This window comes from Lynx canadensis, chromosome D1 (genome assembly GCF_007474595.2).
Source record: "Lynx canadensis isolate LIC74 chromosome D1, mLynCan4.pri.v2, whole genome shotgun sequence".
NCBI lineage: Eukaryota > Metazoa > Chordata > Mammalia > Carnivora > Felidae > Lynx > Lynx canadensis.
Window position 1 is genome coordinate 105,760,222 of NC_044312.2, and position 139,816 is coordinate 105,900,037.

At 57.8% G+C, this 139,816-nt stretch overlaps 2 protein-coding genes across 8 annotated transcripts; one reads left to right on the forward strand and one right to left on the reverse strand.

Annotated features, from left to right (window-relative positions):
* Window positions 1–12,438: 12,438 nt before the first annotated feature.
* Window positions 12,439–14,159, forward strand: LRRC10B (leucine rich repeat containing 10B). 2 transcript variants are annotated; one of them, XM_030332527.1, is made up of 2 exons: window positions 12,439–13,757; window positions 14,005–14,159. In XM_030332527.1, exon 1 carries the CDS (start codon window positions 12,439–12,441, stop codon window positions 13,315–13,317), a length of 879 nt encoding a protein of 292 aa, XP_030188387.1. In that variant the 3' UTR covers window positions 13,318–13,757; window positions 14,005–14,159. The 2 variants fall into 2 exon arrangements, with proteins under 2 accessions (XP_030188387.1, XP_030188389.1); XM_030332529.1 differs by having other exon boundaries at window positions 12,439–13,478.
* A 3,417-nt stretch (window positions 14,160–17,576) lies between these two features.
* On the reverse strand, window positions 17,577–79,860 carry SYT7 (synaptotagmin 7). Of its 6 annotated transcripts, XM_030332806.1 has the most exons (13): window positions 79,790–79,860; window positions 54,819–54,922; window positions 50,393–50,472; window positions 46,243–46,374; window positions 45,112–45,336; window positions 41,379–41,750; window positions 37,291–37,413; window positions 32,304–32,439; window positions 27,932–28,202; window positions 24,368–24,537; window positions 23,817–23,931; window positions 23,086–23,285; window positions 17,577–20,699 (listed from the first exon to the last, which is right to left on the reverse strand). In XM_030332806.1, exons 1-13 carry the CDS (start codon window positions 79,818–79,820, stop codon window positions 20,595–20,597), a joined length of 2,064 nt encoding a protein of 687 aa, XP_030188666.1. In that variant the 5' UTR covers window positions 79,821–79,860; the 3' UTR covers window positions 17,577–20,594. The 6 variants fall into 6 exon arrangements, with proteins under 6 accessions (XP_030188666.1, XP_030188668.1, XP_030188669.1 ...); XM_030332808.1 differs by lacking the exon at window positions 45,112–45,336; XM_030332809.1 differs by lacking the exons at window positions 45,112–45,336; window positions 46,243–46,374.
* Window positions 79,861–139,816: the final 59,956 nt, after the last annotated feature.

Genomic DNA, 139,816 nt, shown 5'->3' on the forward strand with positions numbered 1-139,816 from the left:
CGCGCTCTCTCCATGGCCTCCCTCTCCCATTGTCCGGCACCCAGTTTCCAGGCCGTGTGAGCTGGGGCCACCCCACGCTGTTTCCTGAGCTGGGAGCTAAGGACTCCACCCCAGAGAGGGGGCTGAGCAGCGCCCCTCTGCTCCCCTTAGCTCCTGCCTTCGCCCCCTGTGGCTTCTCTCCAGAAGCCCCATCCTGACCTCTCCGTTTGGATCCTGGACCCCAGCCCAAGAGGCTGTGTGAGGGTGGGGTGACCCAGGGCATGCGGTGGCAGAAAGCGGGTGCAAGAGGACCCAACGCCTAGCCTAGGTGTTTCTGGAAGTCCTGCCCGGTACAGGGCACGGATGTCCCCATCTTCTAGATGAGGAGACAGACACAGAGGCGGCGCCATTGGCCACGGGTCACGCAGCAGCAAGATCTGTGGGCGGGGGCCTGCTGGTAAGGGCGGGAGGGGGGAGCCCGGACTGGCAGCAGCCTGGTGGGGGTGCGAGTTGCCTCCAAATCACACCCGCCTTCCCGGCCTCTGCCCACCCCGCTAGGTTTCTCAAAGCGGGCCCCGTGGGGGAGGGTGTGTGAGCCGGACCGTGAATTAAACGGGCGGCACGGCCAGTTGTGGGCGCTGTAAGGGGCAAGGCCGTGGGCAAGGACACAGTGCAGGGGCCAGCTCAAGGCTAGGGAGCGCTTCTTTGTCCTCCTCCTCAATGATGGGGCTCAACAAAGCCACAGAGGACGTCTGTCTTGTTCACAGTGGAGACTCCAAAGCCCAGGACAGTGCCTGGCACATTTGCAGGTGTTCAGGAAGTATTAGAGAATGAATGAATGAATGGACGACCGAGTGAATGAACACTGCCCGTCAGCGGAGCACCAGATTTGAGCTTCTGGGTGTCACTTGCCCTAGTCCCAGGATGTCAGTCATCCAGGCTTCCTGTGTATGTACAGGCCAGCAGCTGAGACCCTGCTGTGCCTACCCCGCACCCCTTGCACGGGTGCCACAGCTGTGACCTCGCAGGACCTCTGAGTTTTAAGGCTCCGGGCCTCCTCTTCTCTTTGTATGTGCCCCTTGCCCTCCCCTCAACCATGCCCACCCTCTGACCGACCCCAACCAAACTCCCCTGTCCTGTCTTGAGGGCCTCACATTCTAATCTTGACGCCCCCCCCCCCCCCCCCCCCGCCACCACTGGCCCCAAGACCAGGATCGGGTCGGTGCAAACCTCTCTGTGTCCCCAGGGAAGGAGGGGTAGATACTTTCCCCGCCGTGGCCACTCAGGTTACTGAAACCCCACTGAAGTGCCGGCCTTTGCCACAGCACACCTGCTCCGTGCTGTCAGGTGACTGCGGGCGCGGATAACGTGGCTTCGTTTGGGGAGGCCCCGTCCCCTTGCCCCTCCGAGACGTGAGTCTTTGGCCCGGCCGCAGCCGGCCTCAGCCCAGAGCCCTTTCTTCTCCCCGGGCCCAGGCAGGCAGCGGAGCAAAGCTGTCCTGACATGAGCTCTGGAGTCAGACGGCCCGGGTTCGTACCCAGCTCTCCGCAGCCTGCCACCCGCCGGGGAGGCCACTTGACCATTCTCAGCTGCAGTTAATAGCATGACCCACACCGTAGGCTAAACAAAATGACAGGTATCGAGTGCTTGGCTGGCGAACAGTAGCTGGCTTGATGCTGGAGCAGAGGAACCAGAGGCCCACATAGGAGTGGGGACTTGGGACACTCACGGGGTCTGGCCGTCGTCTCGTCCCGCTTGGCCCGGGACAGGCGCCCTCAGGACCCTTGTCCGGGAGCAGCCCCCTCTCGGGTGCGTAATCCACCGGCACAGCCGGGAGGCCTAGGCCGCTCCTGTCGTGTCCCCAAGGCCAACTCCTGCCAGGCTCTCTGGCAAGCGGCCTGCCTCTTCCCTCACCTGGAAACCAGGGCTTGGGTGTTGAGGTGAGTCACTCTTAGTGGGTGCTGATTGTAGCTGCTACCAGAAGGTTCCTTCCCCTCCCCGCGGATATTCTAGAAGCCGTTCTGAGGTGTACAATGACGATGATTAACTTTATTAAGCCCCCACAGCCTGCTGGGTGCTGGGAATATTCCGTGGGCCTTCATTTTCTCAGCAAGAACACGGAGGGGCCTCCCTCGGGGGGGGTAGTTTGGGGGTGCAGGTGGGTGCTGTGCTGACAGCTGCGGTGTGGGGGTGTGGAGGCCCGAGGGCTGATGGGACGGCAGGATTGGGAGGAACGCTGGATGTCACGCCATCGGGCCCCACTCCTGACGCACGGGGACGTGTGTGAGGCCGCTGCCCGTCATGGCACTGTGGCAGCTGATGTTGACAGGTACCATCTGGCCGGGTCACGTGGTGACAGGAAGAGCCGCCAGCTCACAAGCTTGACAGCTGGCCAGCTGGGGAAAAGGCACCTGTCTGTGGGAACTGGAGGCCCCCCGGGGGGGGGGGGAGGGGGTTAGGAGGAAGCCTGCGTGGGAAGGACCGTGGGTTCGCTAAACCCAGACAGATGGAGGGCCCGAAACTCAGAATCCGATCCCCACTTTCCTCTCGGACCATCTGGAGGGCCACCCATTCTCGAGGAAATTTTCCCAACTGTCAAATACACAAGGGCAGAGGAGGAGCGGGACCCAGGAACCCACCCCCCCCTTCCCCCACCTGGGGGCCTCCGTTCAAGGTCAGAGGAGAGCCTGCCGGCCTTTCGGGCCTTTGGACACTCCTTGCTTCTCACGAGGCTGCTCTGCCAAGAACGTTCTTGGAATCGTAAAGCTTCACTCCTGGAAGGACCTTTGTCATACCAGTTAACCTGGGCCAGACAGACGAGACAGCCTCCCAAGCCACGCAGCTTGGTGAGCACATACTCGGGTCTCTGCGCTCTGAACACAAGGCCTTCCCCATGGTATCACTGACCTGGGGCCCTTAAATGGGCTGAAGTCGGGGCCTGGAAGCTTCCTAGGAGAACCGGGCATCTCCTTGGCAGCCAGCAAGGCGTGGGGCTTGGTTTTCTTTGGCTGAAGGGGGAACGTGTGAGTACGAGTGTGTGTTAACGTGCGTATGTCCTCAGAGGTCCCCAGCTTAAAGGGACAGGTCAGAAGGACATCGGCCTAGCCCACCTATCCTCAGAGAGACACTGGGTGATGCTGAAGGAGCTGTGTCCAGGCAAGACTTTATGGGACTCTGGGCCCCAGCATGCCTACTGTGGCCCCAGTGACAAGGGGTGGTCCCTATGGCAAGAGCCTTGCCGCAGAAACACGTTCTCCTGGAGGGCTCTGGCACCAGGGGCAGGAGGCTTTAAAGAACACGGGCAGGGGTGCCTGGGTGGCGCAGTCGGCTAAGCGTCCGACTTCAGCCAGGTCACGATCTCGCGGTCTGTGGGTTCGAGCCCCGCGTCGGGCTCTGGGCTGATGGCTCGGAGCCTGGAGCCTGTTTCCGATTCTGTGTCTCCCTCTCTCTCTGCCCCTCCCCCGTTCATGCTCTGTCTCTCTCTGTCTCAAAAATAAATAAACGTTGAAAAAAAAATTAAAAAAAAAAAAAAAAGAACACGGGCAAACGGACTCCCGAGCGTATCCAAGGCACCTGGCAGTGTGGGCACTCCTGGGTACCGCAGTGAAAACCCTGGAGTGTGGGACCGCGGACCCTCCACTGTGACCATGTGGTCCCCTTAGTGCCCCACACTGCAAGTAACAGAAACCGACTTCAGCTAATGGAAACAGAAGACGAGCTTACTACAAGGATTTCCGAGCTCACGGAATCTTTAGGTAGACTGGAGAACAAAGCGTGGACGCTACCCAATCAAGAACGGGGGTCAAAATCGTCCCATGAGCCCGGGCACCCGGTGACAGCCTGCCTCCCCCATTGCCGATGCCCCCGCCCAGCCTCAGAAGGGATTCTGCTCCGCAGCTCAGATTTCCGATTCCAGATCAAGGGTGGGCGCTTTTCTGCTGGGTGGCTCCGAGGTCCCATGCCCGCACCCAGCTTGCCGAGGAAGCTGGGACAGTGAGTTCGTTTCCGGCATTTTCACCTTCCACGGGAGGAAACGGGTTCTGTTTTCTGAGTCGGTTGGGATTGTCCAACGAAGAAGGCTGAGGGGTCCGGGGATTTCAAATATCCTTCACATCCGGGTTACCAACGAGAAGGAAGTGAGCGTTTGTGCAATGCCTTAGGCACTGGGCAGGGATGCTGCTTGCCTTCAAGGACACTCTGGGAGACGTGGGGAACAGACAGATCCCCTCCCTCAACTTCCCTAATAGTCTACCAACCTGCGAGGTCGCTGATGCAAAGGCGCCCCCTGGGCCGGGGTTCCACTGTACCCGGCGCCATCTGCACAGCGGGTGTGGACCTCACAGACACCTAGTCAGGAGCTCGGAAACGCACCGTGGTGTGTCTGTAACTGAACTTAGCGAAGACGTCGATCGGTGGCCTCCAGGCCAGCTTCCTCAACCCCTCTGAATTTAAACTCTGTCCATTCGGGACTCAAATCCAATCTGCCCCTCCTCCCTTTCCTGTCCTCTTTAGCAGCGTGTGGAGCTTGTTCTTGGGGGGCAGGCAGCCACCCATGTGGACTCCCCCGGAGACGTGGACCTCCACTGTGATCTTTGTGGGTTTTGGTCAATCCACACGTGTCCTCCCCGCACCTGCCCCGAAGCAGCTGGGACCTTCTGAGCTCTGGTCGCCAGGGTTCTGCGAACCAGCCTCCAGCGGGGCCACACATGCAGCCCCTCGAGGTCTATCAGCTGCTGTCAGCACGCCAAGTCTATCTCAGAGGTGCAGAAACTTCTAGATGCTCTCTCTCATGAGAGAGCAGTTCAAGGGTAGAGGGTTCAGGGATGGGGCTAGCTCACCTCAATTTTGACTCTCCTGAGCCTTCTTCATCCAGACAGGGGCACTTGTGGGAAGCCTGATACATTCTTAGGCCACACTTGGTAAGGAAATTGTGGATTCCCTCTGCCCTGGTGTCCCCTAAGTGTTCCTGGGATGGTTTCCATGCCACCCTCTGCCTCAGCCCAGAGCAAGTGAAGCCTGAGCACTTTTGCGCGATGTACCCATCCATCTGTAGGGGTGCAGCTCTGCCCTTCTCTCCCACATACTGGTGAGCCCTTCTCTCTTTTTGGGTGGGATCTAGGCCCCTGTGATGACACATGCTGGCCCACTCCAGGGCTTCCGGCATCAACTCCCCGGGTCCAAGTTCAAAGCCAAGCTTTTGGACCTACACAAAAGATTTCTGTCTCAAAACCCAGCTCCCGCAAGGCTATAGTCTGAACTCGGGTTTCAAAGCGTCTTTTGCAACTCAAAGGCAAGGATTTGATTCTTTGTTCTGAGTTTCCCTCTGAGAGCGGGAGAGCAGGGAATATAGGAAGCCAATTTAGTATCTGACAGATGGGAATGGGTGTGTGCAAATTGTCTACAGGGGAGCATTGGTTAATATCTCAGAATGACGAACCCCAGGTCTCATATTACTCACCGATGCTTCATGATAATTCTTCAAGAGGGGGTGACTGCGCCCATTCCAAGGCCGGGACTAGGGTGAGGTGAGGGAGACGTCCTCCCAGGCACAGAATTTAGAAAAGTGTCAAAAAAAACAAAACAAAAAAAACCTCTGCAATCCAGATAAACAATAGTGTCGTGCAATTGCTGAAAAAATAAAAGTGAATGCAAAAAAAAATCACAGTGAACAAAATACCAACACTTTAAGGCAGGACAAGACCTACGGATTTCTCCTCTTGCCAAAGGCTCCAATGGGGTTCATCACAGCACTGATACTGATCCTATCTTCATTTGAAACTGTAAGGTTTTGTTCATCGTAGATTTTCTGCATTAATTTCAGATCAAGAACCATCGCATTGAACTATTATTTATGTTGATTACTGAGGGGGTTTTTTTGGCACCCCCTTAAATTTTGTGCCTTGCTCACCTCGCCCTAGCCCTGGGCTTCCTCCTCCAGATGTGAACGTCGAGGTTCAGAGGTGGTGAGTGGCTCAGGCAGAAGAGAGGGCCTCACACGTGCTGGCCGTGCAGGCACAATGCCGCAGGCACCGGGCTGAGTGTGTGGCGTATCAGTGGATAGGGTCCCTGTCCTCACAGAGTTTGTATCTGGTAACAGGGGAAACACTTTCCAATCAAGTAACATGCAGCTGATTATTTAATTACAATCGGGACAAGTACTTTGAAGGAGACACGTAGGAGCTCAAGAATCTACAGGATGGAAGTTTGACGGGCTCTGGAGGGTCCTGGAAGTACTCTCCGAGCAAGGAAAGTTGGAGCTGAAACCTTAAAGATGAGGAACGTGAGCCAAGTAGAGAAGGAAGAAGAGAAACCAGCATGTGTAAAGATCCTGGGGTAGAAAGAAGCCGGCGTGCGTGGGACACTGAGAGGGAGTATGCAAGTCAGTTCGGGCTGATTCTGTAACAAACAGCCCCCAAGTCCAAATGGCTACACATATTAAAAATGCGTTTCTCAGGGCGCCCGGCTGGCTCAGTTGGCTAAGCGTCTGACTCCGGATTGCGGCTCAGGTCATGATCTCACGGTTCGTGGGTTCGAGCCCCATGTTGGACTCGGTGCTGACAGCGCTGAGCCTGCTTGGGATGCTCTGTCTCCCTCTCTCCCTCCCCCTCCTCTACTCGTGTGCATGCCCCGTCTCTTTCTCTCTCTAAGTAAATAAACTTAAAGAAAACGTATTTCTCATTTGCTTCACAGTTTAACATGGGTCACTCGTCTCCAAGTGGCGGGTTGGGGATCCGGGTCTTTCCACCCTTAATACTGCAGAAACCCAAAGAATAGAGGGTTGTGTCTGGATGTGGCGTGTATCACTTCTGCCCATTTCCATGGGCCCGGTGCTCCATCCAGGGCCCCACCCCATCAGCCTGGGAGAAGTAGCGGGCTAGCCGCTCAGCGAGAAGAGGAGGAAAACAGAAGTCGTGACCCTCAGCAGCCTCTGCCACAGGGAAGGGGGCCAGGCCGGGCAAGTATTTGGTGGTCATGGTCGAGACTGGCATCTATATCTTAGAGCAGAAGACCCAGCTTGCCCTTGATCACGGATCCAGAAATGCATTTTTTTAATGTTTGTTTATTTATTTTTTTGAGGGGGTGGAGAGGCAGAGAGAGAGAGAGAGAGAGAGAGAGAATCCCTAGCAGGCTCTGCACTTGTTAGCACAGGGCCTGATGCGGGGCTCGAACTCACAAACTGTGAGATCATGACTTGAGCCGAAGTTGGAAGCTTAACCGACTGAGTCATCCAGGCGCCCCATAGGAATGTATTAATGCAAGGGCAGCTGCCAGCCATGACCACTGTGGCCTCTTCCTGGAGAAGAAGCTGTCATGCCCAGAACCCCTTAGGATGGTCAGGTTCCCGTCCACGGCATGGAGGTGTGGCCTTCACTCTCTTGGCCTCTTTTGCTCCAGCTCTGGTGTCCCTGGAAGGGAAAGGAGAGAACTCTCACCTTTCAACAGACCAGGCAGCTCACTGTCAGAGCTCAAGTTCCAGGGGAATGTGATCCTCAGATCATGTCTAGCCTCTAGTTTCTAGAAGGTCTGGGGAGCAGGCTGAGTTAGCCTCATGTGTTTGGCTACCCAGTGAAGGGCTCTGGTCTAATAATGGGTCAGAGACTACCTGGAATTCGCTAATAGGCAAAGCCTGAGCCCAGATCACCACCCCTGCACTTGAGGACTTCTTTGCTCTGCCCTCTTGAACTTGGTTGCGGTTCCTAGGTTTGCCCCGTGGCTTCCAGGGTGCCCCTAGCTGCTCAAACACACGGAACCCTGGGGCCATGGATCAAAGTCTCCAAGTAGGGCAGTCCCGGCAGCCGTTTTGCTGTTTGGAGGATGGGAGCAGTCATTTGGGCAACGCTGGGGGGTTTCTCTAATTTCCCCCAACCGAGGGAGACCATGAGACACAGCAGGAGACGCCCAGACTTTGCAATAGGATGGACTGGCTTTGCCCCTTCCCGGCTGCAGAACCTTGATCAAGTTACTTCGCTGGATGCATTTCCTCAGCAGTCAAAGAAGGGGTGCTTGCCTGGCAAAAATTGCAGTGAAAGATCAATGAGATAGGCTACAGGTGCCAGTAAGTGATAACCACCATTCTCTTGTGGAAGAGAACCCAGGGGAGAGGTGCATCAGTTGCACAAACTCCTTCCCTCCCCCCTCCCCACACCTTCCTTGCAGCTGCAGCCAAAGGGATCCTGTTAAAATATGTCAGATTGAGCCACTTCTCTGCTCAGAGAAACCCCCCAGTGACCTCCCATCCAGAGTCAAAGCCTTCACAAAGGCCACGGACCCAGTGAGGTCCGCCCCCTCCTCACTAGCTGTCTCTGGACTCATCTGTAACCACGGTCCCCCTTGCTCCCCCTCCCCGGGCTCCCTGCTGCTCCAGAATGCCCCAGCGCACTCCTGCCCCAGGGTCTTGGCACAGCCACGCCCTCTGCCCAGCATGCATTTCCCCTTGACATCTGTCTGCCTGGTCTACTTCCTCTCCTTCCCATCTTTTCTCCAAGACCATCCGGTCAATGAAGTCTCCCTGGCCACTCTATTTAAAATGGGGCCCTCGGTCCTCCTTCTGTCTCTTTCTGGCTTTATCTCCTCCACGGCCTGACCACGGCCTGCCACACCGTGAATGCAGCTTGTTGACTATCTCCACTTACAGGGATATAAGTTCTACGACGTCAGGGTTGTGTTGGTTTTTGTTTTTGTTTTTTCTAATTTTTAAAAAAATGTTTATTTTTCAGAGAGAGAGGGAGCGAGCAGGGGAGGGAGACCGAGGGTCTGTCAGCTCACAGCCCGATGCAGGGCTCGATCCCACCAACTGTGAGATCATGACTTGAGTCGAAGTTGGACATGTTAACTGACTGAGCCACCCAGGTGCCCCCAAAGTCAGGGGTTTTTGTCTATAATGTTCACATTCACAGTCATCCCCAGTGCCTAGACATACACATAGGGGCTTCATGTTTGTTGAATGAATACCTGAGTGGAGGCAAGGACTCAAGTTGGGGAGGGGTGCAGACCAGAGGAGTGAGCCTGGCATGAAGGACGTCGTCAATTTCCTTTTTCTCCAAATGACGGAGTTGGACCAGAGCCCAGGAGACCATGAGCCCGTGGGAATTGTGCACATCAATGGTGAGTTCCTGCCTCCACACATTTTTCTAGGGTAAGGATCACTAACTTCCTGCAGACATTTAACAGAGCTAAGCACCGTCCCTGCTCCACTGTTTCATGGTTTGGATTCAATAGGCTCAAATCCTTGCTTTCTAAGAACCCACGATACCTACACTCCGTGATCTTATTCTAGTCTCAGCAGCCACAGGGGTTCTGGCCCCAAAGAAGGGGCCTTGGCAGGGTCAGCCTGGTGGGGAAGGGGTGCCCGTGGGTGGGAACACGGGAGGGAGACTTCTGGGTTACATATACTGCTTTTCTTCTCTTTATATGAAAGAAAATAGATGTATAGCAAGTGTGACAAAATGTGAACAATTGTCAGTGCTGGATACTGGGCACAGGCGTGTTTATCACAGAGAGCTTTGTACTTTTTCTGCGTTTCAAAAATTTATTTAAAACAACCCCACAGATTTGGAGGTGGGCAGGGCAGTTATAGCTTGTGATTAGGCATAGAGAGGCCGTGTGTGTGTGTGTGTGCGTGTGCGCGCGTGCACGCGTGCAGAGGGGACAGCCAGGGTCTGAGCCCTCTCTCCCGCCCTCCCTGCTCCCCCTTCCCAGGTCTCAGTTTCCTGCCTTCCTGGGGAGCAGGGACAGGCTGAGAGGCCCCGTGCTGGGGGTGAAGCTAATTCATTAGTGACGCTCTCGACAAGGACTGGGCGCCTGCAGTGCCAGCGTGATTCATCAACATGATTGCCCCGCTGCCAGCCTGCGTGGGCCTGGAACGCCAGCACATTTTACCTTTACCCACTGAGAAGGGCCCGGTGGGAGGCGAAGGTACATGATCTACTCAGAGCAAGAAAAAGACTCAGAGCAAAAAGAGGGCTGGTGCCCTGTGCCCTTGAACCTAGGAAGCTCTGCCAGGCTGGGGCTGGGGTGCGGGAGCTCCTGTGACTCCTGCCCATGCCGGCAGAGCCCACGAGGGCTGCCTGGTGCTGGAGTGCCAGCTCTGAGCCATGTGCGGAGGGGTGGGGGCTGGCTGGGCTTCCTCCTCCACATCGAATGTTCCCGGGTTGGGGGGGGGGGACTGCTTGGGGGGCGGGGGAGGGGGGAGGTGCTCAGCCTCTTCCCCTGCATCTTGGCTGGGTTCTTTTTCCTCAGCTTTCTAGCCTCTGAGGTGTCACCTCTTCCACAGAGATCTCCCAAAGGACAAGAGAGAGAGTTGGTGATAAAGGTCGGACTCATGGTGGCCTCTGGGTGGGGGGGATTGACTGAGAGAGGCACAGGGGAACTCGGAGTGATGGGAATATTACATGGGTGTTTACATTTGTCAGAACTCATCAGACTGGACACTCACCATCGACGCATTTCACTCTCTGTAAATTTTGTCTCCACTAAAAAAAAAAATGTTAAAAAGTTCGGGGCAACTGGGTGGCTCAGTCGGTTAAGCGTCTGATGCTTGATTTCGGCTCAGGTCATGATCTCACGGTTCGTGAGTTCAAGCCCTGTGTCGGGCTCTGTGCTGAAAGTACGGAGCCTGCTTGGGATTCTCTGTCTCCCTCTCTCGCTCTCTCTCAAAAATAAATAAACGTTTTTAAAAAGTTAAAAGTTTTCATTGAATACTTATTATGTGCCAGGCACCTGTGCACTTGTCTGCCACCGGGGAAGCTTACAAGTGGTTCTTATCCTTGCCTTGCATTGGCCACTGCTCTCTGGCCCTGGGCTGGCCTCCCCCACTGCTTGCAGTGGGGATGGGAACCCCGGTGGGTCGAAGGAGAGGTTGCTGTCTGGACATAGTCACTTACATAGTCCCACCAGCCAGGTTCAAGGGAAGAGTTAGAGGCTCCCTTGTGAGAAAACTCATTGCCAGAGGTGGGGATCATCATTGTTTCTATTTTTTTTTTTCATGTTTATTTATTTGTGAGAGAGAGACGGAGCGTGAGCAGGGGAGGGGCAGAGAGAAAGGGAGGCACAGAATCTGATGCAGGCTCCAGGCTCAAAGCTGTGAGCACAGAGCCCAAGGCAGGGTTCGAACTCACAGACCGTGAAATCATGACCTGAGCGGAAGTCGGACACTCAACCGACTGAGCCACTCAGGCGCTCCGTCATTCTTTTCTATTTATTGGTGTGATACATGATTAAGAGCACAAATCCCAGCCGCTCAGGAGCGGGGTGACCTTGGGCAAGTCCCCCAGCTCAAGTCAAATTCTCAGAGCCTCAGTTTCTCTCCTTTGCAACTGGGGTATTGAGGGTACCTACCACCTCAGACGTGTTGCAAGGATTCGGTACAATGCCCTCAGTACAGCGCAGGGCACATGGCAGGCTCGCAGTAAATGGGAGCCGGTGTTTCTGCCAGGATCTGAACCGGAGGGAAGAAGGCAGGGGCGCACCGCTGTTGGTGGGAGCATGCGCAAGAGAGTTACAGAAGGAGTGGTCATCCTTGGTGGCGCTCGGAGGGGCTCACGTGTCCCAGTCCTCTGCCCACCGCAGCCACGCACAGACCTTGAACACAGCTGGAGGGATGCGGCAGGAGACTGGAGTGAGAGTACACGAGTACGCGAACAAGGAACCTGTTGGGCAACGAGGGCGGGGAACGGGGGCGGAGCCAAGTCCCCACAAATCCTCAGCTGTGACCCACCCCGAAAAGGGCCAGAAAGTGACACTGTTGCGAGTTACTATCCTAAAGTGACCCCAGCGGGGAGAATGGGAGCAAGCCGGCATGACCGGGCCCCTCAGTCCCTCCCCGAGAGCCACTTGGCCAGAGTCCTGGTCGCGGGCCGGGTTTCCTAGGTCCTCGGTTCCTTCTTACTTGCCGCTCTGGGTTCCACACCACCGCACGCCCAAAGGCTCGCCGGGCCGAAGGTGTAGACAGCGTCGGACGTCGGGTCTGTGTTAGCACAGCGCCAGGCTTTCGCTGCGCGGACCTCGGGTTCCCTGGGCGTGCGCCGGATTCCGGGCGGGTCTCCAGGGCCGGCGCGGGGGGCGGGCCCGGGCGCCCGGACCCCACTTAGGCGGCACCTTGGCCCCGCCCGGCCCCGCCCCCTCGCCGCCTCATTGGCAGCCGCACACGCGTCGGGGGTTGCCAGGGCGACGGGTCGCGGAGCCGCGAGGAAGCGCGAACGCGAGCCAGTCGGCCTCCGGCGGAGGGAGCGGGGGAGGCCCGAGGGCGGGCGGCGGGGCGCGGCGCGCGGCGGCGGGGGCCCCGAGCGGGCGCCTCCTCCCGGCCCGGCCCGGCCCCCCCTCCCGGCGCAGAGGCAGGCCGGGGCGGGGGGCCCCCCCGGAGCCCGCGCGGCCTCGGCCCCGTCGGGGAGGCCCGGGAGCGGCCGGGGCGGGGGCGATGCCGGGAGGCGGCGGCGGCGGCCCCGGCCGGGGCCCGTGACCATGGGCATCGCCGAGTCCACGCCGGACGAGCTGCCGTCGGACGCCGAGGAGCAGCTGCGCAGCGGCGAGCAGCAGCTGGAGCTGAGCGGGAGGCGGCTGCGGCGGCTGCCCGGCGCCGTGTGCGCGCTGAGCCGCCTGCAGAAGCTGTACGTGAGCGGCACGGGGCTGCGCGAGCTGCCCGAGGAGATCGAGGAGCTGCGCGAGCTGCGCATCCTGGCGCTCGACTTCAACAAACTCGAGCGCTTGCCCGACGGCCTGTGTCGCCTGCCGCGCCTCACGCGCCTCTACCTGGGCGGCAACCGGCTGCTGGCGCTGCCCGCCGACTTCGCGCAGCTGCAGAGCCTGCGCTGCCTCTGGATCGAGGGCAACTTCCTGCGGCGCTTCCCGCGGCCGCTGCTGCGCCTGGTGGCGCTGCAGTCGCTGCAGATGGGCGACAACCGGCTGCGCGCGCTGCCCGCCGAGCTGCCGCGCATGACGGGCCTGCGCGGCCTCTGGCTCTACGGCAACCGCTTCGAGGAGTTCCCGCCCGCGCTGCTGCGCATGGGCCGCCTGCACATCCTCGACCTGGACCGCAACCGCCTGGGCGGCTTCCCCGACCTGCACCCGCTGCGCGCCCTGCGCGTCTTCTCCTACGACCACAACCCGGTCACTGGGCCCCCGCGCGTCGCCGACACCGTCTTCCTCGTGGGCGAGGGCGCGGTCGAGCGCATGGCCGAGCGTGACGAGCCCACGCCCCGGCCGCCGCCCCGGCGCCCAGCTCGGGCTTTTGAGGATGAGGAGGAAGAAGACCTACTCATAGGGGGCGGGAGCTCCCGGGCTCTGGGGCCCCCCGGGGGCAGCCTCCCCGCCCTGGAAGCCGCCCCAGGACTGGGCACCTGAGCCTGTGCTCTGGGTGATGGACTTCGGCCGTTCTGGGAGGAGGGGCTCCGGGAAGGACTGTGGGAACGGTGGTCCCCTACCTTGGGGCAGCGGAGGGACCGCTTTGGGCAATCTGTAGGGGACGGGCAGGCCTGGGGGCCATCTTCAAGTATTCCCGTTTGGTAAGGAGACTGCCGCCTGGCTGATCTCTGGGCAGTCCTCGGACGAAGTCCCGACTCAGTCAAGTTCCCTATGGCTCTGTCGGGTCTCTGACAGCAGAGTCACTGACCGCACAGTAGAGATGCTGGCTTCCTCCTGGAACCAGGGTCACCGCTCGCTGCTGGCTGAGTCTGGATGCCCAGGCTGCCGCTCCAACCCCCCTCCTCCTGGAGTTTGGATCTCCTAGACCCTACCCTTTCTGGTGCAGGAGCCGCCACCTCTGGGGTGGACCACACGCCCGTGTGAGACATAACTGCCCTGGGAGAAGGGCCTGGGCCACGGGCGGGGGCTTGGGATTGGGGCGGGGGCCCAGGACAGAAGTCCTGGAAGCTGGGATGGGGGCCCTAACACCGGAGCTGCCCTTACCCCTCCGCCGGGCGTCTTCTGCACATCCCTCCCTCCCAAGCCCTCTTAAATTTGCATGGGGGAAGGGGGGCGCTTAGAGGGCAGGGTCTCCACCCCCACCTTTGATTCTGTTCTGTTCTCTAGGCATGGGCCCGGAATCTTGCTGGGAGAAGAGAGCTCTCTCTCCTTTCCCCACAGCCTGAGCCTTCCAGCTGTCAAGTTTGAAAAGAAGCCACTGTGCCTCTAGGGCCTCCTGCGCGGAAGAGAGAGGTCGTCTGCCCTGGGAGGCTGCTCCAGAACCTCTCCGACTGCCTGTACTCTCCATTCCCTTAAATGGGCACAGACAGGGTAGCTGGCACGGTGTGGGGCAAGGGACAGGCACTGTGTGCCTCCGCTCCGTCACCAGGGACAGCCTCGGGGCGAGGAGTGGGGTATCGCTCTGCAATTCCCAGGGCCGGATCTTTCCCATCCAAGCAATAATGGGAGGAGGGGGCCAGGGTCAGGGACACTCAGGGACACTGTCAGGGGCAGTGGCCCCATGTGGTAGTGTTTTCTTTAGGAAGAAAAAAAAACTGGCTGTAAACATAAATTATATTTCTTGGAGAAAGAATGTGCGTTTCCCACATGCCTGTTTATTTATAAGCCCTGGGAGGGAGCACCGGGTCCCATCGCTGTGGGGAACCTGGGCTCCCTCCGGCACTGCCCTCTTGTCCATGTGCCCCAGCTCTGCGTCAGATTGGCTCTGGCCAACAGTTGTGTCCTGTCTGGGGAACAAGTGCTTGTCCTCGGTTACAAATAGCTCTGGCTGCTTAAGGCTGGTCTCTTGTCTCGCTCTAACTTACTCTGCCTGCCAGGCACCGTTCTCTGCCCTCTCCAGCTTCATTCTTAGGTTCCTGACTCTCAATATAATTTGAATCTCCCTCAAGCTGGGCTGACCTTTCATCTCCCGCTGGTACTAACCCCCGCCCCCGCCCCGCCGTGGTTCTATTCTTCTCTCTCCCTCGCTCCATTTTCCTTTTTCTCAGTCTCCCCCTCTGTATCTTTTTTTTTTTTTTTGACTCAGTCACGGTATTTCTTTCTCCCCTCATTGTTCAGGGGGAAAAAGAAGATTTAGAGAAAAAAAAATCCTAAAACCTCAAGCCTAGAGGCTCATCTCCCATGAGAAGCCAGGTCACCATCACCATGGCAACGGGGCTGATGTCATACAAGGCCCAAAGGTCAGGTCCGGCCCAGCAGCTCTGTTGGTCACTGGACTGGGCCCGGGTTAGGAGGAGGCTTGGGGTGAAAGAGAAGGGCCTTGAAAGGCTGGGGGTGGGGGTGGGCCATGTCTACAGTGCCCCACTGGTCCGAGGCGGTCAGCGGCGGGTGGGCCTTGGGGGAGCATGGCAGGGAAGCTGTGCAGGAGCTGTCTGTGTATCAGGGAGACGGGGATAAGAGCAAGAAGGCAGGCAGTGGGGACAGTAACGACAAAGGAGCAGAGGCAGTGGCAGGGCTAGGAACAGGCCCAGCCAGGGAAGGGACTTGTTCATCCGTGAGTTTCAGGCCTCCTACCCCAGGGCTCAATCCACGCCACGGGAGATCCCCTCTGTCCTCGGCTGATGGTCAAGGTCTCGGTGTGGAATGGGTGGGACGTGCTCTTGCTCTCTCCCAGAGCCTCCCCACGGCCAGACCTCGTCGGCAGAGCAGCAAAGGGTGGGGTGTGTGTGCACGTGAACCCTTTTCTTAACTTTGCTACAGTCATGCCCTGCTTCCCACCCATCCTCAGGGGCTCAGGAAAGCAGAACATGGTGTTTGGGAACAGGGAACCCTGCCCAGGAGCCCCTCCCTGCTTCCAATGCCACCACATTGGCTTGTTCAGCCACCTGTCCCAAAGTTTCCTTAAGACACCCGGCACTCTTGTTCTGAGGATGGACATTTATTAGCACACCTGGGTGCACCACACAGAACATGTATTCAGACAGGGATCTCTGCCCGGGGTGGGGGGGCTTACAATCTAAACAAAACACAACACACACACATACACACACACACACACGCAGGACACAGACACAGGGACCGGGGCATCTTCAAGGGACACAGATGGTCAGGGGAGCCACAGGCTGGGGCATACAGCATGTTCAAGCGTTGTCCTTCCGTTGTCTTTGGTGGGGGAGGGAGAGGAGAGCAGGACGTGGCCCAGGATGGCCTTCCAGAAAGCAGTAGCATCCAGGAGGGACTTGCATGAGGAAGAGAACACCAGAGGACAGTGGTCCCAGGCCCAGGGAGGGAGGGGCAAATTTCTTGGTGAAGGCATGGATGAAGAGAGAGCCAACAGAGTGAAGGCAGGAGAAGGCAAAAAGTCCAGGAGGAGCCCCTGATCCCAGGGCGAGGGGCTGTCCCGTCTGCCAGGCTGAGCTGTCCCTGCTTCCCGGCCCAGCTTTCCAGAGCCATTGTTCCAGAGAGATCCTGAACAGAAGTTCTGGCAAGGGGTGCTCTTGAAGCTACTTACCTGACCCTAGGGCTCCCTCTAATCTCTGGGACAGAGATCAGAAGCCAAAAGGAAAAAAAAAAAAAACCCACCTTTTAATGGGACACTTAAGCCAGGTTGTAAGAAATCGACGGGGCGGAAGGGGAGAAGGTGGGCAGCTTCAGGTGGGGGTACTCAGTGCCACGAAAGGAAGCAGCTAGCTGCCCACCCCAGGTGCTGGGGAGCAGGGGCGCGACGGCCAGCAGGTGGACACATGTAACAGGTGCACTTGCCCCTTTTGTGTCTGCGACACATGTAGCACCTTCCTTCTAAAGTACCATGAGAGCTGCCAGGCCTCAGCTTCCCCCAGGCTGTGTGTGGGGAGGAGAGGGAAGGGGTGGGGATGGTTATTGCTTTTTTCGCGAACTAAAGACCCTGGCCTTGGGGAAGGAAATAACTTGCCTGGGACCACAGTGACAGGAGAAAGAAGACACTGGGGCCCAGTGTCCTCAGACCGGGACTGGCCATGGCCTCTTTTGAGTGGGAGAGACTTTTCTAATCCTAAAGGATTAAACCAGAAAAGGATGGGGAGAAGACAAAGATCGAGCCAACACAGACCTGGATCCCTTTCCTTGTCCCAGTGAGGACTGGGAAGGAGACACTGGTCTGAAACCACAATGGCCCAGCCGGCATCAGGGGACAGTAGGGAAGGTGGAGGGACCTGCCTTGGAGGGTGGTGATGGTCCCCTGGGGACTGAGGGAGGCCGGGTGCTCTAGAGGACCTCAGGGAGACTCTACTCCCGACAAGCCTTGCTTCAGGCCTGACTGGGAAATATGGCTGCTCTCCTGCTTGCTGGGCAGCTGGTGGGTTCAGATTCTAGATCCGAGGACGAGCTGGAAGCTCAGGGAGGACCTCATCACCAGTGAAGCCAAATCCCGAAGGTGACAAGGGGAGACTCAGTCCCAGGCTCCCCATCCCCCTCACCCCGCTGCCTCTTCCCCTGGGAGGTGAGGTAGGGCTGGGACCCACGGAGGAAAGAGCCGAGGCCCTACTTTGTCACGATCCTTTATTAATCAGAACGGGCCCCGCCACAAAAAGCAGGGCCCATTCCCACAAAAATATGATTTTGTAAAGAGGAAATCTTGCTGGCTTAGAGGGTGCGTGTGGTGGAAAATTTTTTGTATGGTTCTTTTTTCCTTTTTTTTCTTCAGGTTTTCTTCATTTTCTCTTCACTGCAATTTTTTTTTTTTTGTGATAGTGGGTTTTGTCTTTTTTTTTTTTTTTTTTAAATAAAACACTTGCACTCAAGGACTCAAACACAATACAAACAGCGGCCACCAACCCCACCCCTGGGGTCCCAGCCGGGCTGGGGGCTCTGGCCCCCCCCCTTGGCTTTTATTGTGGCTGTTTTCCTTGTCCCTTCCCCGGCGTCTGGCGCCAGTGGGCAGGTGCGGGGTCCTGTGGCAGGTGGAATTTGTACAGCAGTTACGTAGGGAGATGGTCACAAGAAAGGACACCTGAACAAGATAACAACCAAATCTAGGGTGCCCACAAAGACGGCAGATGACGCTCATGAAGGGACCTGGGACACAGTGGAGAAGAGATAGATGGGCCCAGGCCAGCCTCGGCTATCCCTGGAGACTCTGCAGGGGGAGGGGCAGGGGGGCCTCGCTCTCAGGCTACAGTAATAATACTTTGCTCCCGGGTAGCACCTTCACAGTCCTCCTGCCTCAACCCCCAGGTCAGGTGACGGCGGCCTCACAACCTCCCCTATGAGGTAGGTGAAGTATTATGACCATCGTTTTACAGATGGGGAAACTGAGGCCCCGGGAGTGTGGGTGATCTGCCCAAGGTCCTGGGATGGTGGCAGGGCTCCAGTGCCCTCCACCCATCCTCAAGTTCCCCCATTCCCTGTTCTCCTATAGGCCTAGCCCACCCCGTCCTCACCCCATACCACCCGCCTCCTCCTGTGCCAGCCCACCGGCCCCTGGGCCCACCACTTGCCACCCCTCCCCTGCCTCTGGGCTGCGTGTCTTGGGGGTAGGGGAAACCCAGGTGGGTCAGATTGGGAACAGACTCCGCCCAAAGATGCTCTCTGCATGTGATTGGTTAATAGCTCCATGGGTGGGGCTGGGGAAAAAAGGGATGCAGTTGCCCCGCCCACTCATTGCAGGTTGGTTCAATCCCTGAAGGCTCCAACAGGCCAGGGGACATGGGGCGGGGGCTGGCACCGAGAGGTGGAGGGGCACGGGATCTGAGGGAGGGGTGGAGGATGACAGACCCCTCGCCTCTCAAGGCTTTCCACAGCACCCTCGGATCACGTCCACACAGCCCTCGGAGTTGCTGCCCTCCCAGCGGGGGGGCTGGTCCCCAGCCCGCCCAAAAAGGACCCTGCAGTTGGGGCCGGCCCTCATTCTAAGCAAAGCTACAACACAGGAAAATTGGGATTTACAAGAAATGTGGGTGATTATTTGCTTCACATAAGTACTCCTCAATCTACAAAATGATTCACTTACTCTGTGTGATATTCCTCCAGATCCTAGTGGGAGGGGAATGGGGCCAGGGTGTGAGATTCAGTGTAATACATGTGGGCAGCTCAAGGGGAAGCCTACTGAAGGAAAATGGTTCCCCAATTCCCATGCTTTTGCCGTGCTCCGCAGGTGGGGACCCTAACCTTATCCAGAGTCTCCCCTGGGGTCAGGCCCAGCTCAGGGGAGGGGGGGGCAGGGGAGAGGGGGTGTAGAACTGTGGTCCCAGATAGCAGCCACAGATGTGGTGTCCGGGCGCCACCTGGTGGCGTGTGTTAGAAATGTCAGGCCCAGGCTCGCGGACCCCTGGACTTGAGACAGTCACCAGCTGCCTTGTATCAGTATCAGGACCCTCGTGGGGATGAGCAGGCTTAGGCAGGGATCATCTCGGAATCTGCTGTCTCCAAGGGGAAGCCAGTTTTAGTCTCTGCAGCCGCTGAGGCAGAGAAACCACAGCTTGTGTGGGGCAGCCTCAGAACCTGCAGCATCCCGGACTTTTCCTGGTTTCCTGCCTGACCTGAGGGGCAGAAGCGGCTGCTGGGGAAAGAAGGTGGGGCCAGAGACTCCTGACTGCGAATGGAAGGGAGGGTCTGTGAACACGGGGGAGGGGGAGGATGCAGAGGTTCCAACAGCGTGGCGGGGGTGGGGGGGGCACCGGGGTAGAGATAGGGAAGGAGAAGGAAACTGGGAAGCATGGAGAATATTGCCAGCTTGGCTGGGATATGAGATCCCGGAAGGCTGAGGGTGTCTGCATGATGGTGCTGGAGAAGAGAGCTAGTGGGGGGGGGGCTTGGGCCCTGAGAAGGAAGGGAGGTGAGTCCTGGTGGAATGTGATGCATACAGTAGGTGCCTAAAAGGTGTGAAATGATGTGCAAGAGATGAAATCGCTAGGCAGGGAGCTGCTGGAGAACACTGAGCAGAGAGGGGCTCGGGGTGGAGGCGGCAGGAGGCAGCCACGTTCTCAGCCCGGCTCCACTGTCTGCCCCTCCCCCCCCCCCCCACCTTTTCCCAGTCCCCCCTTCACCTGCCTCTCCTAGCCCACCCCCTGGCTCTGTGCGTAGACCTCTCTCAGCCTCCTGCCCTGCCTCACTTTATGAAACCCTGCCCTCTCTGCACTGCCGGCCCCAGGGGCGGGGACAGGGCAAGAGTGCCCCCACCCCTGTACACACACACACACACACACACACACACACAGTGGACACGACGCAAGGACACAGGCTGCGGCTCCAGGACCCCGGAGCGGGCTATATACTATCCTTGGCATTCAGGGCCCAGTCGGCACCTGAAACTGCCCGGGGAACGGGCCTTTCCCGGCCAGGCCGGGGCCAAACGCCCCGGCCTCCCCTCTCCTGGGCCCGCATCGGGAGCTGGGGAGGAGGCAGCTTCTCTCCACTCCAGGCACTGCCTTAAAGAAAACGGGGGACCGTGCCCACCTGGCGGGCCTCTGGAGGGATCTGCCCGTCTGCCTGTCTGGCCTTCGCACTCTCCCTCACTTCTTTAGTATCAGCAAGTCAGGAAGGAAAGGGGCAAAGCAGGAAAATGGCTCCCAGAGCCCCTCCCCCAGAGCTGGACAAGTGGAGGATGAGGCTGGTACTTCCTAGAAACGGGGCCCAACTGACTCCTGGGACCCCTCCATGGCCAAGCCCTCGGGGTCCTCCCCTCACCTATGGCGGGGGGCCAGGCCGGGCATTGTGCATAAAGTGGTGAGGGCATGATGGGGACCCGGGCCCTTGGCCCCCCGGGCCTCCCTTGGCCCCACTTAGGCCTTCAGCTGGTGCCACTGGGCCACCGGCTGCCGGGGACGGGCAATCATGTCTTTCCAGTGCTTCACCTCCCCGGGCCCGCTCTTCCAGGACAGGTAGATCTGGGGAGAAAGGGAAGAGCACGGTCTCAGTGACACTCTCGGAGGAGGCATCGGCCCCTGCCCCCACCGGGGCTGACACTCCATCTCCTCAATGACACCCCGCGATCATGATCTTGGGGACCAAGGGACCTCCGCCCACAGAGACAACCTCCCCTCAGAGGCTCCCTCCGGCCTCCTCCCCGCCAGCAATGACCTACTTTCCTAGTGGCACTTCCCTCCGGGAGCCTGGGCATGCCTGGCCCTTCCCAGTTAAGACTCCTGACCTGCTTTGCAGTGGGGGGATGGGGGTCGAAGGTGGGGGTGGAGACGGTCTGTTCCCACGCCCTTCCCTGCCCTACCTGTTGGCTGCTGTCGATCTCTCCTGCCTTACGAGTCCTCCTACCTCCTCACCACTTACTGCACACTGAGCCCCGGGTTCGGGGCTTTCTACACACAGATCATCCTATCCTTACCGGTGCGGCAGGTATAGGATCCCCATTTTACAGATGGAGAAACAAAGGCGTGGAGAGTTAAGAAACTCACCCACAGTCACGGGATTTGTAAGTGGTGCGGAGGAATTTAAATCTAGGTCCTTCTGGCTCTGCACTATCAGCCCAATCCTGCAGCCTTCTGCGTTAGGGGCGGCCTTGTGACTGGTGGCCGGTTAGAAGCATAGGGCTCCCTGAGCTACCCAGGCCAAAGTGAGAACCAATCCTCCTTCACCTTGGTTCGGTCAACAGAAGATAGGATGGTTTCTAAAGCAGCTATAATTGGTATCTAAAGGACACCCAACTCGAAAAGGCTAAGCTTCAGAAAAGCTTAGAAGTAGATGTGGCCATGTGGCCCTTGGCCCCAGCTGGTCAAGGAGGGGGCTTAGCAGGCCTCAGGCCTGCTCGGAACACACGGTCCTGCTGGGGTATGGGTGACGCCACCCTGAGAAACTGTCCCACCTGTGACCACAGGCCGGCCAGTCATGCTCCCTGGGCCATACTAGGTGGGGGGCAGGGCTCAGGTATCCTCTTGGAGGCCCCCTGCTTCCCTTAGCCCCAGGAGCTAAGTTCTTCAACCCCATCTGTCTGAGGCTTGCCTCCACCTTGGCCCCCTTCCCTGCGGGGGCCCAGGCCATCCTTTCCCATTTACCCCCATTTACCCCTGGGTCGCGCCAGGGGTAAGACCAGGTGATCCATAGTCTCTCCTCACGGGCTTCTGTCCTTCACCTGGCCTGCCCTGATCACTGGCTTCCTGCACTGCTCCTGGTCAAAGCTCCGCGCCCAGATGCACAAACATGCCCTTAGTAGGAATGTTTCAAAAATAACTTTTATTATAATGGCAGCTAACACATACCTTCTAAGCACTGTACTAGGGGTTTCGCCTGTGAGGTTAGGACTGTCTTACTCTCATCGTGAGAGGAGGAGATGGGGCGCAGAAAGGTCATGGCTGTCGAGAGGGGGGGCTGGGCCCAGGAGGTCTGATTCCCAAGCCCAACCTCTCAACACTAAAACCATAAATGAACACAGGGACAGACATTTCAAAGTAGAGAAACAGAAGGGTTTGTGTCACAGAATCACATCCTGGAAAAACCGAAGGCCTGGCATGGATTTTTTGGTTAGTAGATGATGAGAAGAGATCACTTTCTACAAGGAGGATACCCACATATCTCAGGCAATTCTCACACCATTGGGTGAAGTGCTATAGGGTTGGTACTATTAGCTCCATTTTACAAATGAGGACACTTCGGGCGCCTGGGTGGCTCAGTCCTGTTGAGCGTCTGACTCTTGGTTTTAGCTCAGGTCATGATCTCATGTTTTTTTTGAGTTCGAGCCCCACATCGGGCACTGCTCTAGCAGCCCGGAGTCCTCTCCCCCCCCCCCCGTCTGCTCCTCCCCCACTTGCACTGTCTTTGTCTCTCTCCAAATAAATCAATAAACTTTTTTTAAAAAATGAGGACACCGCAGGTAAAGAGAGACAAGTGACTCGCCCAAGGTCACACAGCTTTTAGTGGCAGATGAGGTGGCAACTGAAGCCAGGTATTTGAAGTCTCGCTGCAGCTCTTGACATTGGCCCGCATAGCTTGCCCTCTGAAGATGGGACCTGGGTGACATTGCTCGGAGGTCCTTACCTTGCCCGAGGCTCCTGTCCAGCAAATCCTCTTTTGGGGATCCAGGGTGCTTCTTTCTCCCACTTCCTCCTTTCCCTGCCCTCCCAGCGGTCTGTCCTGAGCTGATGAACCCACAGTAGGACCCTTAAGGGAGATTTTGTCCTAGCCTCTCATTTTCAGATGAAATGGAGGCCCAGAGAGGGGAAGAGACTGGCCCTTCTCTCTCCTGCTGCTCAGCCCTGAGCTCACCTACTACCCCTGCTCCTTCTTGTGAGGACAGGTGTGTTACCCCTCCCACGAGGCCCCTACCTTGCCAATAACGTCATTGCGGCTAAGCTTGTCCTTGTCCATGACAGTGATGATGATGGTTGTCTCCCTCAGTTTCTCAGTGGGGATATCAAAGGCAAAAGACTCATTGAAGATGGGGTTCAGGTTCCTCTTCATCGTCACTGTCTTCTTCTTCTCTACCCGCTTGTCCTTGTACATCAGCCACACCTTCACGTAGGGGTCTGGCAGATGGGTAGGAGAAAGGTCAGATGGGCAGTGTGGGGGGCCCCCCAGGGTCCCCCTCCTTCTCCAAGTGTGGAAACTGGGGCAGGAGGGGCTGTAAGCTTTCCACAGAAGGTGAGGAAAGCCCTAAGCAACAAGGAGAGGGATCTGGGGACCAGCGGATGGGTGAACTGGAAGGGACCTCAGCCGTCACCCAGGGCCCTATTGTGAACACAAAGGAGGAAACGCAACCCCACAGAGGCCGAGCCCCACAGTAGTGTCCGAGCTGAGGCTGGAGCCCAGGTCTCCCACCACAGTGCTCCCCTTCTCTCTGATTCTGGTAAGGGGAGAGTCCAAGATGATGCTGACCCCAGGGGTGTTCCAGAGGGGGCCACCTAGGGCTCTAGGGTAGAGGAGTTGAGACCAGAGGTGGGGTAGGACGGTCAGGGGTGAGTGCCACAGCTCAGACCCTGCTTTCCACATCCAGCATGACCCTCACGTCCCCACAACTCCCCAGTCCATCCACCCTCTATGATGAGAGGCCCCAGCACCTGATGTGCCCCCGATGTCCATGGCTTTGAGGTTCCGGGCTTTGATGATGTTCACGATGATGGAGTTGGCAGAGGGGTTGTAGCAGAGAGACAAGAGCAGCTCCCCTCGGCTCCCCTGGGAGGGATAAGGTGGGGGGGGTGAGCCTGGGCTTTGGAGAGGGTTGTCCCCCAGCCTTGCCTCAGCTCCTCTGGGAGGGAGAACAGGAGGGCTTGGGGGCTAAGGGAGAGGGGACAGTTAGAGAACTCTGGCCGGCTGGGGTGCTTACCCACCCCCATCTGTCACCTCTGTCACACCTGGTGTCCCCTCATCTGGCAGTTCTGGGCGCCGCCCCCCCCCCCCCCGTGAGCCCCCACTCCCTGAGCAGAGTCCAGGTTCTTTGTCACAGCTCAGGCAATTCCCCCCAGCGCGGTGCACCAGCTCTGAGACCGCTGCCCTGCGCACTGGCTGCACCTCCCCCACCGCCCTCCTGACATGCCAGGGGACCAGGACCAGATCTGCCAGCCCTGACCTGCCAGGCCCCCAAGCCAGGGACCCACAAGTGGGGCCTTACACTCCCATCGCTGCATGGCTTCAGATCCTTCCAGAAGGTCTGCATCTGGGTCAGGTCCACCTTGTTGAGAGGGATGGACACCTCTCCAATGGGGTCATTGCGGCTAAAGCGGTCGTAGTCCAGGACCTGGAGGTAGAGGACCCTCTGCACCACCTTCTCGTAGGGAAAACCTGGGGGACAGACAGCCTGCGTGAAGAGTGAGACAGAGGGGCCACACAGGGCCTGGGCAGGGTGGTGCTCCAGGGCAGGGAGGCCCCGGGAGGAAGAGGGCCGGCCCCGTGCGGTCCCGCTGCCGCCCCACTGAGGCACAGCAGGCAGCAGCCGAATTCAGACCTTCCCGCAGCATTAGCAAGAACTGTCCCCGCCACATCTGTCTCTCTTGACAGTTCTCCAAGGTGGATGGCATCTCGTACGTTTCACAGAAGAGGAGACTGAGCCGCGGATGGCTTAAATTACTTGCCCCAAGTCTCCCAGCTGATAGAGAGCAGAACGGGGACCACTGACCCACTCGTTTGTCACATGGCTGTCTTGGTGGCCGGGCAGCGGCCCCTTTCTCTCTGGGAAGCCCTGCCACTGCCGATCATCCCGAGACAAGCCTGGGCAGGTGGCCCTGTCGGAGGTGGCCACGGCCACCAGAAGCCAAGCCCCAGGAGGACTCGAGGTGGAGGAAGCGGCAAAGACACAGAGACAGGAGTGGATGCTTGTCCTAGGACTCGCACTTCCCCCCTGCTTCCTTCCAGGGCATCGGCCTGTCCTTCACTGTTCCTCAACAGATCCTGCGGCTGTCCCCTTCTCCTCCCTCATCCCAGCCACTGGCACATTTTGCCTAGAGAGCCGCGAGAGTTTCCAAACCGCCCTCCCCGCTTGCACGCCTTCTCCTGCCGTCCATTGTCAACACAGCAGAGCGATCCCTTAAAAATAGAAATCACATCATGACACTCTCTCGCTTAAAGCCTTTCAGTGGCTCCCAGGGCACTTAGAGTAAAAGCTGCGTGCCCTGCCTTGGCTTCAAGTCCTTCTGTACAGCCTGGCCCGCTGACCTCTCTCTGCCCCTCTTGTGAGCACTCTTGGCCAGCGATGGGCTCTCACCGCACCAGCCTCCTTCCCAGCTTTTCAGCACCCGGCTTCTCCTGCCTGGTGGCGCCTCCATGACCCACCCTGGCCTTTCCTCTTCCTGAACAGGTCACCGCTTTCCTTCCTGACATCCCAGACGGGGTCGGATCCCCTGCTCTACGTTCTAGCAATTTCTTTTCACGTCACACACCCCGGGGCTGTCACAGAGATGTATCTGTTTCCTTGAGTCTGACTCCCAGTGGGCGAGGATTTCCAGGAAGGCATCGCTGCCCTCAACCACTGGATCCCAGCATCTAACGCTGTTTCTGGCACGTAGTAGGCACTCGATAAGTATTTGTTTAAGTGGATCAATAATTGGAAGAATGAATGAATGCCAGCGAAATGGCCTGACCGAGCTGCCGGAGTGTGCCGGGGTGCAGGGGGAGATAAGACCAGAGGGAGAGCCAGGGGAGGGAGCCTGAGTGGGATGGAAAGGGATGGTAAGAGGCCTTGGGGAAGGGCTGAAGCCGGAGTCATTGGACCGGGGAGGCTTGGTCAGAGGAGGGGCCGGCCTGGGAGGCGCAGGGGGTCTAGGTCAGCCTGGAGGCCTGAGGTGGTGAAGGCCTGAACTAGGGTGTGAGCAGGAAGGAGAGAGGACACTTAACACCTCAGCCCGACTGGTGGAGAAGATGAAGGGAAAGAGCGAGCTCTGGAGGATTCTGGCATGTTCGGCCAGACGCTAGAAGCAGAAATGCCTCTGAGAGGAGCGGTGTGCTGGAAGGGGAAATCCTATGTTCCCCAAATCCCCAGCCTCTGAATTTCTTCAGGGCTTCCTCCTCAGACCGAAGGGGGCTCTGTCTTGCTCATCTGGGAGTCCCCCCTACGTACTTCCCCCCGCCAGGGACCTGCCCAGGGGACCTTTGGCATCTATCCAGGTGAAACGCATGAGGACAAGTGTTCTAGAAACGGTGGCGGCTCCAGGAGGTCGCCGCACCAGAGTCAGTCTCTTCAACAGCAGAGGAGGAAGACTCTTATTGGGCAAACTCCTATTCGTCCATCAAAACCCATCCTGAATGGCCCCCACTCTGGGGAATGTCTTCCAACACTACCAAGGGGAGCTCTCAGTGGGTTCCTACAGCATCTGCCCTGCAGCGTATGCCTTCATTATCTACACGTCTGTGTCTTCCATTAGATCAGGAACGCCTTGAGGGCCAATGGTGCCTTGCCCTTTTCTGCACCCCCCAGCGCCGAGAACAGCGCCCAGCCCATCGCTGAGTCTAGATAAATGTTGCAGAAGAGACCAGTGGGTCGAAGATATGCTCATAAACCTCGCCCCGTCAGCTGGCTACACGCACCTGCAGAGTGGAGCCTCTCCCCGGCCCCCACACCGCACTGGGGAGGAGAAGGGTCCAGAAACACACAAGCACCCACTAGCTCACCCTCAACGATTTATCTGAGGCGAGCTGGCTGCCACCTTGCGGAACGGGTGGGGCGTCAAATGGCTGGGACACCAGGCAGGGAAGATTCCTCGGGGCACACACTGAAAATTCCAGAGCGCCAAGGCACCTGGCAGTTGGAGTTGTAGGGATCTATTCTCACTGGTTGAGCCGTGTCAGGAAAGGGCAATGGCTTCTCTAAGTGGAGTCCAGGCACCAAAAAAGGGCTGGGACGGAAATCACTCCCTGATCTCGCACCCAGCTTCCTGGTTACCTCGCATCCTCAGAGATGAGAGATAAAGACGGCCTTCAGAGAGAGTCTGCAGGAGAGACATTTGTCTCCGTGCTCTCTAGGAGCCAGGGGCATGGCTCAGAGCTGTTGTTCCTGTGTATCTGGATGCGGTGGGAGCGGGAGGAAGTACAGGGGAAGGGCTCGGAGAAGGGGAGCGGACAGAGTGTATTTAACAAACTGCGCTCATGGGTTCTCTGGATATCGTGCCTGCCTTCGCAATTCACTGATTTGTCTCCAACCCTCACTGGGATTAGCTTTGTCTTAGAGACGAAGAAACCACGACACAGAGACGTTCAGGAACGTGCCCCCGGTCACACGGCTAGGAAGTGGCGGGCCGGGTTTGGAACAAACAGCGGGGGGGGGGGGGGGGGGGGCACAGCCCGTGCTCTCAACCGCTAACCTATGACTGCTCCCGGTGCTCCGCCGCTGGGTCCTGTGGACGCCTCCCTGCCTGCCTGCCCTCCTCACTCAGGATGAGCCCTGTGTCTGAGCTGAAAGCCCAGGAGGTGGTCTAGTTCGGTTCCGGGCCAGGCCCAGGAGGTGGTCTAGTTCGGTTCCGGGCCTCTGGCCGTGGTGCGGCTCCCACGGGCCCTGTAACCTGATCCCAGCTAGACGCGAAAGGCGGCGGGTTCCCTGGGCTCAAACACGTGCCTGCGTGGGCGGGTGCAAGCAGGTGTGGATGCGCGCGTGGGTGCCCCCGTCTGTACCCGTGCAGCTGAGCAGGGCCGTGGTGGAGGGGAAGAGGGGACTCTGGGTGGGGGTGGGGTGCGGCCCCAGCCTCACCTTCAAAGAGGAAGGTCTCATTCCAGTGGGGGTTCAGGTTCTTCCGCTTCACCTTGGTCTCCAGCTTGTGCTTCTTGTCCGGCAGCAGGTAGATCTTGACAAAGGGGTCGCTGGTGCCGCTGAAGTCCTTGGCTGGCAGCTCCTGGGCCTTCATGATCTTCACAGTGAGTGTGGACTCCTGGAAGTTGTAGCCGACACTGAACTGGATCCGGCCCAGGTTCTCCCGGCTGCAGCCCTCGTGGGCCTCGTCCTCCTCGGAGCCTGGGGACAGCTGGGGGTGGGGGAGGGGCCGGCGGGGTTAGGAAGTCTCCCCGTTTCCCCGCCGCCGAGAGCTGGCTCTCCCTCTGGGCACAACGTGGGGCTGGTGGTGATCTACCTCACGTTCACATCTGGGCCAGGACGCTCCGGTCCCGCAGCGGGGGGGGGGCAGAGCCGGGACAGCCCCCGTCCCCCGGAACCCCAGAGCAGTGCGCACCCCACCCCCTGGCCTCCCCTGGAAGCCCTGGGTCCCCCGAGCGTCCCCTTCCTGCCTTCTGCCCTTCCACAGCTCTGCGGGGCCCACAGAACAGATCAGGGAGACCGCTCCCATCTCAAAAGAGTTGGCCAAGCTATTTCTTTGGAAGGTGACTCCCTGGGGTTCTGAGAGTGACGTGATTTACACAATGAGAGAGGCGAGTTGTCAGGAGCCACATCTAATCTGTGTAAGGCATAAATTCATGTAGAGATGCTAAAAATACAGGTTCCCAGGCCCCGTCCCCAGAGAGCCCGATTTGATGGGGCTGGCGAGGGCCCGGGCGGCAGAATTGTTTTAAAAGCTCCTCAGCTGTCTGTACCGCACCCCGGGGGCTGAGGGCCACTGGAAGGAAGGGCTCCACCTGCATTCGGTCCCACTCTGGGGGTGGGGCCCGCAACAGACATACACGTGGAGGGTGGCGTGGGTGTCCCCTTCCCACGCTGATGTTGAAAACCTAGGAAGTAATTTGGGGGAGGGTCTCCCAGCCAAGTCTTCTCGGCTGTGGCTGCTCACTGGGAATACATGGGGAGGTTTCCCAGCTCCCCAGGTCTCACTCCAGACCCAGGGGTCCAAGGGGCCCAGGCATCCCTCTCTCTGAAAGCTCTTCCGGTGACTGGAGGAGAGCCAGAGTCGGTGCCCATGGTACCACATTTTAGGCCAAAACTGCTGGCCCATTTTCTCTCCCCACTTCCCCTGCAGAAGTCTTCCGTGTGCCCTGTCCTTCCTCCAGGCTCTGAGATACCAAATAATACAGATAATAAGAATATATATAGTGTGTACCTACCATGGCAGAAGACTCTTACATCACCTTCTTACTGAATCCTGCCAACAGTCGGGCGAGGCACTTATCACCACTCTCTAGCTGAGGAGACCGGCTCAGAGAGGTTAAGTCACACGGCCAAGATTGCACAGCAGTATGGACCCTCTCTGACCTCAAAGCCCACTCTTTCCACCAAGGCAGCCTCACGTCCCAGGGCAATTTCGAGAACCTCCCCTCCCCCTTCAAGCCCGTGAGGACTCACCCGCCCCAGGTGAGAAGATTTGAATCACACGAAGAACAGTAACTCGCCCTGTGCTCCCTGCCCTGTACTCATTTACTCCCTACGACCTCTGAGTGAGGCAGGCACTACCATTACCAGCTCGGTTTGGAGCGCAGAGAGGTGATCAGCGTGCCTCAAGTCACCCCTGAGTCAACAGGGAGTTGAAACTCAAAGCCAGGTCAGCACCCAGCCATCACGGGTGTCCTTCTGGCTCCCCTCACTCTGACACTCAGATCCAGCATCCGGGGCCTCATCGGCCGCACCCTGGTCCCGTCTGGAGCTGGAAGGCGGGCTGAGCGGCCTTCCCTGCTCCTCCTCGCCGTGGAAGAGGGTCCCTCCAGCTCCTACCCGTTGGCCGGATCCAGGGCCCCCGCAGGCCCACTGAGAACGTGGCTTCCCTCCCCAGGTCCGGTGTGCCCCTGCACTCCCTCCCTGTGCCGGTACCAGCCTCACTGCCCGTGAACCTTAGATTCTGCATCTGCAGAATGGGACCATAGCATGTATCCCGCGGGGCTCCTGGGAGGGTTCGGTGGGTTCCCGTCCTACTCTGCAGTCCGGCCCTGGCCGCTGCCAGCCCTGGGGCCAAGAGCCCGGGGCCTCACGTGAGTAGGCGGGGCCAGCAAAGACCTCTTGCCCCTCCTGTTCCTTCTGTAGTTTGGGTGGAGTCCCTGGTGACCGGAGCCCAGATGGCCCCAGCCCCAACTGAGGTCCCTCTGGTCACTTGGCTCTTGGTTCCCAAATAGGGGGTGGGAGGCCCAGGCTGGGCCTCACTCCGTGCCCACTCCCGGCTTTCCAAAACTACAGTCCTAAGCCCTAATTAACCAGCCGGGGCAGCCCGAGGAGCTGTTTCCACGGCAACCAGACCGGCCACCCCTGCTGTGGCCCTAGGGGAGATGTTGCCTGAGCCCCTGCCCCAGTAGAAACAAGCATCAAAAACCATGCCAGAGCCGGGGTGACTCAGACAGGGGTGTGGCCTGGCGTGCCCTCTAACCCCTTGCCCTCAGTCCCTTCCTTGGACCAGCAGTGGGGGCCTAACTCCTGACCCCAAGCTTCTGCCAGCCAGGGGCCTGCTTATCTTCATCATTAATGACCATGACCCTGCTTTGGGCTAGGGTTGGGCAATTAGACCTTGCCTGCCCACCTCTGAGCTCAGGGTTCAGCCGGATCCTGCCCCGTGAGAGGGCCCTCAGGCCTGCACTGTCTTCCTCGGCCTGATGCTGTCAGCTCCTCCCTGGGGGCAGCAAGCAGCAGGCAGCGAGCTGGCTGGGAACGGGCCGTCCCTTCTGGGATCCTGACTGCCAGGAAGCTGTAACCCATTAGGGGGCTGTGCAGGGAGGCAGGATGGGCCGGGGCAGGGCCCATCCAGGGGTCAGTATGGCTGGGCCCATCCATGTGGGTGGGGAAGACGGACAAGAGGGCAGAGGAGGGCCAGGCGTGCAGGGGCCTAGGTGTCGAGGCCCAAGGGAGACCAGATCCGGAGCAGAGAAAATCTGATGCCCTAATCTAGATCCAAGAGAAACGCAGACCCCAGGCTCCACCTCAGGCCTGCTGACCAGGAGTCGGTATTTTTTTAAGTTTTGTTTATCGAAGTAATCTCTACACCCAACACGGGGCTCGAACTCATGACCCTGAGATCAAGAGTCGCACGCTCTTCTGCCTGAGCCAGCGAGGCGCACCTGTGGGAATCCGAATTTTAGCAAGATCTCCCAGCGATTCGTGTGCATGTTACAACGTGAGAAGCTCCCGGGCTAGAAAGGGGCACTGGGGGTGGATGGTTAGAGCTGGCCGGAGTGCTACGGGGGCGAAGGGTGGGGCCTGGGGCTCTGGGGGCTCAGGCAGGTGGCAGCTGTGGCACCAGGCCACGGGCAAGGGAACTCTGAACTGGATGGTGTCAGCACTGGCAAGGGCTTGAGAGCCCGCACACCCGCTTCTCTCTGTCTACAGGAGGGACCGGGGAGGGGACTCAGGTCTGGGGAACGGGAATGAGTTGTCCCAGGTCAAGTCCAGTAGGAACACAGGAGGCACCGGCTTCCCAACTTGATGCCCTAAGCCTCCTTGGGATTTCGGAGCTGCCAAACTCGACTGCCACCTGCAAACCTCTGGCTGCCGTATCACAGTGTCCCGGCCCTGTGGCGGCCCTCCTGGGGCGCTTTGGGGAGCACAGTAGGGCCGATGGCTGTGCCTTGCTGCTGCCGCCACCAGGGGGCGCAACATGGAGCTGCAACCTCCGTCTTGGTGAAAATGCCCTGGAACCACGGGGCTGGGATCCCGGTGGAGTGGGGTGTGCACAGAAGGCCCTCACCACAGTTGTTCCTTTGTAGGAATCATGATCAGGGGGGCTCCTACTCTCCTGTTATCTTGGGGCCTCAGCTGGCCCCCAGCAATGGGGGTGGGGCGGGGGGAGGGTCCCAAGAATGGGGATATGAGACCCACCCCATTGGAAGCTCTGCCTCACACCTCCACTCAGTGGGGCGCCAGTCCAAGAGAGGGGACGCATTCTGCCCCAAGCCTTTCCTCGGACGATCATAAAAATATCTCACATGAGTAGGTTTTCTTAGGCCCCCACTCAACCCAGAAAGAGACTGGAGAAAGACGGGCGTTCTTATTCTCGTTTGACCAATGAGTAAACTGAGGCACAGAGAGCCTGTTTCGATGAAAGAGCTCAGAAAAGAACCCAAGCCCCACTCACTCAGTCACCATGCCGTCAGACAACTCCCATGCCATCACCAATTGCCACACGCGTCCCCTCCCCTGCCCCGCCCCCCCCCCCCCCCCAATCCAGCTTCTGCCTGGAGCCCAGGCCTCCTGCCCTTCTCACCATGAGCATCTCACTGGTGAGGGAGTTGACGAGGTCCGAGACGGAGGAGCGTGGCTCGGTCCGGCGGTCAGACTCATCGTGGGGTGTCTGGCCGGGCACTGGGGCTGTGTTCACTGCCTTCCCTCCTGCAGGCAACCTGGGGGTGGGGGGAATCCGAATGAGCACGGGTCGGGAGGTGGGCTGGGCTGGGCACCTTGGCCTGGGTGGCGGCGGGACCTTCTCTGAGACCCAAGCAGCTGCCACTCCTGTGGGTCAGCAAGAGTTAGGCTCTTGTCCATGGGGAGGCCTGGTTTCCCCCTAAACCAGCGCTCAGGGCCCATTCCCCTCACCTCAGCGTAATTCGGCGTGGCTGGCCCCGTGGGTGCTGTTTTGGTGGGTATTCCCACTCTTCCCGCTCCCCCCGAAAATCCCCCCCATCTGGGCACTGCTTGCATGGTGGTATCTGAGCGTGCCCCCCTCCCCAGAAGCCCCTGTCGTCCCTGCTGGCTCCAACCCAGCAGGGGAGGCTCCCGTGGCGGCACATCCATGTTACCCCTCTGCGTCACTACCCTCTGCAAACACGCCCAGAGTGCTGGCTCCCAGAGGCCCCACCTGTGTTTGTTCGGGCTGAGAACACAGGTGCCCTTCAGACTGACCAGGTGAGGTCAGGCCCACTGTCCACACAGCTCTGGCCAACAGAACCTTCTACGATGACAGCAGTGTTCTATTTCTGCACTGTCCATATGTGGCTACCGAGCATTGGAAGTGGCCAGTGCGACTGCGAACAGAATGTTCAGCTTTGTTCGGCTCAAACTAATTTAGATTTAAACAGCCACCTGGTGGATAGGGCGAGTCTCCACCCCCTTGCTCCCCAGTCCCCACTCCTCTCTCGCTCTGAGGACTGTGCAGGGGCGAAGGCTCTCACCCAGGGTCAGAGAGAGACGGGGCACCACCGGGAAGCCCCGGATCGGACCACTCCGCGGGAGGCCCTGTGTGCAACCCCGACTCCATGCTGATCCCGGAAAGCTGGGTAGTGAGCCCAGGCCCCATCCAGCGGGGGCTCAGAAAGGGGACACTAAAAGCCTGCCCAGGGACCAGGCTGGAACACCTCATGAGGAGGAGAGGTGGGGCAGGCAGCGAGGGAAAGACGGAAAGACTGGCGGCGTAGGGCTCAGGACAGGCTACAATAGAACAGCTCGGAGAGTCCCAGAGCCACAGACACACGGGCTAGACACGGACACCCTTGGTATGAACCAGCTGTCAGCACGTAGTTGGCCACGACGGGCAGACAGACATGCACAGAATATGCCAGGCCCCGGACGGAAGATACCCGGACCCAACAGCAAGGTGCGCACGTGCGTGCACACACACACACACACACACACACACACACACGAGCGCACACAAGCCCCACAGACACCCAGGGGACCAGGGAGAGAATGGCACAGCAACAAGGCAGGTCAACCAGAGCCGTGAGATGCCACACACAGCAGCAATGTGCACACTTAGATCCCGAGAGGAAACATTCGGGGAGACCAAGGCATGCCAAGGTGTGCATGTGAATTGGGACAAACTGAAACAGAAAAAGCAGGGAGCCGTTTCGGGGACAGACACCCCGAGGATCAGACGCACACGCACCAGCTGGGAGAACCCGGCCTCGCCTCGACGGCATGAAACAACCCCCCCTCCCCCCGCCACGCCCGGGGCCGCACCCCGGGGTCCCTCCCAGAGGTGCGGCCGTAGCCACGCACGTGCGCGCGTGCACACAGGGACACACACTCGCGGACACGTGCGCACGCAGACAGGCGCGGGGAGGAAGAGGACACTGAAATAGCTGGAGAGGTAAAGTCAGGTTAAAAATAGAGTGGGACAGGAGGAGAGCGCCAGATTGACTGCTGAAGGTATGAGAAAGTCGGAGTTATTCTGGCCACACCACAGCATCAGCACAGCTGCAAAGCAGCCTGGGTAGATGGTCAGCGCCACGGAAGCTCTCGGAGGTCACAGGACAGAGAGAGACAGAGAGACAAGTGCACAGAGAGGCAGAGGGAGAGGCGGAGGGGCCCGTCACCGGCCCAGGGACATCCCTGTGAGGAGCAGATGGGAGGAAGGAGAGGAGAGAGAGAGAGAGAGAGACAGAGAGGCCAAGAAAGGTTAGTCGGAGACTAGTGAAGGAGGCTGCAGGGTGGACAAGGGGACGAGCGAGGCGGCCGAGAGGAGAGGCAGAGAGGAGGCGGGGGACACACACCGGGACAGAGGAAACATGGTGGTTCGGGGGCGAGGAGAGCGATGGGGGTGGCCCAGTCCCTGCCCAGCCCCGCGCCCCACTCAGGTGGGGGTGGGGCCACGGTGGAAACCATTTGGATCCCGAGGAGCAGTGGAAGGGATGGCAGAGAGCATGATGGGATGGATGCAGGGAAGGATGGGTGAAGGCAGCAGGGCATGGGAGCCTGGGGTGGTCCTGGCCTCCTTCCTTCCCTCCCTCCGGGCTTCCAAGAGCATTCTGTTCTTGGGACCCACGGTGCGGGGGCCCGGAGACTGGGAGATCCTGAATGGCGGGCTTCCAGGCCACCAAGGATCCTGGGAGGGAGGTAGTGACCAACCTTCCCATCTCCGTGTCGCTTGCTAGATGCACCCCTACCTCGCTTCAAGGGACTTGGAATGGCTGCGCCTCCTGCCGGGGCCCCTCTGCCTCCCAGGAACCCACTGCCGACAGACCCACCCTTCACCCCAGACATCCAGCCAAGGGGTCAGCTGAGTGGGGAAGGGAAGGGTCGGGGGCGGAGGGGCAGACTCTGGGTCTGGAGGCAGAAGCTGAAGAGGAAGAGAGGCAGCTGACCTGAGCCTCCCATTCCAAGGTCCAAAGGGCCAGGAATCCAGACGAGTGGAGCCCTAAGGCGCTGGGTGGCCCGTGGGTGGTGCCAGTGCCAATGCCAAGCTTGGGGACGGGGAGAGTGCCGGGAAGGAAGCGCTCCGTTCTGGATACCCTGGCGGGGCCCAATCACCCGGGAAACGCCCCCCCCCCCCGGAGGCCGTGAGATGGGAGGGGTGGGTGTGACCAGGCGGGAATGGCCCGTGTCCACCCGGAAAGTCAGGCAGGGTGGGGGCGAGGGCCCAGGGCCTCCACCTCTACACGCACCTTTCCCAGGAAGGCAGGGACAGCTGATGCAATGATCAGAAGGGATGGGCGTGTTAGACCTACATGGCAAAGAGGTAAAAATAGGCTGTGGGTGGAAATGGAGGCAGCTAATGAACGCATGGGTGATGTGAAATCTCGTTTCCAGCCTGCGTCTGCTCCCTCACGCTTTACACCTTTCCCCAGCAAGGAGCTCGGTTCGCCGCAGGCTTCCAGCCCCCTCCTGCGGCCTCTCCTCCGTGCCCCCTGGCCCTCTCCCCTTGGCACTCTGGCCTGCCCGCGGCCCAGCCCAGGACTTCTGTGGCGCCAGGTGGCAGGCTCTGTTCCTCCCGCTCCCCGGGACACGGGCTCGAGGGTTGACACCATCTGTGCCACTGAGGGAAAGAACCGGTCCCGCTCTCCCCTCCCACTCTCTGGGGGTTTCTGGCTGTGTCCACCATAGACATGCGACAGGAAAAAATGAAATGAGAGGGCTGGTCTCCAGAAGTCACCGGAGGGACAGGCAGTCAGCTGTCTAACACTTGGCCTACCCTTCTGTAACCCACAGGCCCCCTGGTGGCAGCCGGGGACAGGTCCTTCCTGCCCTAAGGGCCTCCAGGACCGTTGGGATCCCTGTCCGGTTGACAGGATCAGACGGGTGCCCTCCCCCCACCCCCAGTCCGAAGGTCTGCTCCCTTGTTAGAAGCTTAGCATGTCCAAGCTGGAAGGGGTCACCCTATCCGCTCCTTTATTCAACGGACGAGGAAGCAGAGGCTCAGACAGGGGCAGCGACTTGCCCAAGTTTGCAGAGCAAGGCTCTGGCACCACCAGAGCCAGAAGGGCCAGCATGCTGGCGGTCAGCCCGCACACTGTCCTGCAGGCCTTTGGTCTGACGAGAAGCGGACCTGACCAAGGTGATGAGCCCTCCCTTCACGACTGCAGGGGTGGGGCTGGCCCAGCCCAAGGCCAGGTGATAGGAGGCAGCCAGACCAGGTGCGGGATCACCCCGCCGTTGTGACGCTGCCCGAGCCCCGGGACCTCTGAACCCCGTCTCCTTCCCCACGAGTGCCCCGTGAGACAGCAGGCACCACGAGATGCTTCCCTGAGCTCCTGATGGCCAAGACTGCGGACGGCTAGAGGCCCAGCCCTCTGCTCGGCCTGTGCGGTGGCCATACGGGCAACTCCTGGGGACCAGCGGCAGGGCGCCTGGTATCAGGGAGCCTGACCGGCGCCTGCTGGCTGCTCTCGGCCCCTCAGCCCATTCCCTCCTCCTGCTCCCTCAGGTTCAGGGCTGCCTTTCCAGTTCTTTCTGGTCACCAGGCCTCTCCCATGCCCCAGACCCTGCCCACCAGGGGCTTCTCTTCATTCAGCCAAGCGGCTCGGCCACACCTCTGTAGCACCCCTGCGGCAGGGCGGGGGGTGGGGTGCTACCGTCACCCCAGCGGGATCTCCAGGCAAGAGGGGGGTTGGGGTGGCGGGGATGAGGGAGAACAGGCTGGTGCCCCTTCCCTGCATCCCCCCCGCCCCCCAACCACCAGAGAAACGGGGATTTCGGGGTGGGGGGTAGGGCAGAGATGAAGGATGAGGGGAGGCAAGCAGGGAGATGGGGCAGAAAGGCTGGCTTGCTCCGGGCGAGGGCAAGCGTGCCCAGGGAGCAGGCTTGATCCAGAATGGTCCCAGGACAGCCACACTGGCCTTGGACCCAAGGGACACCCGGGGGTGGGGGGGTGGCGCGTGTGAGGGCACCAGCTGGGGAGGGGGCAGTCCTCCCGCTCCAGGATCGCTGAGGGTGCCACCGCCTCGTCCAGCAGCCGGGCCAGGGCTGGTGGAGGCAGGTGGCCTCTCCACGCCTCCGTCTTTGCCGCTGCCGCCGCAGGCCCTTGCCTGTGCTCGTACCTCTTGTCCCCCTGAGCGTTCTGGTTCTGCTGGGTTCCTGGGTTTTGCAGGTCAGGGATATTGGCAAAGTCATCCTGTTCCGAAAGCCCTAAGACCAAGGATAGCACCACCATCCTGCCTTCCCTGCCCGAGGTGGGCAGCCCACCGGCCGGGAGGAAACGAGGAGGCCCCGTGGGTGGGGGCGGGGAGGGGGAAAGAGAGAGACAGAGACAGAGACAGAGACAAAGAGAGAGAAGAAAAAAGCGTAAGAAACTGGCCCTGCAGGAGAGAAACCACACTTTAGCACTGTCAACAGTTGTAGAGCAGAGTCGGGGGGAGTCAGGGAGGGAGGGAGGGGATGAGGGGAGGTGTCCGCAGCCCCCAGACCCAGCCTGCCTTGGGAGCGTAGCAAGGTTCTCTGGAGAGAATTGGGGAAGGGGCCGGGCAGAGGCCTGCTGGAAGGCTAGGGGAGGAGAGCACAGGCCCTGGGGGCACGCAGAGGGCCAAGGCCAAGGTTAATTCATCGCCAGCGCCAGCGGAACAAAGGTCAGAGGCTACTTGCTCTGACCGTCTGGGCCCCTGGGAGAAGAGGGAGGGGCTCCATTTCCATCTTGCTTTGAGACTGTGCAGGCAGGTTTAGGCTCCCAGGTGAGAGGTTCTTAGAAAGCTTGGAAATCCAATGGGCACTGCACCCTGTACTTAGGGAAGCCCCTCGTAAAGACATCTCTGGGTCATGGTCAGCCAGATGTCCTTGATACTGGGAAGGGTCCCTGGACACACGGCCCATCAGAGGAGAATGGAGGTCCCTTCTGGCATACGGTGCACTGGCCACCACGGGCCTTGTCTTGAGTACCCCCCTTCCTGGAGATCCGGGGAATAACCGCCAAGTCTTTTGGGTCCAGTTCTGGGGCCTTTCCCTGGAGAAGCAGTCCAGAAGTCACCAAAAAACAAAGGTAGAGAGAGAGAACGTGCAGGAACCTGGCAAGGTCTGGAGAAGTCCTGCAGACTCGTGTGTGTCGGGAGGAAGGTCTCGAAGAGGCTGTGACCATCCTGCTTTGAGGGAGGCTCAGTCCAGGCAGACAAGGAGCTGCTATGCGGACAGCAGCACGGGGCCAGCGGTCAAGGTGTGACAAGTTTCGTATGGGGCACTCTCAGAGAACCCCTGGGTAACTAACTGTGGGGTCACCCTGCAATTTCCAGGGCCAAAAAAATGACCTGTTGCCCCTCAAAGCCATCGGAGTTCACGGGCATTTTCTGTAGTTCATCCAGCGCTGGGTCTCTCATCCAAACAAAGAAAGAGGGGAATCTCGGATGGGGCAGGCAGGAAAGCATGTCTCAGGAAGGGCCAAGGGGAAGCTGGTAAGCCTGATGGAATGTTCTGGAAGGGGGAGGGGGATCCTGGGTCAGGAAGTCTGCCCCTTCAACCACAGTCGGAGAGGGCAAGGTTTAGATAAGAAGGGCCAGCTGCGGTTATTTCCCAGAGGGTGGTCAGAAAGGCAACTGGAGTAGGAGAGGGGTGGCCCTTCAGGGTGGGGGGGCGGCGGTGGGGGGGTGGGTGGGAGATGGCCGTGAGGGCCGAGGGAGGGAGGGGAGTTACGTGGTTGCACTGTCCTTCCAAAGATGTCCAGGCATCTTTGTCCTGGGCCTGTCACTCCAAGGCTGACCCTCGTGCCGGCATCTAACTTTCGGGGAACAACTCCACTTCCCTCAGGACAAATCCTCCTTTTCTTCTCTGCCCACCGGTACTGTTTCAGAGTTGGTAAAATTCCATTTGGCTGCTCGGGAGCTGGTGGAGCTGGGGGAAGGAGAACCCAGCGAAAACAACATGTTTTTCCCCCGGTTAATGCATTTTTCAGATACTCCTTTTCGCTCTTCTTAAAAACAAAACGGCTCCTCTGCATAAATTCCCAATTTGTCATTCTCTCCAGCAACACAGGCTGCAAGGGTGAGAACGAGGGACAAGAGGAGGGTCTGGGGAGAAGCTGGTGGTACTGGGGGGGGGGGAGTTCACACCCATTAAGCAGGAGGAACGGCCACCCTCCCCGCGAGAGGGGGTGGGGTCCTGGGAGGCCTGGCCAGCCCTCCCGCCCTGACTCTCTACCTGGAAGGCAGCATCTGGGGCAATAAAAGGGCCTCAGAAGCACACCAGCGAAACTGGAAGGCAGGGGTCAGAGGTGGGCAAAGTACAGCTGGTGGCCTGTCTTCCTACAGCCCACAAGCTAAGAATGGCTTGTGCGTGTTTAAAGTGTTGCTTTAAAAAATGTGATCGAGACCACGTGTCCCACAAAGCCTAAAATATTTATAATCTGGCCCTTTACAGAAAAAAAATTTGCCGACCCCTGCTGTGAGGAATGACAAGAGGCGGAGGTGGGGAGCTGGGTGAGCTCCAGAGGTGGCAGGAGAGGGGCCCATAAAGCCAGAGGCGGGCAGAGGAGTGTGGACAAAGGATGCTGGTGTCTGAGCTCCGGCTCATCAAATCCCAGTTGGCCGGGGGCTCAGAGGGCAGAGAAGAGTTGGTACACAGAGGCTTTCCTGCAGCCGCGTCCTTTCTTCCCAGGGCCTGGGGACGGCCCCTGCCCCGGTGTGATGGCTGCTAGAACAGGAGGCAAGGTAATGGCTATGCAAAGAGCAGTCTGAGCTCAGGAGGAGCCGAGGGGTGCGGGGCCCAAGGGCTCCCGGTTCTGTTCAAGCCACAGCAGAACCAATTCCCTCCACTCTCCTAATTCGCACCAGTGCCACCGCATCCGTCCGGAAACAAACCACCACCTGGAAGCCAGGAGGCTCTGCTGGGCATCTTGTCGCCTGCAGGCACCAGCTGGATCCCCAAGGGTCCTTGGATGGGGGAGAGCCCCAGCAGAGGCACTGCCTGGATTTGCCGAGTAGAGTCACAGGCAGCACGCGCTCCCGGGCCGGGGCCACAGGCCACTTGCACGGATATGGGAAGCTGGCGAGGCGGGGCCTCTTCTGTCGGGGTGCCTCTGCCGCGGCCAGTACTCCTGTCTGCCCTGGAGGCCTGGAGTCTCAGCTGGAGAGGCAGGATGCTTGGAGGGACCTGCCCTGCTTGTCTTCAGAATCCCCACATCTTGCCAATGAGCTGGGCTTTGACCTTGGCCTTCCCTTTCCTCCTCCCTTTCTCCTCTCCCAGGCTTAGTGCTGGTCTCTTGCTCCATGAAAAGTGCTCCCAGGAAGACCTGGGTGATGGGAATAATCCCCAGAGCCTGGAAGGAAGGTCATGTTAGGCCGGAGGAGGCGACTGATACCAGGGACAAAAGCCCAGGTCTGCCCTGGGCTCTGAGAGTCCAGATGCCCAGAGTGATGGCAGAGAGAGGGAGCCCTGGGTGGGGGCCCTACCTGTGAGGGGGGTTCAGGGCAGCGCGTGGTTGGGGGGAATGAGGGATGGCTAAGATACCCACGGTGTGTGGTTACTTCCCAGACCCGTACACTTGAAAGGCTCTGATTGAGAAAGTACGGTTTCCAAAGCTTTGGGGGGAACATCTGAGGTTTGTCCTCAGGGGATGGGTCACTCTGGGAGCTGGAGGACAGGTGGCTGTAGAAGGTCAGAGAGGCAGAGGACAGGGCTGATGGCAGGGACAGAGGAAGTGAGAGGGAGGGAGGAAGTGTGGGGCGGGAAGGTGAGCGGAGTCAGAGTCGGGTTACAGGGAGGAGGTGATCTGGAGGGTTGGAGGCAGGGCCGGTGCCCAGGTTTGGGGGGAGGGGAGGAGGCTGGCAGGGAGGCCAGGAGCAGCCTGGGACTAGCGGGAAGAGGAGGCCGACCTGGTGGCATTGTCTAGTGTCCCCACTGACTTTTAGTGGGGGTGGGGGGACCTTCTCCAAGCCCCGGGAAGGGAACGAAGTCGTGGGGGGAGCTGCAGTCTCCAGAGGGGTGGCTCAGATAAGAATCCTTCCACGGGGATGGGGGGCGGTGGGGGGCCGCGGGTGGGGTGGGGGTGGTTCGGGCAGGAGCCTCCAGCCACAAGAGGCTGGGGAGGGGTCGGCCGAGTCTGCCCCCGCAACCCTGGCCACGGAGGACCAGGGAGGCTCCCAAGGAGACGAGGGAAAAGAGGCTGGGTCGGGAGGTGGGGGCCGGCCCGCTCAGGGGGGGCACTTACAGGAAGGATTTCATGTCCAAGCCTCGGTTTCGAATCTGCCCCACCACGTGGTCCCAGCTGCCCGGGTTGGAGCGGCTGCGGCCGCCGCCGGCCGCCCGGTACTTGGAGCCGGCCGAGGCGCCCTGCCGGGCCTGGCCCCTGCCGTAGGCCCGGGGGTTGGGGCCCGGCGCCGAGCCCGTGTGGGCCTGCAGCTGGCCCAGGCTCTGGCTGGTGGTGGGCTGGCTGGGCTGCCGGCCCCGCTGGTGCTGGCTTAGCGGCTGTTGTAGGCTCTGCTGCCGCATCAGGGTGCGGGGTCGCTGGCATTTCGGCTCTCCCGCGGAGCTGGGGATAGACTCAAGGGTAGTGGCCGTGGACAGGGTGGAGTCCTCGAAACTTGGGGCGGGCGGAGGAGAGGAGAGAAAGGAGAAGCAGGTGAAGGGATCACAGTGGAGGAGAGAGAAGCCGAGGGTCAGGACTAGGAGGCCCCGGTGCGGGGCGCGCGCGCTGCCGGACCTCGCCAGGCCTCCGTCACGGTGGTCGCCGCTGCCGTTGCCGCCGCCGCCTCACCCGGGGGGGGGGGGCCACCAAACCCCGAGCCCGCCCTGAGGTGCCCAGGTCGGCCCGGCCCAGCCCACCCTCCGGCCTCGGCTCAGCTGGCGCCCCGAACACCTCCTTGTCTGAGTGGCCGCGGGAGCTGTGGAGGCTGGAGGCCGCGTGGTGAAGGCGGCCCCAGGGCCCTGTGCCTGCCGTGTAGGAGGGAGCTGCTGCGGTCTCGCTGGGGGACCCCAGGAAAGTCTGCCTCTGTGATCTAAGCAAGGCTGGCCTTTGGAGGCATGAGGAAACCCAGGCCGGCGCAGGGCTGGCCTAGTAAAGTGGGGCGAGTCTGGGAGAGCCAGCGATTTGTATGTTTGGTCCATGGAGGCTGGGGACTGTCCCCGGACTCCCAGACCTCCGCCTTACGGCCAGGGCCGTCGGTGCAGATCTTTGCCCTCCTTCCAGACCTCCTCGTTTCTAGGTTCAGCATCCTTTCCTGATATCTTGGGAATGCCTCCCAGTCAGAGGAGGGGACCCAGGAAAGGAGCAGATGAGCCGGGAGCCCCGGGAACCACTTCTCCGGCCACTGTTCTGATGGAAAACTGGGTGACCGTGCATTTGCAAGAGGCCACCCTCCTAACGGGCCCACCGGCATCCCTGAAAAGTGCCAGTAAGGGGGCGAGGACAGACAGGGAACAGGACCCGGCTGATTAGAGGTAGTATGAGGTCAGAGTGACCCGGGTTCAAGCCCCATCTCCGCTGCTTCCTGACCGTGGGACTTTGGAAAAGTGAGCCCACCTCTCAGATTCTTCATAAAACCCAGGTGAAAAGTAATCCTTGAGCTGCCTCTGCCCCAGGGTTGCCACGACGACCTGATGAGGTCTGGCCCAGGGACATGCGTATTAGCTAATGCTCCCCGTGCCAGTGGCACCCACAAACATCGCAGGAGATGGGGGTAGGAAGGGTTAGAGACACACACCCCCACCAGCCTCCCCAGGCAACCTGTCTCCTTGGTCCCCAGGCCAGAGATTTCAGCACCTCCGACCGGCAGGGCCAGAGCTCAGAGGTGCCAACCTCCTTCTCTGTCCTCTCCCTCCATTTCCCAAACCAGTGGTCTAGGGCAGGGGTTGGCAAACTATAGCCTGGGGCCCGCATCCGGTCCACCACCTGTCTTTGTAAATAAAGTTTTACTGGAACACGCTGTCATTAATTCACATCCTGTCTATGGCTGTGACAGGCTTGAGTAGTCCTAAAAGGCACTATGTGACTTGCAAAGCCTAAGTATTTCCTATCTGGCCCTTTACAGAGAAAGCTTGCCGACTCCTGGTCTAGGACCACAGGGCAGCTGTGTCCCCTTGGGGGAGGCCGGGGGGGGGGCTGCCTGAGGGAGGGGCCCCAGGGCCTTGGAACCACTTTCACCACTGCAGCCAGACCTCAGCTTTGCTCATCCCGAGCCTACCCTGGGAACCAAAGCACAATAGTTAGGCTGCCCCTGTGGGCTGAGAGAGAGAACGAGAGAGAAAGAGAAAGAAAGAGAGAGAGAAAGAGAGAGAGAGAGAGAGAGAGGCAAAACATAGCTTTGGCTGGGGTCCTGGAGAGGGCAGCAGTCTTGCCTGGCTCAGGTCTGGAGTGGGGGCCACCACCAGGGACAGGCCCAGGCCTGGCCGGCCAGGTAGGCCCACAGCTCCCTGGGGTCAGGCTGAGGCAGGGGAGGACGATCCTCGGACGGCCTCCTCCTCCTCCTTGCTGGCCTCATTTTGATTTCCTATCACATCCAAAATTAGTCCAATTTACAACCTCTCAGTCACAGGAAGCTAAACTTGGTGCCTCCAGGCCCGGAGCCAGCGGATGGCACGAAGGCTTCAGCCGGCCTGGAGTCTGTGGCCGGAGCAGGCTGGGGAGGGCGGGGTGCTGGGCCTGGATCTCTGAGGGGGGGTGTGGGGCCTCCCTCGGAGACCTTCCCGAGGCTCCACATCAGGGCAGAAATCCACCTGTGTCCCCTCAGGCCGACAAGCAAATATGGTCTCAACACGGGGGCCGTCAGTGGTCCCAAAGGCGGGGATCACAGGCCTTCTGAAGAGAACCAGGAGGAGCCTGATTGGAGGGAACAGGACAGCCCACAGCTACGGAAGGGTCAGGGCTGCTGGTCTTCTAAGTGAGAGGCTGCTCCCTTTAGCTGGGAAGGAGGCAATTGTAACAGCCGAAAAGGGAACCTGAGTCCCAGTGGACGAGAAGGGTCACAGTTCAAAGGATTTAGAGCCTGAAAGGGCTCAGCTCTGGGGAAATGGAAGGTTCTACAAGCCCAGATGAGAATAAGGCTGCCCCATGGTGGAGGAGGAGAGACCACCCTCTGCTGAGAACGGGGTGGTGGTGGGGGGGGGGGTGGCCAGCCCTACATCCATGGCCCACGAGAGGCACTGTCTCGTTCGGCAAGCTCAGAGAGCTCTTAAAAAGGAAACGGCCCTCTGTCCGACGTCCAGACCACCCTCGTCAGAAAAGAGAAGCTCGCTGGGGCTCAGCAACCCAACCGCCAGGAACACACAACCCAACCGCTGACAGTGGGACGGCTCGCTGCCCAAGACTGGGACAGCCAGTGGGGATGGCCGAGGTGAGGATGAACCGATAGCGACGGCCCAGCTGCTCGTGGTGGCCTCGCAGGACGGATGGTGTCATGGTGCAAGCAAGAGTGGGGCAAGCCGATGGAGGCGCCGGATGGTCAAAAATGGAATGGCTCAGCCGCTGGGTCTAGAGCCATCTGCTGGCTGCAAGAGGGAAGGCGCGGTGGCAGGTGAGCGGCATACACAGGCTGAGAGTGGGCCAGCTCCCCGGGGGATGGGATGGTCCGATGGCTGAGCAACCGCGGTGGCCCGCAGAGGGATGAACTGACGGCTGAGATGGGGCGGCCAGTCAAAGAGGATGGGATGACCCCAGGATTGAAATGAAGCTGCCGTGGGGGCAGGAAATGGAATGACTTGGTCACTGGCAAGGAAAGAGACCGATGAGGGCGGCAGCAGCCGGAGGCCGAGATGCGACACCGTGTGGCTGTTAGTTGCGCCCGATGGCAAGGATGACGGGAGTCTCATGAAGGGATGGAATGAGCCAGGGGCCGAGGACGGCACCTCTGGGGGCAGCAGCGGGCGTGCCAGGGGGTCCCGCTGTCCACCCTGGACGGGGGCAGGCCCGAGCTCACGGCTCCGGCGGCCATGGGGCCATCACTCACTTGGACAAGTTGAGCTTCCCTGCGGCCAGGTGGCTCTGCACCGTCCGCCAGCGGCCTCTCCCCGCCTTGCCGCCGCTGCCCGGCTCGCTGGGGGCGGCCCCGCCGCTTCTCAAGGCGTCCTCTCCGGGTGGCGGCGCCGGTGCCGGCTTCTCCCCCAGCCGGCCTTCCCGCTCCACCGCCAGCCCCGCCGCAGCGGCCACTTTGGCGCCCGACAGGAGGGTGCCACTGGAGGCACACAGGAGGCAGCCGGGCCAGAGGGGCACCGGGGGTGGCGGTGGGGGAGAGAGGGCAGGCCACACGTGGGGGTGGGGGGGGTGGGGTGGAAGAGGAAGAAAAACAACGACAGATAAAAGGAAGAGAGAGACAGCGAGAGAGGAGGAGAGAGAGACAGACGGACAAGAGACAGACAGAGAGAGAGAGAGAGACATCAGCACTGCAAATGGGTTAACAGCAGAGCCTGCAGAGAGGAGAGAGGGGACCGGGCGGGCGGGGGGTCGGAGAACAACGCACCACGACAACGGAGGGGGGGCCCCTCCCCACCGCCTGGGGCAGGGGCGGCGGGGGTGGGGGGAGGGCAGCCACCTCCAAGTCTATCCCACAGGACAACGAAGGGTTAACGACGGAGGAAGAGCGGGCTGTCCAGGCCAGGAGGCCCCAAGGCAGGGAGAAAGAGAAAGCCGTGTTAGTCAGAGTTCATCACCACCACCACCGTCACCGCCATCACCGCCACCGCCACCACGACCACGACCACCGACCACCGACCACCGACCACCGACCACCGAGCAGCCAGGGCAGCAGCACACAGCGGGGAGGAGAAAGCGAGCCACACCGAGAGGGAGGGACCGAACGGGCAACCCCATCCTGACTGCACAGAGGGGTGGGGTGGGGGGCCCCGGGGGGGGGCTGCGGAGGGGCTCTCCTGCGTGGCTGGCCCTGGGGGAGGGGACGGGAGAGGGGCAGGCGGGCGAGGGGAGGCAGGAGGGGTTGCTCGTCTCCATGGTCAGCCTGCCCATGGGTGCGTGGGTGGGGAAGTCCGGGGAGAGGAGCAGGAGGGGCGGTGAGGGCCGGGAGGGGGAGGAGGGCGTGCGCGGATACTCGGTACATATGATCAAACCAGGTAAAGTCACTCACTTGAGGGACAGTCGTGGGTCGCCATAAGGGGCGTAGGGTGAAATGTTTAGAATAAACTCCTTGGGAGGATAGGAGCTCCATTTCTGCTGCACTGTGCTCTCATTGTTATTCCAAAAGTCTCTGTCTAGATCGCTGGAGGGGCAGAGAGAGAGGGGAGAAAACAGGGAGATACAAGAAGAAACAAGAGCTGCAAGTCCTGCGGGGGCAGAGGGAGGACCGGGGCCCCGGGGGCCGGGCGCACACAGAGTGGAGGGGGCCAGGGTCTGCTCCTGCGGGAGGAAGAGAGGCGGCCGGCACACACACGCACGCGCCCGCACACACGCACACACTCGAGGGCCGGGAGAAGCGGCGCAGAAAGGAGGCGAGCTGCAGGCAGGCGCCACTGGAGCCTCGCACCCGGGAAGCTGGTGGGAGAGAGAAAGATGTTGAGAGAGGAGGGGAGGAGAGCGGGCGGGGGACGGGCCTGGGGCGGGATGGCGAGGGCAGCGGGAGAAGGAGAGGGTACCGGTTTCTGGCTGGAAAGAGCGGAAAGGTAGATCAGACCCTGCCGCCAACTGGCTGGGTGGCCCCCCTCCCTGCCCCCCACCTGGCCTCGGCCTCCCTGCCTGCCAAACCCAGAAGGCTGGCTGTAACCGCTGGGCTGTCGGCTCTCCCAGGGGAGACCTGAGGTTCTCCCCTCTTCCATCCACCTCCACTGAGCCACTCCTGGGGCAGGCCGGGTGCCCGGCCCCGTCTTTCTCCTCCTCCCATTGGCCTGAGGTCCCCCAGCCTCCTCTGCTCTCTCCCCTCCTAGGACACGGTCTTTCCGTGACATTGGTGGGGTCTCGGTGGAGCTGCACTTTGCACTCACTGCAGACGTGGTGGTTGGGTCGCCCCTTCCACCCCCAGAAATGAGAAGCACCTCCAGGCCCCTGACCTTGCTGAGGGTGTGACCAAAGTCACCAGGAGCCCTTCAGGTCCAATGTTTTGGGGCCCGTGGTGGCGGGGAGCCTGCCCTTCTCTGTGGGGGCTGATGGGCACGCTCGACCTCGGGCCCTTGACACGTACCTGACCTGCCAGCCACGGCAGCCTCTCCCTGTGCCCCTGTCCCTTTCCAAGGTGGAGTCTGGAAGGGACCCTCGGCCCCAGTCTTCCCACCCCCTCCTGCTCTGAGACAAGTCATACCAACGAAGCAGATATGCTGGAAGCACAGAGAATGTGGGGACTTCCGTTGGGGGCGGGCTGCAGAAACCTCAGCCGTCAGAAGGCACAGCCTGGAGATCCCAGGAGCCAAGGACAAGGGGCTCCATCAGCTTGTCTGTCAGGCTCCTGGGGCCCCGAGGAGCAGGCCTGGGAGCACAGGGAGAGGAAAGGCAGAAGAAACAGGCCAGAGGAACATTCCGGAAGGGAGCCATGCCTGAGACCTCAGAAGTGCATCTAGGGAAAGGGGCCCCAGGGAGGGCTGTGGGGCATGGGCCCGGCTTGTGTCGGGGCTGTGCCATTGCTCAAGGCCAAGGCAAGGGCCCTGCTGGGGGCGAGGGAGGGCACTGCGGGGGAGGCACACCCCCTGGGGATGGAGCAAACTTGTTCTTGGGGGGCCTGCTTCTCCCCCCCCCCCCCCAACGCTGGAGCTTCACCTTGACCTTGACCTTGGTTCTCAGCCTTAGACTTGGGAACAAAGGAGAGAAGCTGAGCTGCCACCACAGGCCCAGAGGAGATGGTGGTCCCGGCCCAAGGGGGTGTGGACAGCACATGTCTGTCCAGAGTGCACCCTGGAAATGTCTCACAAGGACTGCCTACACGGGGTTCAAAGCCAAAGTCCTGAGCCAGTCTGTGAGTAGGGCAGTGGAGGCTAGGGTGGGAGAGGCAGGACAGGACCTCAGCACTGGGAGGCCCCTCCCTGGGGAGGATCCCTCAGCAGAAGACCCTTTCCCTGCCAGAGACATCCTTTGGTCCCCGTCCTCCAGCATAACAGAGATGGAACAGTTGGAAGGCCTCCCTCCCCCTGCCCCCTCCAGATCTCCAAAATCGAGGGCCATCCAATCCTAGGTCCTGGAGAGAAAGAGCCACCAGGGTCATCACTGCAAGGCTGGTCTCCCACCCTCTGTTCCAAGGAGCTTCAGGGTCCCTCATGTTGTCTGTTGCGATACTGGAAAAGAGGATCTTTAATTTTAAAAGTTTGGGAAACACAGGTTCCTCTACTGCAGGACTTCTCAGAGCCTTTAATGTGTCAATGTATTCACCAGTATCTCCAAGAGGGAGATACAGTGTGCAGTGTTTCCCAAACTTAGTTGGTCATGGAACCCATGAAACCTCAATGATTCATAGGGTGACTATTAATCATTGACGGAGTGCTTTGAGGAACACAGTTGGGGAAGCACTGCTGAAGAATGCAACTTCCCGGGATCCTTGACAAAAGATCCCTTCGGAAGAGGTCCTAAGCCCAGGAGGAGATCGTGCAGTGGGTGAGCCTTACTTCCTGCCACCGTACTGGCTTTGGGCCCTGGCAAGAGGTAAAGGCCTAGGAACCTAAGGGCATGTAGACATGAACGGGTGGTGGTTTCGTTCCTCTGAGGCAGACGCTGTGACAGCTCAGCAGGGTGGGAGGGGGCAGGGGCTGCAGGGCTACAGAGAAGTGGGGGACCCACTGCTGCCCCCGCTTGGTCTTAGAGCACTCATGGATGCTGTCCCAGCCTGCGGAGCCTGCTGTCTGCCCTCCTCCTTGCTGGGCATCCCGTCTCCTCTCACAGGCCCTTTCCACGACTATCCAGAACACATACAACCCCAGGTTACGGTCACCTGGCAGAGACAGGCCCCCTGGCCCAGCTGCAAACTGGGTTAGGGGCCTGGTCTGGAGGCGGCGGAGGTGCTGGGCTGGCCCCACGTGGTCCCTCTCTGCCTTCGGGAAGCCTGGGGCCTGGGCTCTGCCACAGCCCTTGAGACCTGCTAGCTCTTGGCTTTGAAGACTGGAGAGTGCACAACCAGACCCAGCTTCAAAGGCTCCCCGAGGCCTCCTCCTGAGCCTCCTCCCACCCCCAACCTCGGCAGACCCACCCCGCCACTTGCCCACCTCCCCCGCCCCCCCCCCAACCGCCAGACACACACCCACCGGAAGCTTCTGTGAAGGCCCCAAACAGGGTCAGAGCTAGAGATGAAAACAGAGGAGGAACGGGGAGGGAGCCCTCAGGAGCAGGGGAGAGGGAGAAGGGAGTGGGAAGAGAAGAAGGGAGAAGGATGGACAGGAAGGGGGGACAGACTAGGCAGTGGGAAGGGGGCAGGAGAGAAGGTGTGGGGCAGGGCTGGTGGGGGCTCTGAGTTAAAGGGAGGCAGGGTGGGGCGGCTCTCCTTCAGGCCAAGCCCCTTGCTGGCAGGCTCGGCCCTCGCCAGGCTAGAATGGAGGGGCACCCAGCCCTCCCTCGGCCTGACAGCCCCCCCAGTGAAGGCCTGCGTTCAGCAGAGAAGGCTCTCGAGAGAACCCTCCCGCTCCGAGCCTCTGGCCAGGTGGGGAGGTTGGCGGGGGGCTTCCCTTTGTGTGTCCCAGCAACCCTGGCCAAGGCGGTCCGGGGAAGGCAAGCCTGCCTACTTGAAGAGGGATCTCAGAGCGGGAAGTCTGGGTGCTTCAGAGGCAGCAAGACAGGCCTTGGGGGCCAGGAGTGACAGAGAAGGGAAGAGTCCCCTTTGCTCTGCTTCCCCAAGTGGCCCAGCACTGAGGTCTGCCCACCTTCCAAGTCACCCTCAGGGTACTGCTGAGGTCTTCAATGAGAGCCTGAGCACCCCAGGAGAGGGGATCCCAGCCCAGGGGCTGCGGGAGGAGCTCAGATATGCAGGGGAGCTAGGAGGGGGGTGGAGATGGTGTGTGATGTGGAGGAACCAGCAACCAGGATTGAGGGAAGAGGCAGACAGTGCTGGGAGTGAGCAGCCGGAAGATGGGGCTGGGGTCCTTGGAACGCTGTGAGGGTCTGAGGGACACAGGCAGAAAGGGTGGAGCCCTGGGGCCACCCTGAGGTGCTAGAAGTGTGTGGGGGCCGGCGGGGGGGGGGCAGGGAGAGAGAATGGCCCCAACGCGTGAGGGGGAAACTGAATGCGTGTGGCCAGCTCTGGGGAGGGGGGAGGCTCCTCCCACTTGGGCTGCCTGGGTGCTCCCACCCCAAACTCGAAGCCTGGCACCTACTTGATGGCCTTCTTCTCACTGCGCCCACGCCCTGAGTCTGGCGTGCCCACGGTCTCCAAGGAGTTCTTGTAGCGTTTGCCCTGTGGAGACAACACCAGGGTCACTCCTGGGAGACAGGACTGCACCCTCCCTGCCTCCCCAGAACGGGCCTGGGTAGGGGAGTGGGCTGGGCCGTGGCAACAAGATCTGAGGCCAAGGTGTGAAGGCGTCACCACGGTACCTGCTCCCCGGTTGGTAACTCCTTGGCCCCATAAGGCTCTAGGACCGACTCCGCTCCTTGACTGGCACCCCATCCCTGACCCCCAGGGTTGGGGCCCCTCCTGTCTGCCTGTCTCCTGGGGCTCTGGCCCGGCTCCCAGAAACACATCTCCCTCTGCCACGGACAGACGGCTCTCAGGCGCCTGGCCACGTCACCGCTCCCAGATGGTGGGGGTGGCATCCTGCAGGGCAAGGTTGGCAGTGGCCAGTGACGTGAACGGCGGGGGCGGGGAGAGGGCCTCGTGCCCAGTCGTGCCCAGGACAGTGCCCAGCACTGTCTGGGGGCTCCCTGGGGTCCTCCTGCCTCAGGCAGTAAGGCAGAGTGGGGCTGGAGCGCTCTCCTTTATAGGAAGGCAGCTTTGGGAAGAAAGGCTGCCCCCCAGCTCTGAGGCTGGGGCAGCCGACCAGCACCCCAGAGTTCCTCACGCCTGCCTGAACCGGGGGGAAGGGCACGGCCTGCCGTCCAGGCGCTCTGGGTCCCCTGGCTCCAGGAAGGGCCATGGCTGAGCTGGGGACTGGGCCTGCTGCCGGGAAGGTGAGTGCCATTCACCTTCTCAGTTTGGGTTTCTAAATTTAGCTCATGCAGCGCCCAGCACCATTAACATTCCTGACTGTCACCAAGCGTCCTCACGTGCACCAATGGGCCATGGGCCTGGGGCGGGCCCAGGGCTGATGCGGGCAGTGGGGTGGCAGCACACACACACACACACACACACACACACACACACACTGACACGTGCACACACGTTTCCCCAACATCCCACATGTGCACCGACACCACAGCCACAACACTCGATGACTCCGCCCGCCCTAAAGCAAAATGAAAGCCGCACCACGGTGCTCCCCGTGCTCCCCCGGCACTCCTGCCAGCCGCAGCCCCTGCCAGGGCACGGGAGCCGCCCATTTGGGGAGCTGGGCAGAGGTAGCAGAACCCCCCAGAATGGTGTGGGGAAGGGGGTGGGTCCTCATTCCATCTCCAGCGCCCCCAGGTCTCAGGGGCGACTGGGTCCTGGTCCCAGCAATGCCACACCTTCCCCACGTCACCCCGGTTGAAGCTCCTTGCCCTCTCTGACCTCCCTTTCCTCCTTTCTGAAAAGGTGTGCTGTCTCCAGATGAGCCCCGGGTCCCTCATCCTTCCAGGTTCTCATCGCAGAAATTACTACTTCTCTCCTGGCTTTACTTTAGCTCCCACCCTGGGGGAACACAGCCCAAAATGGCAGGGACTGTTTGGTCTCTAGTACTCGGTATGGAAGCTGGCACCCCAGCAGTTCTCAAAAAATGATCACATGGGAGCACCCCCCCACCCCCGCAGTGCCCCACCTGCCCTGGGAACTCAGCCCCAGCTGTTGCCTCTGAGCCAAAACTTTAAGAGTTAAAAAAAGCAGAGGTATTGGATCCTCTGAGTCTACAAAAGCTGCCCTCTCTCAGCTCCAGCTCTGCTCTGTCCCATCATTACCCAGAAGTTCAAATCCCGAACAATGCCCAGTCTGGACTGGGAAGATCAGGGCCTGGCGTTGTTCCATGCTGGCCAAGGGCCCTTCTCTGGGCAGGACACAGGGAAGAGCCCCATCCCCAGCATTCCCCCACACTTCAGGCAGTGTGGCCCAGGGAGGACCCTCCAACCCCACCCCTCACTCCCTCTCCTGTCTCTCCCTGGCCTCGGCTGGAGAACCTGCCTCAGTCAGCACCTGCTTCTAAGGCCGGTCAGCTGCCCCTCCCCCAGGCCAGGCCTGGCTGGGGTGGGCTGTCCCCAGTTCATCCAGGGCCTGCCCCTCTTTCTCCCACAGCTCAGAGAAGTTTCCCCTCTGGCTGCAATGATCACTCTGCAGCAGGAGCCGTGGGACTATGGGGGACAGGAACGTGGGCAGGACTTGACTTGGGGGGCAAGGGGATGTTAATGGGGCAACGACAGGAAACCCAGGCAGCGTCCAGGAGACACTGGGTGGCTCCAGAGGAACCCAATACCATCAGCCTGCTTCTCAGGGAGGGGGTTGGCCAGGCTGATCTGGAAAAAGCCAGCTGGAGATTAAGGAAGTTATTAATGTTTGGAAATGGGATCTGGGCTGTCAGGGTATCACATCACTGCTGCTGGGGGGACAGGCGGGCAAGGAGAGCCCAGTAACTGTGCAGGGAGCGTTTTAAAGCCCCTTCCATAAAGCACAGAGACAGTCCAGGCAGAAAGCTCCCAGGTCCCTCTGATGTGGGGGGCCGGGGGAGGGGTTGTGGCAGGGTTGGGGGCTGGGCAGCTCGGGGGAGAAAGTCAAAAGGGACAGACAGACTGTGGCTTGGACCCCTGGAGAAGTTCCTGGCTGGAGGCTGGGAGGAGGGGCTGGGGCTCTAAGATGCCTGAGGGGCTTCCCGCACTGACAGCCCCCCACCTGCTACAAAAAGCTGTCATCTTCGGATGCTGGTCCCCAGGTGAGTGGGGTGGGGGTGAGGCTCTCACCACAGCACACACACACACACACACACACACACACACACACACACACACACTGCAGCACTTACCACAAGAGGCCGGGACAGTGGGGACGAAGCAAGCTTCAGCTCACTCCGGTGGGGATCTGATGAGAAGCACATCCCATCATGCAGAGGTGAACACACACATACACACACACACACACACACACACACTGCACCAATACCCTCAAAGTCGACGCACTCAGCACAAAGCCCCCCACTCAAAGTCACCCGCAGGGCCTGCTCATACACTTTCCTCTGCCTTCAAACACATACAGACGGATGGACAGCCCGACAGGCCGACAGGCCCCGCAACAAGACGCACAGGGCTGCAGTGTGTGCGTGCTCAGCCACTCCCACGGCCTCTGAGGACACTCGCATACGTAGGCACGTGGCCAAGCCCCCTCCTCCACCTCCCCAGATGCAGACACGGGAGATCCAGGGACAATGCAGGCAGCCAGCCTGTCTCCACATACCTGCGCTCCCACACCCGGAGTGGGCCCAGGTTACGCATATGCTCATACTTGGGGCACAAGGGGGCCTTCTCCATGGCTCCTCCCCAGAGGAAGGAGCCACCTGAAGCTGAATATCCCGGGATGGAGAGCCGTGTTCCCAGTTCCTGAGTGTGCCTTTCCTGAAGGAGACCTGCTGGGTTATGGGCCTCTTGGGTCCTTCCCAGAGGTATCTGCCCCCTTTCCTTCCATAGGATTGGGGCTTGAAGCCCCTACCTACACAGTGCCCACGGCCACAGCTCTCCTCGCCTCGTCCTTAAGGCCCCTCTGTGACCAGGCAGTGACACCTGGCCCCCACTCCCACCGTGCACAATCTAGGAAATGGAGGTACCTGCCAGGGACCCTTCTTCACCTAAGCCCAGGAAAGTCCCCACATCTGGGACACCTCTGGGTCCACCTTTAGGAGTGCCCCACGGCACCCCCCCCCAAAGTCCCCACTGCACTTCTGGGTTGGGACAGCAGGACTGGGGTAGGGGAGGAGGAGGGGAAGCGGGGTGGTGGTGAGGGGGGGGTCTAGCCTTGCAGCCACTTCTGGGGAACTGGTGGCTGCAGGCGGGTAGATGGCTCAGCCCGGCTCCCCCTCCCGGGGCCTTCGGGTGATGAATGTCCCTCCTGATGGTCTCGTTACTTATTGATGGCCTAATCCTGCTCGTTAATTCCCCAGCCCTCGTTAAAAATGAAAAGAAGCCGTTTGTGCCTGTACAAACCCCAAGAACCAGGATGGATGTGCGGGAGCTGGGGGTGGGGCGGGGCGGGAAGCGCCTCCTCATTGGCCAGGAGACAGGGCTCGGCCACGCCCAACCCTGGGGAGGTGGGGCAGTGGGCGGCAGGGAGTGGGGCGGGAGGAGCTGGGGTTGGAGGGAGCCTAGATTCTCCGTCTGCGCGGAAGCATACGGTTCTTTATGCCGCAGGTGGGGCGTGTGTGCGTGTAGTTGCCAGCGTGTGGAACGCCTGAGACCCACGTCTGTCCACAAACGTGTCCCTAGGTGTGTGGTTCTGGGTGTACACCCAGACAGATGGGGCCAATATCCAGGCAAACGCAGTGCGTGCATGCGTGTGAAATTCTGCTGAAACGTGCCTGACGACGTGGGCAAGTGGATCATCTGCGCGCGCCCTTGGGCGGGTTCACGAGCCAGTAGTTGTGGGGGGTGGGGTGCAGGGCCAGGCCCCAACCCCCGGGCCCTCAGGAGCCTCACCAGTTTGCGCTGACACCAGTGGCAGAGGCCGCAGAGGACGACAGTGACGCTAAGGCTGACGGTGATGATGGCAGAGACCAGCAGGACATCGCGGGTGGGCGCCCCTGGGGAGGACACACACAGGTCAGACCCTCATTGGCCAGGGCCAGCCACCCTCCCTTGGCTCAGGGCCCCCCAGAACAATCACCCGGTCCTTCCATTTGGCCCCCCACTGGGAGTTCTGAGTCTCAAGTTCTATTCCCAGCGAGATCTTGCTGGCTGACCTTAGGAAGTTCCTTCTTTTCTCTGTGCCTCAGTTTCCTCATCTGTAAAATGGGGGAATTGTGCAGGTTGAAGTTCCTCCCAGGCCCTCCCTGCATGGGCTCTGCTGAGTCCAGAGGGTCCACACCATCCCCCAAACTTGACATCTCAAAGGGAGAGGCCGTGTGTGTCCCCCAGCCCAGCCAGGCCTCAGTGGACACTTCAACCCCCCTAAAAAAGCCACTGCCTCTGCACAACCTTCCTGCCCAGCACCCTTCCATCCCCTCCAACACTGAGCCACAATGCCAGCCGACTTTGCCCAAAGGACGATGACTAGTTCCTACAGTCTCTCTCAGGCCACCTGCCCCACGGGCACTAACAGACCCTCGGAAGTATCTGGCCCAAACTCAACAGCGACATGTGTAGTCAAAGAGGGAATTTCTGGAATTCTCAGACCAGCCCTCACTCCCTTTAGCTCAGCTTTCCTTGGGCTGGAAGCCCACCCAAGTGGCCTCTGTACACATTGACCAAGCCTCAGCCTCAGGTCCCACCCTGTAGGTTCCAGTCCCACCTGAGACAGGCTCCTGTCTTAAATGCTCACAGGGGCCACCCGGCAGCTTCCATTCCAAGAGCTCCGGGGTCTCATACTTCAGGAGTGGCAATGGTGATACACCTGCCCTGGGAGGAAGATCCCAGGTTTCTGTGCAAATCCCACCACTTGCTAGCTGTGGCTTTGGACGAGTCGCATAACCACTGAGTTTTCTCCCGTGGAAATGTGGATTAAACCTCCTCCCTGCCTTCTCCCAGGTGGTTGCAAACACGAGCCCAAACCAAATGCAAGGAAAGCAAAATTTCACCAGAAATTCTCATGTGGGGGAGTGAGTCGAAAGAGAGCAGCATAGATCACACGTGCACTGTAAATATGTGTGCACTAGGATGCGTCCTAAAGACAAGTAGACACTGTTTATTTACAGAGGAGCCTGCGTGGGCTTTTCGGTGCCAGCGATGGTGGTAATTAAGAGTTGACGGTATCTGTCTGGTCCTGCTTCCTGCGGTTTTAACTTCCGGGCTCCCAGTCTCTCTTGCTTGGCTGTGGGGCCTCGTGGAGAAGGGCCCAGTGGTTCCCCCGGCTCTCAGGGGCCTCGGGGCTCCCTCCTGCCACCACTCTAGTGCTCTAGGCAGCCAGTTTAGCACTTGGTCTCCCTAGAATCCTGCTTGGGCCCTGCCTCTCCCTTCTCAACTTCCTGAGCCTCCCAGCTGTGGGAAAAGGCCACCTTGATCTGGTCCCCACCTGTCCACCTGCCGGGCCAACTAAGCTTCCTCCTGTCCGGGGGGTCCACAGGCTCGGCCCCCAGGAAGTCCCTGCACCCAGTTCACTGTCAACCTCAGGGCACACAGTACCCAGGAGCTCTGACCTGGACAACCAGCAGGCACCAAGGAACTGGTCCTGCCCTTCCCAGCCCGGGGTGGAGGAACACAGCTCTGCCAGACTGGAGGGGTCACATCTGCCAAAGTTCTCAGGCCAAAGGCAGGCCTCCGTCTTTAACCTCCAGGCTTCTGAGGGAAGGGGGGCAAGACAAGTGGGGACAGTGGTAGCCATAGTAACCATAGGTCTTGCCACCAAAGTCCCAGGAAAGGGGCCTGCGCTTTCCCCAGCTCCATAGGAACTTCTCCTGCCCTGCTGGAAGGGTCTGGGAAAGCAGGTGACCTTATACCTTCCTCTGCTGAACTTGCTTTTATTTTTATTGAAAAAAAAATTTTTTTTAACGTTGATTCATCTTTGAGAGACAGAGAGAGACAGAGCATGAGCGGGGAAGGGGCAGAGAGAGGGAGACCCAAAGCAGGCTCCAGGCTCCGAGCTGTCAGCACAGAGCCCGACGTGGGCTCGAACTCACGAACTGCGAGATCATGACCTGAGCCGGAGTCGGACGCTCAACTGACTGAGCCACCCAGGCGCCCCTGAACTCGCTTTTAAATAAAATAAATTCCATTCTTGGACTGAGCGTTCTTCAGCCACTATCCATTAAGAATCTATCATGAGGGGCGGGGTGCCTGGATGGCTCAATCAGTTGAGCATCAGACTCTTGGTTTTGGCTCAGGTCATGATCTCACAGATCATGAGTTCCAGCCCTGAATCGGGCTCTGTGCTGACAGTGCAGAGCCTGCTTGGGTTTCTCCCTCTTTCTCTCTCTCTCTCTCTGCCCTTCCCCACCCCTCTCAAAATAAATAAACTTAAAAAAAAAAAAAAGAATTCAGCTAATTATTTCTTAGCATGTCAGGTGCCCCAGAACCAGTGAGTGGCAGAACAGACAGCCTGGGGCTCCAGACTCCAAAGTACCCAAGAAAAGACCCAAGTGTGAGTGAAGCTTCTGCCTCTTAATAGCTGAGTGGCCTTGGACAAGGGTCTTAAGCACTCAGTGTCTTCAAGTAAAGATCGAATGGTGCCCACCCGTGGGGTTAGTGTTAGCACTCAACAGATAGGTATTATTTTTAAGGTTGATGGTGTTTGTTTTGTCTCCGGTGTAAACAGAGGGCTCTGGGAGCACAAATGAGGAAGTGACCGCTGGACTAGGGAGCTATCCGGGGAGGCTTCCCCGAGAAGGGGTATTCGGTGTGGTCTGGCGGATGGCTGTAAGGTGAGGTAGGATATTCCAGGCATAGGAGGCAGCAAGAGCCAAGGGGAGAAGGGATAAAGAGGAGTCAAGCACGTTGTATGAGGAACTGGACTAGGTCAGTGGGGCCTGATGGGGAAGGGGCTTGTCTGTCAGGCTGAGGGGCCTGCTGTGTTTCGCAGGCCATGGGAGCCATGGAAGGTTTTTGAGCAGGATCAGAGGGGGTGTTAGCAAGCTCTTGCTGTGGCAGCTGTGGTGCTGTGGTAGGAGGCCCGTTCCAGCTGGGCTCCTCTGCTCTAACACGCTCTTCATGCACCCCGCCCCCCCTCCATACATCTTGGCCATGGGGCGATTCTCAAAGGCGCCTACCTCCTCTTTCTGCCAAAAAAGGGCTGTCTCAAAACTGTTTCTCAACCCCTGCTGTAGGAAGAGGGCGCCTGAGGACAAAGCCTATCAATCCCAGGAGCCAGGGGGCACACACTTGGAACGGTCCCCAGAGACCCAGGGAGGGCCCATCTTAAACAATTAGCATTCTGGGGGCATGCAGAAGGAGCACTGGGCTTGGAGTCTAGGAAAACGAGTCTGAGGCCGTTCTGGCCACTAACCAGATGTGGCCATGAGCAAGGCGATCAACCTCTCGGATGTCAATGCCTTCATCCGTGAAAGAGCTGCCCCTTCCTCTGATGACGAGACAGGTGTCCTAGGTGCTCCCCGCGGGGTAACAGCTCAGCCCTTCAAACAACTTTAGTAAACATTACGGTTGTCCCCATTTTGCAGATGGGGAAACTGAGACACAAGAGGGTCAAGAACCTTGTCCGAGGTCATTCTGGTAGCAGGTCGGGGACCCAGGATTCAAACCCAGGCAGCCCAGTTCAAAGGCTACTCTCTTTGCTTTGGGTGCCCCTTGGAACTCTTAGGGTTCCCAGGAATTTCTCTGGGGCTACGGAGGCGGATGCTGAGCCGATGAGGCCATGGTCTCTCAAGCCCTCTTCAACAAGGCAGCACCATCTCCCTGGTTCACATCTTGGTTTTTGTAGAAAGTTCCATTTGAAGAAAGAGATGGGTTGCTAAGGAAAAGCTGACCCCCCTAGATCGGGGAGCCTAGGATCCTCGACAGCACAGGGTAGATGCTGTCATCTTACAGGCAACGAGTCTGACCCCTCCCCCGCCCAGGCCCCCACTTTCCCCCAGAGAGCCCTCGGAGCCGGGGTGGAACAAATGCATGTCACTGCAAATTGCATTGATGCTGTGACCGAAAGTGACATGGTGTCCTCAGCCAGCAAGTGACATTGCCATCAAGGGGTGCTGGCGTGGGCTCTTGCCTGCCAGCCGGAGCGAACCCATTCCCACAGCATGGAGCCACTCTGTTGGGGGCTGGAAGGGGCCTCTGCCATCATGGAGTCTGGCCCCCCGCAATGCGCAAACCCTCCGGGCAGCCCTGTGGGTGACAGGAAGGAGGCAGGCCCTCCACCAACAGGCATCATTAGGGAGGGTTGCTGTGTCTCGTGCTGAGCAGAATCTGTCTCCCCAGAACTCCCCCTCCCAGGCCCCCCTCGCTCCCCAGCTTGCCCTCCAGAGCTGCTGGGAACCAGCCGGCTCCCTCTGCCACATGACAGGCCTCCAAATCCTTGCCGACAGCTCTCATGTCCCCTTCCGGTCTTCTCCAGGCAAAGCCGCTCTGGCCCTTCTAACCCTTCCTCCGATGACATACATGGTTTCAAGTCCCCTTAGCGTCAGCATATTAACATTTGGGGAAAGAAAATATTGCAGCCCTCGTCAGCCTTTGACAGGGCCGGGTTCCACAACCTACCCTTGGACAGAGGAGACATCCTGGGTCCCGGGGCTGAGACACAGACAAGGGCAGACAGATGACATCAGGAGGCCCGGGCGGCAGGGTGAGCCAGGCTTCCCGGGTCCGATCCCCGAGGTGTCTTGGGAGTGAGGTGTAAGCTCAGGTTTGTTGCTGCCTCTCTGCCCAGGCCTGTGGCGGGCACGTCAGCTGACTAGAGCTCAGAACTAAAGATGATCCGGCGGGGTCCTGTGGATGGGGCCTGTGTTCCTGGCCACACCACCAGCCAAGGAGCTCTCAGGGTAAAGCCTGTGTGCTCGAGAAGGCAGCCCGCCTCTGAGCGTGGACGAGACGCTCATGCGCGGTCTTCCCCTCTAGAATGTCAGCTCCTTGAGGGTAGGGCTTGCTCTCTGTTCGTTACTGTCTTCCCAGAACCAAGGAGGGAGCCGGGCCTATAGCAGGTGCTTGGCAAATGCTTGTTCAAAGAATGGGTGAGTAAGAACCTCAGGCCTCTAAGAATAATAATTACAGAGGCTACCATTTATTAAGCACCCACTCTGTCCCGGACTACAGGGTCCACAAAGGCAAGGGCTGTATCTGCTCTGCTCATTCCGGATATTCTGTGACAGGCTGACATATGGGAAGTACTCAGTAAATATTGTTAAATGTTCAGTGCTTGCATGGTATCCCGCTCGTCACCCACACAAGATGGGAAGGAAGAGATGGGAGAGACTGCAGGACAGAGTTTGAGCCTCTCTCTTTTACACACACACACACACACACACACACACACACACACACCAGGACCTCCTTCATTCTTCCTCCATGCCACCTTTGCCTGACAGTTCCTGCTTTTTCTATACCCAGATGAAAAGCACCTCTTCCAGGAAGCCTTCCATAATATCCCCAGTGGGAATTAATTTCTCCTGCCTCTGAGCTCCCATCACCCTGCGCCTGCGCCCTTCTTTTCGGGTGCAGTGATTAAGGGCCAGCGCTCTGGAGCCAGACTCTCTGGGTTCAACTCCTGGCTCTTATTCTTCCGCGACGTGTGACCTAAACTTTGCGTGCCTTTGTGTCTCCATCTGTAAATGGGGGCTAATAACAGTATGGGCCTCATAGGACAATTGTGAGGTTTAAAGGAATTAGCACATATGATGCACTTAGCACAGTGCCGGACACAAAATAAGTAGGCAATAAATGCTAGCTATTATCATAGCATTACCACGTCAGCCCTATATTAGAGACGTCTGGGCCACGGAGCTGGCGCTCAACGAGTGTTGAATAAAATACTGAAGTAGATACACATCTAGTTTTTCCCCACGGACAGCAGAGGCCAGGGGTCACGTCTTACTCAATTCTGGGCACCCCAATCCCTGCCCCAGGGCTCGACCACGACCAAGAGCATCAGTGAATCCCTGTGGCAGGAAGGGGGAGGGCGGAGGCCAGTGGGGGGTGGGGGGAGGCAACAGCTGGGAGCCAGGCTGGGTTTCAGGTATGAACTGCAGACCTGAGCCCGTCTCTTGCCAGAGCTCTGCCCCCACTCCCAACTCCTTCTCATCTCCTCAGTAAGCCATAATTTATGGATGAACAGAATCAAACAGGACTGCTGGCTGCTGGGATGCCCTGGGGAGCTGCCGGAGAGGGAATGGACTTCTGAGGGCACGCTCACCAGCTGCCCGGGGGGTGGGGAGAACAGGAGGGGACCCAGAGGGGGAGGAGGTACACACACACACAGGTCACAGACATGGACACCCACAGCTCGTACACACACATGCACACGCCTCAGAGACACTCTTGACACAGACAGCCGTGCAGCCCACACCCCACACATGTGCATGCAGGTGCGCGCGCGTGCACACACACACACGCACACACACAGAAGCCACAGAGGCTCACCCCTTGCACAGATACCCGTGCTCATTCACACACGTGCAAAAATACACACCTGTGCACGGATACCCATGTACACACAAATACACACACATGCACTAGCCGTGGAGACTCACCCCTTGCATGGACACCTGTGCTCGCGCTCACACACACCGATGGCCTGGCCACAAGCAGATGTCCAGCCCACTCTGCCATCATGTGGCCTAGGTGTTCACGCACTTCCTCTGGCCTGCGATTCTCTCCCCTGCCCATTATTCGTCTACTCAAATTCTGTCTGTCCTTTTGTTTTTTTAAATTTTTTTTTTAATGTTTATTTTTGAGAGAGAGAGAGAGAGACAGAGCGTGAGCAGGGGAGGGGCAGACAGAGGGAGAGACACAGAATCCGAAGCAGGCTCCAGGCTCCGAGCTGTCAGCACAGAGCCCGACACAGGGCTCCAGTTCATGGACCATGAGATCGTGACCTGAGCTGAAGTCGGAGGCTTCACTGACCGAGCCATCCCCCCGGGTCTGTCCTGAGGCAGAGCAGCAGGACAGGGAATAGACCTGGAGGCAGATGACCTGGATTCAAGTCACACCTTTGCCCCTGGCTGGTGACCCCAGGTAAAGCCCATTTTGGGACCTCAGAGGTTCACCTTCAAGCGATGAGAACAGCCCCTGCCTTCTCATGCTGGGGTCCCGTCGACATAAAATAACAGCTCACGTGAATTGGGCATGCACCTTTTGTGGCGGACAGGAAGCTTACACATGCCATCCCACGTCATCTCCACAACCTGGTACCATTGTTGGCCCCATGTCACAGAGGAAGAAACAGGTATGGAGAACTAAGGCAATGTGAGCCTGCCCTTTACCGCAGCTGCAGAGACTGCCCTCTGAGCGCAAGGGTGTGACAGCCTCCCACAAGGGGCTACGGCGTGACCTAGCCACACCTAACTTTTCTGCTTCCTTCCAGAAGGCTAACCTCTTTCACTCTTGAGGCTTTGTGGCACGAGCTCTTTGCTCTGCCTAGAATACCTTCCTTCCATCTTCTACCATTAGTATCCCCAGACCAAGATGGTCTTCGTTCCCTCCCACATGCCTTTCTGCCTCCCCTGTAACTATGACAATTCATCATTGTGGGTTAATAATTAGCACTTGGTCTCCACCCCGCCCCCACCCCCAACTGGGAACACCTGGAGGGCTGAGACCCCCCCACCCCCACCCCCACCACTCATCTCTGTAGCCCGAGGTTTGGTACCTGGGAGAGGCTGGGTAAGTAAGTGACAAACAGATGCATGAAGTTATTCAAGGCCCCAGGTAAGCCAGCCTCTTCCGGGAAGCCCTTCCTTATGGCCAGGGATTCACACCAGTCTCGTCATTTTCCAAGCTTGAATTAACTGATCTTCTGTCCAATGCTCTTTCCTTGGGGGTTGGAGCCAATGGGGTAAGATCGTGTCTCCCCATCGCTTGGGGTCTCCCACAGCCCTCAGGCCAGGATATGACACAGGGAAGCTGCTGGACATGCTGAAATCTGTGCACACAGACTCTTTCCCCCACACTTTGCTTGCTCTTGCATTCTCGGCTGGTGACACGCACACTCTCCATATCCAGGCCTTCCGGCATTGTCCCCACACCCTCCCAACCTAGACTGCTTCCCTCTTTGGGGATCCCCAGATCCCAGGCCCTTGCTCTCCTGACCAAATACCTTTCATCACAGCACCGATGTGTGCTCCACACTGAATCATGTTTACAGTCTTTAGCACCCCTCTGGAGGTAAATACTCTCATGCTCACCTCACAAAGAGAGAAACTGAGGCTCAGAAGGGTTAAATACTTGCCCAAGGGCACAGAGCAGCCCAGAGGTAAAGCCAGGGATGCACCTAGAGTCTGTAAACCTCAAACCCTACAGCTCGTTCTCTCTCTTGTTCCAACCGAGGGGAGCTGAGCCTTGAACCTAGTCACTCTGAGGACAGAGCCAAGAGAAGAAAGAAACTGAGTGAACACAAAATAAAAAAGCGGTCAGGGAGAGGAATTTCCCCCCAGAGTTTTACCAAAGAGAGCCCTGCCTGAGTTACTCCTCCTGGTGCTTCAGAGACTCACTTCACACACACCCTTCCCGGGGACCCTTTTTCCCTCCATTGGCCCAGCCCGCAGCCTTAGTAAAGCACCCTCATTAGAGAGAGGTTCAGTCCCCCTAAACATCCCCAAACAGTCTGGGGGGTGGGCCCCTGGGGTTAGACACAGATGGGCAGGAAACAGAGAAGGGTGGGGTAGCCCAGGACGTGCCCGGCCCGGGTCTCTGATACTGCCTAGGGCACAACCACTATTCCCGAGATAAAGCCGAGTGATGTTGGGGGTGGTTGGGGCTACATCTGCCAGCGCCTTCCTATCCTAATCCTGCCTCCTCCCACCTGATTCTGCACTACTTCCGACACATCATGCCCCGGCGCCTCCCTCCTATCCTTTGGTGGCTGCGTGATGACGTTAGAGGTGGAAAGCAGTGAAAACTGGAGTCACAGGTTTTCAAAGGAAGCACCCTTCCACGTGCCTACTGAGCAGATAGAGATGGGGGAAGGTGGGGGGGGGGCATTTACAAGTGCAGAGCCTGCCATCCCTAGGGACATTTGGGCACGGGAAGGGGGGACATTTTCAGTACCTTTCCCACCTTCCTTTCCTCCTCCCGACCCAACACACAGACACACAGACACACACACACACACACACACACACACACACACACACAGTCAGAAGAAGGCAGAGTTGGGCAGAAAGCAACAGAAAACCAGTGAGCAAAATTCTGAACCTTAAACTGCCAGGCTCCGGGCTGCCTGTCATGCCAAATTTTCTGCCCTCCCTCTACTCTAAAGCTCCCCCTCCAGGCTACCCACCTTGGGAAAAAGAAAACAAGATGGGTAGGTAGAAGGAAGAAAGAAAAAGGAGGAGAAAGAGAGTCTGGCATTCATTTCCCAGGAAAGCTGGTCCTCCACCCGACCCCCATGCCCTCCGGACAGTCTCCCTGAGTGTCCTTCAGAAATCCAAGGAGCCGCCCACAACCCCTCAGGCTTCACCTGGGGCCAGAGCAAGGCTGGTGAAAGAGGAGGCCCAAGGGGAATTGTTTTGGAAAGTTACAAGTAGCTGAAAATAGGGGCTTAGCACGAGCAAGCGTCCTCAACCTTGACTGTAATAAAAACAGATAATGCGTGAGTGAGCTAGGGAGAGAGCGCTGGCAGGGGCCGCAGAGGCCGGCTGGATGCAGACGGTTTCGAATTCAGAGGAGATGCCAAGTGAGTAAACAGCGAATGAAGGATTGTCCGGATGGGCCAGGAGCCATTCCAGCAAGAAATTGGACGGGGACATGTCAGGATCCACAAGCACTTTGACTCCTCATCAAGGGAGCAGGGCCTGGTGAGCTACAAAGGCCTCATCCATGCACTCTCTATGCCTTCTCTACCTTGGTTCTCTCTTCCAGCAGAGAACATGGCTTTGGTAATAATGTCTCCCATTTCTTCAGTGCAGAAGAGTTTACAAAGTGCTCCAGAGTTTACCTAGGGGGTCACATCTCTTGCCATATTTAGTGGTGATGGGGTATCCTCTGCCTGGTGACCCCTCCCCTCAGTCACCCCCACCTCCCACAATTCCTGGCTTACGGCAGCCTGGTGTATCTGGCTTCAGTCTTCAGCCTCAAAAGATGGGGAGGGGGAGAAAGACCATCTGCAGACTCCAGAGAGCTGCTGAGTCTGGAAGTCATCAGGGTCAAAGCCATTCAGGATGAACATGACCAGGTGCCAGCTCTGAGTTAGCCTAGAATCAGTCACCCTCCCCACCCACCCTGATCCCAAAGCCGAAGAGCCACCTGGGCAGCCGTGAAAATGATCATGTCCATCAGTGTAGCAGGAGCCCAACAAAGGAGGAGCTCAGGTGGAGGGCTTCTCCACCAGGAGCGTGGAGCAGGGGCAGGATCAGGGACGTGTGATGATTAAGTGCAGGCCCTGACCACTAGTTACTCCTATGAATAATGCATTGTTGTGCCTTGGCCTAAGTCAGCATCTTATTGTTATTAATAATACACGGCTGCAAAGAAGCTGAGGTTGGAATGGTGCGCTCTATTTTATTTGAGGATCTCAGAGCACTTAAGAGTTCCTCTCGCTGATGACTCAACTCCAGCTCCCCAAGTCTCAGCCTTCCTTACAGGCCAGGGCACCTGTCCTGCCCCGACACCCTTCCACCTGATGCTGGGAGCCATGAAAACCTCAGGGGCTAGGAATCTTCCATCCTGGGATTCAGATTCTTGATTGGGGTTTTGGTGGGGGAAAGGGCACACTTAATAGTTGCCAGCTCAAGGGTTCTTAAGGATAGAACTGAATGTGAAGCTGCTCCCGGGGATGTTTAGGAAGGAGGGAGAGATCTAGTGGAAATCCAGGTGGGGAGAAATGGTTGGAGAGAGACCATTGGGGCTCTGAATCCAGTTCTGCCACCCACTGTGTCGCTGTGGGTGTGTGGCCTTAGGCAACTAACTCAACTCTCTGGTCCTAAGCCTCCTCGTTAGAACATAGGGTGACTGAGATTCCCTCTGGGAGGTGCCATTCTGCCATATTCTGGGCTATCATTTGCACCACAAATATTAGGAAGGAGCCACTGAGTGCGCCGCCCTGGGATCTGTCCACGGTGCTGAAGCAGGGGCGGGTCGCAGCACTCCTGTCCTTGGTGCTGAAACCCGTTTCTGTCCTTTGACAGCTCCCTCCTCCAGGCTGCCCTTTGCATTGCCCCTAACGAGCAGGATCCAAAGAACCGGAGCTGTTTCCAGGACTGCAGCATAGTGATTCCACTTTCCTCTGCCAATCGCTCCCCGATCAGCCATGAGCTGAAGCCACGGAAGCGACCAGGCTACTTCAAGAGCTCCCTTTCCCCAGTGAGGTCCTCAGATACTGAGGACCCAGTTAGCAGTCCGACTCATGACCAAAAAAAAAAAAAAAAAAAAAAAAAAAAGCCTCCCCGGTAAGGTAAATGCCATATTCCATTCCCTCAAGTGGGGGCCCGCCGAACTGCCTCCTGGCGGCTGGTGCGGGTACTGCGCTTAGAGCAGAAACAGAATGTCCCCCGCGGTGGCAACTGGGCGGGTGAAGGAGTGGCAGACAGTCCCCGTCGCCGTCCCCTCAGCCATTCCGGGAAAATATGGCGCTCTGTGCTTGCAGCGCTGCCTAATAACCTGCACGTTCCAGACAGTCCGACCGCGTTTAGGCGGCCTTGGGGCACCATACTGCCTGGTTCATAGCAAAGATTCAACCCAGTGGTCAACCCGGACCACGCTAAACTTCCTGCTCCCTCTTCCCAGAAGGGTGGGGTAGATCAGTTTAAACAAACACTTTTCCTCCCTGCAGTAGAGCCAAACCTACCAAAAGGAACACAAAGGGTTGTAATAGGCCTCCCTGAGGGCAAAGGCTCCCTACCTCACACCCACCCAGATGAGAAACTTGCCTAAAGCCCTTCTCTAGGAGAAAGTGGTAGTCAGGGAAGAAGGCCACAGCTTCACCCCACTCCTGTTCCCTACGCCACAGGTTGGGCCTCTTTGATAAGCAGATCTGCTTGGTGTTTCTAGGGACTGCTTTATTTTAGCCCCACTGGGTGTAGAAATTCCCCTCTTTCCAAAAACAAACAGCAAAACAAATAAAACCACCTTAAGACAATACCCCAAATCACAGCTTCTCTGGGTCCAGGTAGGGAGTAAAGATAACAGTCCTCAATCACAGTAGATACAGATAATATTATTTATTGAGAACTTACTATAGGCCAAGAACTGCTAAGGGCTCTGCAGACTTCATCTCCTTTAAAACTACAACCCCTCGCCGGGAGGAAGCATGATGATCAGCATTCTACAGATGAGGAAAGTGGGGTCCAGAGAGGTGAGGTGACCACGCAGGGTGGTGCAGCTGGCGTGTGTTGAGACTGCCATAGAAAACCCCATTGTCTGCCCTTAATCTTTCAGCTCCGCAGGATCCACCTCGCCATCCTTCCATGTTCCGGAAGCCTCACTGCTCCACCCCTCCACATCCTCACATCTCCTATGAGGGCAGACTGGAGGAACACAGTAACACCTCACACTCCCACAGCACTTTACAGCCCGCGAAATGCTTTCATAGCCATTGTCCGAATCAACCCTCATGATACCGAGGCATTTTTCTGATTTTACAGGACAGAAAACTAAGGCACAAGGAAATAAGTGACTTGCCCTCAGTCACACAAGGAGTAGTGGAACCAAACTCAGATGACAATGGTGGTACTCCCAGCCCAGGGCTCTCTCCCTATTTCTGCAAGGCTGGGGTCCTGGGGGCAAGCCAGGGAAGGGATCCAGGGGCTTCCCGAGACCCTGACCTCGGCTGCTTCTCTCCTCCTGGTCCCCAGGGGCCATCAGTTGGCTCTGCTTTACATTGGAATCTCAGAGTCTCATTCTAAATGAAATTTTTTTTCTCCAGGCAATTACTTCCTACTAATTAGGAGGCAAGGCTGCCAGTCCCTGGGCCCTGGGCTGACCCCCTTTCTGAACTCACAGGGGTGGGGGGTTATTGAGGTACTGAATAGCAGCACCAGCCACAGAAACTGCCTGGCTCAGCCCCATCAGCCCCATCATCTGAAGGAGGCTGGGAAACTTTTGAGGGCAGGGGAGATGGTGGAGGAGTACGGAGCACCAAGGAACTGGAAGAATGGAGGCAGAGGTGGGGACACCGGGGAAGGAGGGACTGTGAAGTGGGAGAGAGCCAGGGGACAAGAAATGAAGGGGCCTAGACATGCCCCTGCAGAGTAAGAGAGAGACCTAGGCTCAGAAGCAGCAGGGGCAGCCAGGAAGATCGAGAGAAACAGGGACATTTCTTCCATGTTGTAGGAAGGAAAAAGGAGGAATCTCAGGGAACTGAGAGACAGAGGAGGGGGGAGACATCTCCCCTCTGCAGAGGGAGAGGAAGGAAGGAGGCACCCTGGAAAATGGTCAACATTACTAAATTGGAGGAGGAAAGAGAGAAGGAGATACTGGGAGACTCCAGGAAGGAGAAGGAGAGAGGAAGGACAGGGAGGAAGGAGGAATTGCTGAAGGAAAGCCCGGGGGAGACAGGGAGGAGAGCGGGGGAGGACGGCTGGAGTGGCAGCTCCCAGGGCCCCAAGAAGGGCTCTCTCTAGTCATCGTCCTTGAGCCTCCCCAATGTCAGTGCCCAGCCAGTCGGGCCCACATGCCCTCCTACGCAGCCACAGGTGCGGGCTGGCATGATGGCAGGCCACCAGTCGGCTCAGGCCCCAGATGCTCCGCTCACTCAGGGAAGCCAGCCGACCTCTCTTCCTGTCAACCTGCCACCCCCTCCAGTGAGCTGAGCCAGGGACTCTCCTGGGTCACACAGCAACATGACCAGGACGATCTGGGACTATGGGGTCCAGCCTTTCTAATTTACAGAAGGAAAAAGCCAGGACCCGAGAGGAAATGGTGCTTATCCAAGTTCATATACCAAGTGGGTGATGAGGCCAGATGTAGAGGGCTCAGGGGCTAAGTCCCAGTGGTGGGTCCTGTTCCTTTCTGGGCAAAACCAGTAACAGGAGGCAGGGACGGGTCTTGGCTGCTTGCAAACTGCCCCTGAGCAGTCTAAGCCCTGTAAAGTATGGAAGGGAGTAAGGGTAGTCAGAGGCTGAGAGAGAAGCAATTTTCCACCATTTTTTAGGAGTTTATTTATTTTGAGAGACAGTGAGCGAGTGAGCAAGCGAACACAAGCGGGGCGGGGGCAGAGAGGGAAAGAGAGAATCCCAAGCAGGCTCTGTGCTGTCAGCATGAAGCCCGAACCGGGCTTAAACCGTGAGATTATGACCTGGGCCGAAATCAAGAGTCAGCCACTTAACTGACGGAGCCAGCCGGGCGTCCCAGGAAGTCACCATCTATGGAGCACTGGGTGGGAGCATTCTGCATGGGTTATAATTGCAGCTAACATTACCGAGCATTTATTAGGCACAATGTTCCAGTCACTTAAAGCATTGCATGCAGGATCTCATTTTCTTCCCACAATAACCCCATAAAGTATGTATTACTGTTATTCCATTATAGGGAAGAAACTGAGACTCGGGAAGGCTGAGTAATTGGCCAAGTCCACAGGCTAATCAGAGGCATGTTTCTAAATCAGGCGTCTAACCACTGCCCTGAGGACCCATCCACCCTGGCATTATCTGAAGATGCTCAGATCCCCAAGTTCCCATGATCCAGCCCAGCCCTGGCAGAATCTAGGCCCCAGATGCCAATGTGGTTACAGTTCTGTGTTGTAGGGACCTCTTGTGGTCCAAAGCGGGGGCGGTCTCATGAAGTTAAATTTGAACAAGCCCCGTCCTAAGGCACTGGAGTCTGGGTTCTAACTCTGGCTCTGCCACTCACTTACTGCGTGACTTTGGGCAGGTCACTTGCCCTCTCTGGACTTGGCGCTCCCACCTGTGTCACTGAAGGGGCGAACCCGATAATAAGAGCTAGTATGTGCATGGTGCTGACTCGGTGACAGGCACAGTTCCAGCCAGTTTATATACATCAACTCATCGTATCCTCCCAACAGCCCTCTGAAGTAGGTGCTGTTATCACCTCCACTCTACAGACGGAGAAATGAAGCACTGAAAGGTTAAGTGACTTGCCCGAGGTCACACAGCCAACCAGTACATGGCAGAACTGGGATTTGAACCCCATTACTTACAATTTCTTTTAATTAATTAACGTATGCACTATCCATAACCTCCAACCCCCCAACGTGGGGCTTGAACTCACGACCCCAAGATCAAGAGCTGCGTGCTCTATCGAGCCACACAGGCACCCCATGAACCCCATTATTTCCCTGACGAGCCTCCCAGCTCCTGCCTAGGGCCCCAGAGAGGCCTTCCCATGTTCCTGTGCCCGGGCATACATGCCATCATGTTTCCACACGGGAAGCACACACACCCTCATGTGTCTGCCGGATGCAACACGTGTTTGCTGATGCTTCTCCACCTGCGCCTGGGCTTTCGCCCAGTTTCTGCCTGGACTTGCCACATCCGCCCGGTCATACGTGTCCATGAGCTTTTTGGGACCTAGATCAGGCCAGCTCCAGCGGGCCCCCACGCATGCACACACACGTGCCCCCCTTTCCGGGCACTGGCTGCCTCGTGGCGGTGGGGGAGGGGGGGCCTGTGCCAGGCTTTCGCACACAGCCACGTGGCAGTGACGCGGGCCGCCACACCCCTTCTCCTCTGCCCCCCTCCAGTGCCTGGGTGGCTCGCACATCACACTGCACGCCTGCCAGCACCCCCATCCACGCTGCCCTCCTCACGCCTCTCCCCTAACAGAAGCAGGCACCTTCTCCAGGAAGGAAGCAGGCACAGGCCCAGCCTGGCTCCCACGGCCTAAAGATGCCAGCCAACTCAGGGGTGGAGAGGGAGAAAGAGCCATCGACCAGAGGCTCTGAAGGGCCTGGGTGCCACGGTTCCTGTCTGAGACTAAGCCCTCCCTTGGGTCTGAGGGCCGGAGCTCTCAAGACCCAGAAATGGGGTCAGGTGGGGGATGTAGGGCATCCCTGCCCATCACATCTGACTAGGGCTCTCGAGCCGTGAGGGCTGCTCTGGCCAAGTTAGCATTGTTGCACCCCCCCCAGCACCCCAGCCTGGTCCCTGCTCTCTCCTCCCCCTGCCCAAGCATCTCGGAGTTCTGGGTATTTTTAGGCCTCAGCTGACAGGCTGTGAAATCGCTTCCTTCGCACCTCCCCAACCAGGCGGGGGCTGGAGAGGGAGGAATGGGGCCGGGGGGGGGGGGGCCACACACAGCCGATTCATCAGGCTCCTCCAGGGCTAGCAGGTGCCAAGCAGCGAGTGAGGGGTTCCTCCCTTTCTCCTCAGAGCCTCCCCTTGACTGAAAGGAACCTTCCACTGAGCCTGCCGAGAGGGAGAGGAGACAGGGTGGGAAGGGAGCTGCGCCCCACTCCAGGGACCTGAGAACAAAGGCTTTAGGGGATGCCACAAGCACTGAAGGAGGCACTGGGGACCCCTCTGTGTCCCAACACCAGTTCCCAGCACTCCCTTCCAAGCGATGGGCCGAGAGACGGGCTGGCTTGGATCCTAGTGGGATTAGGGGGGCACCGGGCAGTGCAGCCCGGTGGTCAAGACCCAGCCTTTGGAGTGAAGCTGACACCCCTGCTCTACGGAGTGACCTTGTGGGACACGTCAGGTCCCCGGTGGGTCCTCTCTGGGCCTCAGCGTCCTCATCTGGACACCAGTGGCAATGCTGTCTCCCTCGCAGGACTGCTGTGAAGAAGAAATGCAAGGCTGAACGTGGAGAACGAGGGGGTCTGTGGACCCGCCAGGCCCTGCTGGGAGATTCTGTCTCGCCACCTTCCCCGACCTGCAGCCCCGCCCAACCACTCCTCTGGGCTGCCTTCCTCGCCGTGGCCCCTGAGGGATCATCCTGGCATCATGCTCTTCGGTGCCTACCTGACCCTCACCCCCAGGGAACAAGTCCCCAGCTAAGGTGGGTAGGCAGTGTAGACCATCCCCGCCTCCCTGCTTCCTGCTGTAGGGGGCACGTTACACACCTTGTGTGCACATGGACCCAAATACCAACACGCGTGTGCGACTCAGCGCCGGCTGTGAGGGCGTTTGCCCTGGGACGAGGCCCCAGGGAAGTGGGAAGGCGTACCCAAGTCCTGCTGTGAATGGGCCCCTGTGCCAGGGGCCGTGGGCACGGAGAGGGAGGTGCCTGCCTAGTTGCCGTGGAGATAGGTTGGCTCTGGTGGGGCTCTGGAGCTCAGGCCTGGCAGCGTGAGCTGTGCGGCTCTCCCAGGGCCTGGCCCAGAGGCCTGTGGTGTGGGGTACGGTTCACATCCAACCCCCAGGAGCATTTGCCGTGTCCCCTGGGCCCTGGACTGGCCCCCCTTGGCTCTACGTCCCTCTCTGGAAAGCTTTTTCTGATGCCCCAGATCCCTAGGGAAGTCCCCTGGCAGTGCCCATCTGCACCTGTTGTCACCTGGTGTCCCCTTGACGGCCCATTACCTGCCACAAGCTTTCCAAGGGTAGGGCCCCAGGCCAGCTGAATGCTGCAGACCTCCTGGCGTGGTGCCTCAGACTCAGCCCTGTGCAGGGGAGAGGCCCAGGAGGGGCCGGGCAAAGGTGGGAACAGGTATGTTAACCTGCCACTCTGGCTCCATACACCTGCCTGGCTCCAGGCCTCCTACCCTCCACACTGCTGCAGAGTTAAAAGTTCTTTAATAGAGATCTGCTTGAAAGTCATCCATGGCTCTCCACTGCCCTAATTAAAAAAAAAAAAAAAAAATCCAGTTTTCCTATTTCAGAATGCCAGGACCTTCACAATCTGGCCCAACCTACCTTTCCCAAGCCTCAACTCCGGCTGGTGTCCCCTAACAGCTTCCCTTCTGGCCACGTCCAAGCACTCAGTGCTGCTTCAACTGAACGAGACCCCACTTCCGGGCCACTGCATGTGCTGTCCCCCGCCACACCGAACGCCTCACCCCTACTGCTCACGTGGCAAGCTCTTAGCCTTTCTTCAAAACCCAAGGCCCCGGACTAAAGCTCATGCTCTTTGGGTCTGCTGGTGTTTGCTGGAACCCCAAGCCAACTTCTCACTGCAAGCTCCCCCTTTCCAGAGTCATCTGTGGATAGAAGAGCTAACACAGGTCATGTTCTTAGAACGGCACCTGGCCCGTAGTGATCACTCAACACATCTTTGCTGTTCTGAAGGTAGCTGACTGACACTGCTTCAGTGGAACCCCCGCCCCCCGACTCCTCCTCCACCAGGGCTGAAGCAGGCATGTCCTCCCTGGAGCTTCCGGAACCCCCATCCCCGACATCAATCACTTGGTGCAGGATAATGACAAGATAACAGCTGTCATTGGCTGAGTGTTTACTATGTGCTGAGCTCTCTGCGAAAGATGTTTCCCGCCTTACCTAGCCTCACCCTCCAACCCTCGGGGAAATAAGAATCATCATCATACCCATTTAACAGAGAAAGAAACTGAAGCCGGAATAGTGGAGTAACGGGCTCCAGGGACAGCGCAGCAAGTGTCTCTGCCAGGATTCAGAGATAGCTGTTTGACCCCAGAGACCTCGCTTAAGCAAGCCACCCCCTGCTGCACATGCACAGAGTGCCTAGCAAATACTAGGCGCTCCTGCTGTTATTATCGTGCTATTGTTATTATCAAGGGAGGGCGCAGGACGTGCTGGGTGACCTGAGAGGGGCTTCCTTACGCTGGACCCCCTATAAAGCATGAAACCCCATACCTGGAGAAAGAAAGTGAGGGCTCAGAGGGGCCCTTGGGCTGCCAGGGACGGGGGTCAGGATGGCGAGGAGGTGCACACGACCTGGGAAACCCGAGGGGGTACTGGATTGAGCAAAGGCTCAAGGGGGCTGTCGGGGGCCCAGGCTGAGCGAGGGGGAGAAGGCCTGCCGAGTGCTGGCTGAGCTGGCCACCGCTCTCTGGCCCCGCTGACACCACCCGTGGTAATGAGACGGATCCAATTTGTACCCAGGGCCCCGCCGGGAGCAGCTGCCGCGGCAGGGTTTGAAGTAATTTAATTGGACACATTAGCCACAGAGCTCTCTTCTCTGCTCCCCCCCATGCGGGGCCTCACGCAGGCACCCCTTGTGGTCTCCCATACCCCACACCACCCCATCCTGGCTGGGGGCAGGCTTCACACTTCAGCAACCAGCACTGTGAGACCCCTACCTACTAGGGCTGACCCCCCCCGCCCCCACCCCCGCCCGGTGGCACACCTGCTCTCTCATTCCTGGGGCTCCTGAGGGTTCTGGAACCAGAGAGTTGGCTGGGCTCTCTGTAAGCCCCAAGGTCTCCCCTTTCTCTGATGCAAGTAGCAACTGTGGGAGCCCCCTGGGGCTGGGGCTCAGACCTCTCCCTCCTGTTTCCTCTGATGGATACAACAGGTCACCCCCTGTCCCCCCAAGCCTGCCCAAGAGCCGCCAGCTTCCTGCGGCTTCCAAGAAGGGCATCACAGGAGCCAGGACCACTACCAAGATGGGGGTGGGGGCAGCCTCCTCTCAGGGCTCGTTAGGAGGGGCGCGTACACATGCAGGGAATCGGATGTAGTACACACAGGTGCGCGTGCGCGCACGTGCCCTTGGCCAGACCCGCATGCTGTCGTGAAAATGCTCGTATCTGTACCCACCAAAGCTCCAACACCCCACACCGATGCACGTCGCACAGCCAGGTGAGGCCCTCCCTGCTCCCAGGAGTTGGAAGCCTCAGAGCCAGCAGGTGGAAGGGTGTGGCAGGGGGCAGGCGGGGCCCCTGGAGGGCACAGGCCCTGCCTGCCTGGGTATATATAGGGCCAAGGGAGGCGCCCTCCCCAGCGCTCTCCGTCACAACTCCCCGTGCACCTCAAGGCACCTAACTACAAATACACTCATTAGCTGCTGTTTACAGCCCGCCCGGCACTCAGACGAGCGAGCGCAGCTATTACCCAGTCCAGCTGGCACCCGCACCCGCACGTAGGTACACACGGCACAGTGCTTTCCCCCGCCGGCCCCGCCCTCGCTTTCCACCCGCGCTGTGGCCCCACACGTTCAATGACAAGAATACATCAATTCCCCAAACATCCCGGCTCCTGATCCAAGCGCCCCGCCCAGCCCCACAGGGGACGCACCCCTTCCTAGGGGGCCCTCCCGGTGGGAGCTGTTACAGAGCCCCCCAGAGCAGGCCCGACGACCGCCAGCCCACCTCCCAAACCAACGGGGTCCAGGATTCCAGGCGCACGCTCTGGGCACCATCCAGCCCCTTCCACAGGTCCCAAGCTGTCTGCCAACTCCGTTCCAACCCTTGGGGAATTCTGCTGGGTGAGACCAAAGCCATGCCCTCCAGACATGAGTTGGACGGGGGCCCAGCAAGGCTGCCCCCCCTACTGCCTGGACGGTCAGGCACCTCCGTGTCCGTGGAACTGGCACCACCGGCTGGGGTTCCCTTGCAAGGCAGGCGGGCACCCGGGCCGGACCTGGCACGGGCTGGCTCCGGCACCTGGCCAGACCAGTGACCGCCACGACAGAGAGAGCTGACCTCACCGGCCTCATGTGCCACCTGCTGGGTGCTGCCCACGGAGCAGAGCTGCCCACACCCACCTGGGATGCACTGGTGCCTCTGAGGAGACGGTCCCAAAGACTCCCTTCCAGCCAAGAGTCCCTGGCTCAGGACTGGGCCTCCTGCCCCCCACGAGGCCCCCCTCACTGCTCCTCTCCCTGCTCACTCCCCTGGGGGAAGCAGTTATTGAAAACGGTCCATCAGATTCAATAAGGATTCAAAGTCCCTCAGAGAATAGAGAGTGGGCGGGCAGTGGGGGTGGGAGAAAAGGAGGGGTGCCACAGGGAAGGAACCGCCCACTCCTCCCCTGCCTTTCCCTCAAGGCCTCCTGCTGGGCTGGGCTGGAGGGGGTGCGGAGGGGGACACCCCTTCCCTGGTCCTCTATATTGCCTTCCGTGCGCCTTGGGCCCAAGCTCGGGGTCGGCAAGGGGCAGGGCCCAGGTTCCTAGGGCCTGACACCCACCTGTTCCCCTCCCTTCCAGCTGTCCCTCACCTGTCACCTGCTGGCCTGCGTGTTCCCACCCCAATCCAGCCTGCTGTAGCCTCTCTTCCCCAACCGGGAGGGGCTTTGCAGCTATCTCCCTCCCCACCAGCCCCCAGTTCTTGAGTACCCAGCCCCATTGGTCAAGCTATTCCCACAGGGTCAGCAGACAGCATGACCCAAGGCCCAGGAGGGTCCTGTCTCCATAGTAACACACAGTTTGGGGACACTAGGCCCACAGAAGCCATCCCACCCACCCAGGGTTTCAGATCTGCCCAGCCCCAGGCCCCCACTCCCGGCCATGGCCTCTTGGGAGATCATTTGCTCTTTAGTCCTAGCCTGGGGCCCAAGCTTGACACACAAGCCAGGGCGGTCTGGGCCTGTGCAGATGGGGCCGGTGGTGGGCGGGGGGAGGTGTGGTGTGGAGGGGTGGAGGAGTAGATAGGGGTGGGGCTAGAGTTTGACAGCAAAATGGTCAGAGTCAGGCCTCATCGGACTTTCCCACACCCCAACCCTGGTCCCTAATCCTGGTGGCCCTTTCAGCTATAACCCTAACTCCTGCCCCATGAATCACCCAATGGCCTCTGCCCTTAACTTGTGCCCAGTGGGTGGAGGGTTGGCCTGGACAATCTCACAGATCCTTCTGCCTTGAGAGAGGATACCCACCATGCCAAGGCCCACTGCCCCATGCGTTGTGTCCCCTACACTCCCTAAGAATGACCTTTGTGGCAGAGTTGCTGTGGAGGCCAGGGCCTACTAACAGGTGGGCCAGACAAGACTTGGAGTACTGTTACCCCCAGGGACAAGCTCGAAGGGCAGGCAGCCTCAGGATCGGACTTCTCTCCCAGCCCTGCTGCACTGGCCCAGACTTTCCCTCTCTGGCCTTGTGCGCTCACTCACTGCAAGGTCACCTCTCCCTCCCTTCCTCCCTCCCTGAAGCCGCCTGGCCTGCCCACTGCAACGCTGACCCCTGCAGGCCTGCTGAGGCCCTGCCCGGCCTGGGGCCTGGGTCCAAGGGACACAGGGAGGCCAGACCAGGCCAGCTTCGGGATGAACACAGGATGATGGTTGAGGGCAGGGAGAGGGCCGCATGCCTTGGGGAGGGCACAGAGAGGGGACAGAGAGGAGGTTGCAGGCACGGCTGGGGGAGGGTGGACAGAGTTTGGAGCAGAAGCCCATGGGATGTGTGGGAAGGGGGCTGGTCTTCGTTCTTCACTGGGCTCTGGCTTTTTCCCACAGTCCCTTGCTTCTGCAGAGACAGATCCCAGAAGTGCCTGGGGCCCTGGGCCCAAGTAGGTAGGGAACTCCCGGGAAGGGTCTCAGTGGCAGGGTGAATCCTGTGGAGACCAGAGTGAGTTGGCTAAGGGAGGGGGTACCTCGGGGACACTCTGGAACCAGCCTGGGAAGTGGGAGAACATAGGAGACTGAAAATTGTAAAAAGGTTGGGCCACAGGTGTTCCTGGGAGTGGGAAGAGAGGATCGGACAGACGAGGTACTGGCCCCTGGGGCACCAGAAGGAGGGGCCTGAGTCACACAGGAATCAATTTGCATATCTCACTCCCACCAGGTGCCAGCCAAAGGGGAGGTGGGGGACAGAAATGGGGGACCCAGAGCCCTCCCTGGGGGAGCAGAGTCTGGAGGGGCCTGAAGGAAGCTGGGGGTAGAGGGGAGATGTAGTCTGGCAGGAGGTGTAGGGATTCTAGGAGGTGGGCAGGGATGCCAGGGGGTACAAAGGCTAGACTGATGACTCGGGCCCCTCAGAGAGCCCCAGGGGACCAGGATCATAGGCAGACTCTGCCCTCTCCAGCCCATTTCTGGCCGCATCAGACCAGCAGCCACACCAGAGAGATGTGAACCTCAACCCAGCCTGTTTCCCAGTCAGTGCTATCCCTGCCCTGGCACTGGAGGGTTCTGAACCTGCATCTGGGCACCACAGGTCTCCACCCCCGGGGGGAGGCCTGTTTGAGGAGGGGGAAGAGGGAGAGCCTGGGGGCTGCCAGCATGCCAGGGGCAGCGCTGGGTTCCAGGCCCTTCGCCCAGAAGATGCCAAGCACGTCAAGTTGGCCTCCATGGAGGGGATAGAGGTACTTGGGGAGTGGTGATGTCATGGTGCCCAGGCGTGGGTGGAAAGAGGGAGGAGGGAGAGGGGATGAGGGCACAGACCCAGGCCATTGGGTTCCTCCCAGGAAAGGGGAGGCCGCCAGCATGGCAGAGTGAGGGGGTAGGGAGTGTCCTCACTGTACCCCCCCCCTTCCATTCTCATACCCTAGAGCTGGCCTCTGAACTAAGCTACTGGTTCCTTCGAGGGTGATCCAGGCAAGAGAATGCCTCTGCCCTTGGTCCAAGCGCTGGAAGCTGGCAGCCTCTTGGGGGAAGATGCCAGGGTCCGTGACCTGGGTTCAGACAGATGAAGGGAAGGGTCTCCAAAGGCCATGTCCCTTCAGCCATCACCTCGAGGACACTCATAGATGGGCATGAGGTTCCAGAGAGGGAGACTGAGTCTCTCTCACCCTTACACCCAAGTGCTGAGTGAGTGCAATACCTGGCACCCAGTAGGTCCTGCTCAGAGGACTCACTGGGCTGCAGTGATCTGATGGTGGTGAGAGCCCGAGTCCTCAGGAGGCAGGGACAGGCTGAGGCTGCCCCTAGAGGGAGAACAAATGTGGGGCTGGGACAAGAGTGGACAAAGCTAGTGTCCACCGGACTGCCTTCAAAAGCCTTGGGGCTCTGGGCCCCTTCTGCGAAGGGCCTTAGAGCCGTCCCTTCCCCCAGGACCCCCAACTCTGGGAGGTCAGACAGTAAGCCTGGAGGCTCCTCATTTGGGAGCAAGTCCTCGGCTCGGGTGTCTGGCTTTTAGCATCACAGAGAAACCCAGAAGCAGAGACCCCCCCCCCCCCGGCTGCCACCGCCTCCCGCTGCCAGAGCTGGCAGACTGGTGGGGTGCTGGGTCTGGGGTGGGGCACCCCAGGTGGGCGCTGAGACAGCCTGGGCAGGAGCTGCAGGGGACCTGCCTACAGGTGGGCACCGTGTGAGGAGGCGTCGGGAGCCAAGGAGGAAACGGCAGGGCAATTTCCCCAGGAAGGAGGAAAGATTCCTCGGCTTGGCTTTGAGGATGCCAAGCAGACGTGGGCTCCCGGGCCACTCCCCGGGCTCCCTCGGGAGAAAGGCAAAGGAGCCGGCCTCTCTCCCTCCCTCCCCCGACAGGACCGGAGTGAGTTTGGGGTTCTTTGCTTACCCCCCCCCCCAAGCCCTGGAGCACATTCCCCTGGCACCCCCAATCTCACCAATCTCTGCTCTCTTTCCCTTCAGGTACTCCTATCCTTCCTCCACGCTCCTTCCTCCACGCTCCTGCGGCTCCCCACCCTCCCTCTCCGAAGCCCCCCTCCCCTGCTGCTGCACCAGATTCCCACTTGCCCCCTGGCACCCTCTCAATTCACAGTTGGCACCGCCGATGCCAGTCTGCTCCTCGGTGCCCACAACCTTGGCCCAAAGCTGCCTGGGATCCTCCTCCCGGGGTCCCCCAGCCCCGGCACCCGGGGGGCACTGGTGCTGGGGACCCCGGGGTGCCTCTTGAGGGTACTGCCCGGTTCCCGCGGGGGCAGTGGCTCCTCGCTCCGCCACACACGTTGTCCTTGGGCTGCTGGGGGGTGAGGGGGGGGGAGGTCCTTGTGGGGACACTGCGAAGCCGGCGCCGGGCATCAAGCCTGGCAGCGCCCGGACTGCGGGGGCCGGGGTCCGAGCCGCTGCAGCTCAAGCCCGCGCCCCCGGGGCTGGGATGACCCCGTGGAGGGAGGTGGGGGGGAGGGAGTCTGTGCGGCTCCCGGGCCGGGGCTCCGAGACGGCGCCCGGCGCTGCCGCCGTCCTGCCTGCCGGTGCGGGGCGCCCCAGCCCGCGCGGGGCCGCGCTTACCTGGGCTGGCCGCCTCCGGGTCCCGGTACATGGTCCCCTCGTCGCCGGCTCCCTCCGGGCTCCTCAGAGCCTCCCGCGGCCGCGCGCTGCTCCGCCGCCGCTGCAGGGCATGGGGCCGGGCGACCCCCGGGGGCGGGTCCGAGGGCGGGGGCCTCGCGGGCTGCACCGAGCCGCGGAGCCGGGGAGCGGGGGCCGCCCGCCAGCCCTCCCGCCCGCCCGCCGAGCACGCTGCCGCCGCCGCCGCCGCCGCCGCCGAGCCGAGCCTCCTCCCTCCGGCCTGCGCGCCGCGTGTGCGCGCCGGAGCGTGTGTGAGTGTGTACGAGGCCGTGTGTATGTGTGTGTGTGAGCGCGTGTGTGAGCGCGCCCCGGGCACCGCCGGCGCCGCCCGCCCGCTGCCGAGCGCCGCTGCCACCGCCACCGCTGCCGCCTGCGCCCGCTGCTGCCCGCTGCCGGCCGCGCCGCCGCACTGCAGCCCGCGCCCGCCGCCGCCCGGAGCCGCCCCGAGGGCACCAAGGCCGCCCGCGCGCCCCGCCCGCGGCCCCCGCGGGGAGGGCGCGGAGCCCTCGGGTGGGTCCTGCGAGCTTGCGGGACCCGCCGCACTGGCGCGACCAGCCCGGCCGGCGCGCCCCCGAAGGCAGCGGCTTCGAATCCGGCAGGGCGGGGTAGCCGGCCGCCTCCTCCGAGGTGCCCTTTGACTCCGTTCCAAAAGGCGTGGAAAACCACTCCGGGTTTTCCGCTTGGTGGCGGCTCGAGGGCGTCAGCTCGGGACTCGACACCGCGGCGGGCCCGGGAAGCCGGGCTGGTGTGCGCGAAAACCAGGAGTGGATTTTTTTTTTTTTTTTTTTTTTTTTTGCCAGCGCTGAGCCTGGGTCCGCCACGCTGGCCATCCCCTGAATTTGAACACAGTTGGGGCAGGAAGGACCAGAATCGCCACCCCCACTGGCAGACTGGACCTAGTGACCCTCTTCACTCAACCTAGCCGCAAAAAAGGAAGAAAATAGACATTTCAGCCGTCCATCCATCCCTCTCCTGTGCTGCTCCTTCACTTGGCCCCCTTTCCCTTTCCTGGATCCCAGCACTTCAAGGCAAGAAAGAATTCCCTCCTTCCAACCCTGGGGGCTCTCTTGGCTCTCTCAGCTCCTCTGTCAGTTCAGCCCAGTGGGAATCAGGTGAACCCTAGAATGGCAAGTGTTTGATTCCGGGGCAGAGAGGAGAAGGGGCCCTTCTCCCCCAAAGTTTCAAAGCCTGGAACTGAACTATGGGTGGTTTCAGGTACAGAGACCTCCCTGCACACTCATACACACCTAATCAACCACACCACCGCCTCCCCCCTACACACACATGCACAGGCACACAAACACAGGAGATACAGACATTGAAGCATTGCACAGTAAGGGTCCCGCCCCTACCCTAAACTGAAGGGGTTAGGCAGGAGGGCAAAGCATCCCCCCTTCCCCCTGGCCCAGCTGCAGCATCTTGCCCTCCTTTCCACTGTGAATGAAATTCAAAGGTGAGCTAAAATCAAGATTCCTCATCCCACCCGGACAAATGCACTTAACTGACTTTATACTGCACAGCTCACAACTAGCCACACCTCCACCTTCCCAGAGCACAAATAGGCAGCCAGCACCCACAGGGCCAAACCTGTCTCAATCTCCCCCAGTACTCTCTCACGTACACACACACACACACACACACACACACACACACCCCATACCCTTGAACTTGTATGGAGCCTATTATACACACATGCACTCACCTCCACCCACAGCTTTTCCGTTGAGAAACAGATAAGGAAATTCCCCCAAGCAAACCTCCATGAAGAGTGTTCCGGTGGAGAACAGATTTCCTTGGATTGAATGTTCTAATTAAAAATGGAAGGGGGAAAAAAAAGGCATCCGAAGATCTTAGCCCATAATTAGTCCCTGGCCAGAAATCTCAGCCCTCGTCCCCTGCTCAAGGGCCATTATGTTTCATACACCCTGCAGCCGTCCTTACCCACATGCAGCCAAGAATCCGGTATATATCCACATACTCCTTTTTGGCAAATCCCAGAAAGCCAAGCCAACAGGCTGGGACTCCGGGGTCTCCAGTCTTGACTTGTTCCTGCTCCCCCACCCCCCTCCCACAGGTGCCCCTCTCAGCGCTCTAGCTGGTAAAGACCAAATAGCCCACTTCTTCCCACCCCTACCTCATGTCGTCAACGGGCACCACATAGCAAGGTTCCTGCCCAGGAATCTGCCCACCTATCGACCTGAGAGTCCAGATGGCGACAGCAGAATTCATCACTGCAACTCAACAGATCTTTGTAAGCATTTAGAATCATGGAGCTTTTCAGAGTTGGCGGGGACGGAACCTCTGAGAGGCCACCACTCGGGCGACAGATGGTGGAGACGAAGTCTCTATAGGGGGAAAGAACTGGCCAGGCAGCCAAGGGCCCAGAGCTAGCAGCCCAGGGAGCTGGCAGGAAAACCGAGAGGAGACCCTTGGTGCTGGCTCCAGCCTTTTGCCAACCACTATGAGATTCGCCAGCAGGCCTAGTGCTTGCTCCCATCTGAGAGCTTACAGTCTGTCCCTTTCAAACATAAAAATCCCAATCTCATTCGCTCCCAGGAGGTATTAGACAGCCACTGTTCCAGAACGTCAGAGATGGACAGTCCCTCAGACATACTGGATAAATCTCATGAGATACGGCGGTGGAAACTGAGGCTCTGGGACATTGGGAATCTCAGCGGGGTTGTATTTCCTGCCTGCATCACCGACACGGGGAAATCTCTGAAGACGCCCTTTCTCTGGGCCTCATTCGCTCTGTCTAGGGCATGCAGAATCATGGGGGAAGAGAAAGAATACAGACTTATGTGGCCCTGCTATTCATAGCTGTGTGGCCGGAGGCAGACTACCTGTCGCCACTCACTGGTCCTCAGTTTCCTCATCCACACAGCGGAGAGAAAAATACCACCTATACCCTTCAATGGTCACAAAGATAAAATGGTACCCGGAAGGCACTTAAAATGATACTCGGAACATAGAAACTTATTCTTGGTAGATATTGAACACACTCCTCAGTGCCATGTTTTGCCTGTCAAGGAAGTTCCTCCAGATGTCTGACCTCGAACCGTTCTGCTGCATTTGAGGGCTGCTCTCTCCTGCTGGAGCGTGAATCAGAGCCAAGCCAACTGTGAGTCCCTGTTTCCTGAGCACTCACAGAGGACTGGGCACAGGCAGGAAATGAAGTGTGCGGTGTGAGCGGGCCCTGTGAGAAAAGAGATCAGAGGGTGGGAATCAGCCCTCTTCTGCCCTCAGGTCAGGTCCCTCAACGGTGAGGGCCCGGGCCTCTGGTTTTCTGCCTCTCCCCTACCCCTCCCCCCCAGTAGAGGGGGGCCCAGAGACAGCCTCTCGTTCTGTGACGCTGTGCTGTGCGGCTTCTTTGTCCCCGGGTTCCGTGACGTGGCAGGAAATGCTTGCAGCCCCTGGTTCCCCCAAGGAATGCCACACTGAGTACAGTGGGCCCCTCAGGCCTATTTCTGATCTGGTGTGGTCATTAGGGCCCAGATGTCCCAGGTCGACCTCGACTTCAGCTTCCGGAGCAGCACGAGCCGAGCCGGGAGGGACGTTCTGTCCCTCAGGAGCAGAGACCAGGCCCGCACCCTCCTCAACAGGGCCCCCGAGGCCGCCGGGCTCTGTTGCTAGGCCGCGGCTGGAGGCAGGGCGCCTGGGTTCCCCTCAGGTCTCTCTACCTGACATGGTCTCCGCTGCGGCTGTCTCCCCACAGCTCCTGTCCCCCCTACCCTACCCCCTGCGCCACGGGCTGAATTATTAATAAAAATGCTGAGGAAGCTGTTTGTACAGCTCCCATGACAGAACAAACACACCTCTCTCCTTACCACCAGCCGTGTGGCGAGAGGCTCGGGCTGGGCATTTGCCTGATTCAGGACGGACGGGCTGAGACCAGAGCCAGAGGGCAGCTTTGAAGGGCAGCAAGCAGAGCCCGCTGATGTGAGAGACCAGCAGCGAGGACAAGCTCTTCGGCCCTGTCCCTGCTGCGTCTCCCCCTCCCTCCTCCGCGGAGGGCAAGAGTCTGGAGAAGGCAGAAGCGCGAAACGCACGGACATCACCTTCCCCAGGAAGGACCTGGCCACAGAGTCCTAGAAGGCAGCCCTGGCCATTTCTACGGCCACCTCGTCCCAATGGAGACTGAATCGATGCTTGCTGAGCAGTCGCCTCTTGTCCCCAGACCGGGGAACCACGGAATCTCGGACGCTTAGCCAAGGCTGCGTCCCACGTGTCACACTTCTGCCGGCCTCTGCTATGGAGGCATCCACCATCCAGGGAAGCATCCCAGACTTCAGCTCTGGACTTGCCTCTGCCACCATCTGGGTGTTTGGCTTTGGCCAGTGACTCGACCACTCTGGGCCTCAATTTTCTCATCCATAAAACAGGGCTATAAATGCACCACATAGGTATGGAGAATATACTGGGGAGATAGGAAGGCAAGGGGCTCGGTGTCTTTCTTGGCTCCCTTGCAGCAAGGCACCTGGCACCTCCCAGGCACCGAGGACTCTGCCCTAAGCTGACCTTCCATAGCCCTGAGTACCCATTCCATATCCTAGGGTCATGTTGCCAGAAACCCCTTCTGTGCTCCCAACCCCACCCACATCCTTTCTCCCAGAAACCTCCTCCCCATCTGGATTCTGTCCCTAAGTCTCTCTCTCTCTCTCTCCATTGTCACCCTGCCACCCCCCCACCCCCACCCCCATGTGCTTGGCTCAGCCCCTCAAACTCCAAAAGATGAAAGCTGGTGCCCCTTCTCCTTGCCAGCTGCTGCGTGGGATAGTCCCAGGCTCAGTCAGAATCTTGGCCTTAGGCCTCTGTTTTGAGATACCCCCCACCTCTCTTGGTCTGGGGCAACGCTGGGCCCTTGATATAGACCGAGAGCCATGAGAGCCAGCGAGATGCCCTTATCAGGATGCATTGTAGAAGCACCTTGGCTTGCCAATTTCAAGCTGAGTGCCCTGGGGTAAGCCACTCAATCCTTCTGAGCCCCAGTTTACCGGTCTGTACTACAAGCAGTTTGGTTTTTCGTCTTGATTTCACCTTGGACTCCTTTGGGAATCTCCTAAACTCCAGGGACCTCTCCTCCCTAGACAAATGCATATTCAAATATAGACACATTTTGCCCCCGTAATTGGGCGGGAGGGGGTCCTACAGGTTTCAGATTCAAATCTCTGGCTCAGAGGCCTACAAGGTTGCTTCCAATTCCAACAGTGTGCCCAGGCCTCTGCCCTGCTCCTCTCCCCACAGTGATTCTTGGGTCACGGTGGGGGTGGGCTGGTGGTCTATCCCCACCATTTCTCCCTCCTGTCTCATTGGCCCCCTCCCCCAGCACTTGCTGTGGCTGGAACCAGCTTGCCAGCGGCTCAGACCGGCCTTTCAGTACCTCTTGGAGGCTACCGAACAGGCTTCACCTACCTGCCTTTCAAGGTATTTAAAGGTTCTTTGACCAAATGCTTTTTGATCCTCCGCTGATGGGAACCAAGCAAGCGGAGGCTCTCACCAATGGCCCCCCTCCCTCCATATATTAGTGACTAAGAGCTCTTTTGATATTGCAGAAGCCTTCTGTGGTTTGTTCAAAGCCGTGGGCCTTGTGGCCACCTCCCCCGGAGACCCAAGCCGGTCAGCTCCAGCCGCCACCGCCCACCCCCAGCGGTGGCCTAGTTAATAGGGGCCTCCCAGCGCTAGACGGCTCCCGCCTGTAACTGTGAGACCCCAGACCTCAGCCCAGCTGGTAGAGGGGCCGTTTCAGTAAAGCCCCGCTCCTCCCAGGGGGCCCTCCCCGGTTCAGGTAAGATAGGATCAGAGTTAGGGGTCTCCCAGACCCTGGGGAAACACGCCTCTTCTTCCCGCCCAACTTGGGCTGCACAGAAGGGCATGCGACCCACGGGATTGATTAACCTGTCTCCAGGGTCCAGTAAATGTGATCCCTTAGCCTGAAGCTGAGAAGGGGAAACTGAGGCTTTGAGAAGTCCCAGGTCCAGGCCTATAAGCCGGCACCCAGCGACCCGAGAGCTTCGCCGGCTCTGCAAGCCCCCTTTCACAGCCAGCGTCACTCTGTCCCCCGCGCTCCCGCTCCTGCAGGGCCGAGCAGAAGGCCCTGACGTGGGCCCCAGCTGCAGCCTCCGTGCGGGGCGGGGACGAGGCATTGGGTTCAGGGCCGCCACTGCCCCACGACGGGCGCCCCCAGCGCGGCGGCGGCGGTTCTCGCCAACTTGGACGGACCCACCCATAGCGCCTGGAGTCTCCCGCGGGGCGGGGGCCGGGGCGGAGATGCGCTTGCGCGGAGGGGGCGCCGCGGAGCCCGCGTGAGCTGGTGAATTACCGAGTGCGGGAGAAGACGCGTCCGCCCCCGCCCCAGAGGAGGAGGCGCCGGTGCTCCCAGGTCGGGGGGGGGGGGGGGGGGGCATGACACGCCCCGAAGGAGCCCCAACACTGGACTGAGGCCCCAACCCGGCGCCCCAGCTGGAGTTGAAGACTGCAGTGGAGGTGGGGTCCTGTTTCTCAGCACCCAGAGAGCTGTGACCACCCCTGTTCCAGGATGCCTGGCTCTGCACTTGGGAGGATAACAGGAGAGAGCTGGGCGAGTTCAGGTCCCCTGGCTCCCTCCCTCTTAAAGGCTCCCTGGGCTGCTGGGCTTTTGGGGCCGGCCAGACCAAGCACCAAAATCCAATCCTGGCCTTGTCATCATTATAATAGCGGCAGCCACCATTTATTGAACTCTGAGGGCTTGACAGGCCCAAGTGCCAAGTGCATAATAAGCATTACCCCACTTGGTAGTCACAGCAATCCCATGACAAAGTCTGGTTGTGATCCCCTCCCAAAGGTGAAGAGGCTGAGAATCAGAGGGGGTATGGCCTGCCTGAGGTCACAAAACAGAGGGGTGGGGGCAGCTGGGAGTCCCACGCAGCTCTGACCAGTTCTAGAGTCTAAGCCTTCCACCACTAGGCTCACTTTCTTTCACCTCGGAGCTTTCTGGAGGCTGGGCAGGCCCCAGCTTCTGCCCTTCAGCCCAGTTTGGTCCAGCTCGCGGGAGAGAAGGGCTGGAGCAGAGGTGGGGCAGCACTGGAAAAGAGTGGGACCACCCCCCAATTCTCTGGCTGCTCCATTTCCTCCTGGATCCTCTCTCTTAGCGACCCCCCCCCCCCCCCGCCCAACTGTGCACGTCCCCCAAGGCTTTGTCCTCAGCTGTCATCTTCTTTCTCACCCCACACTCTCTCCTGTGTGAGCTCATCCACTCGAATCGCTGCAGCCTAACTCCCGGCTCTATGTCTGGGGCCCTGACCTCCCTCCCAGGCTGGCATCTGCCTTCCTGATGCATCCCCTCCCCTCCCCCCACGCCTTGCCCCATGGAGTAAATTCATTACCTGCCTTAGAGCAGCTCCTCCCTGGGACCACTCAATTCCAACCCAGTGACCTCCCTCCCTCATCATGCTGCTTGCTCCTGAGCTCTCCGCAGGCCAGCCCTCCCTCCCCCCTAAGGCCTTTGATGGCTCCCCTCAGCCTGTGGAGTCTCTCGTACAGGAAACTTTGCCTGAAGCAGAGTCCTCCCCAAAATGAGGACCCTGCCCTCCTTGTCCTGCCCTGCCTCCTCCTGATGCCCTGCTTCAATTAAAAACCATTCCTGAATTTCTGCCATGTGGTCCCACCCTTCAGAGCTTCATCTCAAAGGCCACTTCTTCCAAGGAGCTGTCCCTGATTCTCCCAGGTGAGTTTGAACTCTCCTTTTCTGCAGCCTCAGCACTACTTGGATGGAATTGTCCACTTTAGTCGTATTTGTATACTTCTCCAATCCTGCTCTCTGCCCACCTCTCTCACATAGGCAATGGCCTGGGAGCGCCTTTAAAGGTAAGGGTGGCCCATCACTATTCTCAACTTCATTCGTTTTTGAAAAACTGATCCATTTAGCGAACTGAGTAGCTACTACGTGCTAGGTACTGCATGTACAGGACCTCTCTGCTCTGGGCTCCTCCTCTGGGTGACTGGCATACAGTGGGACAAGGGCATTGATGGAGGGATGCTCAGGGCACATTCAGGGATAACTTTGCCCTGGGCAAGCATTTCCTCAGGCTCCTGAATGCCAGGCCCTGGCCCCGGGTACGATGGGGGAATGCAAGCAGGAGTAAGACCAAGCCCTGCCCTCCAGGATTGTAGATCCATAGAAACAATACGATATGTGTCCAAATATGGCTCTGACCAAAGTGCTATGAGATCATAGGAGACGGAATAATGACTTTGGCCCTGGGGAAATCTAGAAGTTTCTCGAATGCCTAGTACTTGCACCAAGTAGGAGCTTCTTAAATCTTTGCTGAATTTAACTGGGTGGGAGAAGGGGCTATAGCGGAGACTGAAGAAGACAAGGAAAGTTACAAGGAGGGAAGGGCAATGACAGAGCATTTTCACAACACTTGCAGAAAGTGGCCTTGCCGCCCACCCCAGAGGGATGTCTTGTGGATGAATGAGATCATGAGTGTGCAGTGTTCTGAACTCTTGGGAAGAAAGGATCTCTCTCTCTATGTATATATATATCACTGACATTATTAGTCTATTCCTGTCCGACCAGTAAGTCGTTCTTTCCAGGGAGCCTGTATCCCCCTGGGAAAATCAGGTGTACCCTAGGACAGCTTGATTCTCTCTTTGGGTCTCAGTTTCCCCATGGAACGAGGTGGTCCTGAATGTCTCTGGCTCCTCCAGGGAGCTGCTCTGTGGGACAGCTGTGCCTGCCCAGGAGATGCCCTCTGTCTTACCCTGCCCAGCACACCCTGGGCTGAGCACAGGAATCTGTATGATGTCACAAAGGCCGCTCCCAGTCTTGTCTTGCGAGTTAAACAAGGGCATGCAGAAAATGAGACAAGTGTGGACTTTTTGCCCTGAACGTCCCCCCCCCCTGTCAATCTTGGGGTAGAGGCTGCGGGCCTGCATGCTGTCTGGGCCCCCCTGTGTGGGCCCCTCCCCTCCATCCAGGTCCAGGGTCTGGGTTCCCCTGGGCAGGACTGAGCCTTCTCCAAAGCCTCACGGGCTTCTCCCTTTATGGCCAGAGTGTTGGGGTACAAAATGCCCCCCATGAACAGGGATGGGGACTGTCGTAGGGGAGACAGAAACATCTACCAAAAACCTCCTTTACCCCCTTGCCTGTGTGCTTCCTGCTCATTCACTGTGCTTGGCTACTATGTGTCTCTACCCCTTCCTATAAATCAGACACCCTGGCCGTGTCCCTGCCTCCCCTCTTCTCCTTACCTGGCACACGTAATTGGTGACCAGGCCTGGCCTCCCCCCTCCCCGGCTATCTCTCCAGTCCTCCTCAACACCCCTGCCCTCACCCACGTCCTCTTGTGTCTCACCAGCTTCCTCCCTGGGTCCCCTCCTCTGCCTCCTGCTGGCTCCCCTCCCATCCACTGTCCTGTGCACCAAAGCGCAGGTGCAAGCAGGTACGACCATGTCGTCGTCCAGCTCGAAGCCCAAAGCAGTGGGTCCCCACCGCTCTTGGGGAAAAGTTCCTCTCCTGTCTGGCAGGCAGGGCCATCTTGACCTCCCCAGAGAGGTGAAGTGATCTGTGAGGAAGAGCTAGGGAAAGGATGGTGTTGGGGACACATTTCAGAGAGAGGGATGGGCGAGTGCAGAGGTGGGAGAGGTAATGATGCCCGGTGTGGGAAAAGTCTGAAACCTGACTGGGGCGGGTGTTCCCGGGGCATCGGGCACACCTACTGTGTGCCAGGCGCTGCCCTCATGCTGGGCCTACAGCAGTGACCAAAACAAAGATCTCGTCGGGGAGCTGGTGTCTAGCAGGGGGAGAGAGGCAATGGTAAGTAAATGTCATACGACGTTAGGAGATGATGAGTGTGGTAGGGAAAACCGAGGGTGGGGAGAAGTGAGGGTTATCAGGAATGCTGGGGATGGATTGAGGAGGTGACGTGTGGGCAAAGACTTGAGGGAAATGAGAGATTTAGTCTTGTGGCTACACGGGAAGCAGTATAGGAATAGGAAATAGTCAGTGCAAAGGCCCTGGGGTACAGCTGTGCTTAGAGGATTTGAAGCACAGCCAGGAGGCTTGTGGGGCTGGAGCAGAGTGAATGAGGCAGTAAGGAATTGGAGAGGAGGTCCGGAGAGAAAGGGGGAGTGGGGAGAGCAGGTCACCGCAGGAACTGTGGAAGACGGGAAGCTTCTGGAATATCTTGCGAGGTGGAGGGACATGGGCTGACTCCTACTCTCAAAGGATCACGCCGGCTGTGTGTTGAGGGAGCAGGCGCAGGGAGACCCGTCAGGAGGCTGTCGCAATGATCCACGTGAGAATCAATGGCAACTCAGACCAAGGTAGATGCCGTGGGGGTGGTGGGTTCTGGATCTATTTTGAAGGCAGGACCGACAGGATTTCCTGATGGATTGGGTGTGGGTCATGAGAAAAAGGGAGGAGGCAACCTCACCCCCAAGGTTTGGGCCCGAGCAATGGAAGGATAGGATTGCCATCACCCGGAATGGGCAGCTGGCATCAGAGCAACACTCCTTCTGTCTTCTTTTCATTATTGCCCACCCAGAGAGAACCTTTGTAGACATTTTTCCAACGGTCATCGCCTCTGTAATTCTCACACCGGAATTCAAGTGATAGCATGATGCTATGATGCATATGCGTTTATGGGCTTTGGCCCTTTGGAGGGTCACAGACCGTTGCAGCATCGAAACGTTTTCGTTCCCCGAGAGCTAATTTTCACCCCCTCGGGGGCGATGGCGGCCCCGCAGAGGGTGCGTGGTTCCAGCGAGCGGCCCGCAGGAGAGGAGCTCAGGTTGGAGCTGTCTGCTCCAAGGAGGAGGCGTCGAAGCCACAGTTGGGTGTTCGAGGCCCAGGCTGCAGGTATGGGTTTGGCCGTCATGGGCATACAGCCTCTGCTTGAAGCAGTGAGCCCAGAGATGGCCGGTAGTGAGTACAGACAGAGACGAGGACCGGGCTGGGGGCTGGGAGAAGAAAGGAGCCAGCAGAGGAGACCACGAAGGAAGGCGCGGAGAGGTTGGAGAGAACCAAGTAAGCACTGCCAGAGGCCTGGGAGCCAAGGGGAAAGAGTCGTTTACGGGGGAGGGGGCGCCAAACTGTGTCAAACGCGGTGGGGAGGCCACTGGAGATCTTGATGGAGTGTGGGAGGAGGGGGTGAAAGCCGGATTGGAGTGGTTTCAGCGGAACAGGAGGAGGGGAGCGGTGACAGCTCTGAGGAGCGTCCCTGCAGAGGAGGACAGGGACTGGGTGGGAGCTGCTGGGGAGGTGGGATCACGACAGGTTTGAGTGAACCGGGGAGGGAGAGCAGTGAGCTGCTTCTCTGGTGGGAACGCTGGGCTGGAGGGTAGAACTGAAGCAGTGGAGGCCGAGGGAGCCCGGGGAGACCTGCTGGAGGGGTGTCCTTGAGCGGAGCAGAGGGCTGGGCTCGGGCGCCCGTGCCCGGCGCCCGGTGGAGGTGGTGGCGTGGGTGAGCACGGCTCTTAGGGCCGGGGAGGCAGAGCGCGTGGGCGCAGATGCTGGTGGGGGTGGATGTGCCCGCGGATCCAGAAGCGCTTCTGCGAAGACTGGATTGCGTTCGGAGGGTAGGAAACAAGGTCAACCGCTGAGAGCGAGGGTGGGGGAGGCGGGGGTGTGGCGAGGTCGTGAGAAATAGTCACCCACGAGAGCAGGGTGGTGGGCGTGAAGGGGTCTCCAGCAGAACGCCTTCTTGCCCCAGCCCAGGACTGGGTCAGCCGCCTAACTTCTGCGCTCCCAGGGCTCCCCCGCCCCGCCGGGTTCTGGGTGTCCACCACTCTGTTTGCCCCGAGGGAGGACCTCTTCTTTCCCTCAGCATTTCCGTTCCCAGGCAGGCAGCCAGTGTTTGAATTCTCCACGACTCACCTGCTGGGTAACCTTGGGTGAGTGTTTTAATGTCCCCGTGCCTCAGTTTCCACATCTGCGAAATGGGGACAATGGTAGGAGCGTGCCCTCCGTGCTGTTGCTCCCTTGCACCTGTTGCCTGGCACGGATGAGGGCTCGGGAAGTGAAGAGTGAAGGCGAGGATGAAGGGAAGGGAGTTTGCTCCCGGGCCCTGCACACCGAGGAGTGGGGTGAAGAGGGCTAACATCAGATCTGCGTCCTGGCTGACGGAAGACTCTGTCTCCCCAGCGCCAGTGCTCAGCTCCCACCATGTAGCTGGGGACCCTGACATAGCTCTCGGGTGGGTGGTGGCCAACTGGGGACAGACCCACCAGTGCGGCCCAGGACAGTCCCTAACTCAGCCCAGGGCCAGGACTGGTGCAGGGAGGAAGGGAGGGAAGGGCTGGAGTTGGCATCTCTTACCCCGGCCCCACCCTCGGGACTTCCTCCCCAGCCTGGCCCTTCCTGTTTTCCTCCCTGGGCCCTGGAGGCCATTTCCTCCAAGGAATTAGGGCAGGATGTTGCTTTCTCTTTCCGGAGCCCAGAGCTGTCTGCACTCGCAAACTTCCAGATCTGGGCCATTGGGACCCCCGAGAAAACAGTCTGCTGGCTAGCCCCTTCCCTGAAGCTGTGACTCCAGGGGCTCTGCTGGGGACATTCAGTGTGAGGGTGTGTGTGTGTGTGTGTGTGTGTGTGTGTGTGTGTGTGTAGGGGTAGGAGGATCCATGGGGGGGCAAATGTTGCCTTGTATTCCTCCAGTGGGCTGGCAACACACCATGGAAAGACCGTGGGCTGGGAGCTGGCACCCCTAGGAGGGGGCTCACAGCCCTGGCATGGGCACCAGCTCTGCCATGACCAGCTGGGGCCTCTTGTTCCTGGAACCTCACTCACCCCCCACCCTCTGCAACCTGGAGGTAGCAATAAAGACTCCCTTATACGGGGCCTGCCAGGAGCAAGCGCTAATGGCCAGAGTGGGTTCTGTGGATTGTTACGAGATCTACAGTGTTCCTTGCGGTACCCACATGCCTGGCAGAAGGAGTGGGGAGGGAGCTGTTAAGTGCCAGGTGGCATTCAGGCTGGAGTGGGGGTGGGGGCTGGTGAAGGGCTCAGCGAGGCCCTAACCCTGCCCTTCAGCCCCTCAATGAGCTAGCCAGCACCTGCCATCAGCTGGGTTCTCAGGCCTGGCTGCCCTGATCACTCCTGTGCCCTGCAAGCAGGCAGCCTGAGAGAGCCCTGCCTCCAGGAGCCTCACAGAAGTTGGCTGTTGCCCCCTTCCCGTGCCTCATAACCTGCCCTGCCCCTCAGCTCCTCCCTCCGGCTACCCCGGAAGGGAAAGGTCAGTGTTGCCAGGCAGGGTCCGGGAGCAGTTCCTGGAGCTGCGGGACTTCGGTCACCACTGAGCAATGCCCTCCCAGTACCGCCAGGAGAAACCAAACAGAAAGGGCTTGGGACGTGCCTAAGGATGCACAGCCATTCTTTCTGGGACAATAGCTGCCTCCCTCCACAACAGCTAGACAACCCCCCCCCCCCGCCCCGGGCTGCCCCTCAGGGGACTATGGAATTAAAGAAGTCACCCCTTTCTTCTCCTACCAGGGACGCCGAGCCAGAACTAGTATGGCACAGAGTGACGACGAACATTTCCTTTTGGTGAGCACCTGCTATGTGTCAGGCGGTGTTCTGGGGGCTAGGAGCACAGTGCTCAATGAGGCCAGGTCTACCCTCATGGGGCTCGTGGTACTGCATTCAATCCTTTTATCACCCCACGTGGTCAGTATTTGCAGGTGGAGAAACTGAGGCTCAAGAGACTAGGGAGTGAAGTGAGGTCCTATGGTCAGTGAGTGTCAGAGCAGCGATCCGAGCCCAGATCTGTCAGACTCCATCCACAGCCCGATCTCTTCACCCTGTTAAACCAGGAAGAGACTGGACGGGAGTCAGGAGGTGTGCATTAGCCGCTCCCTGGGGTCTGGGCTTTAGGACAGTTTTCCCTTCATTGGGCCTCAGTTCCCTCATCCATAGGTGATCCGGAAAGTTCATTCCAGTATTTCTGCAATTTTCAAATGTCAAAAGACCTAGCAGTCTGTCCGCCCAGACGATCCAGGCAGGGATTCCTTTTCTCCCCATCGCCGCACCCTGGTTGGTAGGACAGGAGCCCAGCTCACCCATGAACAAACCTTTGCGGCATAAGGGAGAAATACAAGCCTCGATCAGGCTTGGACCCTGACCTCGGCTTTGCCACGGTCCTCGAGGTGACCCAGTTTTCCATCCCCATCGCCTTGACTCTGCCTCTTCTAACTTGTGTTCCCTTGGGGAAGCCCAAGCCCCTCTCTGGGCCTCAGTTTCCACGTTTATTGGAGGAAACCATTTCTGATGTGCCCCTGACTCTGCCCATCCGATTCTAAAAGCTTGTCGAGCCCTTCATGGGGGCCCAGCCCTTTCTGGGAATGGAGTCAGGCTCAGCCTGTCTGCTGGCCGTGAACTCTACGCCTGCCCCACGCTCTCCCCATAAACCAGAAAGGGAAGAATGACCTGTCTCAAACGGGTCCTAGGGCTCCCCTGTCACCCCTCCGTCCCCCTTGTCCCCACACCTAGGCCCTGAGTCCCCAGCCCCACCACGAGGGATGTCTTCTCCACCTCCTCCCCCCAGCTAGTCCTGGGGTGGAGAAGACACGAGGCGGGCAGCCGGAAGATCACGACAGGTAGGGCTGGATGGTAGCGAGGGCTCCACAGAGACCACGCTCAGCAGAATGGCATGTCTCATCGTGGGCACGCCTGCCAGGTGGTGGGAGGACCATTTCTTTTCTTTTTTTATCGCCATCCAAAGTGGCTGGGAGGGAGGGGGGCCCCTGGAGGAGAGGCTCCTGAGATGAGACACAAGGATCTATGACCTAGGCTCAGACCGGGGCGGGGCACCAGCACCCAGGGCACCTCCCATCCCCCCTGCAGACCCAGGCCCTGTCCTTTCCTTCAGGCCTCTCATAATATTAACCTTGTTGGCTTGAGTGCCCCACCCCATTTAACAGATGAGGCAGCCGAGGCTCAAAATGGAGAAATGACTGGCAGATAGGGGGGCATGGGGTCAGGCCTCCTGGGAGTCCTCTGTCCTCTTCAGGCATGGATAAGTGTTTGGAAAGCTCACCCATCGGAAGGAAATGATCTCCCCTCCTTTTAGTAGGGGGATGGGAAAGAGGAGGCAGTAGGGAAGAGCAAAGAGGCTAGCCCAACTATGGAGAGTTCCCAGAATTCACTGTGCTTCCTCTGCACTCCAGACCTCTGCCTGGGCTGCTCCCGCTTCCTAGAACTCTTTCCTCCACCTGACTACATCCTACTGACCCTTCAAGTCATGGTCAGACGTTGCCTCCTCCAGGAAGCCCTCCTGGCTTTTCCACTGGACAGGGAGGCCAGGTCACGATGTTACGGAGAGCCACTTCCGGGTGAGACCAGAAGGGGCAAGCATCGTGCTCAAGGTAACACAGCCAAGCGGCGGCTCCCCCACCCCGGGCTCTGTGCCGTCCGTTGCCCCGCTCTCCCCACCTGGCAGCCTCCCGGCTCTGGCCAAATAACCCACCCCAGGCCCCGGGGACGCAGTGCCAGAGGGAGGTAACAATAAAAGCTTATCAAACAGCATGTAGGAGGCAGCCACAGATTTCAGAGGCTAAGTAATCTGTGTCTAATGTTCACTTAGCAGAGCGTGAGCCTCTGAAATGTCAGCGCTCGCGGTCAGACCCTGCAGTGGCCGGAGCTTTTGAAGCTGAGGGAAACGGAGTCATCCTGCGTTCCTAGAGCTTTCTACCCGGGCTGTGGTGCAGGTGGGGGAGTTTTCAGGTGCCAGACCATCCTGGTGGCCCCAGCTGGCTGTACCCAGGGAAGTGAAGCATCTTTCTCGGTCCTGGAGAGGCTGTTACAGATGGGGACACAGAGGAGGTTGGCCGCGGGAACCCACCGCTGAGTGATTTCAGAGCCTGGTTTTTACCTGTGAGCCTCTGCTGCTGCCGAGTGCCCTGGTGCCCCTCCCCCAAGGGGCATAGAAGGGGGGTCCTGCACTCTTCCAGCATCCCCCTCCCCCCATGACCATGGAAAGGATGCCCCGCATGGGCCACCTTGGGCCCAGCCTCACCTCTGAGCCCACATGCAGGAGGCCCGCCTCTATCATCTCCCTGTTCTATCTCAGACAGATCCTCAGCCCTCCTGGACCTCAGTTTCCCCATCTGTCAAGGAGCTGGAAAGCTCTCCAAGATTCCATGGTTCTACAGTATCTTACGAATGATGAATAAGGCAGTTGCTTCACAGCCTCCCCGCTCTGCTCTGCTTTTCCTGTTTTCCACAGCTCGGGGTCTTTGTTTTGTTCCGGGAGTGAGGTCTGCCGGCAGCCGGAGTAGTGCCTGTGGTATAGTAGGTGCTCAGTAAATATCGGTGGCCTTTACGCTCCCAGCGGGTACCGCGCTGCAGGTCCCCTCCCGATTAATACCTGCCCCCCACCCCCCATGTGTCTCCTGGGGGCTGCGCTGCAGACCGATAGGCACGTGTTGATATGCAAATCTGGAAGCCTCCCCTGTTTCTCTTCCACCTTCTCCTTTCCATAGTGGGTGCGTGGGAGCTAGCCATGTTCTTCTTTTAGATCCCCCCCGGCGCGGCTAGGACTAGTGCCAGGGCCTTGGTGGTACAGCCAGTGCTCTCGGCTGTTTACACTCTGCCCGTGACTCACCCACAACAGCCCAGAGAAGGCTCTGCCCAGGCTGGGCCCAGGCGTGGGGAGGCAAGAGAGACCGTGGTCTGAAAAGCCCACCGGGATCCTGGAGCGAGGACGGAGGGCCGAAAGGCCGCCCAGAATCGTCCTGGCCCCCCGGGGGAGCAGGCACGGGGGCCAAAGACGGCTGGGCCAGGTTTGAGAAGATCTGTTACGGCTCACGCCCGCCCACCCTTTAGCCAGGCCTTGTCTGGGCGCCCTGGGCTGGGAGCTGAGAGACCTGAGATACATCAGCCCTGGTCTCCACGTTCAGCAGCTAGGAGGTGGATCTAGAAGGCAGTGGGTATTATGGGTGGTGATGGAGACAGCCACGGGATGACGTGGCGGTGGGGGGCAGGGCAGATTGAGGTTGTCATTCATTCAGTGGGCTGAGACTTTACTGAGGAAGGGCTTTCCTGGCGAAGGGAACAGCACATGCGAAGACACAGAGACGGTGCTCCAACAGCAGGAAAAGGTCGCATGCCGGCCCCGCCCTCCTGCTCCGGGACCTCGGGCCTCGCCCACCCTTCTCAGGCGGCTTCATCTGTGAGAGTGGAGGCGGCGTTGCTTGGGTGCGCGGTTAGGGATTGCCCTGTGAGTTTTCCGTGGGCCTCTCCAGCTCTGACGGCGATTCTGTGGGAGCAAGGGTTACGGACAGGGCGGGGCGCCCGGGTGGCTCAGTCTGTTGAGCATCCGACTTCGGCTCAGGTCATGATCTCGCACTCATGAGTTCGAGTCCCGCATCTGGCTCTGCGCTGACAGCTCAGAACCTGGGAGCCTGCTTCCGATTCTGTCTCCCTTGCTCTCCGCCCCTCCCCCACTCACACTCTGTCTCTCTCAAAATAAATAAGCATAATAGTTAAAAAAAAAAAAAAGAGTTACAGGCAGGGCAGGGCTCTGGGTGACAGTGAGGTCCTGGTGGCTGGGCAGGCAGGACAAACAGGGCTGTCTGTTTAGGCAAGGAGGGGAACCCGGAGGAGGACACTACCAGCCAATGAGACTGTCTCTCCTGGCCCAGTGTTTGCTGATGGAATAAGGGAGTCGGGCGTGCCAACAGTGGGGAAGGAGGTGGCCTTGAACTGCACACACGTGGGCTTTCGCTCGAGCTGGTCCCCTAGAGCACCATGCCGGGCATGGGCTGGCAGAGCCCCTGGAGATCAATATACCCATTAACGGAGGTGCTCAGAGAATGCAGTCCAGGCTGGGCTCTAGCCCTCTTCCCCAGGCTCTGGCTCAGCCTAAGGAAAGGGACGGTGGGGGGTGGGGGTGGGGGAGTGGCCATCCCTCTCTGAGAGGGGAGAGAGCCCCTGGAGCCAGCTCCTCGCTCCCTGGGGGCGGTCCTGCCCCATGGGTTTAGTCTTGACTCTGCCACGAACTTGGTGGGTGACCGTGGATCGGCCTCTTCTCTCTCTCTCTCGACTTCAACCTTCCTCCGAAGTGAGAGACAGGAAGAGAAGCACGTTGGCCGCTTCCCAACAGGACCCCCACCCTTGCTTCAGCCGGAGAAGTTCCGCTTTGAGCAGTTGGCCTGACGAGTCCCTCATGCACCGAACGACTGCTGAGTGCCCACTCTGTGCCAGCTGGGTATAAAGGCAGGCGAGACCGCCGGGTCTTCCAGCCTCGATGAGTTCCCTCTTTAGAAGGGGAGCCCCCGATTTCCGGAGCCTGCGCTGGGGCCACGTGTGGCTCCGTGGCTCTGCGGGGAGGCTCCCCAGTCACCCAAACCGTGGTTCACCCTTGCTAGCCATGTGGTCTTACGTAACCTTTTGTGCCTTGGGTCCCTGTGGACCAGGGACGAGGAGAACCCCCCGACCTGCGAGACCAGCTGGCATGGAGCCTTCCGAGGGTGCATGGCGGGTGCTGCATAGGCCTTGCTGGCTGTCATGACCGTCCCTGAGGATCCCCGTTCTAGGAAGGGGTAGCCACAGAGAAAAGAGTCCCGCGATTCAGGCCAGGGGAGGAGAGGGGGATGAAGAACCCCCAAGTTGGCAGGAAGCCCGGGGTTGGGTAGAAGTAAAGAGTGCTGGAGGCAGGGTCTCTGTCCCTCATCTCTCCTCACTGTACCCCGTCCACACCCCCGAGAAGTCAGCAGCTTAACTGTCCTCTGATGGATCCCCGCCCCCACCCCAACACACACACACACAGGCCTCGTGAGAGAAAAATACCTTCAATGCTCTGTGTCTGGTTGGCTAGAGAAGCAGGGAGAGAGCCAATCATTCCAGCACGCAGATGGGAACACTGAGGTTCAAGTGTCAGGGAAACAAGTCAGTTAACATCCATCGGGGCCGAGGAGAGACCCCCGGCCTGGACCCCTGCCTCATTTGTGGGGAGCAGTGAGGCTCAGAGTACCCTGACACTGGGCCAGGTGTATCTCAGCCCCACCCTGCCCTTCCAGGGGCCCCAGCCACCCTGGGCACACTCTCTGCGGTGCCTGCCTCCCCCGGGGGGGAGCAGACGGTGCCGGGCCTGCCGGGAAGCGGTCGTCCCGGAGCCCGGCTGTTGCACAGATGCGAGCTGGGGGTAGGGGCAGCGGAGTCGGGGTGAGAAAGGCAGAGACCCTTGGCAGCTCAGGTCTGAGTCACCGGCCGGCGGCCCGGGAGTGGTAATGAGCGGATTAGAGTCATTATAGCTGAATGATTGGGAGCGCATTTGTTCACCCGGGGCAACCGCCAGCCCCAGCAAGGGCTACTCAACGCATTGCTGCCCCGGCCCGCCTTGCCCGTCGCCGTCGCCCCAACCTGCCCCCTCCCTCCCCCCAACCTCAACTCCCAGGCAGCTTCTGCGGCCTCCACATGCCTCATTAGAGCTTCCTAGACATGCCCGCCTCACACTCCCTAGACATCACCCCTCTCCCCCTTTTCTTGGGCTTGGCAGGGGGGGCCCTGGAGCCGGAACTTGGAGACCTGTTAAGGGGGCACAGTCATTCCTGCCCAGGGAAACTGGCATAAAACCCCCCTGTAATAACAAATAAGATACTGAGTCTTAGTGCTTAAGATGTGCTAACAGGCATTGCTCTAAGTGCTGGCCATGTTTGGTTTTTTAAAGTTTATTGATTTTGAGAGAGAGAGAGAGAACGAGAGGGGGAGGGACAGAGGGGGGGACAGAGGATCTGAAGTGGGCTCTGTGCTGACAGCAGAGAGCCCGATGTGGGGCTCGAACTCATGAATCACGAGATCACGACCAGAGGCAAAGTTGGATGCTCAACCGACTGAGCCACCCAGGTGAGTGCTGGATGTGCCTTTTTTTTTTAAATGTTTTATTTATTTGAGAGAGAGAGAGCGAGAGAGAGAGAGAGCATGGGGGAGGGGCAGAGAGAGATGGAGACACAGAATCTGAAGCAGGCTCCAGGCCCCGAGCTGTCAGCACAGAGCCCGACTTGGGGCTCGAAATCCCGGACCGCGAGATCATGACCTGAGCCGAAGTCGGAGGCTCAACCGACTGAGCCACCCAGGCGCCCCAAGACATGTCTTAATTCACTTTGTTTCATGGCAGCCCTGTGAGGTACGCTATTGTCATCCCCATTTCTAGATGAGATGACTTAGGCCCAGGGGCATTAAGTAACGGGCTCAAGGTCACACAGCTTGTGAGCAGAGCAGCTGGGCTTCCGTCCCACCTCCTTACTCCAGAGCCCTCCCAACCACCAAGTTCTGCCTGTCACTGCCCCTTCCCCGGGGGCCTCTCTGCCTGGGTGGGTGCCCCACTGCCACCCCATTCGTCTCCTTTAGGAGTCATCCTCTGGGAAGACGCTTCTCATCATGCCTGTCCCCCGGTGAGAAACCTCCCATGGGGCCCCAGTGCTCACCCAAGAGGCTTCCACCATGGTATTTGAACCCCATCCTTCCTGACTTAGCCTTCCAGAACCCTCCATTCCGCATGCTCACCTCGGCCCCCACGCGGTGGAGCCTCAGCTCACATCTCATTTCAGAACGGTCCCACCTGGGGCTTTTCTGGGGGCTGTGCCCTCTTCCGGGAATGCTCGTTCCTGTGGGGTCTCCTGCCTCCAATGCCACCTGGCCTGTGTGCCCGAGCTGAGCAGGACACACAGCACCCTCAGCGGCACGGCGGGAGGGGGCAGCGGGGGCAGCCACAGAAAAGAGTAGGGGCTCTGGGGGCAGGTATGTGACTTCAGGACAAGCCACCGTCTCTCTGAGCCTCAGTTTCTGCAACAGGAATATTCCTCCTAGCTTCTCATGAAGTTTAACCATCAGGTGTGTGAAGGTCCATAACCACCTGTTGTGACAGACGTGGGGAGACCCCTGCTCCATCTGTGAAGCCCAGCGGAGACTCTGGTGTTGGCAATGCAGGGAAAGCCTTCGCCCGAGGCCCTTGTCCCTAGGAAGTCACTTACCCTCGGTGCCTCTTTGCTTTGGTCCCATCACTAATAACAGGGCCAGCAAGAAGTTTCTGTCCATCAGGCAGCCTCCAGTGACCAGTCCTGGCAGAGCACCAGCCCCCCCCCCCCCCCGTCTCTGGGAGCCCAGCACCAACCATCTCCCACTCTGGGAAGGGGTGGGCGGCACCCTCCCTCCTCCACATTGCTGCCGCCTCGAAGAGTCAGAATCCGGGGAGACGGTCTCCTGGCAGCGGAGTTCCCGCTGCCCGCCCCGCATGGGTGTTTGTGATGCTGCCACGCCCGGGGGCGCAGGCGCTCCAGCATCAGGGCTGACTAGGTCCTGGGAGGGGGCAGGGAGGGGGTCCAGCCGGGGACGCTGGAGACGGCCGGCCCCTGGTGCCTTCTTGCCAGGAGGCAGGTGCCAGCAGGGCGTTTGGGCAGGGTCCTGGCTGCCCCTGGTCTGTTCCATTGTGAGAGAGGAGTACACGCGGGTGCCCAAACGTTTCGGGTGCCAGCAAGGCCAGAATCCCCAGGGGACGGCTGGGCATTTGACAGTGGCTATTGGGAGGATATAAATGTTCAATCCCTCCTCGCAAGAGGGGCGGTGGTGACCTCCACCCCCGGACTGTCCTGCACCTGTAGACACCCCCCCCCACACTGCCCCCTCCGTGCCAGTCTCTGCTGAACGTGGGCAAACGCAAGCAGAGCAGACCTGCCCTCTGGGATTTCACACCAGTTTCGGGGCCATAGTCGCTTCTCAGTCCCAACCTTTTCCTCCTGGGTTTGGTCCCAGGCCTGACCCCTCCCAGCTCCTCGCGGGGGTCCCACCTCACCACCCAGACCGCCGGGCCCAGCCCCCGAGGTTCCCAAGTCACCATCCCTCCCCCCACCAGAAAACACAAAGCTAAGAGCTCGTCCTAAGCTCAGTTCACGCAGGAGGGTCTAATGGAAAAATGGACGTACGAAAAATAATTTACAAATATACACTCTAAAAATAAACTTACATTTTTATTTTGAATGGCTAACACGTTCACATGATTCAGAGGGTAAACGTCAAAGAGGACAAGGGTGCTTGAGTGGCTCAGCTGGTTAAGCATGTCCGACTCTTGGTTTCGGCTCAGGTCATGACTCACGGTTTGAGTTCGAGCCCCATGTCAGGCTCTGTGCTGGCAGCTCAGAGCCCCTTGAGAATTCCTTCTCTCCCCCTCTGTCTGCCCCTCTCTGCACTCTCTCTCTCTCTCTCTCTCTTTCTGTCTCAAAATAAACATTAAAAGTGCTTTAAATTCAAAAAGGACGTAACGTGAAAAGTCACTTCTGCACTGAGCCCTGGCCACCCTCCTTCCCCCCTCCAGACAGCATTGGTGACGGCCTCGTGCGGTCTTCCAGAGATTGCAGTGGCTAAACCATCACCTTCGTTCCTGCTTTCGTTCGCCAGCCCTTTAAAATGCATATACACGCTGCGCTCTATCTGGCCGCCTTCCCTGAAAAATACATCTTGGTTATTGTTTTATGTCAGTTGAAAAGCAGCTCCTCATTCTTATTTCTTGGCTGCGTGTTACTTCGTTGTATGCAGGGGCCACAAGTTACTTAACCAGTCTCCTATTGGTGCACATTTACCTTGCTTCTGGTCTTCGGCAATCACGTTCAACGTTGCAGTCAACAACCTTGTACGCAGGCCCCTTCAAGTGCAGGCTAGCAAACCTGAGGACAGGTTCCCGTCGGTAGAACGTAGTAGAACGGCGAGGTTAGATGTGTCCTCGTGTCCCCGTGCAGCTGGGAGGGGGCGGAGGGGGTCACACAGTCCTCGCCGAGCTTGCTACGCCCTCACCAGCCGTGTCTGCGTTTGCCTGTCCTCTCGTAGCTTCGCCGGCACCGTGTTTTATCGAGCTTTGCAAGCTTTGCCCGTCTGATATTTGAATAATGGTATGTCAGTGTGGTGAGAAGTTTTGAAACGGGCAGTTATATTGGTGGCCGTTTACTGAGCAGCGAGGCGTCGTGCCAGGCACGTTACATGTGACATTATACTCGCTTCTCACGTGGAACCCTTGGAAACCGATAGCGGTTGCCCCATTTTATACAGGAGAAAACTGAGGCCCTGAGGACTTAGGTACTTACTTCCCTGAGGTCCCACAGAGGCAGAGGTTTGAACCCTGACTGTCCGCATGGAGCCTGTGCTCCTTCCTCATTCCAGGCTGCCTGCCAGTGAAGGGCTGCCGAAGATTCCCCACGTGGGAGACCACCCCCTCCTCGACCCAACTGGGCCCTGGGCCCACCCGAGGCTCTGGCTTCCCAGGAGGGTGAGGGGGCAGGCTTGGTCCCACGGCCCCGGCTGGGGGTGGTGCCAGCCCTGAGAAGGACTCTCAGAGCCTCAGCTCTGCCCTCCCAGAATCAAGGCCCAGCAGGAGGTGGACTCCACGGTCCTAAGCACCAGGCAGGTCGGTGTCCCCAGGGGGCAGAGCCACCACCCAGGCCCTCACACTCTCGGCCATGTGTCTCCTGGCAGCAGCTTCCGCAGGCCTCTCCCTGAGAGGCCCGCACCCCTAGGCCTCTCCCTTTCTGGAGCTCTAGCCCCTGCCTTCCCCAGGCAACCCACAGCCCCAGCGGCCCGTTGACATCGGGTGCTGGACCCCTCAGGCCCGGTCCCCCTGCTCTCCGAGTCCACGCCCCCGGCTCCCTCTGGCACAGTCACCGACTGGTGAGTGTCTCTGGGTTTTCCCCTGCCGGGCCCGCGGGTGGGGCGAGGCAGGTGCCGAGCCAAGACTCAGGAGTCCACCTCGCGGCCGTGTGGCCCGGGCCAGCGTCTCTGCCTCCCCTGGGCCTCACGGTGCCGCAGCCTTCACTCTCCAGTGCTCCCAGCTCTCCCGGGGCCGGCCTCTGTCCCGGGGGAAGGCTGAGGACACTCCAGTTGCCGGGAGGGGCTGGAGGTCCCCCCCCCACCCGATCCCACTCTCCAGGGGACTTTGAGGCCTGCCCTTCCGAGGCCTTCTTTCCCTGCTCCCCTCCCCCAGGCTCCAGACGGGCCCAGCAACCGCTGTGAACTCTGATCCCAGCCTGTCCAGCAGGGGTGGGGCGGGACGTTCTGTCAACAGTGGCAGAAACTCGTTAACTGAATGTCAATAGGATTAAAGGCTCTGATACTCCAGTAGCTGAGTACGACGTGACGTGATGTGATGGGCGGTGGGGAAGGGCTCCGCAGGGCCAGGGCATGCGTGTGTGTGTGTGTGTGTGTGTGTGTGTGTGTTTGGTGGGGGGTGGGTATGTGGGAGAGAGAGAGAGAATAAGTTTGCAAATGAAGATTGAGCACTGAGAAGCCTTCTAAGGAGGCTGTGGACGGTGTCCCCAGGGACTCCAAATGGCAGCTTTGTCACTCAGACAAGGACGAGCTGTGTCAAGCTCCCACGGGGTGTCACGCTCTTTCTATTGGCTGCGGGGGGGGGGTGGGCAGGTGGGAGCTGGAAGAACCAGTCCTGGGGGTCCTGACACAACAGAGGAACAGGAGGGGCTCCGGCTGACCCATACCCTTGGTCACTGTTGAGTCGGGGGCCCAGAGAGGCTAGGGGACGGTCTTGAGGTTGCATGGCAAGCCAGATGGAGATCGAGTCCCGAGCGCAGGACTCCAGCACACCTACCCACGTACTGCACAGTGAGTGCACACACACGCACGCACACACACACACACACACACACGCTCTCAGTGCCTAGCGCAAGATGCAGAGGACATCTCTCAAGTCCTCTAGGCTGAGCTATTGGAGGGAAGGTGGCCAGGAACAGCGAGGCTGCGTGAAGATTCGAGTCCTGTTCCCTGCAACGGAGGACATGCTGGAGACAAGGGTTCGAGTCCCGGCTCTGCCATTCTATGGGTGCATGGTCAGGAGACGATCTCGGAACCTCGGTTTCTTCTTCTGGGGCAGCAGGATGAGAGTAGCAGTTGTTCGGAGGTTCACAGGAGAGCCCCCGGCCCATAGCTGGGCTCCATGATTCCGCCCTGCCTTTCCCTCACCCCAGGTGCACGGGAAGATCAATAAAATCTCATCGAAAGGAATCGGCCCTGGGTGGGGTCCGATAAACAGCAAAGCCGCCCGGTCTCCGCTGAGGCCCGTTCCCCCATCACACCTCAGGGCCCTGCTTGGGGAGGTGCCCTCAGCAGCGGGGAGTCCCAGAGTTACCCATCCCTTCTGGGGAGGAATCCGGACACCTGCTGTGCCCGCGCTGCCCAGGCTGCCGGCTGGCATACAGACAAGCAGGCAGGCAGGTCGGCCAGCGGCCTCTCTGGACATGTAAATTGGCATCATGGATATTCCTGGCCCCAGGGGCCGCTGACCTTTACAGTTGCTGCCTCCGTCCGTCCTTCTTCCCCTTCCAGCCCTCCAGGCTCGGCGGGCTGGCCATGAGATGCTGGAGCCTAGTAGATCAGCAGGAGGGGGAGGGGGTCTGCGCCAGAGGGCCTCTGGGGAGGGAGCTCTGGTGGCGGGCCCTGCAGAGACCAGGTTGCCCTCTCCTCTTCACCCGGGCAGGGGGAGCCCACTGTCCCCTGACTCAGCATCAGCTGTCCCCCACCTCTAGCTGGGATCTCCTCCCCCCCCCACCCCACCGTGAGTCATTGCCTGACTCACGGGGCAGCCTGAGCCCCCAGATGAGCAGTGACATTGAGATATCGGTCGCCCCCGGCTGTCTGTGACGTCTCCCCAGGGATTGCCCCATCTCTGCGGACTGACAGCCATGCTGAGCACGCTGTCAGTTTTTCTGGGCTCAGCAGTCAGGCGTGCCCCTCGGAGGAGTGGAAGCCCCTCCCCAGCCTGCCGCCACCCCTTCCAGGTCCCAGGGGACTCTTGTCACGGGTGGCTTGGTCAGCCAACTGGCTGGGCAAATTTCCCAAGATGCATCTAAATTCAAACCCATCTGCAGACTCGCCAGGAGAGCAGGCTCTGCCCTGGGTCCCTGGAGCACGGAGCCGGGGATACTGAGTCATGCCCCCGGAGTCTCACGATCAGAAGACGCTTTTTACTGATTTTTATTGTCTGGTCCACAGGTATCTCTTGGGCTAGGGATGCTTCAATGAATGTTACAGGTTGAACCGTGTCCCCCAGGGGGTATTTTGACGTCTTAACTCCCAGTACCTCAAAAACATGACCTGACTTGGGGCGCCTGGGTGGCTCAGTCGGTTAAGTGTCCAATTCTTGATTTCGGCTCAGGTCATAATCTCCCGGGTTCGTGAGTTTGAGCCCCGCATTGGGCTCTGCCCCAATAGCACAGAGCCTGCTTGGGATTCTCTCTCCCTTTCTCTCTCTGCCTCCCCCCCCCCACACACACACACTTTCTCTCTCTCAAAATAAATAAACATTAAAAAAAAAAAAGAATATGACCTGATTTGGAAATAAGGTCACTGTAGGTAACTAACTTGTAATCAAGCGAAGATGCGGTCATACTGGAGTAGGGTGGCCCTTAATCCGACATGACCGGTATGGGACGAGGGGAGATGACCGTGTGAAGACACAGACGGGAGAAGAGAGTGCCATGTGATGACAGAGGCGGTGGGGGGGGGGGGGACTGGAGAGAGGGATTTCCAAGTCCAAGAACACCAAGATTGCCGGCAAGTGCCAGAAACTTTGGAAGAGGCAAGGGGGGGTTCTCTCCTACGGGTTTTGGAGGGAGCGCGCCCCGCCGACACTTTGATTTCAGGCTCGTGGCCTCCTGAGCTGTGAGACCATCCGTTTTTGTTGTAGGGCATCTGGCTCGTGGGACGTTGTTACGGCAGAAATGAGTACAAGGAATGATACGAGCGTCGCGGTCCTGGGCTGCTGGAGCTCACGGCGCGGCAAGGGGAGACCAGACCCGTGAAGCAAGTTCACGAATAAATGTGGAGTCACAAGACATGGCTGGCACTCTGGAAATAGCAACTGACCCTTTATTAGGTGTTTGCTACCTGCCTGGCACGGTGACAAGACTTTTTATATAGCTGTTTTAATCCCCACACCGAGGCTATGAAGTAGGCCCTCTCGTGACGTCTGTCTCACCGATGAGGAAACTGAATCAGAAAGGTCCGATCATCTGCCCGAGGTCACACAGCAGGAATATGGCCGGGAGAGAACCTGAGCCCGGCAGGCTGGCTCTGGATCCCAAAGGCCGAACCGTTACTTAGTGCCCCGAAGAGGGAAGCAGACAGGAAAATAAGGGATGGGGAGGCGGGGGAGACCATTTAGAAAGAGAACTAACGATCCCTTTAAACACACGTGGGACCAAGTCCCCCTCCTCTTGTCAGACCTTCAGTGGCTCCTGTGTTCAAAGTGCAGGCTCCGCACCTTCCCGCTGCAGGGAGCAGAGACTCAGAGCAGCCGGTCAGGGCCAGCCTGGCGGGAGGCTAAGCTGAGCGAGACTCGGGCTCTGTCACTCACGGGCACTGCTGAGCCTCGCTCCCTTCTCCCGTCAAGCGGGAATGGGAAGAGGGCCCCACGGTTGCTGGACGGGCTCGTGACATAGAGCGCAAAGCTTCTGCGTAGAGGCAGGCCTTGCCTAACGGTTCTCCCTCCGCCCCCTGTGCCCCCCTCTGCCCCTCTCGGCTCCCCACCGGAAATTGTAGCAAAACCGACCCTGACAAGCTGGGAGCTCCCTATTCCTCTGCCTGGGAGGCCTTTCTCTCCCTTCTCCTCTTCCTCCCACTTGGAGCATCCCCTGCCCCGCCCTCCCCCCCTCCACCTGGAGTCAGGTGTCCCCCCACCCCACCAGGGCCTCCCAGGGAGCCTGGGGACCCATCAACAAGAGAAGCCCTACACGCCTTAGCTCAGTCTTGCCTCAGTCTTGTCTTGCCTCAGTTTACCCATCCCGACGGTGCTGTGACCCCCGGGATTCCCACCTGTCCCTTCGCCCTCCCAGCTGTCCCCCCATCCCCCTTCCCTCACCGACTGTCCTGCCATCCTCCCCTGCCAAGTGTCAGCCTCAGCCGGGGGTGGAGGAGAGGGGCCGCCCCTCTTCCTGGTTGACATGCAGATTATATGGCTGTCTTTCCCAGAAGAGAGTGGGTGACGAGGGTAATTAGCTGCTGCCAACCAGCCACTCCAAGGAGAGTCAGCTCTGCTCCTGGGAGTTAGTGACAGTAGGGAAGGCCTCCTTCACCTCCCACTATGGCCAATGCCTCCCTTCCTCCTGAAGAATTCTGGATGCCCGAGCCTGGGGAGTCCCCACCTCCTGAGTCAATCAAGAAGTCATATCATGTTGGGGCACCTGGGTGGCTCAGTCAGTTAAGCCTCTGACTTCGGCTCAGGTCATGATCTCGTGGTCTGTGAGTTTGAGCCCCGTGCCAGGCTCTGTGCTGACAGCTCAGAGCCTGGAGCCTGCTTCGGATTCTGTGTCTCCCTCTCTCTCTCTCTCTGCACCTCCCCTGTTCACGTGGTCTCTCTCTCCCTCAAAAATAAACATTAAAAAAATCATATCATGTTGCAGAGGCCGTGGAAAAAGTTCCATCTGTGGCCTCAGGAGGCCTGGGTTCCAGTCCTCCCCCTTTCTGCTGTATGATCTTGGACGAGTCAATTCCCCTGTCTAATGCTGGTAGACAACACGAGATACACAATATGCCCTCATACACAAATGAGAGAGAATGAACCCCAAGCCCCCCCATCGTGTGATTGCGGCAAACACTGCTGACTGCCCACACCCCCTTTGCTAACCACACTCCACCTTTGGGGTTGCCTTGACCCCTATTCCCATGGATGGATCAGGGCTAGTCCTGGGTGACCATGCTTCCCAATTTCCCAGCTTCCCCTGAGTCTAATGCTGACCGATGAGGCATAAGTAGAAGTTGACCGTGTGGGGCTTCGGGAGAGTTTTTGATTTTTTCAAAGAAGGAGCACACCGGGCTGGTAGTGTTCCTTTTGACTCCAGCTTCCTTTTTTTTTCTTGCCAGGAACCTAGACGTGATGCCTGGAGGTGTGGCAGCCGTTGTGGTACCGTCAGGTTGAAAGCCAACATCTAAGGACGGTGGAAGAAATCATGAGGCCAGCAAAGCAGCCGAGGCAGTTTACATGTAGCTTCCTTGTTATGTGGGAAGAGGAAGCCCTAAAGTGTTTAAGGCACCGTTGTTAGGTTTGCTTTGACTTGTGACCAAAGGCATTCCTCCCAGATGCGGATGAGTATCTGTCTGTGGATGTCTCCATTACTGTAGGCCACTTTAGGTTATTGAGAGCCTTGCTCAGTGACACGATTACATACCTGGTGACCCGCTGGCTGACTGAATAGTAAGGATCAAGGATATATAAGTCAATAGCAATAATACTATCTTCGTATTATTGTTAGTATTATCACCCCATGTATCGAGGACGTGCTACACCCTCTATATGACACATTATCTCATTTAACCCCCACGGCAACACTAGAAGTGGAAGCTGAGTGGCACCCATTTTACAGATGAGGAAAACTGAGGCTCAGAAGGGGTCACGCAGCTGGTGGGCCATGAGGCTAGAGTTGGAGCCAGGTATGTGGGCTCCAGACACAATTTCTGTTCTCCCCACTGCACACCCTCAGGTCAAGAGAACCAGCTTGATCATTTTGTCTTTCGGCCAAGGAACGGAAGAGGGAGGGAGAGTGGCCTTGCTGGATGGGGTGGCCCCGGGGCTCCCTGAATCTCAGCTGTCATGTGCGCAACTCTGCTGAGCTTGGGGAGCTGAGGGCTGGGACTTAGAGGGTAATAAGGAGTCTGTCCCCAGGGCCTGAGACCTTGGCAATCCAGGTCGTGGGGGGACCATGAGGTGCCAACCCCTGGCCCCAACTGTTCCTCAGACTCTTCTGGGAGGACTCCACTTGTTCCTCGAGGAAAAAGGCAACAGGGGAAGCCGGGCCAAGCCCCCTCTCCTGACCCCTTACACGGTGGCATCCCCTTCCTCCGGCAGCCTGTTCTGGGAGGGGGACGGAGCTGGAGAGAGGCGGCAGGTGCCTGCTTAGATTCTAGGTGAGCCCAGAGAGGTGAGAGAGTGAACCGAGGGGCACCGACCCCAGAGGAAGAAGGCCAGGGAAAGGTGAGAGCCAAAGGAGGAGAAAAGGGAAGAGTGTTCTAAGGAGTGAGCCCCTCAAGGGCGAAGGCTTGGCATTTGGCAGGGAGAGGGTTCAGCAGAGCTGAGCAGGAGGGGGGGAGGAAGAGAGGGGAGGCTGGGAGGGGAGCGAGGGCGGGTCCCTGGGGCTTGAAGAGCCTCGTGGTGTTACCTGGAGGGGTGGGGGTTGTGGAGGGCTGGGCCACGGCCACACAGATCCCATGGCTCACTCCAGAAGAGGACAGGCATTGGATTCGCATTTGGAGCAAGGGTCTCTCCCGGGTGCAGTGTTCCGAGTCCCTGAGACCACAGCTTAAGAGGCTGTGCAAAGGGGCACCCAGGCGGTGCAGTCAGTTAAGCCTCCGGTCATGATCTCCTGGTTTGTGGGTTCAAGCCCTATGTCGGGCTCTGTGCTTACAGTGTGGAGCCTGCTTGGGGTTTTTTCTGTCTCAAAATTAAATAAATAAACATAAATAAATAAATAAATAAATAAATAAATAAATAAAATTTGAAAATGTATTAAAAAAGGGGGGGGCTATGCAAAATGGCTGCCATCTGCAGGGAAGTTTGTGAGAATTAGCCCCCCCCCCCCAAGGCTGGCGACCAAGAGAGGTCTGCCCTTTCCCCCCAGTCCTGTCCTCAGACTATGGGGCAGGTAAGGGTCCGTTTTTTGGCTTCAGGTACTAACTTTGGGTTCCAGCAACTTTTAGAAATTCATGTAGGGGCGCCTGGGTGGCGCAGTCAGTTAAGCGTCCAACTTCAGCCAGGTCACGATCTCGCGGTCCGTGAGTTCGAGCCCCGCGTCGGGCTCTGGGCTGATGGCTCAGAGCCTGGAGCCTGTTTCCGATTCTGTGTCTCCCTCTCTCTCTACCCCTCCCCCATTCATGCTCTGTCTCTCTCTGTCCCAAAAATAAATAAAAACGTTGAAAAAAAAATTAAAAAAAAAAAAAAAAGAAAAGAAATTCATGCAATGCCCACAGTGATGCCCTGGTGGCTGAGAAGTGTTTATCTTGCAATGTTTAAACAATTCATATTACTTTTAGATTTGTGTATATAAATTTAGATATAATGTGCAGGGAATGGGATGCTGAGATCCTTCCCATTACCAACTAGGTGGGTTTTGAAGACTAGAATTCTTGGGGCGCCTGGGTGGCACAGTCGGTTAAGCGTCCGACTTCAGCCAGGTCACGATCTCGCGGTCCGTGAGTTCGAGCCCCACGTCAGTCTCTGGGCTGATGGCTCGGAGCCTGGAGCCTGTTTCCGATTCTGTGTCTCCCTCTCTCTCTGCCCCTCCCCCATTCATGCTCTGTCTCTCTCTGTCCCAAAAATAAATAAACGTTGAAAAAAAAAAAAGACTAGAATTCTTAATAATGCTATTTTTAAAAAATATTTTCGAAATATTTAATAACATTTGATTAAAATTTCCGGAAGAATAAAAAATCCAGACTTGATTTGAAATGTCACTGATTATAACCGTATTTTGTCTCTTGATTTTAATCAATCATTTTGACTGTTTTAGAAAAATATCTCCATGAAAAATATTTTAAACATTTTACATTTACCGTAATTTATCTTTTTTGATGAAAATGATATTTCATTTCTTTTTTTTAATGTTTATTTATTTATTTATTCTGAGAGACAGCGAGCACACGAGCCGGGGAGGGACAGAGAAAGAGAGAGAACATCCCAAGCAGGCTCCACTCATCAACACAAACCTTGAGCTCATGATGTGGAGCTGAAATCAACCGTTGGACACTTAACCGACTGAACCACCCAGGCGCCCCTGTATTTTATTTCTTTAGTCTTTTATGATTATGCCTGTTACCAAAACACAAGTTAGTAATTTTGGTGAAACGAAGGCATGAACATTTTTGTGGAAGAAAACTATAATAATTTATGAATTATGTATATCTTTATTTTACTACTTGTCCAAACACAGCCGGTCCCTCAACAGAACACCCAAACATACCAGCTTTCGAGCATATAAAAACCATAGCTTTATGCCTACTTTTCAATTTTGCCACTATGGAGGTATATTTATCAAGGTAAGAGAAGGGAACATATTTTATTCCGCAGCTTGTTTGCTTGATTTGTAAACATTTAGGCATATGGTCTGTGGGTCTCCATTTGTGCTCTTGCAAATATTAGAGGCAGATCTGTTTTTTTTTAAATAATAGCTTTATTGATATATAATTCATATACCATAAAGCCCACCCCTTTTAAAGTGAACAATTCAGCAGGTTTCAGTGTATTTATAAAGTTACACATCCGCTACCACCACCGAATTCCAGAACATTCCCATCACCCCCTCTCCATGAAACCCCGCACCCATTAGCTGTCACTTCCCACCGTCCCCTCCCCCGAGCCCCTGGAAATCACTAGTCTACTTTCTGTTTCTATAAATTTGCCTATTCTGGATACTTCATATAAATGAATATGTGGCCTTTAGCGTCTGGCCACATGATTCACTAAGCATGACGTCTTCACGTTTCATCCATGTTGTAGCAGGTGTCAGAATTTTATCCTTTTATAAAGCTGAGTAATATTCCATCATATGGATAGACCAGCCAATGGGTGTTTAGGTTGTTTGCACAAAAGGCTCTTAGGAAGAGTGCTGCTAAGAACATTTGTGTATGATTTAAAAAAATTTTTTAATGCTTATTTATTTTTGAGAGAGAGCGACAGAGCACGAGCGGGGGAGGGGCAGAGAGAGCAGGAGACGCAGAATCTGAAGCAGGCTCGGGGCTCTGAGCTGTCCACCGGACACGGGGCTCAAACCCGCCAACCGAGAGACCATGACCTGAGCTCAAGCTGGATGTTCAACCTACTGAGCCACCCAGGCGCCCCCCCCCCCATACTTTTTTTTGTGGACACATGTTTTCAGTTCTCCTGGTCACATACCCAGGGGTGGAGTCGCTGGCCACGTGGTAACTCTGTTTCACTTTTCTAGGAACTGTCAAGATGTTTTCCAAAGCGGCTGCACCCTTTTGCATTCCCACCGGCAATGCACGAGGGTTCTGATTTCTTCACATCCTTGTCAGCACTTGTTATTGTCTGTCCCTTTGATTATAACCATCCTAGTGGGTGTGAAGAGGTATCTCACGGTGGCTTGGATTTGCATTTCCCTGATGACTAATGATGTCTAGCATCTTTCTTGTGCTTCTTGGCCATTTGCATATCTTCTTTGGGGGAAATGCTTATTCAAATCCATGCCCACTTTTTTAATTGGGTGATTCAGGTCTGGCTTTGATACTTACAAATGGGTGATTCAGGTCTGGCTTTGATACTTACAAATGGGTGATTCAGGTCTGGCTTTGATACTTACAGGGGATATGGCAACAATCGTTACAACCAGATCCCAACTGCGGAAGGCTCGCCTGTGCATTTTGGGGTGTGCAGATTAACACTTCCGGTCTCTGCAGAGGTGGCTCCTGTCACCTAGAACGCCTCCTCTTTTCACCCCTTTTGCAGAGCCTTCTGGGTTATCGTTCTCTGGCCGCAGAGTGGTAACTGGCCACATAACAAGGTGGGCTTGGGAGCCAGGCTGCCTGCTTGGCACCCAGACCCTCCGAGGCCTCAGCTGTGCAAACCCGAGCTGCCAGCTTCCCAGTTTCCTCCCCTCTAAAATGGGAATGAGGGGCATCCGGGAGGCTCAGTCGGCTGAGCGTCCGACTTCGGCTCAGGTCATGATCTCGCGGTTCGCGAATTCGAGCCCCGTATCCGGCTCTACGTGGACAGCTCGGAGCCCGAAACCTGCTTCAGATTCTGTGTCTCCCCCTCGCTCTGCCCCTCCCCTGCTCATGCTCTATCTCTCTCTCTGTCTCAAAAATAAATAAAAACACTAAAAAAAATTAAAATGGGAATGATCATGTCTCCCTTAGAGAGTTCTTGGAAGAACTTGCTGAGAATATATGCGTAAAACCTGTCGCATCCTGCGCACAAATGGTGAACTTCCTCCTGCACAGAGCACCTTCAGGGACAAGGGGTCACTACTTTCAGGACAGGACTTTCCACCTACGGGTGATGTTCACTGGAGCAAGCCCTTGGGACGTTTGGCTGAAAATCACCTCCCTGTGCCCCTCACCCGCAGGGTCCCAGGACAATAAGGACAGTATTCAGGCCCAGGCAGACACGGGGCTCTCGAGCCTTCAGCTCAAGCCTTCAGCTCTCGAGCCTGGGGTGAAGGCTGTGGGCTCCCCCTCCTCCCTGATTGTCCATCTACTCCTCCCCTCCCCCTCTGTGTCACCCACGCTTCCTCCCTCCTTCCCGAGTGGCGGGTGACTGCTCAGGGGACGTGAGAAGCAGCTGGAAAGTGACACAACACCCCTTAATTACCTTTGTTCCTTCTGTGTCCCAGCGCCTAAATTTAGTCAGCAGAGCCTGGGCACTGGGGACCCAGCTCCTTCCCCCACAAACCCCCCACCCTCAGCAGAGGCAGGAAAATGAGCCCCAGGCCAGGGCGTCTGCCCCAGCACCTGATCCTTACCGCCCCGGGCGGCAGGGTCAAGGCCATCTCTGAGAGGGGGAGCAGAGACGCTAGACTCCTGTGGGGACCCTCTCTTTTGCATTTGCCATTTGGGGCCGCAAGGCATGATGGGGAAGAACGCCACCTGCCCACCCCCCTGCTCTTTTCAGTGACGGGGAACCCTGGGAGGGAGGGTCAGAACGAGTCAGGGGCGCAGGCTCCGAAGTCAGACAGCCCTGCGTTCTCAGATGCCACTCTACTTACTACCTGCCAACACCTGGCGAGTCGGCGAACCTCTCTGGGTGTTGTTTCCTCGCTTGGAAGATGGGGACAGTCCTAGGATCTGCCGAATCTCCCGGATCTGTCAGGGAATGGAGGTGAGATGATCCGAGTAAAGCACGCGGCGTCAATCAAGTGCCCGCGGAAGTTGCTTGACACGTTCAACAGCCCCCCCGTGCCTCTGGGCCCACACTCTTCCTCCTCCACCAGCGCCTGATGCCTCTGCCTCAGAGAAGGACACGGAGGCCGAGAGAAGTTAGTTAACAGGCCCTAGGTCGCCCAGCTGGTTGACTCCAAGGCTGGGATTCGAAGCCCGGCCTGCAGGCCCCAGAGCCCTCCGCAGCTACGCCCTTCCGTGCGTTGTGCTGGCGGAGGGGCCCCCGCCTCTTCCAAGTTCATCTCAAGGCCCACTCCCTCCGGGAGGCCCTCCTGGCTGGCTCTATTGCAGGTCTCTCCTTGTTCTCTAGGACTAGAGTGTGTCTGCCACAGACATGCCGCGTCCAGGCTTCAGGACGAATTCTAGAAGAGGAGGGCTTGCTCGTGGCTTCCCTGAGTCTTTGAAGTCGTGTGGGTGTGACCTACAGGTCGCTGCTCTTTGGGGGTAAATAGACAAAGGGGGAACCAGCAGGTGGGAAGAGAAACAGAACTGGGCCGAAGATGGGACCCAGAGGGGGTGACAGGTGGGGAAAAGTGTGCCTGGCCCACTCCGTAGCCCGGAGATGGCTGACAGGGGCTTCGCCCCAGAGCCGGGAGGCCAGGCAGTCCCGGTCAGGGATGGGGTCAGGGTCAGTCAAGCCTCGGATAGATACCGTCATTTCTGGGTCTCTGGACGTCAGTTTCTCGTCTGCAGAATGGGACAGTAAATGCAGGTCTCTTAGGAGTGGAGACAGGATGGAGGGATGGGAGTGTGTCCCAGCCCCGTGTCCCTTGTGGCCTCCAGCCCAGTGGCAGCCACTCAGGTGTGGCCCCTCTGCTTGGACAGCTTCCTCGGGTACAATTCCCTCCCATTCTCTCTCTCTCTCTCTCTCACACACACACACACACACACACACCACTTCTTGGCCATGCTGGACCTCACAGACACAACCCCTCAGGGGGCACCAGTTGGGGGTGGCCTGAGACAGTTCCCCCCCCCCGCCCCCTACCCACGGCTGCACTGATCTGCTGTCCCCAGGCCATCAGTGCCAGGCTGTCATCAGGCCTCACCAGCCCTCATGACCTCACCGATGAGGCCCTTTCATCATCGCCAGTGAGGAAACCAGAGTACAGAGGGGCTAAGGAATGTTCCAGAAAGACCGAACTTGGATTCAGACCCGGGCAGGCTGGCCCCAGTGCTAGAAACTACTACACTCCTCTGCCTCTCCTGACATGCCCCCTTCGCCCCGCACGGGCTGGAGTCCCTGGCCAGCCTTACAGCGCGGGAAGGCGCTTCGGGGGGCACCTCCGAGGTTCGGTCCTTCACTGCAAGTTCCCCTCACTGACGGGGCTCGTTGACTTTGGACTTCTCTCTTGTAATACCTCCCCCCAAGTAATAATCTAATATGACCAGCAGCCGATATTCTCCCAGGCCCTTCTATGCACCAGGCGCCCATCCTGAAACTTGACACGTTTAGTCATTTCACCCTTAGGGCAGTCCTAAGAGGAGACTAGTGTGGGTTTCCTCATCCAGATGAGGAAACTGAGGCTCAGAGAGGTTAAGTTCTGAGGGGAACCCAGGCGGGCTGGCTCCAGTCATTCATTCACACCACGGCCCTCTGAACCTCAGCCTCCTGCCTCCTTCTGCCGGGCCTGGTGCAGATCCCCCCGCCCCATCTCCCACCTACCCCGCTGCTGGGAACCCTTGTCCCCCACCGCCAGGAAGGCCTCCGCCCAGCATCCAGGAGAAGGGGGAGGAGGGGTGGGCTTGGCCTCTGCAGGCAGCCCAGGGCAATCCCGGCAGTCCGTCACCCCTGCCGGCCCGCCCCCAGCCCTCCCTCTGCAGGAGCGGCCTGGCCGGCTAGCTCTGGAAGCCCCAGAAGCCTCTACCGAAGGCAAACAAACAGAGACAGAATGGCCTGGGCTGAGCCCCGTGAGGAGGAGGGAAATGTTTTCCCAGCTGCCTCCCTTGCTCGACACCGCTCCCGCCCTGGATCCAGTAAGTGGCATGACCGTGCAGAGCGGTGCCCAGGCCTTTAAGGACGGCTCCCTCTGTTACGCCAGGAGAAGGTTGTTCCCGTAAAGGGCTCCATTAAATCCTTAGCCACGGGCTGCACTCTCCTCTGTTTCCATCTAAGCCACGGAGGAGAGGGGGGGCATTCGTCCAGTCCCTGTGACAGAAGCGAACACTATGGGGTCTTCGTTAAATGGACACTTTATTAGTAGCGTGATGCTTAATGTCACCGTGGCAGAGGTAAGACCATACAACCTTGTGTAACTGGGAAAGGACCCAGCCGGGAATGCCAAGGGGGGTGACTAAAGTTTCTCTCGTGTACACTGTTTATTCCTCAAACAGCGAGTGGCTCCAATCTCTGGAGCTTCTGTGAGCACAGGGGTCTCAGGCCAGGAGATGGGGGCCTTGAGTCATGGCATCCAGAAAACCAGGCATGTTTGGAAGGGCGGGGGTTGGCTGGTATAGGAAACCAAACTCTCATACCATGTTGCACATGACCTGCAGACAACAGCATATTCCTTCCTTCCTTCTTTCTTTCTTTCTTTCTTTCTTTCTTTCTTTCTTTCTCTTTCTTTTCCCTTTGTTTCCTTTCTTTTCCTTTCCTTTCCTTTCCTTTCCTTTCCTTTCCTTTCCTTTCTTTTAAAGAGCACATTTCTAAATATCCCATCGACACAGGGAAGGAACACTCTGGAAAGGGTCCAGAGAGCAAGAGAAGATAGCTGCAATGGAACTGTAGCAGGCCTGTTGTTATTGCTTAAGAGGTGTAAATTCTGCCCCCCCCCCGGGGTTTTCCTCCTTTAATTTCATGTATGGACCTGCGTGTTGTTTAGGATTCTATTCTGTTGAAGGTGGTAGAAAAACCCAAAGAAATAGTGCGCCAAACAATATAGAAGTTAATTTTTCTTCCAAGTGAACAACGTTTGGCAGAATCTAGCCCAAGACTGATGCGGTGGCTCCGCAAATATCAGAACCCAGACCATTTATCGTTGCCTGGTCATCCTTAACATGTGGCATCTACCTTATGATCCGAGATGGCTGCTCCAGCTCCAGCAATCGCATAACATATTCCAGCCAGCAGAAAGGAAGAAGAGGCAAAAAGGGTACAGCCCACTGGGGAAGAATGGCCGTGTACTTTCTGTCACTACGTCTCAGGTAGCCTGGGACTGCCCTTGACTTGTTACTGCGACTCTTAACTGCCCATCACAAAACCGGAACTTCCCTGAGAGCAAGACCCAAATCCCGAGAACAAAGCTTTTGTTCCTGCATTCAAGGCCCTTGGCCATTGGGTTTCCTCACCTGCCACAGGTCCATGCAGCCTTTGTCCAACCACTCCGAGCTACCTGCCTGCTCCATTTCTCGCTTCACCAGATTGTGCCCTCAGCCTGAATGCCCCCTTCTGGACCTCCTCTGCCAGGGGACTCCGGCTCAGCCCCCAAGACTCACCACGGAAATGTTGCCTTATCAGGGCAGCCTCACCGGGCCCTTCTCAGGAGAATCAGAATCCCTTTCTCCACCCCTCCCTTGGGCTTCCGGCGCCTTCCGTCATCCCTCTATTTATAGCCTGTTCAAGTCAGGTGCCCCTGGACACGTTGCTGGGAGGGAGGGAAGGGCCCCAGGCTGGGAGAGCAGGTTCTGTGACCTGCCTGGGGAAGAGCTGGGATTTTTCCAGGACAACCTCCCTGCCCTGATGTCCCTTCATTCATCCGCCGCCTGAGGAGACAGAGCCCCCACACCCAGAGCAATCTCCTCACTGTGTACCTGGAGCCTAGGTGCGCCCACGTCTGACTCCCGAGCTGGAGCCCTGTCCTGGGCCTGACCCCACCTCTGACACTGCGTGCTGACCGGAGTAACGTGGGTGGGGTTAGATGTCTCTGTGTTGGGGAGGAGGTCGAGAGACTCTCGGCTCCGTCCCGCTCCTGGAGGGTCCTAGCCGGGAAGGGCCTGCCTGGGGAAGAGGGCAGGGCTGGCTGTAACTCAGGGGGGAGGCAAGGGGACACTCGGGTTCCCTCCTGCTTCCCTAGCAGGTCCAGGCCACCCACCAGGGCCGGTGGAGAAAAAGCATCCACCCTCCAGGAAGCCAAGCCCTGCAGCCCCACGCTCAACGTCACTGTCACCTCCGCTCAGCCAGCCCAGCCCCTCCCGGCTGCCGCAGCACCTCCTAGTCAACTCCACACCAACTCGCGCTGGATCCCTCAGCCTGTCCCAAGCCACTGCTCATCCCCTCCCCGGATCACAGCCTTCCCACCCGCATCCTTAAAGGCCATCCCATTCCTCCAACATACTGACAAATCTGAATTCTGAGTCAGGGCGACCCCCTCTGTCCCGCCCTCCCCCCAACACACCGCCGACCCACACACCCACTTTCAGATAAAGACAGCGACGCCAATGCCAAGGATAGACCTCGGCTGCCGGCGGAACGCTTCCCCCTGCCCTTTCACAAGCTCCCATGCCCGGCCCTGACCTCTAGGACTGAGCCCTTAACACTTGGGTGACCGGAGGGGGTGGGGGGGGCACTCTGTGGATGACTCAGCCTCTTTGTCACCAATGAGGCTCACAGGCCCGTCTGACCGGGACCTTCCTGCTTGCTATGGGCCACATGGCAGGCTGAGTCCAGTGTCCCTGACCTGAGCCTCACCTGAACCGGGACGGGGATCCAGCATTTAGAATCGGACAGACCTGGCTGTGTGACCTCTGGCAAGTTACTAATGCTCTCTGAGCCTCTGATTCCAATATGGCAAATGGGGCTCCCAAGGGACCAACGGGCCCTCGCCTCCCTATGGGTTTGAGACCCCTCTCTTCCCTCCCTCGCCCTTGGAAGATCAGAAGCTCCTTCCTCCACGGGGGTGGGCTAGAGGGGGAAGGAGGATTGGTGCGCCTTCGGACCTTGCCCCAGGAGCTGGCCTCCAGCTCCACCTGGCTTAGAAACCACCGGGGGAGACCACACCGCCTGCCTAGGATCTAGCTGCTGGTGCCAAGGAGAAACAGTCTGGGGCGCCTCCTAGTGGACACGAAAGAAAATGTCTACCCCGGCAGAGGACACTTCAGGGCTTCTCGTCCCACCCCTTAAGTATGGTTGTCAGCTTAGAGTTGGGGTTCAGTATCCACCCATTACTGCCAGCGGAGGCAAAAGTCCCCTCCCCTCCGGGAACCCCAGTTCCCTCATCCACAAATGGAGACGATGATAACGCCACCACACGGGACCACAGTGACGCTTCAGTCGGGTGACCAGGTAACCCCGCCTTGCACACAAATGTTTTTCGAGGTCCAGAGAGGCTGGACCTTGCTCATAGGGTGCAGCGAGCTGGTGGCTGAGCCAGGGTGAGGGGCGAGGGGCTCAGACTCCTGCTCCAGTGATCCTTCCCCCTCCTGGGTGCTGTTCAATGTGACCTTGGACACCCCGGCCCTATTAATTCCTCTGTGTGGCTCTGGTCGTTTTCAGATGTCTTAGCGCTATTAACATACCTGTCCTGGGAACTAGCTTACGACTGCATCCAATTAACCTTGCTGCCAAGAGTGATTTCTTTTCCAGCGCTTGCAGGGATATCTCTGTTCCCATCTCCTTCCCAAACGGTAGAAGGCTTGCGTGAGCCCTGAGGCGGCTGTGATGTCCCTCCAGCTCCGGCCACTCGATGCCGGCCCCAGGAAGCAAGGCTCATCTGCTCAGACCCCCGTGGCCCGGGTGGTGACACCTTGCTTCTGTGCCAAGCCAGGAACTGTGTGTGTGTGTGTGTGTGTGTGTGTGTGTGTGTGGTGGGAGGCAGACGAAAGAGACTTCCCCAGAGGAGAATGGGGGTGCAAAAGGGGCCCTTTTTGAAATGCATGTTGGGTATTGGCCACTCCCAAATCCTGAGTCCTCTTGGGTGGCATTGGGGGTTAATCTGGAGCACCTGGCGGGGGATTGGGCCAGGCAGATGCCGTGGTCGCCTGCCAGCTGTGTGGGTATCCAGAGCATCTGAAGCTCTCCCAGCTCCTTTGTGCTGGGTCCCTCTGGAGGCCACCCCAGAATCCCTTCTTACATCCCGAGAAGGTCCCAGGGCTTCGCTAGAGTCCGAAGAGGCCACACTCATAAACCCACACCCGCTGTGGCACGTCCGTCCAGCGTTTAAGAAACTTCCTCAAAGACACAAACACGAGGCAAAGACGGGGACTGCATGGCCCCACCACCTGGAAGAGACTCACAAGGACACACAGACACAAACGCACACAGGCCAAAGGAAAGGAGCAGGGTCTGAGGTAGCATGCCCTTGGGGAGTGGGCTGAGAGCTGGGGAGGGGGGTGAACGGATAGTCGGGGAGGCCGCAGGGGTTCCAAGCAAAGGGAACCCCTCCCAGCCAGACCACCTTGTCCAAGCCCCCGCCATGGGCCAGCTCGCTGGGCCTGAAGCTGGTAACCCGAGCCAAAGCCTGGATGGTCACACTGTGGATCGGATGGCTCCAGGAAGCCAGGGTGGGGCCAGCCCTGGAGGTCCTCGCCTCCACCCCCCTGCTGGTACCCCAGTGGAATGGGGGTTTACCGTCTCCTGCTAAAACCTCTGGCTGCCAGTTGTGTTCTCCCAGCTCTGCCCTCCCCTCAGGGCCAACACCCTCCTTGCCTCCACCTACTTGTCCCTGGCCTGCCCCCTCCTACTGAGCACCCCGCCTTTCCTCTACCCCGCCCCAGCTCATCCTCCAAGGCCCAACTTACTGCCTCCTCTGAGAAGCTTTCCTGCCGCGCCTCCCGGAGACAGAATTCATCTCCGCCTCCTGAAGCTCCCGGGCCCTTGCACAGACCTCTGCCCTCGCTCTGATGGCTTCCTGATGGAATGCTCTGCGAACATGCCTAGCTCTGCTGAAAAGGCTGTGCTTTTTCTGTTTTGTACCAAGGACAACGGGAAGCCAGGCAACACTTTTCACCGAGGTGTGTGCAAGGATCGGATTTGTGATTTAGAAAGGTCACCGGGGCAGGTTGGCTGCGGCAGGAGGCAGGGAGAGGGAGCGTGAGACCGGGGCAGGTGGGGAGGTGTGCAGATTGGAGATGTTCAGGGTACCACCTCCCCCCAAACCCGGGTTTCCCCAAACCTGGCTGTGCATTGGATTCTTGGAGGGAGATTCAAAAAAATAAATTCCTAAGCTCTCCTCCCAGATACACCTAAACAGGGTCTTAAGGGTCAGGGTCAGAATCTCTTTTTTTTTTTATTGTAGGAAAAAAAAACCACACATAACAATCTTAACCATTTCTAAGCGTATAGTAACATAGCGTTAAGTAAATTCACCTTGTCGTGAAGCAGACATCCAGAACTCTTTCCATCTTGCAAATCTGAAGCCCTACATCCATTAAACAGCTCCCTTCCCCTGGCCCCCGTTCCTGGCAACCTCCACTCTACCTCCTGGTTCTATGAACTTGACCTCTTTAGATTCTGCATACAAGTGGAATCAATCAGTGTCTTTTGGTGACTCAGGATCTACATGTTTTAGAATCGGTCTCTACTAGTTCTGATGCAGCTGGCGTGTGGCCCGGAGTCTGGAAACCACTGTCCGTGTCACTCAAGCCGAAAGGTGCCCCCGCCCCATCACCCTGCTCTTAGCCGCTAAAATCAGATCCTAGGACCTTTGACCTTGAATAGGTGTTCCCTATGACCTCTGGGGAGAAGTTTCTCCCATACAGGCCCTTGTCGTCTACTGAAGTCAGACCAGCTAATAAGTCAGCACCCCAAGTTATTTTTTTAATGTTTTACTTATCTATTTTTAAGAGGGAGCGTGAGCAGGGGAGGGACAAAGAGAGAGAGACGGAGAATCCCACGCAGGCTCTGCAGAGCCTGGTCCGGGGCTCGAACCCATGAGCTATGAGACCCGTGACCTGAGGCACAACGAAGAGTCAGACGCTTAACCGACTGAGCCACCCAGGCGCCCCTCAATACCTCAAATCATTATTGATTTTCATGACCTGTGTTTATATAATGTCTTGGGTCCTGGCTTCTCAAGTCTGGTCCCCAACCAGCAGCATCGGCACCCCTGGGAGCCAATAACAAATACAGGCTCTCAGGCCCCACCCAGCTCTTGAATCAGAATCGCGCTCCTCGGGGATTTGCGTGCACAATACAGTTTGGGAAGTCCAGCTTTAGGGTTTATAGAGTGAGGTCTGCTGGGGGCTGGGGGAAGGAGGCTTGAGCCCAGAGCTCCCTAGGAGGGGTAGTTGAGAGGCGAGGGAGGCGGCCGGGACTGAGGTGGGCTTAGTTTTGTCTCTGCCACCCCACTGCCAGTCACCTTTGAATGAGGCTGTCCCCACACACCTGTCAAAGGCCACCTGCACCAGGGAAGCCCCTGCTGGCTTAGCCCCTGGCCCTCAGTCACCTGCCTCATGGTCAGCTCTCCCAAGCCCTAGCTGCAAATTCCTAGATCTTCAGCCTCTGCGTGGGAAAACCGCTGTGTCCTTTGCAGCTTGGCTTGGGGAGGATGGCCTTGTACTTGGCCTGATATAGACACTTCCAGCCGGGCGCCAGCTCTCGTGACATGCCAGCAATCCCATCTGGTCCTCACAGTGACCCTGAGAGGCCATACTTGTCATGATGGCTTACTGAGCACTTACGAAGCAGCAGAGAAAAGGCTCTGTCATCCCAGGACCCTCGGAGGATGCCACAGGAAGTTTTTTTGTTTGGCAGGGGAGGCAACCAAGGCTCAAAGAGGTGGAGTGACTTACGTAGTGTCTCATAACACTACACAGTAAGTGCTGGCTTTGGGATTTGAATTTAAGTCAGCCTGCCAGGTCTGTGTTCTTTTTGGTTTTTTTAATGTTTATTTATTTTTGAGGGCCTGGGTAGGAACAGAGAGAGAAGGAGACAGAGGATCTGAAGCGGGATCTGAAGAGGATCTCCAGGCTGACCTTAGAGAGCCGGGTGCAGGGCTCGAACTCACGAACCATGAGATCATGACCTGAGCCGAACCTTCACCGACTGAGCCACCCAGGTGCGCCCCGGTCAGGGCTGAGTGCTCAACAGAGACGTCTCTGCCCTTGCTGTCTTTTTATAGAGGAAGACACTGAATGTCAGTTTTGTGACCTGTCCAAGGTCATATGGCTGCTCAGTGCTGGACCTGGGACTCGCTCCCCCGGCTCTGTGTATACCAGGCCCTGACTTCTGCTTTCTTTACCGCATCTGACAGATGCAGGAGCTGGGACTCAGATGCTGAGCCGGTCGGCCCGAGCGTCTGTGACGCTCTGAGGGCTGGTCTGTCCACTCCATTTCCTGCTGCCTGTGCTCACCCCTGGCATCAGGTCCTCCCGCCTGGGCTGTCATCTTAGTGGTGATGACACCATGGGCCCGGAGCCACAGCTGCAGCCCAGAATGTGTGGGGGAGCTCAGCACCGTGGGGAGAAATGGAGAGTGACACTTGCCGGCCCCACGGCTCGGCGCCCGAGCGGGGGAGCAGATCGCACACCTGGGCACGAGAGGTGGCCGAGCAGCTGTCGGCGGATCAGAAGGCAGGGGGGACGGAAACTGACAGGTCACCCACCCGGGCACCGCTGAACTCCCACCACAGCGGGGTCGGAGGCTGGGGCAGGGCGGGGCTGCGCAGCTCCTGGGACCGTCCCTGGCTGGCCAGGCAGGAAGGGCAGGGGCCTCGAGCTGGCTCCCCATACGAGGGCAGCTTGTGTAAGGGCTACAGCGTGATTTGAACATTGTTTTAAATGCGTATTTATTTTTGAGAGAGAGAGAGAGAGAGCACGCGGGGAAGGGGCAAGAGAGAGGGAGACGCAGAATCCGAAGCAGGCTCCAGGCTCTGAGCCGTCAGCACAGAGCCCGACGCGGGGCTCGAACTCGCGAACCGTGAGATCCTGACCTGAGCTCCGGGTCAACAGTGCGTCTTATTCCTTGGAGCAGTGCCGGACACGTCATTTGCAGAGCCCAGTGCAAAATAAGGCCCTTTTAAAACAATTATGAAGAATTGGAAGATGGCAACAGCACGGCAGTGAGCCAAGCACGGGGCCCTGTGTCACCGCACTGTTAAGCACCTGGGAGGCTGGCCCGGTCGGGGCCCTTCTAGCCTCCTGGCTGTCTGCCCTTGGGAAGGCTGCATATCTGCTCAGTGCTGGAGCTGGGAGGAAGTTTCCCCACTCCTGACTGCTCTGGTCTCCAGATTATTCCGGGAGGCCCCCCTTTGTTGCCGGGAGCTCCTGACAGCCCCCTTCTCACTGGCCCAGCCCCAGATTCATTTGTCCTGCGTGACAGATGCCCTTGAGTCCGCCCTGGGCTTTGAACTCGTCCCAGCAGGCCCAGACTCTTTGAGTGCTAGGGCCCTTCGAGATCATCCCGACGCCCACCCCGAGATGAGAAGGCCCTGCCTGAGGAAGCACAGGACCCAGTGGCACAGGGCAGGACAAAGACCCCACCTCTGACCCCCAGCCTAGGAGTTCTGTCTCTCAGAACTGGCCCAGACACAACAGGGGACTGCAGGGTTCTGTGGTGGGAGAAGGGTGTGCTGAGAAAGGATCCCGGCCCATCCCCGCGTCATCCCTGGAGGTGGGCACGAGGGAGTTTCTGTTCCTTTGGCTTCTCTGTGTTTTCTGCAATTGCTTTTGTACAAACTGCTTTTGTAATAACAGGAAAAAAAAAACAACCATAACTGAACCTTCATTTAAGGAAAAGCACAGTGTTCTCCTAGGAACCAAGAAGACAAGCCCTTGATACAAAGCATATTCAAGGGAAAGAAATTTAGGAATATAGAGATGGTGGGGCGCCTGGATGGCTCAGTCCGTTAAGCGTCGGACTTTGGTTCAGGTCACGATCTCATGCTTGGTGGGTTCGAGCCCCGCGTCGGACTCTGTGCTGACAGCTCGGAGCCTGGAGCCTGCTTCAGATTCTGTGTCTCCCTCTTCTTCTGCCCCTCCTTGGCTCACGCTCTGTTTCTCTCTCTCTCTCTCTCAAAAAATAAATAAATATTTAAAAAAAATTTTTTTAAAGAATATAGAGACGGAACTCTGCTTTGTTCCCATCGAGGGTGAGCCATGAGGAGTTAGTACCATTTCCCTCGTTCTAACCTGGGAACGAGATGAGGGGGCTCTGGGGTTCTGGACGGGATCTGGTGTGTGTGTGTGTGTGTGTGTGTGTGTGTGTATGCCAGTGTGTGTACATGGTGTGATTCTGTGTGAGTGTATGAGTGTGTGTATGGTGGGGGGGGGGTAGTCGGCCCCTCTAGAAATGGTCCCAAGGCTGGAATCCCAGCCCCACCAATGACTCTGCCGCATCACTTGACAGAGCTGCGGTTTCCCCATTAATAAAACAGAGAACAATGTCTGCTTCACAGGGGATTGGAGAAAAGAAGCCCACCCAAAGAGTTAGCACCTAGTAGGTGTTCAACCACTCAGAGCCGCCTTGACACTGAATAGCACCTGACAGTTTCAGAAGCTGGTCCTCACTGTGTCTGTGACCAGACTCCAGGGGAGAGCTGGCGGCATCCGCGGGCTGGGGGAGCATGGCATTCCAGCCTGTCACCATATAGCAGGTGCTGGGGGGCAGACCCTCTTCCTCCAAGTTCGGCATCCCGGGAAGAGAGCCCTTGGAGGGACCCTGGAGGAGCCATTTGGCGGAGCGTGGAGACCCCTAGTGGCCCCTTGTGGGATTGCACCTCTCCGCGTGCCGCCTAGCACCAGAAAGGGGGGCGGTTGTCGCCACCTGGGACCTCCCTTTGCAGCTCAGCAAAGTTTTCTCCAGCCCCTGCTAAGCGAAGAGGCTCATGCTAGGTTCTGCGGTGGCGGAGAGGAAATGATTCCCACCCCCGAGGAGCCCACCCCCACAAGAGCTGCAGAGGCTGGTCTACCCCCACCCCTCTCCCCACATGCATCCACAAAGAACCCGGGAATCGGTGAGGAGACACCCCATCTCCTGTGTCCTGCTCTCCGCATCCGCCTCGCGGGAGTGGTATCCCACAGAGCCCCCGGAATGAGCAAGAGTTAAAAAATTATTGGCATATTCAAAGTACAAAAGGGCAGATGCGTTGGGCCAGAGGTCACGTTCCTTTGCTCCTCTCCAAGCAGGTCGCAGACTGCTAGAAACTTGCTTGAAACAGTGCTCGGGACGTGCCAGATGCTGGAAGAAGCCCTTTGCACGTGGCATGTCACCGACGTGTAACCCGTGGGAAAAAGGAAGCTGATGCTTAGGGAGGTTCAGGCCAGTAGGCGGTTGGGATTTGAACCTCTTCTACCCAGCTCCAGAGCCCATGCTCTTGTGCAAGAAGGCCATATACCTGTCTGGTGAGGCTGTCCCTGACTTCCTAAGCAAAGTTACTCACCTCTCTGGGCTTCGGAGCCCTCCTCAGGCAGGCCAGATGTTTCATTTTGTCTGTTGTGGGCGCTGCCCCGGCTGCACATTGGATTTGCTGGATTCACTTGTTCCCAGTACGTCCTAGGCATTGGGATGTTTTATTTATTTTTTATTTTTTTTTCAACGTTTTTATTTATTTTTGGGACAGAGAGAGACAGAGCATGAACGGGGGAGGGGCAGAGAAAGAGGGAGACACAGAATCGGAAACAGGCCCCAGGCTCCGAGCCATCAGCCCAGAGCCCGACGCGGGGCTCGAACTCACGGACCGTGAGATCGTGACCTGGCTGAAGTCGGACGCTCAACCGACTGCGCCACCCAGGCGCCCCAGTTGTATGATTCCTGTTTTAGATGACGCCGAAGCAGGGAACAGTTAAGGAACTTGTTCAATGTCCTGCAGTCTAGAAGGTGGTGGGGCTGAGATTTGAACCAGGATCCACTTGCCTGACATCTCTGCTCTCCCGCCTCTCCAAGGAAAAACACTGACCAACAGGAGAAACCATTCACAACACTGGCTCAGTGAATATATCAGGTTATGGCAGAGTGTGGATCAAGACGGGAAGGAAATATGCCCAACTGCGCATAGGGAAGATCTCTGCGCACTTGCCGTAGGTATAATTTTTACTTTCTGCTTCGGAATTCTATTTTCCCGATTTTCTACAAGGAGCATGTTTTTGGCTTCAGGAAGACAAATATTCTGTTTGGATCACTTTCAAAAAAGAAACAACTTTAGGGGCGCCTGTCGGTTAAGCGTCCGACTTCGGCTCAGGTCGTGATTTCAAGGTTTGTGAGATCGAGCCCCACGTGGAACTCTGTGCTGAGAGCACGGAGCCTGCTTAGGATCTCTTTCTCCCTTTCTCTCTCCCCCTCCCCCAGCTCTCTCTCGCTCCCTCTCTCTCTCTCTGTCTCAAAAAAATAAACATTAAAAAAACTAGTGTATTCATAATGTTACTTCTGTGTAAGAAAGAAGGGAAGGGAGAAAAACTACTCTGTATCTGTTTGTATTTATCAAAGAGGTGCTGGAAGGCAGGGTGATAATCAAGCTGGAAGGCAGGGTGATAATCAAAACACTTAACATCCAGTACAGAACGGACGGCAGGCTGGCCCTGTAACTACAGAAGAAATTACAGAAGTAGCTGCCTGTAGAGACAGGAAAATGGGGCGAACAGGACAGACCTCCCAGCCTCTGCCTTTTGAGATTGCCTTAGTTTCTGAACCGTAAGATCATGGTGCCTAGTCAAAAAAAAAAAAAAATGAAAATTTAAAAAATACCACACCCAAAATAATGGTTTCCAGTCCCTGCTCCCCCCACCCCTGGGGCATGGGGAAGGCTTGGAGGGGGGAGGGCTTGGTGGATTGGGGCAAACTCTGGGTGTTGGGGACAGCCCCTGGGGGCCACACCGTCAGTCTGTCTGTCTGGTGTTTCAGCTCAGGGATGCAGCCTTAGCCCGTCCCTGGGGCGGGGGCGTCACTTCCATTGTACTGGCCCAGGAATACAGGAGACAAGGAGTGTTCCTCCCCTCCTCAGGGCCCCCCACCCAGGCTGGCTGTTAGAGACAAAGACCCTGGGGCTTCCTCAGCGGCCTCGGCTTGGCACAGTGCTGGCACGTAGTAGGCTCTTAGCTCACATATGCCTAGTTAATTGCTCCCTCGCCAGCCTGGTTATTTCACCCTTGGGGCGGTAAGCCTCTTACTCACACAGATCTGCCCCAGCGGCTTAAGCTGTGGAGTTGCTGGTACGTGGGGCCATATTACTTTAATCAGATAATCAGATTACTCCCTTCCCTTGCATCTGGCAGAGACCAGGGCACGACAGAAAGGGAAATGAAAGCATAACGTTCCCATCCCATCGGGTAGACACGTACCACATATCTGCCATGGACAGGCCAGGGCCTAGACCCTGCAAGGCAGCGTGCCCTTGGACTCTCTCTCCTGGGGCATCCCGTTCTCCGCGGCCCCTCTGCAGGGGTGGTTTGTAGTAGCTAATATTCATGGGGCGCTCACTCATGAAACGCTCTAGGCTGAGCCCCCTTTGGCACCTTTTGGTCCTCACGAGAGCCCTGTACGGAAAACTGCTTTCGTGATTTGCGGCCTCTAGCTACAAGCGAGGCGAACCTGACTCAGATCCGCTTAAGCAAGAGCAGATTTTATTGGCCTGTGCAACTGGAGGTTAGCAGGCTTCAGGTATGGTGAGATCAAGCCTCCGGCTCTTTCTCCGTCTTCCACTGTATCGTCTCTGTGCGCCTGCTGGCTTCCCTTGTGGCTGAGAGATAACCACTGTAATAGCAAGGCAGCATGTTCCCTTGTTTGTGTCTGGCAAAAAAGACACTGAGCTCACCAGGGCTCTGTCTCAAAAAATAAGACCTGTGCTTTCCCCAAAGCTGCAAGGAAGCCTCACCTCGTGTCTCATTAACGTAAATTGGCTTAGACCTGTCCGTCCCGTAATCCCGTGGTTCTCAACCCCGAGGCTGCCCATCCTAATCACGCCAGGAATTTTTGAAAAAATACCCGATGCCCAGACACTCCCCCCATCCTATTAAGTCAGAAACTGTGCGGGTGGGACTCAGGCATCAACACTTTGCAAAAGCTTCTCAGGCATTTTGTTTATGTTTATTTATTTTTGAGGGAGAGAGAGAGAGAGAGAGAGAAGGAGGGGCAGAGAGAGCGAGACAGAGGATCCGAAGTAGGCTCTGCACTGACAACACAGAGCCCGACGCGGCGCGCAAACCCATGAACCGTGAGATCGTGACCCGAGCCAAAGTCGGAAGCGAAACCGACCGAGCCACCCAGGCGCCCCTCGGGTGTTTCTGATGCATGGCGAAGGCCTCAGGGTCAGGCTTTCGGCATGATCTCCCAAGGAAGTCATCTGTCCAGTGAGAGACCCTGGCCTGACTGAACCAGGAGACGTCCCCCGCTGTGGCCCATTGCTGGACCCCGTTGCTGCCAGCCAGCTGGTAGTCCACCAGCAATTAATAATTTTAATAAGTCCTATAATTTTCTTGTGAATAGTATAATTATAATGCCTGGCAATTTGTGTGTGTGCTAAAAGTACTAATTTGTTCAATGTAAACATCTGAGAGATGCTACAATTATTGTGAGCCGTGTTAGCCTGTCTCGATTCTTTTTTTTTTTTTTGTTAACACAAGCTGGAAGCTTCCAAAACTGGAATTGGCTCAGCCCCCTCTGGGCTCCTGAGAGATTCCCAACCTGACGTCTGGCCACTGGCTCACCCAGTTCCGGACCCTTCCCTCGTGGGGGAGTTTGTGTTTCTGATCCCAGCTCTTCACTGTCCGGTGGCCTCAGGGCGACTGGATGCCCTCTCTTCTCTTGACATTGAGCTTGATCGTGGGACTTGCTTTGCCCAGTGGGCTGTGAGCTGAGCAGAGGCTTGAACTGGGCTCTCACGGCTGAGCCTGCCCCTTTGCACTTCTGCCGAAGCCACTGCAAGGGCGCGTCCCGGGGGGCTGCTGTCCCTTCAGCCCGGGCCCCAGGCTGAACCTGCTGCCCGCAGTGGCGCCCTTAGCCAGGCCCAACCAAGCTGCAGCCCCGTGAATGGGAGAAGACGTGACTGTGTTGTGAAGCCGCTGACTTTTGGTATGTTTTGTTATGCAGCATTATTGAGGTACGCGCTGCCTGCCATACCTCTGCAGACTGCTGTGGGGCCCCAAGCCCCTGTGGCCTCAGAGGACATTAGGGGCCCAGCACAATGGTGGCAACCCAGTGACAGCATCTCGTGTCTGTGAGTGTTGTGGCCGGGCCTCAGTCTGAGCATCGTGATTACAGACTAAGGTTATTCCGAAGCCAGACTGCTGGCTGGGTTTGAGACCCACCTCCACCACTCATATGCTGTGTGACGTTGAACAGGTCACTTAACCTCTCTGGGTCGGAGGTACCTCATCCGTAAAGTGAGGGTGAAAATAATGGCGCCCACCTCTGCCAGGCAGATGAGACAAATTAATTTGTGTGAAATGCAGAGAGCGGTGCCTGGCACCTAGCGGTAAACACGGCGTAAGTGGGAGCTCCTGTTATGCAGCACTCGTCACGCATTTCGTTCTCTCAACAAAGCAGCCAGGGAGCCTTATCGTTGTTTGGTGAATAAGGAGCCGAGGTTAAGAGAGGTCAGCTGACTTGTCCAAGGTTACACCGCATGTGAGTCACTGAGCCAAGGTATGAAAACAATTCCGTCTGTTTCCCAAATGTTTCTTATCTCCGTATCCCCTCCCCCCACCCCCCACATTTAGTGAGAACTTGGTGCACATCGGGCATCCGTACACGTCGCTGAATGAATGCACAGCATGACTAGGTGGAAAGCAGGCTGCAGGGTGACTAGGACTCCTTATCCAGTGCTCTCTCTACTTCACCTGGCTTTGAATTGAGCCGGGGTCTGGCTGGTGAGTGGAGGCCTCCACTGGGATGGTTTGGAGGGAGTGGGGGACAACAGAAGCTCCCCCAGGCTGGGAGGCAGGGCCCTGCTTTCAAGTGCCCGGCCTCCCACAGGGCACATCCTGCTGTGTGTGTCCCCGGGCGGCTACATTCCGAAATCTCAGACTCAGTTTACTCCCAAGTCAAAGCAGGGCGCTGTGAGAAGGAGAGCCAGGAAACAGCAGGACATCAAAGTCAAGGCCACCTTCGGAGCCCCAGAGCCTAGCCTCTGTCCTCTGCCACCTGCAAAAATGCTCCCTCCTTCCCAGAGGGAAACCTGAGCCCCGCTGAGCTGGCACATTCTGGGGTCTGGACAGCTGCGTCTCCCCTCCTGCCAGCCCAGAGTGAAGGTCTCTCAGCCCAAAGGGCAAGGGCAGGTGCCAGGCCTTCTTGGGGCAGCAGCATGCCCTGGGCTTGACCCACAGGCTGGATCCAGAGGGTTCCAGGACCAGGTATGCCCAGGCCTCTCCTGCTGGAGAAGGACAGGCAGAGGCCTGTAGCTGGGCGTAGGGAAAGAGAGAGCCTGGAGGCAGGGGTTTCTTTGAAATGGAAACATAATTCCTGCATCTCAGAGCTGTGCAGCAGCTCCAAAGGGGGCCCCTGGAGGGACAAGACCCTCCGTAAAACTTTCAGCTCCAGGGTGCTGCTCTCTGGTCCTCAGTTTCCACGTCTGACATGAGAGCAAGGAGCTCAAAGCGCCCTTCGAGCAGGGGAAGCGCTCCAGCCCAGCCCTGCGCGAAAGCGTCACCCCGACTCAGGGTCTCTCAAGAGGTGCCACGTGGCTTCTGGTGTGATGCACCACGAGGCACCACCACCGTCACCCACAATTTGTCCTCACCCAAATGCCTCATAACTGCAGTCCAACAATTTTACTGGAAATTCAGGGGAGGTGGGAGTGAACTTAACAAGACGAGAGGGAAACAAGGAGACAGATCCTGAAGACGCAGCGAGTCATTGTCATAAGGGAGGGATCTGCCAGACCAAAGGAGACAGAAGGGAATCCAACCAGAGGGTCCTGCCTGCACCGTGCTTCGCCCCGAGTCAGAGGTTCTTGGAGACACGGAGAAAGATGCTAGAATCGCCCCCACCCCCTCCCACCCTCCCTGGTACAAAGAAAAGAGACACAAGCCGTTCAGCGGAGTCCCTCGGGGAGGGCCGACGCCGGGGAGGTGGGAGAACCAAGCATCCCGTCACACCCACCCTCCCGACCCCGCTTTAGAACCTCAAAATGGCAGCATGAGCTTACCTCCAGGGCCCGCGTGAATACTTTTGTTTCCTCAACGCTCACTCAGCAGCCATTTCACCTATTCCCACCCCATTTGTACACGACTGCATTCTTCCGTACCCGTTGGCTGAGAAGATATCACACAAAAGACTACTCTAAATTCAGAAAAGCTTCTACTGATTTGGAGCGTCATTCATCACAATGGCATCCACACGCATTTGGAAAACATTATGTGTGTGGAAGCCAAGTGCTTTCCGGCTACCATGCTGGGGAAGCCTACAGACGCTGCTGGTTAAAGGTACAGGTGGGAACTAGGAAGGTAGTTAGTTGACCCGTCAGCCACTCAATCCCCCGGGTCCCGGAGCACGGCACTGGGGTGGCTCTGGGTCATCACAACGGTCCTGGCCCATCATCTGTCCCCTCCTCCCTGCTGGTATATGTCCTAAAGGAAGGCTTTGACCGGGTGGTCCTAAAGCCACACTACTCGGGGTTCCCGGGCCCAGTTCCAATGTGTGTGTGGGGAGGGGGTTCCCCACACTGACAGGCAATTCTCCTCCACCAGCAGGGTGTTCAAGAAGTCCACTCAACTGTAACACTGTCTACCAGGAGGTAAGCATCAGTTTCCACGGTCGAGGGCTCGGTCCCATAAGACTGAGCTCCACTTCAGATGCCAATCCTGTGTTTCTGACCAACGGGCTATAGAGCAGAAGTTCCCCCAAGCCCCCTCCTAGGGAGGCTCACAGAACTCAGGAAACCCATTTACTCACTGGATTACCAGTGCAACGCAAAGGGTTCGAAATGATACGAATCAACAAGTCAGATGAAGCGACACCTAGGGCGAGTTCTATCCTGGTGGAATTTGGAGCCCAGTATCATAGCACAGGGAAGCATTCTGGTTCCCCAACCTCGAAGCTCTTCAAACCTGCTCTTGGGTTTTCGTGGAAGCTTCTTTACAGAGGCATGATTAATTAACCCGTTGGCTATTGGTGATTGGTTCAAACCCCAGCCCCTCTCTCCTCTATGGGCATTAGAGGGTGGGTATGTTTGGTTCCCCTGGCAACACACCCCCCATCCTAAGGTGTTTTCTAAAAGCCACCTCGTTGGGGCACCTGGGTGGCTCAGCCGGTTAAGCATCCGACTTTGGCTCAGGTTGTGATCTTGCGGTCCGTGAGTTCGAGCCCCACGTCAGGCTCTGTGCCGACAGCTCGGAGCCTGGAGCCTGTTTCAGATTCTGTGTCTCCCTCTCTCTGACCCTCCCCCGTTCATGGTCTGTCTCTCTCTGTCTCACAAATAAATAAAGGTTAAAAAAAATTTTTTTTAAATAAAAAATAAAAATAAATAAAATAAAAGCCACCTTATTAACATAAACGCAGGTATGGTGGAAAGGGGCTTGTTATGAATAACCAGACACCCATTTTCACCTTGATGTCTCCCAAGGGATTTCAGGTATCGAGGACAAGAGACCAAATATTATAACAAAAGATGTTCCCATTGTTCTTTTGGTCAGGAAATTCCAAAGGTTTTGACGGCTGTGAGCCAGGAACCGTGGACGAAGACCAAATATCTATGAGAAACATATTTTGGTCATCTGAATGACGAACATATATTTCTTATGAGTCACAACATCACACACCCACTCTGGAGCAACTCTGTGGGGTGGAACTTAGCCCAGCTCCCACCAAGGGGGTTAGCTGATGTGTCTAGACCATATAGAGGTGACTTCGGACTTGGGGGGGGGGAGCGGTGCGGCCTGCCCAGGGCAATCGGCTTTTACCAAGGGAGCCATTGCAGTGGATGGGGAAGGGGACAAAGTGGAGACCCATTCCTCAAAAGGTGGCTGGAAAATTGGCTAAAACTGAAAGAAGTGACCATGCCAAATGGTGGCAAGGAGGTGGCGTAACCAGAACTCTCAGACACGGTGACTGAGAGTGCAAATTTGCTAAAACTGGGAGACTGGACCAACCCTAACATACATATATCCTATGGACCCAGTAAATCTATCCCTCAACAGCAACGGGTGTGTGAGTATGCTCACCAAAATATATACACGAATGTCTGCAGCAGCAAATATCCATCAACTATAGAATGAAGAAATATTATGTTGAGCCTACGAAATGGCCCTGGGTTTGGTAGACAAAAAGGCTGAAGGTTAGCAATTTCATGTGATTGATCCTCGTAGATTTGGCATATGTATGCCATGGAATACAATGAAACACAGTGAGAAAGACTACGCCACCGCTGCCTGAAATGATACAGATGTATCTCACAGATATGACAATGAATAAAAGCAGCCAGTCACAAAAGTAAACATATGCTACGGTTCCATGTCTTTCAAGTTCTAGAACAGGGAACATTGTCCACAGTGATAGAAGTCAGAACGGTGGTTTCCTTCAGGGAATACTGACTTGGGGGGGGGGGAGGGTGGCGTCAGGGACTTTTCCAGGATGCTGGAATGATCTAAATCTGGATATGGACAACAGTTCCCCAACTGATTGATAAATGAATCAAGCTGTACACGCTTAGGATTAGTATGTAACTTTTACCTCAATGAAAAAGTAAAAGAAAAACAAAAGACACCTTAAAAGTGGCCGATAAGCACATGAAAAGATGCTGGACATCATTAATCATCAGGGAAATGCCAACGAAAACCACAGTGAGATACCATTTTATGCCCATTAGGCTGGCCATTATAACAAACAAACACACAGAAAATCACAAGTGTTGGCGTGGATGCGGAGAAAACAGGACCCTTGCAGAAACCTGGCGGGAATGTAAAACGTGCAGCCGCTGTGGAAAATAGTATGTCGGGTCCTCAAAAACAATTAAACATGAAATTACCATATGACTCAGCAATGCCACTTCTGAGTATTAAAAATAAGACAACAGGGGCGCCTGGGTGGCGCAGTCGGTTGGGCGTCCGACTTCAGCCAGGTCACGATCTCGCGGTCTGTGGGTTCGAGCCCCGCGTCAGGCTCTGGGCTGATGGCTCAGAGCCTGGAGCCTGTTTCCGATTCTGTGTCTCCCTCTCTCTCTGCCCCTCCCCCATTCATGCTCTGTCTCTCTCTGTCCCAAAAATAAATAAACGTTGAAAAAAAAAAAAAAAAAAGACAACAGGCCCAAAATGGAGTGGCTTATGCTAAGCCCCAACCACCAAACTGAGACTTGGCTTTATTATACTCTTGGCTTTCCCAGAAATAAAATCTTAACCCAGTCATGACCAGCACTAGTTGGTAGACTGACTGACAAACTCCCCACCATCCGCTAAAGAAAATTTAGCAGTAGCCAACTCACTTTTCCTCGCTCCCTTCTGCCTGTAAAAGTCTTTCATTTTGGGGGCACCTGGGTGGCTCAGTCAGTTAAGTGTCCGACTTGGGCTCAGGTCATGATCTCACGGTCTGTGAGTTCAAGCCCGGCATCGGACTCTGTGCTGACAGCCCAGACCCTGAAGCCTGCTTTGGATTCTGTGTCTCCCTCTCTCTCTGTCCCTCCCCTGCTCGCGCTCTGTCTCCGTCTCTCAAAAATAAATAAACATTAACAAAAAAAAATTTTTTCAGTCTTTCGTTTTATACAGCTCCTCAGAGCTCCTTTCTATCTGCTAGATTGGATGCTGATTGATTCAAATCAGTCTTTGCTCAAACTCTTAAGATATAAAAAAAATTTTTTTTAACTGTTTATTTATTTTTTGAGAGAGAGAAAGAGTGTGAGTGGGGGAGAGGCAGAGAGAGAGGGAGACACAGGATCCGAGGCAGGCTCCAGACTCTGAGCTGTCAACACAGGGCCCGATGCGGGGCTCGAACCCACAAACTGTGAGGTCATGACCTGAGCCGAAGTCGAATGCTTAACCAACTGAGCCACCCAGGCGCCCCTCAAACTCTTAAGATTTTTCACATGCCTCAGTTTATCTTTTCACATCAGCACGTAACCCAAAGAATTGAAAGCAGGGACTTGACCAGATATTTGTTATGCCCATGTTCTAGCATTATTATTATTGGCAAAAGGTGGAAACAGCCTAAATGCCCACTGATGGATGAAATGTGGCTTACATGCACCGTGGAATATTTCTCAGCCTTAAAAAGAGGTGCCATTCTCTTCTTCTTTTTTTAAGTTTGTTTATTTAAGTAATCTTTACACCCAACGCGGGGCTTGAGCTCACAACCCTGAGATCAAGAGCTGCGTGTTCCTCCCGCTGAACTAGCCAAGCGCCCTGAGATGCAATTCTGACACCCACTACAACAAGGAGGACCTTGAAGACAGTGTGCTAAGTGACGTGAGCCAGTCACAAGAGGACAAATATTGTGTGATTTTACTTGCAAGAGGTTCCTAGATGTAGTCAAGTTCATAGAGACAGAAAGCAGAGTGGTGGTCGTGGGGGTCTCGAGCAGGGTGGGAACGGGGACTTCTCATTTAATAGTTATAGAGTTTCAGGAAGGGAAGATGAAAATAATTCTTGAAATGGTTGTGCAACACTGTGAATATACTGAATGCCACCCAGCTGGTCACTTAAAAATGGTTAAAAAGGGGGCGGGGGGCACGCCTGGGTGGCTCAGTCGGTTGAGCATCTGACTTCGGCTCAGGTCATGATCTCACAGTTTGTGGGTTCGAGCCCCGCGTCGGGCTCTGTGCTGACAGCTCGGAGCCTGGAGCCCGCTTCGGATTCTGTCTCCTTCTCTCTCTGCACCCTCCCCTGCTTGCACTCTGTCTCTGTCTCTCTCTCTCTCAAAAATAAATAAACATTTAAAAAATGTTTAATGCTTAAAATGGTTAGTTTTATGCTGTGGATATTTTACCACACACACACACACACACACACATTTTTTTTTTAATTGCTAAGAAGGGGTGGGGGTGGGCAAAACGGGTGAAGGGGAGCGGACAATTCGGGCTTCCAGTTAGGGAATGAATAAGTCACAAGACTAGAAGGCACGGGGTAAGGGACACAGTGACACTGTCATAGCGTTGTATGATGACAGATGGTGGCTTTACTAGCGGTGAGCGTCGCATCATGTATCAACTTGTCGAACCACTGCATTGACACCTGACCCTAATGTAACGTTGCGTGTCAGCTGCACTCAAATAAAAACAGTTTTGAAAACTACTGAGGAAAGGGTGTCTGCGATCCCAGGCCAGCCGTGCGGTTTCCTGGGTTGGCCCCACCCGCTCCAGCCTGTCTGGCTGTCCCCTCAGATAGCCACCCTCCCAGGAGGACCCACAGCAAAGCTGCCTCCGGTGCCCCCCCCCCCTTACCCTCTGGACACGGACTTCAAAAGACAAGGAAGTCTCTGAAGGAGCCCATTAGGAAGCCACCGTCGTTCATAAATTTACCAAAACGGTCACCTTCTGACTCACACCTCAGGAGGGGATGTGTGACATCTGGGGATCGGCCCGGAGTTTCTGCGAAGCATGCTCACGTTTGTCTGTCGCCGAAAGCCCAGGGAAAGCATCCTGGCTGAGGGCCTACTGCGTGCCAAGCGCCACGCCTGGAATCCTTCCCACCACCCCACCAGGGCACTATGATTAGATCCATATTCCTGACTGGGAAACTGAGCCTCAAAGAGGGTCTCACAGCCAGAAAAGTGGGGGCGGGGGTTGGACCCTAGAGCCGGCTTTAGGTGGCACCAAAGCCTGCCTGCAGATTCACCTTCCAGCTTCTTACCTGGCCCAGGAGAAGCAGGTTCTGGGAGCTCGGTAGCCCAGGGGTACTTTCTCAGAGAGGGCAAAGTCCACTCTCAGAGGCCTATCAAAATAGAAGTTCCGGCTCTCCCCGCTCCCTGTGGGGCTTTTGTTTGGTAGAGGAGGCTTCTGGCTGGAGCGACTTCCGGAATCTCCCACAGAATATAGCTTTCCTCCTGCCTTTGCCTGTCTTCCCACCCACGGCCAGGGTCAGCTTGACCCTTCCTGGAAAAGAAAGCCTTGGGAAAGGAGAGAGTGTGTGCGTGTGTGTGTGTGTGTGTGTGTGTGTGTGTGTGTTGGGGGAAATAGTAATCCCAATTGGAGGAGAAGCTGATGGCTCAAGTCAGGCTGAGGGGGCTGGAGCGTGAGGGACAGGGGGTGGGGACCTAGGGGGACCAAGCGGCCAAAGCCCTGGAATGGAAATTAGAGCCTTGAGTTTTAGTCTTAATGGCTTCCATCAAGCTGTGCAACCTGGGGCAGGTGCCCCACCCTTCCTGTGCCTCTGTTTCCTTATCTGTACAAGGATGGGGTTGGAGTTCATGATTGCTAAGGGTTCATCCACCAATTACACCGATATCAATTGAGTCCCTGGTCTAGCCACCAGCTAAGCTGTGGGGGACACAGAAGACAGACCAGTCCCCAACCCTCCTTGGGTTGAGTTCCGTGGGGAAGATAGCTACTGATAAGTAATCACGAGCATGCTGTGTGTCAAGGTGGGGGGGCCTGGGGGGCCACAGAGACCCACAGCCAATAGATCTGACCCCACCTCGAGGATTAGGCTCAAAGAACAACCTGCTTTCTGCCTGGCCCTTTTCCTGGGACCCCAAGTGGCTCCCCTGCGTGCTCCAGATCCCATCACCTGTGGGTAACACATCAGGGGCACAGGGATCCCAAATGGGAGGGTCCTACCTCTGCTTTCCTGCTGACTCCAGGGACGCACAGACGCCATCAGTCTCTGTAACTGAAACGCCTCACGGTCAACCGGGAGGGGCTGAGAGGAGTGGAGGCAGACACCTCTGTGGCAGAGTGGCTTGCAGAAGGGGAGCAGCTAAGCCTGGAGAGGTTCCAGGGCCTTCCAGGAGGACGAGGCAGAACAAATGTGGGTCCTGCTAGGGGCACCTGAGTGGCCCCGATGGTTAAGCGTCCGACTTCGGCTCAGGTCATGATGTCGCGGTCCGTGAGTTCGAGCCCCGTGTCAGGCTCCGTGTTGACAGCTTGGACCCTGGAGCCTGCTCTGGATTCTGTGTCTCTCCCTCTCTCTGCCTCTCCCCTGCTTGTCCTCTGTCTCTCTGTCTCTCTGTCTCTCTCAAAAATAAAGAAACATTCAAAAACAACAACAACAACAACAACAAACCCCTCCTGATGTTGAGTCTAACCCCCAGAGATTCTGCTGTCATTGGCTTGGGGTGCAGCCTGGGCAGATGGGTCTAAGGCACTTACTTAGCTGAGAACCAATGACCTGGCAAAAGGCTAGAGTCTGCTCAGAGGCCAAGGAGGGCGATTCAAGAAGGCCAAAAAGGTCAG

Excerpts from the sequence above, each read along its gene's own strand:
- LRRC10B (XM_030332527.1), top strand. The coding sequence starts at position 12,439 with ATGGGCATCGCCGAGTCCACGCCGGACGAGCTGCCGTCGGACGCCGAG.
- SYT7 (XM_030332806.1), bottom strand. The coding sequence starts at position 79,820 with ATGTACCGGGACCCGGAGGCGGCCAGCCCAG. Across the intron at positions 41,751-45,111 it reads GGGAAGCTCAACTTGTCCAA|TTTCGAGGACTCCACCCTGT; the intron begins GTGAGTGATGGC and ends GCCCGCCCCAAG. Across the intron at positions 32,440-37,290 it reads AACGCTCAGGGGGACAAGAG|GTTGCCTGCAGGAGGGAAGG; the intron begins GTACGAGCACAG and ends CCCCACCCCCAG.